General features: G+C 46.0%; 1 protein-coding gene across 1 annotated transcript; it reads left to right on the forward strand.

Annotated features, from left to right (window-relative positions):
• Nucleotides 1-15,069: 15,069 nt before the first annotated feature.
• Nucleotides 15,070-60,150, forward strand: LOC142243902 (uncharacterized). Its single transcript, XM_075316099.1, has 6 exons — nucleotides 15,070-16,311; nucleotides 57,544-58,348; nucleotides 59,621-59,665; nucleotides 59,758-59,831; nucleotides 59,915-59,989; nucleotides 60,073-60,150. The coding sequence occupies exons 1-6, from the start codon at nucleotides 15,070-15,072 to the stop codon at nucleotides 60,148-60,150; spliced, it is 2,319 nt and encodes a 772-aa protein (XP_075172214.1).
• The last annotated feature ends 84,029 nt before the right edge of the window (nucleotides 60,151-144,179 follow it).

The following is a 144,179-nucleotide window of genomic DNA, read 5'->3' on the forward strand; positions in this document are numbered from 1 at the left end:
GACTTCACACACAGCGATGTGTGCGGCCGCAGGAGCGAGGAACAACATCGGACCATTGCGTCAGCGTAATTATGAATTACGCCGACGCTGTACTGATGATACGATTACGACGCTTTTGCGCTCGTTAATCGTATCATCCAGCCTTTACACACTGCGATGTCGCATGCGATGCCGGAAGTGCGTCATTTTCAATTTGACCCCACCGACATCGCACCTGCGATGTCGCAGTGTGCAAAGTGCCCCTTGGTGTCTGGCTGCAGCAGTGAAGTTGGTTTGTACATCTTTTTGTCTATGTTCCCCTGGTTGTCTTCCTTCCCCTGTGTGTCGTTACCATAGTTGTGAGGTCTAGCATACTTACTGGCCTTTGACGTGACTCAAATTTGCCTGTCCTGGCAGAAAACCACACTGAAACTGTCAAACCTGTCTTTGTACGTTTTTTTTTCCCAAGAGATGCAGATTTTGTGCTGGTATTCATACACCAAATTCCTACATCAAATCTGTACCTTCTGGTAAAAAAAAAAAATCAAAATGTGATATGGCTTTTGGCCAGATGATACAGATTTGGTGAAGGAAAATGGTGTATAAATTCCAACACAAAATCTGCATCTCCTGGCAAAAAAAAATGCACAAAACCTGGTGTTTTGACACCGTTTCAGTGCAGTTTTCTGCCAGGAGATGAAAATTTTCTGCACCAAATCTGCATCTTCTGGCAGAAACCTGCACGTAAAGTATGTTTTTTTGCCAGAAGACGCAGATTTGGGGCTGCAAATTTATACACCAAATTCCTGCACCAAATATGCATCTTCTGGCAAATAAACACATCCAAAACTAATGCGGTTTTGATGCGTTTTTTTGCCAGGAGATGCAGATTTGGTGCAGAAATATCTGCAACCAAATACTCAATGTGCGCACATTGCTTAATTCGGCAATCTGGCAGTGGGTTCAACTGAGTTCACTGAGAGCAGTGGGAGAGCCCCGAGCATGAATTTCATTGACCTGACTGCTGGATTGCTGGACTGTTGGATTGCGAGATATGGTGTCAAAGTAGTCCGACAGTCCATTAGCTGTGAGGCTTGAAAACCATAAAGGAGCCTGTAATAGAGCCTTTAACAGAGTCTTTAAGTTTCTCGGAATTCTCAGCTATTGGGACACCTGGAGGCAGATGTCCCAGCAACTGGGAACTCAAGGAACTTTAAAGGTTCTCTTAAAGGCTCTCTTAAAGGTTCCCTTAAAGTTACCTGGTTTACAGCTGTCGCCCAGCATGGTGGCTGTAAGCGCCAGTAACTGAAAAGTTACCAGAGCTTACAGCCACCAGGTATCCCGACAGCTGAGAGGCCTAGAAACCTTAAAGGAGCCTTTGAGAAAGCATTTAAGTTTATTGGCATTACCTGTTGTTGGGACACCTGGAGGCTGTGATCTGTTACCAGAGTTCACAGCCTCCAGGTGTTACAACAGCTGGGAACTCTAAAAAACGTGAAATCTTTCTTAAAGGCTCCTTTAACATTTCCGGGTCTCACAGCTGCCAATTGCTAGACTGTCAGATTGCGGGTCATGGCGCTAAAGCAATCAGACAATCTGGCAGTAAGGTCAGCTGAGGTCACTCTGGGGCTCCTGCTGATCTTAGTGAAAGTGGAACCCACTGTCAGATTGTGGGACACCGCCGCATGGGAATCCGACAGCGGGTTTCTGTTATGGGACTGCCAGATGGTAGGGAATAGGAAGGCTATCTAGCAGTCAGGGCCCACCGTGCAGAATAATCTACTGCTAGTGAAGGTAAGGTAAGGGATACTGTACCACAAGAGTGGTACTGTCACTGTTACTTCACAGTGACACTAAGACTAAGTGCAGTGTTCACAGTTAAATGACAGAGACATGGCAAATGCCGAAATGATAAGAAGGGTGGACCTGTAGCTCCTGCCCAATTACAGGAACTACAAAGCATATTCGGATGGTTACCCCAACCGCAGTCCACTAACTAATTCCAGTGTTACTTCACACTGATGTGGGTGCAAACAGTACTATCCGTACTGCTTAATCTTAGTGATACTCCCTGCTTGAACTCCTTGTGCTATCCACACACAGGGAGTCAATGAGCTCTCTATGCTAACCGCAGAGACGTATTAGAGAGACACTTAGAGCAGTGAGTGATGGCCCTGCCTAACCCTGCTACTCTAAGGTAGATGGAAGCGGGCTGTAGTATACTACTAGTTGGTACTGAGACCCTGCCTAAAGGCCGCTTTACACGCTACGACATCGCTAAAGCGATCTTGTTGGGGTCACGGAATTTGTGACGCACATCCGGTCACTTTAGCGATGTCTTTGCGTGTGACACCTATGAGCGATTTTGAATCGTCGTAAAAATGGTCAAAATCGCTCATCGGTGACATGGGGGTCCATCCTCGAATATCGTTGCTGCTGCAGTAACAATGTAGTTCATCATTCCTGCGGCAGCACACATTGCTCCGTGTGACATCGCAGGATCGAGGAACCTCTCCTTACCTGCAGCGCCCGCAATGAGGAAGGAAGGAGGTGGGCAGGATGTTACATCCTGCTCATCTCCGCCCCTCCGCTTCTATTGGTGGGCCTCTTAGTGACGTCACTGTGATGCCGCATAGACCGCCCCCTTAGAAAGGATACGGTTCGCCGGTCACAGCGACATCGCAAGTAGTGTGACGGGTCTGGGACATGTTGTGCGCCACGGTATCGATATCGCAGCGTGTAAAGTGGCCTTAACTCGTTCCACTAAAATGCAAGAAAGCGGGTAGTATTGGACATCACACATGAGATGTCTACCCCATGCATGCACCAAGAACGACTGACCGCCAAACAGCGTGCTGCAGGGATCTTTATAGATAAAGCACCTCCCTCAAGATGGAGGAGCTCCGAGCTTAATCCACCAATCATCAACAAGTTCGTCAAGAATGACGTCACCCGCAGCCAATCAGCAGCCGACATGTCATGGTCATGTGAGCCCGTGTCAGCGATGACGTCACCTGCGGCCAATCACCAGACAGTATGTCATCGTCATGTAATCATGCATCAGCAATGACTTCACTCGCAGCCAATCAGAAGCCGACACTTCATAGTCATGTGATCCCAGTTCACGACCAATCGACGATCGCCACGTGGTGAGCATGCTCAGAAGGGGCAAAAGGTGACTTAGAACAAAAATCCTGCTTGCAAGCTCACACATGCTCAGAAGCCCCACTACAGGACTTAGCCTCAGCCGCAAGAGCCTCACCGACGACCCGTAACAGTACACCCCCCTCTACGGCTCCTCTCCTGGCGGCGCAGATAAGCAGAAATGAGGTTGGGAGCATCAATGGCCTCCTCCGGCTCCCAAGAGCGATGTTCCGGGCCATAACCCTCCCAATCGATCAGGAAATACCTGCGCCCACGAACTGATTTGGTACTCACAATAGCTCGTACAGGATAGCTGGTTTGAGAGGAGTCAGAAGAGGGAGACCTCGCCTCTTCCACATGAGGAAGGATTGTGGGCTTCAACAAAGAAACATGAAACTTGTCATGGATCCAAAGACGCGAGGGCAATTTCAACTGGTAGACTACAGGATTCACCTGTCTGAGCATCTGATAAGGACCCAAGAACCGTGGAGAAAATTTGGATGACTGCATCTTTAATTTCACATTTTTTTCAGAAAGCCACACAAAATCCCCTGGGGAGAACACTGGGGCAGGACGGCAGAACCGATCAGCAACAGCCTTCTTGCCATCCTTGGAAGCCTGAATTGCTCCTTGGGATCGATCCCAAACTTCTCTGGCATTAGTTGCCCAGTCTGTCACTAGAGACGAAGAAGAGGTAGAAGGAAAGGGTAGTGGTACCCGAGGATGTTGTCCATTATTGAGGACAAAAGGCGTTTGCCCAGTTGCCTCTGCTACAGAATTGTTAAGGGCAAATTCGGCCCAGGGAAGAAGTGAGGACCAGTCATTATGGTTCTCTGACACGAAGTTTCTAAGATATATAATCAGAGTCTGGTTAGTTCGTTCGACCAAACCATTAGTTTCCGGATGACAAGCCGAGGAGATGTTCAATTCTATTTGTAATAGTCTACAGAGCTCACGCCAGAGCTGGGAAGCAAACTGTGGTCCTCGATCACACACGATATGATCAGGCATTCCGTGCAGTCTAAAGACGTGTTTGATGAACAGTTTGGCTAAGATTTTTGAGGACGGTATCCTCCGTAAAGGAACCAAATGAATCATCTGGGAGAAATGGTCAGTAAGAACCCAAACAAACCGATGCCCTTGTGAACAGGGCAGATCCCCCACAAAATCCATGCCTACGACCTCCCAAGGTCTGTCAGGCACCGGCAATGGTTGTAAGAGACCAGCCGGTCTCTGTCGTGAGGGACGGTTGCGTGCGCAAGAGAAACAAGAACGGACGTATCTCCTGACATGGTTGGCCAACTGTGGCCACAATACCACCTCTCAAGCAACTCTTGCGTACGTCTTACACCAAAATGCCCACCTAATTTAGAAGTGTGGGTCCAGGACAGAATATCATTCTGCTGTGCCGGAGGAACAAACGTACTCCCTGGAGGTATCTGATTCAGAGTCACAGGGGAGTGCGTATGAAAAGCCTGAGATGGAAGGATGAGGCGAGGTGTTCGTCTTTCTCCTGAGTAGACTCCATGGACCGAGAGAGAGCATCTGCCTTGTTATTCTTACTCCCAGACAGGTAATGCACTGAGAAATTAAAACGTGAGGAAAACGAGGACCAACGTGCTTGTCAGGGATTCAGACGCTGTGCAGTCTGAAGGTACGTGAGAGTCTTATGGTCAGTATGACTTTGAAAGGGATACCTAGCCCCCTCAAGCAGATGATGCCACTCCTCTAGTGCCAACTTCATGGCCAGAAGCTCTCTATCTCTTATGGTGTAATTCTTCTCAGTGGGGGAGAATGTTTTGGCAAAGAAGAAACACGCTCTTTTTCTGCCGTTGCTATCCTTTTGGTACAAAGCCGCACCGGCTCCCACAGAGGATGCATCCACCTTCATAATAAAAGGCTTGTTCTCATTAGGTCTCTGGAGAACAGGCACGCTGGAAAAATGCGCCTTAACCGCTGCAAAAGCCTGAGTAGTCTCTGCAGACCAAGCCTTAGGATTTGCTCCCTTTTTCGTCAAAGCCACCAAGGGAGCTACCAGAGTGGAGAAATGGGGAATAAACTGCCGATAGTAATTAATGAAGCCTAGGAATCGTTGCACGGCTTTTAAAGAACATGGTTCAGACCACTCCAACATCGCTGAGAGTTTAGCAGGATCCATTGCCAAGCCCTCATGAGAAATGATATAGCCCAAGAAGGGTAGAGATGCCTGCTCAAAGACGCATTTCTCAAGCTTGGCAAATAGCGAGTGCTCCCTTAGGGGTGCTTCACACACAGCGAGCTCGCTGCCGAGATCGCTGCTGAGTCACGCTTTTTGTGACGCAGCAGTGACCTCATTAGCGATCTCGCTGTGTGTGACACTGAGCAGCGATCTGGCCCCTGCTGCGAGATCGCTGCTCGTTACACACAGCCCTGGTTCGTTTTCTTCAAAGGTGCTCTCCCACTGTGACACACAGATCGCTGTGTGTGACAGCGAGAGAGCGACAAATGAAGCGAGCAGGGAGCAGGAGCCGGCGTCTGGCAGCTGCGGTAAGCTGTAACCAAGATAAACATCGGGTAACCAAGGTGGTTACCCGCTATTTACCTTAGTTACCAGCCTCCGCAGCTCTCACGCTGCCTGTGCTGCCGGCTCCGGCTCTCTGCACATGTAGCTGCAGTACACATCGGGTTAATTAACCCGATGTGTACTGTAGCTAGGAGAGCAAGGAGCCAGCGCTAAGCAGTGTGCGCGGCTCCCTGCTCTCTGCACATGTAGCTGCATTACACATCGGGTTAATTAACCCGATGTGTACTGTAGCTAGGAGAGCAAGGAGCCAGCGCTCAGTGTGCGCGGCTCCCTGCTCCCTGCACACACACCTAAGCGGTGTGCGCTGGTAACTAATGTAAACATCGGGTAACCATACCCGATGTTTACCTTAGTTACCAGTGTCCGCAGCTTCCAGACGCCGGCTCCGTGCAAGCGCAGCGTCGCTTGCACGTCGCTGCTGGCTGGGGGCTGGTCACTGGTCGCTGGTGAGATCTGCCTGTTTGACAGCTCACCAGCAACCATGTAGCGATGCAGCAGCGATCCTGACCAGGTCAGATCGCTGGTCGGATCGCTGCTGCATCGCTAAAGTGTGAAGGTACCCTTAGACGAGAGAGAACTCAGATAACATCCTGATGGTGTGTTTTGAGATCTGGTGAAAAGATCAGTATGTCATCCAAATACACTACAACGGATGACAATAACAGATCTCTAAATACGTCGTTTACAAAGTCTTGAAACACTGCAGGAGCATTACATTACCCGAAAGGCATGACCAAGTATTCATAGTGACCATCTCTGGTGTTAAATGCGGTCCTCCATTCGTCACCCTTTCAGATACGCACCAGGTTATAAGCTCCCCGCAGGTCCAACTTTGTAAACACATGAGCCCCATGAAGCCTATCAAACAGCTCCGATATAAGGTGTAAAGGCTACTTATTCTTGATGGTAATAGCATTAAGACCCCTGTAATCAATGCAAGGACGCAAATCCCCCTCTTTTTTGCGCACAAAAAAGAAACCAGCCCCAGCAGGAGAGATGGACTTGCGAATGAAGCCTCTCTCCAAACTGTCTTTGATGTAGGCAGCCATCGTCTCAGTCTCGGGTATGGACAAAGGATAAACTCTGCCCTTAGGTGGTACAGAACCCGGGATGAGGTCAATGGTGCAATCATAGGGCCTATGTGGAGGAAGTTTCTCTGCGCCTTTTTTTGAAAAGACGTCAACATACTCTAGATATGGAGTCAGTAATGGAGACAAATCAGGGATCGCAGTTGAAGCAACTGTCTTAGGTGCAACAGACAGACAGTGGGAATGAGACTTAGAACCCCATTTGATGATACTGTCAGACTCCCAATCTATTAATGGAGCATGTGTACGAAGCCACGGTAGACCTAAGAGTATGCCATCAATACTCTCAGGTAAAACCAGAAAATAATTCTCTACATGATTGTGAGGCAAGGAAAGCTGTAAGGGAATAATCGTCAATGTAATCGACTCTGATAAAACAGTCCCATTGACAACCCGCACCGGGATAGGACTTGCTAAAATAACAGAAAGAATCTTGTGTTTCGTGACAAACGTACAAGAAACAAAATTCCCATCTGCCCCAGAGTCCACAAAAGCCTTAATAGCCAAGACAGTAGAGGAAAAGGATATCTTTCCTTGAAAGAAACATTTAGAGGGTGAGGAGGATGTATCTAGCAACTCCCCTCTTATAGTTACTAGACGAGGGAGTTTTCCTGACGAGTAGGGCATCTATTGGCATAATGTCCCACACAACGGCATACAAAACAGATAGGAGGTGTAGCCTTATGGGACAAAGGAGAAGTACGTCCTAACTCCATAGGAGTAGGTAAGTTCTCTGATGTATTGCCTGATGCCTGAGAGGCCGAAAGGTCAGGGATGGGTTTTTTCTTAGGAGGAGATGGTATAGACTCTACAGTATGTCCAATACAGATGAAGCGATGGACTGAGGGCCCTCCGCTCTGCAGAGCAAGACATGGTATCAGACAGACTTAACGGGTAAACCAAGAAGAAAGTGCATATATCAGGGTAACAAACAGAAGTTGCAGAGCAGCGGCGGAATAGGGATAAAAAGGGACAAATCGTAAAAGAGACAACTCCAAGACAACAGTGTATACTTTAGCTGAGGCGGATGGCCCAGGTCGCCACAACTAGTACAGTAAGAATTACAAGTTCAAATAGCAATACAGCAATATGCATATATACAACATTAAGCAATCCTACTCTATCCACTAAGCTGGCTGGTCTGCTCTAAAGGAACTATGTGGATACCGCACTCTCACTACGGAGGCCTACACTGGTTCCCTCATGGCCATATCGAGGCATTCACTCAAGGCTCTGTCCGCAGGACCGGTCTCCTCTGGGGCTTGTCGATACGGGGGTGCGCATTGCACTCCAGGATGGCAATGCAGGACTTCTTTTCTCAATTTGCTGGACAGCTGGGCTCCTCAGTCAAGGAACTCTGGCAGGCCGGATGCCGACTCTCCTATATCTCCATCCCTCTGCACGTCCTGGAATTCACACTGTCCCACTTCCTGCTTCACTCTCCACTTCTCTCCGGCCATTCCATTATGCTCTGCTAGTGAGCCAGACACTTACAGCCACAGTACAACACAATCTAAAAGTCACAGTGAAGCAACATCCTTAGTAGGGGCTGCACTCCCCTACACAGACATAATAAACACAGTGAAGTCACAATTAGAGTTGAGCGCGGTTCGTGGTTCTCCAGTTCGCGGTTCGAGTGATTTTGGGGGCTGTTCTAGATCGAACTAGAACTCGAGCTTTTTGCTAAAGCTCAATAGTTCTAGTTACGTTCGAGAACGGTTCTAGCAGCAAAAAGCCAAGCTAATTACTAGCTGGCTTTCCGCTGTAATAGTGTAAGTCACTCTGTGACTCACGCTATTATGAAATTTCAGCGTATAGTGGCCGGGAACAGCGCATTCAGATCACTGCTGCTGGGATAATGGTGATCGCCATTTTTTTTTTTTTCCTTGTCTTCCTTCCCTAAGCGCGCGTGTGTAGTGGGGCGGGCCAGCATGTCAGCCAATCCCAGACACACACAGCTAAGTGGACTTTTAGCCAGAGAAGCAACGGCATGTGTGATAGGATGTCCATGTCACATGTCCCTGCATTAAAAAATACGGGCATCTGCCCATCTGGACGCCATTATCTGCCTTCTGCGTCTGGGTGTCAGTCACCGCTGGCGTAGCTCCTGTCTCCGATACTGCTGTGTACGCTCTACACACAGCGCTATACAGAATAGGGATAGAAGTTTCTATTAGCCCTTGTAAGGGCTAATACCAGCAGGCTCAGAGCCATAGGTGACAGTCAGGTCTGTGAAAACAGATTTTAACAGCTACACAAGATAACAGCGTCTGTGTAGCTAAGGTCAGGGATTTCCTCGCTGCATTTCCCCATTAGGAGGGATAGAAAGTGAGGCTTCCTTTCCTCTACCCAGACCCACAACCCTGCCACTGTACCCTCCTGCCCTTTGCACACTCAAGCTCATTGTTACTAAGCCATTATACTAGCAAACACTGAGTAAACTTAGTGGCATCCTAAAAGTGGCTGTTGGACTTCCATTAGTGTTCCACTAGTGCAAATCTATTTGCAGCACCTCTGCATTGCACACTCAAACTCATTGTTACTAAGCCATTATACTAGCAAACACTGAGTAAACTTAGTGGCATCCTAAAAGTAGCTGTTGGACTTCCATTAGTGTCCCACTAGTGCAAAGCTATTTGCAGCACCTCTGCATTGCACACTCAAACTCATTGTTACTAAGCCATTATACTAGCAAACATTGAGTAAACTTAGTGGCATCCTGAAAGTAGCTGTTGGACTTCCATTAGTGTCCCACTGGTGCAAAGCTATTTGCAGCACCACTGCATTGCATACTCCTGCTCTGTTTTTAATAAGCTATAATAATAGCAAAAAATGCTGCTAGTTAATGGCATCCAAAAAGTGGCTGTTGTACTCCATTTGTGCCCCAATGGTGCCAAGTTATTTCTAACACCTCTGCATGACACCCTGCTGCTCTGTTTTTATTAAGCTATAATAATAGCAAAAAATGCTGCTAGTTAGTGGCATCCAAAAAGTGGCTGTTGTACTCCATTTGTGCCCCAATGGTGCCAAGTTATTTCTAACACCTCTGCATGACACCCTGCTGCTCTGTTTTTATTAAGCTATAATAATAGCAAAAAATGGTGCCAGTTATTGGCATCCAAAAAGTGGCTGTTGTACTCCATTTGTGCCCCAATGGTGCCAAGCTACAGTTAGGTCCAGAAATATTTGAACAGTGACACAATTTTCGCGAGTTGGGCTCTGCATGCCACCACATTGGATTTGAAATGAAACCTCTACAACAGAATTCAAGTGCAGATTGTAACGTTTAATTTGAAGGTTTGAACAAAAATATCTGATAGAAATTGTAGGAATTGTACACATTTCTTTACAAACACTCCACATTTTAGGAGGTCAAAAGTAATTGGACAAATAAACCAAACCCAAACAAAATATTTTTATTTTCAATATTTTGTTGCGAATCCTTTGGAGGCAATCACTGCCTTAAGTCTGGAACCCATGGACATCAATTCTATACTAGTTCCAATAATTAAAGAAGATATTGTATTCAACCAAATATTTTTCACTACTTATATATAAAACCATGTACTTTATTATAACAAATGAACATACATACTTAAATTTGATTAAGAACCGGGGGGAATCAAGGAAGGATAATTGACCCTATCCTTTTTCTACCTCAAGTACGGGGGTCGGCGTCCTAATTTTGAAAGAGACGCCCCCGTTCGACGTTGACTGACCCTGCGTATGCCCTCCCTAGTGATTTTAGAGTGCAATCCCTCTTAAGAATGAAATACCCCAACAGTAGTATCACCACAGTGAGGAAGAGGTGCTCAGTCAATAATGGCTAATTTGTCTGTATCACCAATTTGACCTGTGGGGATTAGGGGCCTTAGGATCAAAAACTGTCAATAGGTCTGTGTGCTCAGTAACAGAGATAGGAAGATAGATATTAATAATAATTAGCTATTCAAGAAATGCCCAGCTATAACTTTAGCTATTTCAAAGACTGCCCGACGCGTTTCGCCCTTTAGAAAGTTGAGGGCTCATCAGGGGCTTTGTGACTGTGTCTTGGAAAACATTCTTTTTGGCAATTCCGTACTAGTGGAGTCCTTTCTGCCACTTTGAAAGATATGTAAGGTAAAGAAATATTGCCTCAGTGGTAGTATGTCCTAAGCCATGTTTGGATGAGGACATTGCCTCCCCGAGAGATAGTTCTCTTGTCCGTAGTTTAACACCGGTATGCACGGGACATGACTGAACTTTGGTCTCAGGCTCCAGATTACTCTGATTTTCTTATGTGTATTTTTCTATTAGTATTCTATAACTTCATAATGATTTTGACTGTCAAATGTGGCTCATGCAGTTATCACAATAAGAGTTACACCAGTGAAAACAGCCTTGCATAAGTATAGGGAAACTGATACTTCCAGGCGGGCGATCCCCAGGTGATGATACTGTACTGATTTAATATTGTCTTCTGTATTAGTAGACAGTAGCTAACAGACCCACAGTCCTGATTAATATCCCACAATGGGGTGACGGTGAGGGAATCCACCGCAACAGGTATCTTCTGCGGTCTGTGTGGGGAGTCCCGGGTCAGATGTGCACACAGATGTGCGCACATAAGAAAATCAGAGTAATCTGGAGCCTGAGACCAAAGTTCAGTCACGTCCCGTGCATACCGGTGTTAAACTACGGACAAGAGAACTATCTCCGGGGGAGGCAATGTCCTCATCCTGACATGGCTTAGGATATACTACCACTGAGGCAATATTTCTTTACCTTACATATCTTTCAAAGTGGCAGAAAGGACTCCACTAGTACGGAATTGCCAAAAAGAATGTTTTCCAAGACACAGTCACAAAGCCCCTGATGAGCCCTCAACTTTCTAAAGGGCAAAACGCGTCGGGCAGTCTTTGAAATAGCTAAAGTTATACCTGGGCATTTCTTGAATAGCTAATTATTATTAATATCTATCTTCCTATCTCTGTTACTGAGCACACAGACCTATTGACAGTTTTTGATCCTAAGGCCCCTAATCCCCACAGGTCAAATTGGTGATACAGACAAATTAGCCATTATTGACTGAGCACCTCTTCCTTACTGTGGTGATACTACTGTTGGGGTATTTCATTCTTAAGAGGGATTGCACTCTAAAATCACTAGGGAAGGCATGCGCAGGGTCAGTTGTCGTCGAACGGGGGTGTCTCTTTCAAAATTAGGACGCCGACCCCCATACTTGAGGTAGGAAAAGGATAGGGTCAATTATCCTTCCTTGTTTCCCCCCTGTTCTTAATCAAATTTATGTATGTATGTTCATTTGTTATAATAAAGTACATGGTTTTATATATAAGTAGTGAAAAATATTTGGTTGAACCCATGGACATCACCAAACGCTGGGTTTCCTCCTTCTTAATGCTTTGCCAGGCCTTTACAGCCGCAGCCTTCAGGTCTTGCTTGTTTGTGGGTCTTTCCGTCTTAAGTCTGGATTTGAGCAAGTGAAATGCATGCTCAATTGGGTTAAGATCTGGTGATTGACTTGGCCATTGCAGAATGTTCCACTTTTTAGCACTCATGAACTCCTGGGTAGCTTTGGCTGTATGCTTGGGGTCATTGTCCATCTGTACTATGAAGCGCCGTCCGATCAACTTTGCGGCATTTGGCTGAATCTGGGCTGAAAGTATATCCCGGTACACTTCAGAATTCATCCGGCTACTCTTGTCTGCTGTTATTTCATCAATAAACACAAGTGACCCAGTGCCATTGAAAGCCATGCATGCCCATGCCATCACGTTGCCTCCACCATGTTTTACAGAGGATGTGGTGTGCCTTGGATCATGTGCCATTCCCTTTCTTCCCCAAACTTTTTTCTTCCCATCATTCTGGTACAGGTTGATCTTGGTCTCATCTGTCCATAGAATACTTTTCCAGAACTGAGCTGGCTTCATGAGGTGTTTTTCAGCAAATTTAACTCTGGCCTGCCTATTTTTGGAATTGATGAATGGTTTGCATCTAGATGTGAACCCTTTGTATTTACTTTCATGGAGTCTTCTCTTTACTGTTGACTTAGAGACAGATACACCTACTTCACTGAGAGTGTTCTGGACTTCAGTTGATGTTGGGAACGGGTTCTTCTTCACCAAAGAAAGTATGCGGCGATCATCCACCACTGTTGTCATCCGTGGACGCCCAGGCCTTTTTGAGTTCCCAAGCTCACCAGTCAATTCCTTTTTTCTCAGAATGTACCTGTCACGCTCCCCGGGTCCTCTGCTCCCCTCCCCGGGTCCTCTGCTCCCCTCCCCGGGTCCTCTGCTCCGCTCCCCGGGTCCTCGGCTCCGCTCCCCGGCTCACCTGCCACGCTTCCCGCTCTCCAGCCTCCGGTCTCCGCGCTCCCCAGGCCCCCTGGTCCCCGCTCCCGGCGCCCGTCGGCTTCCCAGTCCCTGGCCGGCTCTCCTGCGTCCTCCTCTCAGCTTCCTGTCATGGCTTCTGGCACCCGGGCCGCGCGCATGCGCATTAGGGCGCGCGCGCGGTCACTGACCCTTTCTTAAAGGGCCAGTATCCACTGACAGGAAATGAGGCACACAGGTACAGGGTATATAGGGGGTTAATGTCCAAGGGAGCGGGGCCTGTTCTTCGTGTTTTCCCAAGCTAGGAGTCAGGTCTCCTTGTGTTCTGTGAGATACTTACCTCTCTGTCTTCTAGAGCCGATCCTGCATCGCCATCCGGTCCTGCTGTGTCTCGAACCCCGAACGCTGCCCATCTGCCATCCTGACAGTCCGTACCATCTCGGTTCTTTGCGGTGACCCGTCATCTTGCTCCAACGGTTCCGGACCCCGCCTGACATCATCTCGGCTTCCGAACCTGAGCTCCGTCACCCGGACCACCATCAGTAACCTCGTGGTCCCAGGGACTTCTCCATTGTGTTCCAGTGCACGGACTGTCCTGCTACCTAAAGTGCTCCGGCTACCGAACTCCTTTCCCTCAACGGGGAGTTCGGCCCAGTGGATCCACCTCCCGGGTCTGCCCGTCCATCTGGCCCTAACAGTAAGAACAGGCCATGGATCCCGCTGCAGCACTAGCAGCCGTACAGGAGGAACTCCAACGCCAGCGTGAGACTCAGACCCGCATGTTGCAATTCATGTCTTCTGTGGACACCCGCCTGAACACGCTACAAGAGGCAGTTACGTCTTCAGCATCCCGGGCTTCCACTAGTCAATCCACGGCTCCAGCTCCCGTGGCGACATTTTCAGATACTTCCAGACTTCGTTTGGCCTCACCACCCCGGTACGCCGGAGACCCCAAGACCTGCAGGGGGTTTATAAACCAATGCTCCCTCCATTTCACGCAGCTGCCACATTTGTTTGCCTCCGACCAAGCCAAGGTCGCCTTCATCATGTCTCACCTAGAGGGCGAGGCACTGGCGTGGATGAACCCCTTGTGGGAGAAGGAGGACCCTATGACCAAAAACCTCCAGGAGTTTCTGCAGGCCTTTCGCAGCACCTTTGACGAACCCGGACGCGCCTCCGTGTCTGCTTCATCTCTTCTCCGGTTACGTCAGGGACCTCTGACGGTGGGTCAATACGCCATCCGTTTCCGCACCTTGGCTTCAGAACTCGGGTGGAATAACGAGGCCCTAACCGCCGCCTTCTGGGAAGGTCTCTCAGGTCGAATCAAAGATGAGCTGGCTGTACGTGACGTACCGTCCACCCTGGACGCCCTGATTACCCTAGCGACTCGAGTGGACATACGCTTTCAGGAACGGTCCAAAGAGGTGTCCCGTGAGAGACGTCCGGTAAGACATTCCTCTCCTCCACAGAAGCCCGCCGTACTCCAGTCAACGGCCTCTGGTGTCTCCGTCCATGAACCTATGCAGATCGACCGTGTACGTCAGTCTGAACAACGTCGAGCAGAGCGGCTCGCCAAGGGTCTCTGCTTCTATTGCGGAGAGGGCACACACCTGCTACGCGCCTGTCCAGAGAGACCGGGAAACTCCAAAGCCTAGGGTTGGTAGGAGAGGCCACCCTAGGTGCTGGGACTCTCTCAGACCCAGTTACATGGACTGTGCAAGTGACCACGGGAGAGACGCGGTTTACGGCTGAGGCGTACCTCGATTCTGGGGCAGCAGGCAATTTCATCCAGCAGGCCACTGAGGACAAGTACCAGGTGCCTGTTACTCCACTCGCCAAACCTCTGGTGATTGCCTCTGTGGATGGGAGACCCCTCTCTGACACCATCTCCTGGATCACCAAGCCGCTGGAACTGCGTATCGGCGCTCTGCACACCGAGACCATCGCTCTCTACGTTCTCCCACATATGTCACATCAAATCCTGCTGGGCCTTCCTTGGTTGCGGACACACGAGCCTTCCGTCAGCTGGGGCACTGGCGATATCACTCGATGGGGGTCTTCTTGCCATGAGACCTGTCTGAAGACCATACAACCTATCCGGCGACCTCCGGTTCCTGAGTCCCTACCGGGACTGCCCTCAGCCTATTGGTCCTTCGTGGACGTCTTTGATAAGAAGGAGTCCGAAGTACTTCCGCCACATCGTCCATACGATTGTGCCATTGACCTACTCCCGGGTACTACACCACCTCGAGGACGGATATATCCACTGTCTCCAGCCGAAACAAGGGCCATGTCTACGTACATCACAGAGAGCCTGGCTAAGGGATTCATTCGGAGATCCTCCTCTCCTGCTGGAGCAGGCTTCTTCTTCGTAAAGAAGAAAGAGGGTGACCTACGCCCATGTATAGACTACCGGGGATTGAACCTAATCACCGTAAAAAACAAGTACCCCCTGCCGCTCATCCCCGAATTGTTTGATCGGCTCAGAGGAGCTCGTGTGTTCACCAAGTTGGATCTTCGGGGTGTCTACAACCTGGTCCGTATCCGCTCAGGGGATGAATGGAAGACCGCGTTCAACACGCGCGATGGACACTATGAATACTGCGTGATGCCCTTCGGCCTGTGTAACGCACCAGCAGTCTTCCAAGAATTAGTGAACGATGTGTTCCGGGACCTTCTCTACGTCTGTGTGGTGGTATATCTGGATGACATCCTTGTCTTCTCTCCGGACCTCCAGACCCATCGAGAGAACGTGCAACAGGTTCTACAAAGACTAAGAGAGAATCGTCTGTACGCCAAGTACGAGAAGTGCGTCTTCGAACAGTCTTCTCTCCCCTTCCTGGGTTACCTCATCACCGATACCGGACTTCAGATGGATCCAAAGAAGGTCTCTTCTGTTCTCAACTGGCCTCCTCCTTCTGGACTGAAGGCAATCCAACGCTTTCTGGGATTCGCCAACTATTACCGCCAGTTTATTCCTCACTTCTCGGCTCTGACTGCTCCTCTTTCCGCCCTGACCAAGAAGGGGGCTAATCCCAAGGACTGGTCACCTGCGGCCGACGCCGCGTTTGGCTCTCTAAAGCGAGCCTTTGCCTCCTCTCCTGTACTCCACCGTCCAGAGTTAAACCGCCAGTTCACCTTAGAGGTGGATGCCTCCTCCTCGGGAGCTGGAGCAGTGCTCATGCAGAAGTCCTCCTCCGGGAAGATGGTGACTTGCGGTTTCTTCTCCAAGAGCTTCTCTGCGCCTGAACGCAACTACACCATCGGTGACCGAGAGCTATTAGCAGTCAAACTGGCTCTGGAGGAATGGCTCTATCTTCTGGAAGGAGCAGTGTACCCCGTCATTATTTACACGGACCACAAAAACCTGGAATACCTGCGGACTGCTCAGCGACTGAACCCACGGCAAGCCAGGTGGTCCTTGTTCTTTGCCCGGTTCGACTTCCAGCTTCATTTCCGACCCGCGAACAAGAATGTACGCGCTGATGCCTTGTCTAGGTCTTTCATGCCCATGGAGCAGGAGGAGGAGACATCCCAACCCATCATCTGTCCTAGTAAGATCATTCCGGTGGCTCCTGTTACCCTGGCCCAGATACCACCTGGGAAGACCTATGTCTCTGAGACCGACAGGAAAAAAGTGTTACACTGGGGCCATGCCTCGAAAACAGCCGGTCATGCAGGTCAGAAGAGGACATGGAGTGCCATTGTACGTCATTACTGGTGGCCATCCCTTCGCACGGACGTTGCTGCTTTTGTCTCTGCCTGCTCCTACTGTGCCAGGAACAAGACTCCCAAACACCTGCCATATGGCCGTCTTTTGCCTCTGCCCATACCATCAGTTCCCTGGCAACACATAGCGATGGACTTTATTACAGACTTGCCATTATCCTCCGGACACACAGTCATATGGGTCGTGGTGGATCAGTTCTCTAAAATGGCCCATTTCGTTCCTATGGCTGGACTGCCCTCTGCCCAGGAACTCGCGGACGCCTATATACATCACATCTTCCGCTTGCATGGCTTTCCATCACACATTGTGTCCGACAGAGGAACTCAGTTCACCTCCCGCTTCTGGAGGGCTCTCTGTAAACATCTGGGAGTGACTCTGGACTTTTCTTCGGCCTACCATCCTCAGTCGAACGGCCAAGTGGAACGGGTCAATCAGATATTGACCTCTTTCTTACGTCACTACGTCAACGCCCATCATGACGATTGGTCCACGCTTCTTCCTTGGGCTGAATTCTCCCATAATCACCACGTCAGTGAGTCCTCCTCCAGTTCTCCCTTCCATGTCGTCTACGGACTTCAGCCGTCTGTCCCATTGCCTGTATCCTCTTCCTCGGACATCCCTGCTGCTGATGCAGTACTCCGTGACTTTACATCCATTTGGGACTCAGTTAAGGCCTCCCTTGCACGTGCATCCCTGCGGATGAAGAGACACGCGGACAAGAGACGTCTGGATCCTCCGTGTTTCTCTCCGGGAGATCTCGTCTGGCTTGCTTCCAAATACATCCGATTGAAGATACCATCCTACAAGCTGGGACCTCGCTACATCGGACCGTTTAAAGTCCTCGGCAAGATCAATGAGGTCTCCTACAAACTACAGCTCCCGGCCACGATGAGGATACCCAACTCCTTCCACGTGTCTCTGCTCAAGCCGGTTGTCCTTGGTCCCTTCTCCGCTGCCGCCAGTCCGGCCCCTCCTCCTATTGCTGAGGACGACATCTATGCGGTAAGGGATATCGTGGCCATGAAGACCGTACGAGGTCGACAGTTCTTCCTGGTAGACTGGGAAGGGTATGGTCCTGAGGATAGGTCCTGGGAGCCCAGGGAGAACGTGGGCACTCCTCTGATCCGTGCCTTCCTGTCCCGGTTGCGGGGAGGGGGTCGTGGGGGGGGTACTGTCACGCTCCCCGGGTCCTCTGCTCCCCTCCCCGGGTCCTCTGCTCCCCTCCCCGGGTCCTCTGCTCCGCTCCTCGGGTCCTCGGTTCCGCTCCCCGGCTCACCTGCCACGCTTCCCGCTCTCCAGCCTCCGGTCTCCGCGCTCCCCAGGCCCCCTGGTCCCCGCTCCCGGCGCCCGTCGGCTTCCCAGTCCCTGGCCGGCTCTCCTGCATCCTCCTCTCAGCTTCCTGTCATGGCTTCTGGCACCCGGGCCGCGCGCATGCGCATTAGGGCGCGCGCGCGGTCACTGACCCTTTCTTAAAGGGCCAGTGTCCACTGACAGGAAATGAGGCACACAGGTACAGGGTATATAGGGGGTTAATGTCCAAGGGAGCGGGGCCTGTTCTTCGTGTTTTCCCAAGCTAGGAGTCAGGTCTCCTTGTGTTCTGTGAGATACTTACCTCTCTGTCTTCTAGAGCCGATCCTGCATCGCCATCCGGTCCTGCTGTGTCTCGAACCCCGAACGCTGCCCATCTGCCATCCTGACAGTCCGTACCATCTCGGTTCCCTGCGGTGACCCGTCATCTTGCTCCAACGGTTCCGGACCCCGCCTGACATCATCTCGGCTTCCGAACCTGAGCTCCGTCACCCGGACCACCATCAGTAACCTCGTGGTCCCAGGGACTTCTCCATTGTGTTCCAGTGCACGGACTGTCCTGCTACCTAAAGTGCTCCGGCTACCGAACTCCTTTCCCTCAACGGGGAGTTCGGCCCAGTGGATCCACCTCCCGGGTCTGCCCGTCCATCTGGCCCTAACAGTACCCGACTGTTGATTTTGCTACTCCAAGCATGTCTGCTATCTCTCTGATGGATTTTTTCTTTTTTTTCAGCCTCAGGATGTTTTGCTTCACCTCAATTGAGAGTTCCTTACACCACATGTTGTCTGGTCACAGCAACAGCTTCCAAATGCAAAACCACACACCTGTAATCAACCCCAAACCTTTTAACTACTTCATTGATTACAGGTTAACGAGGGAGACACCTTCAGAGTTAATTGCAGCCCTTAGAGTCCCTTGTCCAATTACTTTTGGTCCCTTGAAAAAGAGGAGGCTATGCATTACAGAGCTATGATTCCTAAACCCGTTCTCCGATTTGGATGTGAAAACTCTCATATTGCAGCTGGGAGTGTGCACTTTCAGCCCATATTATATATATATAATTGTATTTCTGAACATGTTTTTGTAAACAGCTAAAATAACAAAACTTGTGTCACTGTCCAAATATTTCTGGCCCTGACTGTATTTCTAACACCTCTGCATGACACCCTCCTGCACATTTTGCAACGCTATTTTTATAGCAAACTCATGGAATTCCCTGCTGCATTTCACCATTAGGAGGGATAGAAAGTGAGGCTTCCTTTACTGTCCTGGTACACACAGAACACGGCCACTGTACCCACCTGCCCACTTTTGCCACGCTATTTAATTTGCCCAAAGAGCTGACACTTTTTCTGCCATCCTAAAATTGTCTGGAATACTAAGTTAGTTTTCCTTTGCTGCCAAGCAAGGTACAATACATGTGCGTTCTACACTCCTTTCCATTTGTGGAACTCAATAATTAACTGCAGGTAGTCCAGCCAATCTTTCACGAAGGTGCAGGCATGGATATAATGTTGCGTTCATCCAATGGTGGTTCTCTCGATGTCTGACAGCTCAACAATACCTTCTGTTTCCACTTCCAAAACAAGTGACGACCTGGCAATCACACTCCTGCTTACTGGTAAAGGGGTGGAAGTTCATTGTGAAAAAGCATGTGTGACTGCTGTCCCCACAGTCACAGAAGATGAAGAGCACGCAGATGCACTTGATGGGGCAGGCGGTGGTTTCACAGCCCCGCTAGGCCGCATTGTAGCACAGTGAAATTCCCTTTGCGACTTATGCTTCATTTTAAGTCTTGTATTTGGTGGGATCGACAGTATGCAGCAAAACCACGCAACATGAAAAGCAGTGTTTGCAGTTGGGTTCATAAATGATTCTTTCACTTTCCCAAAACAAACAATAAGAACCATGCATTAAATTGAAATAATAGAACAATCTAATCAGTGGCCTACTGCTTGCTAAGCCCTCTGCGTAGCAGCAGTAATTGTGTGTTTGTGCGTGTGTGCGTGTGTGTGTGTGTGCGAAGACAACTAACTAGTGGTGCATCACAAGAGCTTCCCAGTTATCTACCTAAACATAGACAAAACACATCACCCACCCTGAATACCCTTGTTAGCTGAAGCCTCACAGATAAGGCAGATGATAACAGTGTGAATGCAAACAACACAGCTCTGCAACACAGTCATGTAAATATTAAAAAGCAACATTCAATGCAAACATGTGTCGCTGTCCCTCTATGATTTAAACTGTCCGTGACAATTTGACAGTGCAGAGGCAGCAAGTATGATTGTCTATATAGTCGTCCTACCCAGAACAGATATGTGTTTTCATAATAAAACAAAGTGTTGCGTGCACGCATTACTGTCTGGGCACAGCCTACCATATCCGGGTAATGTGATGTTCAGTTGCCATAAATACAGACTTTACGCTCCTATCATGGTTAACAGTATAGACAGCACTGGAAGAATGGTGGTCTGTGGCACAGGATGCTGCTCACTGGCGTTACGGTACTCCTCACCAAACTCCAAAATGACTCCCCTCACAATTGAACGAAGTGTTTCCGCGGTTGCTCCTTCCTGTGTGCCGATTTACCCCAGCCGCAGCCTAACTCCAGTGTTTCGCCAACTGAGTATGCTCTGTCTGACTGTGTCATTCCTGAGGCAAAGTCTTAATTTTAGGCTACAGCGAATGCTCATTTGGACTGTGCCTGAGTCATTCTGCGACCTGCGGCTCAACACACTTACACAGGTCCCTGGTGCTTGACTCACTCTCGGGAGGCCACTAAAACTAACTGCACCCAACATCAGCCCCAGGTGTCCCCTTACACTGCAGTGGCGGTCCCCACTGACCGCAATACCGAGAGTGGCGTCACGAAAATACATATAAAGAAGCAACCTAAGTGTGACCAGACTCTTCCTCCACGTGGAGTCCTTGAAGGTAATGCACCAACACAACACCTGTGGGACTTCACACTGACTGAGAAAAGCCTCTTTGCACAGGTACTTGCACTCCGTGCTGGGTCTAAGTCCTGTGTTGTGCCTAGACAGCATGCTGAAGCGGATAGTCTTTTTTTCAGAAACTGTATTTCATGCTACTGAAGATGCTCAGGCACTTACTGCATCAGAGGCTAGGTCGGGTAATGAACTCTTTGGCCCTGCCCCTGATGTGGGGGGCCCATATAGACCACAGGGCATCAGGTGTCCTGACAATTTGGCCAGGCCACTCCCAACATGCTTGCAGAGGGCCGCCCCTATGACTTGTCACCTCATTGTTGTTGGTCAGACGATGACTGTTGAGGTGTTTTGGTTGTGGAAGCCATGAGGTCATCATTCAAGTGGCGGTTCAAAATAGGACGCTAGTTATGCCACTCATGACGTGTCACTCTGCTTTTGTCTCCAGGAGGTGCATTGTGGTCCACCCTGGTTTCGGGCGGACCCAGGTTATAAAAGGGGCTGGAGCCAAGAAGAAGGTGCCCAGTCTTCTATTATGCTCCGAAAGAACACACCTCCATGTGTTGAACCCATTGCGGCTTTAGGTCAGAGGTAGGCAGAGATAGGTCATCGATGCAGGCCGCCACCACAGTTGGTAACGCAGAACGTTTAAGAACAGCTCCTGTCCTACCAGTCCTGCTAGTGCAGCCCAGTGGCATAAAGAGGCCTGCTGCTGCTGATACGCCTGCTGTCCACAGGTGTGTCACCTACGCACACGGACTGCGTAACCAATGACCCCTGTGTTGTTAACAGGGAGTTCTGGGGCTGGGTGGTCGTGTGGACCCTGTCACGCTAACAGGGCTCCAAGTCTCCAGATCCGTGTTGCATCTAACTCGGTTCAGGCTACTATTTGTTTGAGTGTCAACCTGCTCTGTATCCTGCACCTAACCTTCCAGTTGCCAACCTCTCCTTTTCCATCTGTGAGCACAGTGGACACCGAATGGCGATTGGGATATCTACCTTTCTTTTTCTTTTCTTCTTAATATTTTTGATATAGCGGTAACATAGTATATACCACCTTATCCAAATCTGCCAGTCCCACCATACCAGATGTTGTTTCTTCAGCAAATGTTAATGTTGCTTAACCACCAAACCCACGGACACAAACTTTTTTACCCTTTCCAACACACCTGTTCCCTTTTTTACCAGCATCTGTCCTTTTTCAACTCAGTTTGTATATGACCAAAAATGCAACTCTGCAGAGACACGGTACTCAACGCCGTCTCAGCACAGCAGCCAGCCCTCGGTCCCTCAGATGTGGACAAGTAAGACCATTTCCTCCCATCGATGAAAAAGCATTGAGATTCACTCTGTGCACCACTGGTGTTTAGTGGAAAAGCAGATGTAAGATTGCGTACCACCTTCTGCTGATACTCCTGCATACGTGCGTCCCTTTCTATGGCAGGAATTATTTCGCAAAATTTTGTCTTGTACCGGGGATCTAACAGTGTGGCAACCCAGTAGTCAGCATGACTTGGAATTCGTACAATCCGAGGGTCATGTTGTAGGTAGTGCAGCAAGAAGGTGCTCATGTGTCTTGAGCATCCAGGAGGACCAAGTCCTTGGTGTGTTGGTGGCGGAGAGGTGAGAATCGTGCCTCCTTCCTCTGCCCTCTCCCCCCAACCTCGCACAACCAAAATGTGAGCAAGCTCTCACTAATCTGCTGAGTCTTCCATGACCATCGCCAGTTCGTCCTCCATTTCTTCCTGGGCTCCTGCCCCTTCCTCAACTGTTTTGTTAATACTATGCTCCCTTGATAATCCCTCTCCCCCACCGTACCATGACTGCCGCCAAGGTGCCGCTGACCGTCTGGACCTTGTAGATCTTGTTATCAATTCCGCATATGACTCCTCCAGTACTTCTTCCCTTCCTCTTGGACCAACACCTGACTCCGAATAATACTTACAGTGTGTTCCATCATGTAGATGACCAAAATTGTCATGCTGAGAATGTCATCGCCAGTGTTAAACATCTGCATGTCCTTGATCTGACACCACTCCAGCAGCGTGATCTGCACCACCTCTGGATCAAGTTAGCCCAGGGTATACGTCATAACGTATTTCAGCTGGGCTCTGCGGTGCTGCCACAGACACTGCAACATGTGCAGATTCAAATTCCTGCGTGTCGGAACATCGCATTTCTGACGTTTAACCGCCAGACCTTAAGACTTCAGGAGCGATGAAAGTTGTTGACCTACTGGGTGCGAACGATGGAAGTGAGCACTAGAGTTGAGCGCGGTTCGAGGTTCTCCAGTTCGCGGTTCGAGTGATTTTGGGGGCTGTTCTAGATCGAACTAGAACTCGAGCTTTTTGCTAAAGTTCGATAGTTCTAGTTACGTTCGAAAATGGTTCTAGCAGCAAAAAGCAGGGCTTTTTACAGCTACAGTGTGCAGGAACCATCGCTGACAGCCTGCCAGAAGCTGGTAACCAAGATAAACATCGGGTATCCAAGCAAAGCGCTTTGGTTAGTAACCCGATATTTATCCTAGTTACGTGTGCAGGAAGCCGACACTTCCCCGCTCAGCTCGCTCCACCCCCTCCTGCACGCGGCATATACACATACATACACACACACACACTCACACTCACCTGTCCCCAGCCATGCAGTCCACGACACTGTAGTCCTCAGCGCCACATGACCCCGCTAGGCTCCACCCAACGTCACACTCCGCCGCCAGCACACATGGCTCCGCCCACCTGGCACTCTGCACACATGGCCCCGCTAGGCTCCACCCACCTGACACTCTGCACACATGGTCCCGCTAGGCCCTGCCCACCTGGCACTCTGCACACATGACACTGCTAGGCTCCGCCCACCTGGCATTCTGCACACATTACCCCGCTAGGCTGCGCCCACCTGGCACTCTGCACACATTACCCCGCTAGGCTCCGCCCACCTGGAACTCTGCACACAAGGTCCCACTAGGCTCCGCCCACCTGACACTCTGCACACATGGTCCCGCTAGGCTCCGCCCACCTGACACTCTGCATACATGGTCCTGCTAGGCTCCGCCCACCTGACACACTGCACACATGGTCCTGCTAGGCTCCGCCCACATGGCACTCTGCACACATTACCCCGCTAGGCTCCGCCCACCTGGTACTCTGCACACATGGTCCCGCTAGGCTCCGCCCACCTGACACTCTGCACACATGGTCCCGCTAGTCTCCGCCCACCTGACACTCTGCACACATGGTCCCGCTAGGCTCCGCCCACCTGACACTCTGCACACATTACCCCGCTAGGCTCCACCCACCTGGCACTCTGCACACATGACACTGCTAGGCTCCGCCCACCTGACACTCTGCACACATTACCCCGCTAGGCTCCGCCCACCTGGCACTCTGCACACATTACCCCGCTAGATTCCGCCCACCTGGCACTCTGCACACATGGTCCCGCTCGGCTTACCTGCGGTGATGAAGTCCCGACCTCAGCGTTGTCACTGTCCTCCATGGCCACCGCTTGTCACATCACCTTCTCTCGCTTCCGACCCGAGACTGACTAGCGGTGACGTCACGGGCCGCTCGCGATACTTGGCTGTGAAGATGATTGAAGTCAGTGTGCAGGAGATCAGAGCAGGTAATGTACCTCGCTGACAGCAGCACTTGTCATCCCCTGCAGTGACCTGGGCTGACCCATTGATGTTAGCTCAGGTCACTGCACTGCTCTCCCAGCCAATGGGGAACATCCTGCTCTTCATTGACTGGGACAGTGTGGATCGTCATGGCAACCCCCTTGGATTACACCAGACCTGGATTTGTTTTTCTTTCTAATAAATTGGTTAAAGAGGAAATGTATTGGGGAGTGTTTTTTCAAATAAAAAGGTGTTTGTCGTCTATTTTTTTTTTATTACTGACTGGGTTGGTGATGTCGGGTATCTGATAGACGCCTGACCTCACCAACCCCAGGGCTTAGTGCCAGGTGACATTACACATCTGGTATTAACCCCATATATTACCCCGTTTGCCACCGCACTAGGGCATGGGATGAGCTGGGGCGAAGCACCAGGATTGGCGCATCTAATGGATGCACCACTTCTGGGGCGGCTGCGGCCTGCTATTTTTAGGCTGGCGAGAGTCCAATAACCATGGACCTCCCTAGTCTGAGAATATCAGACCCCATCTGTCTGCTTTACCTTGGCTGGTGATCCAATTTTGGGGGGACCCCTACGTGTTTTTTTTTTTTTTTATTATTTATTTATTTTAAAATAACAGCGTGGGGTGCCTCAGTTTTGGATTACCAGCCAAGGAGAAGCTGCCAGCTGTGGTCTGCAGGCTGCAGCCGTCTGCTTTACCCTAGCTGGCTACAAAAATAGGGGGAACCCTACGTCATTTTTTTTTTTCATTTTTTTGGCTAAATACAAAGCTAAGCACCCCTTAGTGCCACATGAAAGGCACCAAAGGGTGCAAAATTACAAAATGCAGGAGAGTGGGACATTATTTGTCTTTCTGCCATTATAATGACAGAAAAGACTGATATGAAGTGCACAAGCACAAGAAAATCACCAGAGCGCTCTACGCTGTGAAAAGCAGTAGAAAATGGCACTGGAGTGAACATGTGACCGCTTCATGTAGGTTGAAGCTATGGATCCTGGGTAAATTTATGTATTTTCCCTCCTTCAGTTTTTTTGCAGTACGCAAAAAAAACGGAAGGCACACGGATGACAAACAGATGACATACGGACCGTCTACGGAACAGAAACGGATGCCACACGGATGCACCCGTGAAAAAAAAACGGACTGTTTTTTGCAGACTGCAAAAATGGATCGGTTGTGTTAATGTAGCCTTATTCTGATCTGCCGTTTATAAACAGCAGACAGAAATAAGTGAATAGCGCCCCCCAGCGTCAGAAAATCTCCGGGGTTTCAGGCGTAGCTGAGACCCTGGAGATCCTGATTCAGGACAGTTTTTCCGGTCCCCGCTCACGTGATCACAGGTCTACACCGTACACCGATGATCACGTTACAGTGAATGACAGTGTCGGTAAAAAATTATTTATCTCCCATCTGGCATGAACAAACATGATAAATCTCCTCCCCGATCCCCTCCGTTCCCCCGGTGTCGCCAAAGTGCCCTCCCTGATGCCCTCCCAGAAATCCAAGATGGCCGCGCGCACAGCAGCGCGCCGGCCACATTCACCGTACTCCTCTGATTTCTGTCGCATGTGCCATGACACATGCGACAGAAAACTCCTCCCCAGGCCCTGCCAGGTCAACCCCTATAATCCCACCGGTGTTCCCCGGTGTCCCACGGTACCTGTGCAGCGTTGATCCCCCGCGGCCCTCTCCTTCACAATAGACGCTGCCGCATGCACAGAGTGGCTGTCAGCTCAAGTTCCTGTGTTCAGACACAGTGAGTGGTGGTTATGCATCTGTAAGCTAAATGGGTGGCACGGTGGCTCAGTGGTTAGAACTGCAGTCTTGCAGCGCTGAAGTCCTGGGTTCAAGTCCCACCAAGGACACCACCATCTGCAAGGAGTTCATAAGTTCTCCCCGTGTTTGCGTGGGTTTCCTCTGGGTACTCTGGTTTCCTCCCACACTCCAAAGACATACAGATAGGGAATTTAGATTGTGAGCCCCAATGGGGACAGTGTTCGCAATGTATGCAAAGCGCTATGGAATTAATAGCGCCAAATAAATGAATAAATTATTATTATTACTGCAGTGCCCTGCTCATGAGGTAAGGAACATAGTTGATCAGGAGAGCTATATACTACATTGCCAAATGGAGGCATTTGATTTTATAGTTGCACTGCTGAACGACTACCAAACATGAGAATCCGTTATACGCCACAAGAAAACACATCTAAATAGCGAGCTCTGTTGTTTAGTATTCATTCAGCTGGATAACTGACCTTAAAGTGGTATTCCATCTCCAAGATCCTATCCCCAATATATAGTAGGTGGAATAGCAATAATATCAGCAAATACCAATATTTGGAAATGAAGAATAGTTCTCCTGATTAGGCATGCCCTTACCTCATGAGCAGGGCATTGCAGCTTTGGTAGCAACCGTTACGACATGGACTCTGCTGCTGTGGACCCGGGGAGAGTGGGTGCAGATTCATTGCACCCACACTCCTCACATGGAAAGTCTGCACTCCTAGAAAATGGGGGATACGTTCCCGTTTTTTCCTTACAATAAATTTGTGAAAGAGGGAATGTTTTGGGGAGTGTTCTTTCAAATACATTTTTTTTGTCGATTTTTTTTGTTAGTACTGACAGTTTATGATGTCGGGTATCTGATAGACGCCATGACATCACAAACTGCTGGGCTTGATGTCAGGTGACTTTACAACTAGTATCAACCCCATTTATTACCCCGTTTGCCACTGCACCAGGGCACGGGATGAGCTGGGGTGAAGCGCCAGGAGTGGCGCATCTAGTGCATGCGCCACTTCTGGGGCGCCTGCGGCCTGCTATTTTTAGGCTGTGAAGGCCCAATAACTATGGACCTTCCCACCCTGAGAATACCAGACCACAGCTGTCCGCTTTACCTTGGCTGGTGATCCAATTTGGGGGGGACCCTACATTTTTTTTTTTGTAATTATTATTATTTATAAAATAATTATAAAAAAAGAGCCTGGGGTGACCTCCACATTGGATCCCCAACCACGGTAAAGCTGCCAGCTGTGGTTTTCAGGCTACAGCCGTCTGCTTTACCCTAGCTGGCTATCAAAAATGGGGGGACTTAACATCATTTTTTTTTTAACTATTTTTTAAATAAAAAAAATTAATGGGCTTCCCTGTATTTTGCTTGCCAGCCAAGGTAACGCCAGGCAGATGGGGGTGGCAACCCGTAGCTGTCTGCTTTATCTGCACTGAGAATCAAAAATACCGCGGAGCGCTACGTCATTTTTTTTAAAGATTTTTTTTTACAGCAGTGTCATGTCTGGCAATCAAAATACAGGGAAGCCCTTTTTGTTTTTAGTTATTTAAATAAATAATTAAAAAAAATATATATGGGCTCCCGCTGCATTTTTTGTATTGCTATAGCTAAGGGTAATCCAAGCAGCTACTGGCTGCTAACCCCCACTGCTTGGTGTTACCTTCACTGGCAATGGAAAATCCAGGGAAGCATTTTTTATTTTTTTTGCCAAAAAACTCCAAAAAAATGACGTGAGGGTTAAAAAAAACACCACACAGAGAAAAAATACTTTAATATAAATAAATATACAGACACATTAGAGACTCCATCTTTATTACCCCCCTGTCACCCCTCCACGATCCTGCTCTTCTGTCTTCTTTCCCCTTCAACACATGCAGCTCTGCTACATCAGACAGCACAGCTGCATGGGGGAAGACGCTATGCTCCATGCAGAAATCACTCTGTGAGAGTGACCACAGGCTCCCGGCTGTAAGCGGTGGCACGGGTTGCCATAGCAACACTGCTCCGATCACGTGATTCCGGTGCCGCTGCGTGCTGGTAGTGGGACGTCCCCGTCACCGCTACCAAGCGCGTTGCTATGGCAACGGTGATCTCCGTGATTGACCGGCTGTGTCAGCCGGTCAGGAGCCGGCTTCTGCGGACACTGGTAACTACGGTAAACATCGGGTAACCAAGAAGCCCTTTCCTTTGTTTCCCAATGTTTACCGTAGTTACCAGCGTCCGCCACTCTCACGCTGCCAGTGCCAGCCCCCTGCACACATAGCCAGACTACACATCGGGTTAAATTAACCCGCTGTGTACTGTAACTAGGAGTGCAGGGAGCCAGCGCTAAGCGGTGTGCGCTGGTAACCAAGGTAAATATCGGGTTGGTTACTCGATATTTACCTTAGTTACCAAGCGCAGCATCGCCTCCACGTGTGCTGCTGGCTGGGAGCTGTGGTCACTAGTTGCTGGTGAGATCTGCCTGTGTGACAGCTCACCAGCAACCATGCAGCAAGGCTCCAGCGATCCCTGCCAGGTCAGGTTGCTGGTGGGATCGCTGGAGCGTCGCTTATTGTGACGGTACCTTAAGGGAACGGGGAAGCAGAGCGGGGAGTCAAGCTAGAGCATGTCTCCGGTACACGGCGATACACAAACGTGCACCGTGTAACAGAGAGATGCAATGACAGGTCCTACATGATGCGTCATAGTCATGTGACCAGTCTGTAGCCAATGAGATAACAGGCACGTGACTGGTCACATGGCTATTTTTCACGTCACGATAGGTCCTGCATCACTGCTGGCAGTGCTGGTTACCGGGAGGATTCAGCGATCATCGGATGGAATAGCGGCAGGAGACAGAGTGCAGGAGGGATCGTGGGGACCGGTAAGTGTTATGGCAATGTTTATTAACTGTATGTGTACATTTATAATGTGTTTTTATGTGTTTGTGATTGCCTCCTATTGTTTCCTATGCGGTTCGAGTTCGGTTCGTCGAACGTTCGCCGAACCGAACTCGAACGAGACGCCCGTCCGGCGAACCGAACTCGAGCCGAACCGCGACCGATTTGCTCATCTCTAGTGAGCACATAGTGAGCGTGCCCGCTGTACAAGGCCATGTAGGCCGGGATGTTGTTTTAAAAATTGCTGGAGAATCAGATTAAACACGTGAGCCATACAAGTCATGTGTGTCACATGGGCCTGATGAAGGTACGCTGCCATGTTTGCATCATTGCCGCACACGGCTGCTAAGTCACCACTGTAGTCCGCTACGTCAATTTGTACTCCTGTCGCAAGGTGACAACGTGTTCCTTTCGTGCATAGTGCTAATGATGGGAGAGGAGTCGACGCCAGTGGCACAGGTGGACACAGGTTATGCTCACCCACTGGGATGCGTTACCTTGACAGATGCAGAACCACAGGCTGAATGCAGGTGGTGGGTATCTCACAGATGAAGTACCATCATTCAGCTACAACCATTGGAAAGACACAACACCCTTTTTTAGGCCCCTCCTCTCTGAAGACCACTGCCAGACATAGCAATGAACCTCTGGTTACTGTTACCCCCAGTTTAGTTTTATGAGTTTGTGTGCTTGTTACCTGACTACTTTTCCTGCTTGCTGTTTAGGTACCTTGTTGGCCGATTTGCATTTCACCTCTGCTTGTTTTCTGATTAAGTCCTGTCCCTCCCATTCTGTTCCTCTTCCTCAATTAATGTTTTGACCCTGCATGACTACTATTCTCTGGAACTGCTGCCTTCCACAGGTATTGATCAACTTGGGCCCTGTGTCATTCAACATCACTGTATAGGGATTAAAGGGTTTCAGGGTTCTGGGGGTCCAGCTTGGTGAGTGAGTTCCCTCTAGCCTATCCTTTACAGCCCATCTGAGTGTGTCGATCCAGGCAGGCGTTACACCGTGCCCTCGACAGAAGGACATGTAGGCCGGGATAGTGTTTTAAAAATTGCTGGAGATTCGGATTCAACACGTGAGTCATACAAGGCACGTGTGTAACATAGCCCTGAAGAAGGGCCGCAGACTGTTTAGCATCATTGTCGCACCCGGCATTCCCTGGCTGCTGGTTGAGTGGAGACAACCATTGATGAAACTCGGTCTCTCTCTACAGAGCTAACCGTCCACAACTCCTCAGCGGTGTCTCACATTTCCCCTACATTTCAAAGTAAACATTTGACCGCCTGATGGCCTTGAGCTCTGCTGCCAGCATAGTAAGGAGGTGTGTGGGATTCCTTGGGCGCAGTTACAAGGAAGGGTGGCCTGACCACACAGGATTTGGGCTGAGGTGCAGGAACAACACGAGGTTGATGAGGCAGAAGCAGTGGAGGAACTTGTACATACAGAGGAAGGATTTAAACACACAACTCGTGGGGACGGAAAGACTTGTACAGCAGACACTTCTCCATCTATCACCATAGTTACCCAGTGCCCAGTCAGCGACATGTAACGCCCCTGTCCATGATTACTGTTCCAAGTATCTGTGGTGAAATGCACCCTGTCACACACAGAGTTTGTCAAGGAAGCGGTGATGTTGTGTGCGACCTGCTGAGTTAGTGCGGGCACCCCTATCTTGGAGAAGGAGTGGCAAATGGCCACTGGGGCACTGCAATGGGCATAAGGTCTCGAAAATCCTCGGTGACAAAAGGGTGTAAAGGCAGCCTTTCTGTAGCCAACAAGTTTGAAATTCCGAAACAAAACCTCTTAGGCATGTCATGCACTTTGAAAAATCATGTAAAAAACAGCGAGGGGACTCCAACCACATCTCCCTCGTTGCCACTAATTGGGCCACACACACCCCACTTGACTGTCATCAGTTGATTCCCCTTTTCAAAATGAAAAAGATGCTTTGCATGAAGCACTCTCAAAAATATGTGTGCCTTTCGCGTCCCCTGGCTGACCCAGAGGAAGAAAAGTCGTCTGAGAGCCATGACTTGTTCATCTTGGTTCTTTTAGAAACACAGCGAGGGGACTCCAACCACAGTCTCCCTCATTTCCACTAATTGGGCCACACACACCCCACTTGACTTGCATCACTTGATCCCCCTTTTCAAAATAAAAAAGATGCTTTGCATGAAGCACTCTCAAAAATACGCGTGTCTTTTGCATCCCTTGGCTGACCCAGGGGAAGAAAAGTCCTCTGAGAGCCATGACTTGTTCACCTTGGTTCTGTTAGAAACACAGCGAGGGGACTCCAACCACAGTCTCCCTCGTTTCCACTAATTGGGCCACACACACCCCACTTGACTGGCATCAGTTGATCCCCCTTTTCAAAATGAAAAAAATGCTTTGCATGAAGCACTCTCAAAAATACGCGTGCCTTTTGCCTCTCCTGGATGACCCAGGGGAAGAAAAGTCCTCTGAGAGCTATGTCCACATTGTCAGTGGACAGACGCGTGTGCTTATCTGCCAGCAGACCCCCAGCAGCACTGAAGACAGGTTCCGAGAGAACGCTGGCTGCAGGACACGACAAGATCCCCAAGGCGTACGTGGCAAGCTCAGGCAATTTATCCAGATTGGAAGCCTAAAATGAGCAGGGCTCAAGTTGCACAGTAATGGCATCGATGTTTCCTTGCATATACTCATATATCTGTGTCTCCTCCTCTTTTTCCTTGTCCAGCTCTTTTGTTTTCGCATGAGTATATGTCCTTGTCACTTTCCCATGTGTTTGTGTTGTGTTGTGAGTTGTTTGTCACCTTTTGGGCACCTTTGAGGGTGTTTTCTAGGTGTTTTTATGTGTTTGTGATTGCCTGGCATTGTTTCCTATGCGGTTCGAGTGGTTCGCCGAACCGGTTCGCCGAACTGAACTCGAACGAGACCTCCGTTCGTCGAACCGAACTCGAGCCGAACCACGACCGGTTGCTCATTTCTAGTCACAATATAGGGATTATACACATGCTGATGTCAGAATACAGGTAAAATAAATTATTTCACAGGGCAAGTACAATAAACATAGTGATGCAACAGTATAGGGATAGTTCAGAGTACAGGGGTTAAACACATAATAATTTACAATACATTGACAATAACCACAGTGATTTCACCGTACAGATATAATTAGGACAGTTATTTTACAGTACATGGATAATACATATGCTGGTGTCACAGTAGAGGTGTAATACACAGTAATATCATAGTATAGAGATAATAAAACACAGTAATGTCACAGTACAGGGATAATAAAACAGTGGTGTCCCAGTATAGGGAAAATTACCACAGTGATGTCACAGTACAGGGATAATAAACATACTAATGTCACAGAGGGATAACAAAAAACAATCATACAGAATGTAATGCATGTTTCACAGGTCTATTACATTTAATAAGAGAGAAAATTAAATTTGACTTTGCTATTTTTTATAAAATTGTTCATGTACACACTGGATGCCATTCATATCTGAGGTGGAGGAAAAAACAGACATAAAGATGGGATATGGATTGCATATGTCGCGGGCGGAGGGGACGTGCTCACCATGCTCGGGTCCAGGGCTTCTGCTGCTCGGTGGCTCGAGCGGTTGACCGGACCCGGGAACTCGAGCAGCGCTCCTCGCCCGTGAGTGAAAAGGGATGGTTTGGTTAAGGAGATTGTTCGTGACGCCACCCACGGGACGTGGTGATGATGGCACCACCGCTGCTGGTAACGGGGATCCCGGGAGAGATGGTAGGGTGCAGCTAGGATGTTGTCTCCTCCGTGGGTAGGGGGTTGGTGATCCCGGGGTCCGGTGGTGTGACAGGGAGGCCGGATGGCTGGGGTGCAGGGACTGCGCGGCGCGGTGCCAGACGGCACTGGTGTACTCAGACAATCACTGACAGAGTTGTTGGTAAACCAAAACAGCCGGATGGACGGGTCCCGCAGCCGGCTGCAGTATTGTTGTTGTGCTCTCCCCGGACGGCTGATGGTGGCTGTCTTTCCCTGCACCTTTTAGAAATGTTCTGACTCCTGTGGTTGCCCACCGGTAGTCAGCTCCCCGACATATAGGTGCCGTAAGAGCCCGTTTTGCCCGCAGGCACTGGCCCTTGAATCTCTAGCCTGTGGCGGTGGCTGTATATCCTCTCTGGGTGGACTGTTGCCTTCAATCGGGGCTTAGTTGTTAGGAAACCCCTGGGGTTCCTGTCACATTTGGATTTGACTATTGACGCCGGCTCCAAGCCTGGTCGGGGTCCGATGGCCCTGCCTGTGTGCTTAGCTTCACTCCGTTCCCTGGTCCAGTACCGGCGGGCCGACGCCCGACCCCGGTCCTTACGGCTCTGCGGATTTCCACCAACTCCTGCAGACGGCCACCACCGTCTGCCAACCTTGCTGTCAGTGCCTGGGCTCCTACCCAGACACCTCAAGTGTTTACTCCTCTCACTTTCACCTCCAAGACTGATCTGACACTTTTCCCGCCTCCAGGCCTGTGAACTCCTCGGTGGGTGGGGCCAACTTCCTGGCTCCGCCCCACCTGGTGTGGACATCAGACCCTGGAGGGAGGCAACAAGGGTTTTTGATTAACTGCTGTAACTGTCTAGGGGGGTGTATATGGTGTTATGTCTGTGACTACTTGGCTAGTCTACGGCGTCACACTCCCCCTTGGTGAAATGCAGACCGTCCGCGGGCTGCCCGTCCATCACCGGTTTTATTTTTCTATAAAAGATAAATTAACATGTAAACATTCAACATAAGCAAACTTGTAGTTCTTCCCTTATGGGAGGCATGGCACTTTAACGTTTCAAACATATAAAACATTTTTATTACTGACGGACGGGTTAATGGTCATCCGCTCCTCCACCCAAGCAACCTGACCCTTGATGCTGCCCCTAAGAAACGGGCAGCGCCCCTTTACCCCAGTCTTGGTCCAGGTTACCCGAGCGGGAACGGGTACGGTATCTCGCACCTGGCTGTCACTTCAGGGGACCCCACGTCCAGGGGACCCCTGACCCCCGGAGGATGGCCACCGGTCCTGGTGGTAGCCGGGCCCCAGCCTGCTCTGCTGTGGGCTCTTCCTCCAATCTGCCTCTCCGGAGGCGGCATAGAACGGAAAACGGCCCACAAACTATTTACAAGTCCACAAGTTCGTGGGTGGCCTGCCAGTTCTCGGCCATCTCCATGAGCAGTTGCTCATGCGGACGGTAAAACACATAGGGTCCCTCCGGGGACAACTTGCCGGCAACGGCCGGGGTAATCACGGCAGATGATCAGATGAAAACTCGGTTGATTTGTATTCATTCATTCATTCAAAGTGCTGAGGGTCCCAACGGGGACAACTTGATTGCAACGGAGGACCGCTGCCCCTATTTGAGGTCACACTCATCAAGGACCTCCTCCAGCTCGATATCCGGACGGCACGGTGGAGGAGGGGGCTGGGATCGCATTTGCACACCGTGGCTTTCCCTTTGTTTAACGTCCAAGGTGAACCAGCCCCTCTCCCCGCAGTGTCGGGTGTAGGTCACCAGGTTTCCCGGCAACAGATCGCAACCTAGGTGGCCCGTTGGGAGGTGCGAGTTAACGTCGCGGCGAGCCACAAACATTTTGGCCTCCAGGCCCGGTTCATAAATAAAGCCGAACCCCCTTTGCGGTTTAAACGTCCGGACTTGGCCTTCATACACCGGGCCCCGCACTCGAAAGGTGGCATTGTGGAGAGCGTCTTTCTTCTTGATGACTCGCGCCATCACTTCGGCCCTCTGCTGCTCCCTGGCGGCAATTTCTCGGCCCAACTGGCTTGGCTCCCTGTCCCAGTAAGGGGCGTTGGCACACCCCGGCGCTCGGGTCGGGTCCCGCTGGACAGCGCCCACACCAGCCACAACCGGTACTCTCTTGTGGGGGTCCTGCGGTGACGTGGCCTGGACTGCTGCTTTGCAGTGGCGGCCTGGCGCAGTCTCAGCCGAGGCGTGGGACTCAGGGACAGCTGGCCTCACCGGTTGGGCCTTTGGGTCCGCAGCGGCCAGTTTTTCCATGGCCGGGCGGGCTGCCGGGGCCGGGATGGTCTCGGGTGCGGCCACTTCCAGGGCCGACGGCTTCTTGTCACGGACGGGCACCTCCCGCAGGATCTTCCATGGCAACGGGAGGGATGCGGGCCGTTCACAGACAAAGACCCCAGGTCGGTCCTCTAGGGCGGAAGGGTTCGATTCCGCTACCAATGTTGGGTTGGTAGCGGACCAAGCGGAGGGGCAACAGCAACCAATACGGATGGCGGGGGAGGCAGGAGGGTGAGCGGACGCAGACGGGGCCCCTCAGTCGCAGTGTCCGGTCCTTCTCGGACACAGGGGTGTGGGTCGCTTACCCGCCCCTCCAACACTGCCTCCACCTCGCGTCTCCGCACGGCCGCCGCCACTTCCTCCATCTCGGCCACCCAGCGCTCCATCAAGAACCGGACCTGGGTTTTAAGGCGGGAGCACATTTGTGCGGTCCGGGCTTCCACCCACGCCGCCGTTCCGGGCGTGGGCTCGGGAATTTCAGCATCACCGGACGGGACAGACATGCTTGCTGGCAGACTTCCAGGAACCAGATATGTTGCAGAGTCCTGGCATCCCTGCTTTTTGTGCCCTCGGCTACATAAGGCAGGCCTTCACCAGCCCCCACTTGGTTCTTTCTAGCACTTCCTCTTTGGGGACGGGGCTTCGCTTTTCGCGCCTTCCCTGCTCGGGGAAGACGCCCGAGCAGGAAATCCTCGTGCCAAAGATGGCGGCGCCTCAAATTCTTTGGCCGGACGCTGCCGGCGGAGACTTCAAGGCGCACCTCTACCGGTAGGTAGATCGGTTCTATCCTGTTCGTGATGCCAAGTTGTCGCGGGCGGAGGGGACGCGCTCACCACGCTCAGGTCCGGGGCTTCTGCTGCTGCTGCTGCTCGGTGGCTCCAGCGGTGGACCGCACCCGGGGACTCGAGCAGCGGTCCTCGCCTGTGAGTGAAAAGGGATGGTTTGGTTAGGGAGATTGTTCGTGACTAGAGATGAGCGAACCGGTCGTGGTTCGGCTCGAGTTCGGTTCGCCGAATCGAGGTCTGGTTCGCGTTCGGTTCGGCGAACCACTCAAACCACATAGGAAACAATGGGAGGCAATCACAAACACAAAAAAACACCTAGAAAACACCCTCAAAGGTGTACAAAAGGTGACAAACAACTCACAAAACAAACACATGGGAAAGTGACAAGGACATATACTCATGCGAAAACAAAAGAGCTGGACAAGGAAAAAGAGGAGGAGACACAGATATAGGCATGGCATGCCCTTCTAAAATGATGTAAAACACCGCAAGGTGACTCAAAGCGGAGTCTCCCTTTTTTCCAAAAATTGGGCCACACAGACACCCACCCCTTCAGTGACAGCACTTGTGCCCCAGTTGAACACTTCACAGGTAGATTTGCATCAAGCACATTCAAAAATATGCCATCCTTAACTGTCCACAGGATGACACCGGGGTAGGTAGCAAAGTCATTGTTTATCTTGGATCATTTTTAGAAACACAGCAAGCAAGGGTTACTCCAAGCGGAGTCTCCCTTTTTTTCCAAAAATTGGGCCACACAGACACCCACCCCTTCAGTGGCAGCACTTGTGCCCCAGTTGTACATTTCACAGGTAGATTTGCATCAAGCACATTCAAAAATATGACATCCTTAACCGTCCCCAGGATGGCCCTGGGGTAGGTAGCAAAGTCTTTGCTGAAACATGACTTGTTCATCTTGGCTCCTTTTTAAAAACACATCAAGCAAGAGTTACTCCAAGCAGAGTTTCCCTTTTTTCCAAAAATTGGGCCACACAGACACCCACCCCTTCAGTGGCAGCACTTGTGCCCCAGTTGTACACTTCACAGCTAGATTTGCATCAAGCACATTCAAAATACACAAGCATTTACTCTCCCCAGGATGACACAGGGGTAGTAAATTCCTTGTGGATCTATGGACTTGTTCATTTTGATGAACGTTAGTCTGTCCACATTGTCACTGGACAGACGCGTGCGCTTATCTGTCAGCACACACCCAGCAGCACTGAAGACACGTTCAGAGACAACGCTGGCAGCTGGACACGACAAGATCTCCAAGGCGTAAGTGGAGAGCTCTGGCCATTTTTCAAGATTTGAAGCCCAAAATGAGCAAGGCTCCATTTGCAAAGTCATGGCATCGATGTTCATTTGGAGATACTCCTGTATCATCCTCTCCAGCCGTTGACTATGTGTCAGACTTGTTGTCTCTGGTGGTCTTGCAAAGGATGGTCTAAAAAAATTCTGAAAAGATTCAAGAAAATTGCTGTTACCAGCACCAGAAATGGTGCTGCTGGTACGGTTAGACTGTTGAAGATGACAAGACCATCCCATGTTTGTCGAGTTAGAACTGGGAGATTCACTCCGTGCACCACGGGTGTTTGGTGGAAAAGCCGAGTTAAGATCAAGTTACAGCTTTAACTGATATTCCTGCATACGTGCGTCCCTTTCTATGGCTGGAATTATGTCACAAAATTTGGACTTGTACCGGGGATCTAATAGTGTGGCAAGCCAGTAGTCATCATCACTTCTAATTTTGACAATACGAGGGTCATGTTGGAGGTAGTGCAGCAAGAAGGCGCTCATGTGTCTGGCACAGCCATGCAGACCAAGTCCACGCTGTGTTTGTGGCATAGAGGTGCTAACCATTCTTTCTTCCTCTGACATCTCCCCCCAACCTCTTTCAACTGAAATTTGACCAAGGTCTCCCTCATCCGCTGAGTCTTCCATGTCCATGGACAGTTCGTCCTCTATTTCTTCATGTTCTCCTGCACCTTCGTGTGGAACAGCTACTGGGTATCAATTCACTAGTAAATAAGCAAAGTAGCAAAGTGAATAGAAAAGGATAGACGCCTAAAAAATAACTTTTAATCTATTGAATTAAAAAGTCCAAAAAGGACCAAAAGACTGACAAACAGACCCCTAAAAGTTAGCCAATATACTCAGTATCCTTACCAGGACACATGGGCTAATCTAGATAATGAGACACTGTGGATGATAACATTCATGTAATCAATAAACATACCGCAAGCGTGCAGCAGTGATAATAATCATATGGTGAATGCTAGATAACATGAAACCACATAATCACCTACCACAGAGCAAATGGTGGTGAGCAATAGTTAGAAAAGGAACGGTCTTACCCCATCTGCCGTATAACCCTTTCCCTGCTTTGAAGCACTTAATACTGGATGGTCACGGTAACCAAAAGGGATGAGATAGCCTGGTCCTTAACTGAATGACTCAGGATCTCTATAGGTTCCAAGCACATATCCAGTGGTGTGCACAATCTCCCAACGCGTTTCCTTACATCATCAGGGGAGGAATCCAAAATCCCGGTCATACAAGACCTACAGGGATTGGCATAAATAATTTCATCAATACCAGGACAATCCTGGGCGCGCCCTGCCCAGGATTGTCCTGGTATTGATGAAATTATTTATGCCAATCCCTGTAGGTCTTGTATGACCGGGATTTTGGATTCCTCCCCTGATGATGTAAGGAAACGCGTTGGGAGATTGTGCACACCACTGGATATGTGCTTGGAACCTATAGAGATCCTGAGTCATTCAGTTAAGGACCAGGCTATCTCATCCCTTTTGGTTACCGTGACCATCCAGTATTAAGTGCTTCAAAGCAGGGAAAGGGTTATACGGCAGATGGGGTAAGACCGTTCCTTTTCTAACTATTGCTCACCACCATTTGCTCTGTGGTAGGTGATTATGTGGTTTCATGTTATCTAGCATTCACCATATGATTATTATCACTGCTGCACGCTTGCGGTATGTTTATTGATTACATGAATGTTATCATCCACAGTGTCTCATTATCTAGATTAGCCCATGTGTCCTGGTAAGGATACTGAGTATATTGGCTAACTTTTAGGGGTCTGTTTGTCAGTCTTTTGGTCCTTTTTGGACTTTTTAATTCAATAGATTAAAAGTTATTTTTTAGGCGTCTATCCTTTTCTATTCTCCTGCACCTTCCTCAACATTTTGCCTGCTACCATGCGCCCTTGTTGATCCCTGTCCCCCATGATCCCATGGCTGCCGCGTTGGTGATGATGAATGTCTGGACCTTGGTGATGTTGTTGTGTCTTGCGCATATGAATCCTCCTGTAGTTCCTCCCCTTCCTGTTGTCCCACCCCCTGACTCCGAATAGTGTTTAGCGTGTGCTCCAGCATGTAAATGACTGGAATTGTCATGCTGATAATGGCATTGTCAGCGCTAAACATATTCGTCGCCATGTCGAAACTGTGCAGAAGGATGCATAGGTCCTTGATCTGAGACCACTCCATCAGGGTGATCTGCCCCACCTCTGCATCTCGTTGGCCCAGGCTATACGTCATGACGTATTGCACCAGGGCTCGGCGGTGCTGCCACAGTCGCTGTAACATGTGGAGAGTCGAATTCCAGCGTGTCGGCACATCGCATTCCAGGCAATGAACCGGCAGGCCGAAAGACTTCTGGAGCGATGCAAGTCGCTCAGCTGTGGCGGTTGAACGGCGGAAGTGAGCAGACAGTTTTCGTGCCCTGTTCAGAAGGCCATCTAGGCCGGGATAGTGTGTTAAAAATTGCTGGACAACAAGGTTCAACACGTGAGCCATACAAGGCACGTGTGTCACCTTGCCCAGGTGAAGGGCCGCACCCAGGTTTGCAGCATTGTCGCACACGGCCTTACCAGGCTGCAGATTGAGTGGAGACAACCATTTACCAAACTCAGTCTCCAGAGCTGCCCACAACTCAGCCGCTGTGTGACTCTTAGTTCCAAGACATTTCAAGACAAAGACCGCCTGATGCCGTTGCGCTCTGCTGCCAGCATAGTAATGAGGGGTGCATGATTCCTTCTGCGCAGTGAGAACGCTGGTGGCCTGACCAGGCAGGCTTGGGGCGGAGGTGGAGGGACCAGACGAGGTTGAGGAGGCAGAAGCAGTGGAGGAACTTGGACAGACAGAGGATTGACGCCCAAGTCGTGGGGACGGCAAGACTTGTGCAGCGGACCCTTCACCATCTATCACCATAGTTACCCAGTGCCCAGTCAGTGACATGTAAAGTCCCTGTCCATGCTTACTGGTCCAAGTATCGGTGGTGAAATGCACTCGTTCACACACAGAGTTTCTCAAGGAAGCGGTGATGTTGTGTACGATATGATGGTGTAGCGCAGGCACACCTTTCTTAGAGAAGTAGTGGTGACTGGGCATCTGGTACTGGAGCACAGCGACAGACATAAGGTCTCTAAAATTCTGTGTGTCCACCAGGCGGAAAGGCAGCATTTTGGTAGCCAAGAGCTTACAGAGGGATAAAGTCAACCACTTAGCTTTGTCATGGGTCGCAGGAAATGGCCTTTTATTTGTCCACATCTGAGGGACAGAGATCTGGTTGCTGTGTGTAGACGGTGGTGTGTAGGGTGTCCCTGGATAAATGCAGCTTTGTGAGATAAGTGCAGGTGTAGACATGATGTTGCCTTCATCCAACGTTGGTGCTATCGATGTCTGAGAGAGCTGTACACACGCACTTGTTTCCCCTTCCAAACCAACTGACGACCTACCAAGCAAACTGCCTGTTGCGGTTACAGTGGTGGAAGTTGTGCATGGAAAACCAGGTGTGACAGCTGTCCCCACAGTCCTAGAAGATGAAGAGCGCGCGGATGCACTGGAAGGGGCAGGTGGTGGATGGTCCGCTCCGCTAGGCCGCATTGCAGCACGGTGAGCTTGCCACTGGGACATATGATATTTATTCATGTGACGATTCATGGAAGAAGTTGTCAAACTGCTGAGGTTTTGCCCTCTACTAACAGAATCATGACAAATTTTACATATCACATGATTTGGGCGATCTTTTGCTATGTCAAAAAAGGACCAGGCTAGGCAAGGCTTAGAGGGCATGCGACCCGCTGAGCCACCCCGACTAGTGCTCAGAGGCACAGTGGTGGCTGAGGATGCAGTTGTAGACGTGCTACCACTACTCCTCCTGTGTCAAGGAAGGCGCAAGGTAACTTCGTCGTCAGTAGCATCCTCCTCCACCGCCTCTGTTGACCTCCTCGAGTGCCTGACTGTGGGTTGACAGTAGGTGGGATCTAGAAGTTCCTCATCAAGCGTTGTGTTTGCACTCCCCTCCCCCTCAGACCGAGCCTCTTCCTGCCCTGAACGAATATTTAAGTTGTCTTCCCAATCTGGTATCTGCGTCTTATCGTCATCAGTATGTTACTCATTGTCTATTACAACAGGTGTTTCAGTTTGCTAAAAAGGGTCAACATTATGCTCAGAAACTTAGTCATCACAGCCTGAATCTGAGTCACAAAGGTTCTGGGCATCACTGCAGACCATTTCCTGGTCTGTACTCACTGTAGATTGGAAGCAGACCTCTGATTCCCAGGATATAGTGTGACTGAACAGCTCTGCAGACTTAGCCATCTCAGTTCCACCATACTGTGCAGGGCGGATGGAGACTTGAGAGCTGGGAGAAGACAAGTGTGATTGGGATGACAACTCAGAGGACTGGTGTTTTTTGGATGCGGTAGTTGAGGTGGAGGAGAGGGCACTTGTTGGACCACTTGAGATCCATTCAAGCATTTTCTTTTTTTGGGCAACATCTACCTTTGTTCCAGTTGTTCGTGTTCGTAAAAAAGGGAGCACATCGGATTGTCCACGGAAAGTAGTAGACATTTTACTTTTGCTGGAAGATTACCTATCTTCAGCAGATGTTAATGGAGCTTTGCCACCTTCCCCACGGACACAAACTTTTTTTCCTTTTCCAACACGCCTGTTCCCCTTTCCACCAGCATCTGTCATTTTGCCACTCATTTTGCTAGCGACAAGATTGTCCACTTAAAATGTGGTAGTAAAAATTGAGAGGTGGTGTAGATTGCAGCGGTGGTCTACCTTTATTGACAGCAGAATAAACAACAATAACTATCCCAGACAATGAAACTATGGCCCTTAAAATGGCAGCACAGTTTGCTAGTATAATGGCTTAGTAAAAATGAGTTTGAGTGTGCAATGCAGAGGTGCTGCAAATATCTTTGCACTAGTGGGACACTAATGAAGTCCAACAGCCACTTTTAGGATGCTACTAAGTTTCCTCAGTGTTTGGTATTATAAGGGCTTTGTAACAATGAGCTTGAGTGTGCAATGCAGAGGTGCTGCAAATATCTTTGCACTAGTGGGACACTAATGAAGTCCAACAGCCACTTTTAGGATGCCACTAAGTTTACTCAGTGTTTGGTATTATAATGGCTTTGTAACAATGAGCTTCAGTGTGCAATGCAGAGGTGCTGCAAATATCTTTGCCCTAGTGGGACACTAATGATGTCCAACAGCCACTTTTAGGATGCCACTAAGTTTACTCAGTGTTTGGTATTATAATGGCTTTGTAACAATGAGCTTGAGTGTGCAATGCAGAGGTGCTGCAAATATCTTTGCACTAGTGGGACAAAAATGAAGTCTAACAGCCACTTTTAGGATGCCACTAAGTTTCCTCAGTGTTTGGTATTATAATGGCTTTGTAAAAATGAGCTTCAGTGTGCAATGCAGAGGTGCTGCAAATAGATTTGCACCAGTGGGACACTAATGAAGTCCAACAGCCACTTTTAGGATGCCACTAAGTTTCCTCAGTGTTTGGTATTCTAATGGTTTTGTACCAATGAGCTTCAGTGTGCAATGCAGAGGTGCTGCAAATAGATTTGCACCAGTGGGATACTAATGAAGTCCAACAGCCCCTTTTAGGATGCCACTAAGTTTCCTCAGTGTTTGCTAGTATAATGGCTTAGTAACAATGAGCTTGAGTGTGCAAAGGGCAGGAGGGTACAGTGGCCGGGTTGTGGATCAGTGTAGAGGAAAGGAAGCCTCACTTTCTATCCCTCCTAATGGTGAAATGCAGCAAGGAACTCCCTGACCTTAGCTACACAGACGCTCTTTTCTGTAGCTGTTAAACAACGGTTTCCACGGACCTGACTGTCACCTATGGCTCTGAGCCTGCTGTAATTAGCCCTTACAAGGGCTGAAAGAAACTTCTATCCCTATTCTGTATAGCGCAATGTGTAGAGCATACACAGCAGTATCGGCGACAGGAACTGCGTGAGACGTGACTGACACCCAGACGCAGAAGGCAGATAATACCGTGCTGGAACAAAATGTCCGTTTTTATAATGCAGGGACATGTGACATGGACATCCTATCACACATGCCGTTGCTTCTCTGGCTAAAAGTCCACTTAGCTGTGTGTGTCTGGGATTGGCTGACATGCTGGCCTGCCCCACTACACGCGTGCTTAGGGAGGGAAGGAAGAACAAAAAAAAAACAAAATGGCCATTTTCCGAGCAGCAGTGATCTGAACGCGCTGTTCCCGCACACTATACGCTGAGATTTCATAATAGTAATTAGCTTGGAATTTTGCTGCTAGAACCGTTCTTGAACGTAACTATAACTATCGAGCTTTTAGTAAAAAGCTCGAGTTCTAGTTCGATCTAGAATATCCCCCAAAATCACTCGAAAAGCGAACCGGAGAACCACGAACCGCGCTCAACTCTATTCGTGACGCCACCCACGGGACGTGGTGATGATGGCACCACCGCTGCTGGTAATGGGGATCCCGGAAGAGATGGTAGGGTGCAGCTAGGATGTTGTCCCCTCCGTGGGTAGGGGTTGGTGATCCCGGGGCCCGGTGGTGTGACAGGGAGGCCGGATGGCTGGGTTGCAGGGACTGTGCGACGCGGTGCGGACGACACTGGTGTACTCACTCAGACAATCACTGACAGAGTCGTTGGTAAACCAAAATGGCCGGATGGACGGGTCCCACAGCCGGCTGCAGTGTTGTTGTTATGCTCTCCCCGGACGGCTGATGGTGGCTGTCTTTTCCTGCACCTTTTAGAAATGTTCTGACTCCTGTGGTTGCCCACCGGTAGTCCGCTCCCCGGCGTATAGGTGCCATAGGAGCCCGTTTTGCCCGCAAGCACTGGCCCTTGGATCTCTAGCCTGTGGCGGTGGCTGTATATCCTCTCTGGGTGGACTGTTGCCTTCAATCCGGGCTTAGTTGTTAGAAAACCCCTGGAATTCCTGTCACATTCGGATTTGACTATTGACGGTGGCTCCAAGCCTAGTCGGGGTCCGATGGCCCTGCCTGTGTGCTTAGCTTCACTCTGTTCCCCGGTCCAGTACCGGCGGGTCGACGCCCGACCCCGGTCCTTACGGCTCTGCGGAGTTCCACCAACTCCTGCAGACGACCACCACCATCTGCCAAATTTGCTGTCAGTGCCTGGGCTCCTACCCAGACACCTCAAGTGTTTACTCCTCTCACTTTCACCTCCAAGACTGATCTGACACTTTTCCCGCCTCCAGGCCTGTGAACTCCTCGGTGGGTGGGGCCAATGTGGCGCCATGGACAAGCCAGGTCGTCACAGGTACTGCAACAACACACCCCACACCCCGGCTAGGCACACCGATGTCAGACAAAAATCCTTGTTGCCTCCCTCCAGGGTCTGATGTCCACACCAGGGGGTGGAGCCAGGCGTTTGGCCCCACCCACCGAGGAGTTCACAGTCCTGGAGGCGGGAAAAGGCAGTTAGTTGAGTTTTGGAGTCAAAGAGTGAAGTGGTAGTAGAGGAGACTGACCGTGTCCGGGTGCGTGGCCCGGGCACATACAGCAAGGTTGGCAGATGGTGATGACCGTCTGCAGGCGAGGCAGATTGACGTGAACCGTAAGGACCGGGGATGGGCGGTGGCGCGCCGGTACTGGATTGGGGAGCGAAGAGAAGCCAGCACCATTCGGCAGGGCCTACGGACCCCGACCAGGCTTGGAGTCGCCGTAAAACCGGTCAAATCCGTTAGCGAAGGGAAACTCCGGGGTTTCCCAGCAGTCAAGACTCGATTGAAGGCAGCAGCTCAAACCGTAAAGGGAAATACAGTCACCGCCAAGGCTACAGTTCCCAGGGCCAGAGCCTGCGGGCAAAAGGGGCTCCTCAGCATCCATCCAAGCTGGGGAGCGGGTTACCGGTGGGAAGCCACCAGAACCGAGAACACAACACAGGTGCAGGGAAAGGCAGTCACTGCCAACCTACCGAGAGAAGAACCACCGCAGCCATCTGTGGGACCCGTCCATCCAGCCGTTTGTTTTACCGGAGACATTGTATTCATCATTGGCTGAGTGAGTACCACTGTGCCGTGCGGCACCGTGCTGCCCCCGCGACCCTGCACCTCACCAGGTCCCATAACCCACCTGCCATTCTCCCCTCACCGGACCCCGGGACAACCAACCGCCCTACCCACGGAGGGGAAAAACAACATCCCAGCTGCTCCCTGTCATTGCTCCCGGGATCCCCGTCCAGAGCAGCGGTGGTGTCACAACCTCACCACAACTGTGGGTGGCGTCACGGACAATAAATCCCCAAAATCATTCCCCTTTTCACTCACGGGCGAGGAGCGCCGCTCGAGTCCCCGGGATCCGGCCCACCACTTGAGCCACCACCGAGCAACAGCAGCAGCAGCCGGACCCGAGCAGTGGGTGAGCGCAGCTTCCCTTCCTCCGCCCGCGACACCAACCTCCTGGCTCCGCCCCACCTGGTGTGGACATCAGACCCTGGAGGGAGGCAACAAGGGTTTTTGATTGACTGCTGTAACTGTCTAGGGGAGAGTGTGTATGGTGTTATGTCTGTGACTACCTGGCTAGTCCAGGGCGTCACACATACCGATAACAATATGCTTGAAAAATCACTTTTTTTATAGATGAGATACGTACGATTTTGAATATGCTTTTCAGAACCCAGCATAAGCCTAAGGGCCCAGTTAACCGGCCATACACTCAGATGACGATCGCATCGCAATGCTCGGACTGGCCGGTGGCTTTCCTGACCCATCCGTAACAGTAATGGTATGTGGGCACGTTCTATTCCGCAGCGTTTAAGTCACTGCATGTGCATTTCAAAATGCAGCCGAAAAGCTGCGTTTTGAAAACAGTGTGCATGCAGAAATCATGCGGAATTCATGTGTTCTGGAAGCTTGCTTTGCTATAGACAGAGTGGAGAAAGCATCCAGAACGCACAAAAGAAGTGACATGTTGCTTTTTAGAACGCAGCGTTCTGGCAAAATATTTCAGCAGCCGAATCGCTGCGTTCTAAAACGCAACGTGTGGATGGATTATGCACAATCTTCATAGATTGTGCCGGGGACGCAGGACGCATGCTTTTACACTGCGGTGCAAAGCTGTGACACTTGTGACAGGAAAGTCGCCGGCCAGGCCAAGCATTGCAATGCGATCATCGTTCGGTTTATACAACCATCTAGCTGAGCCCAAACACAGCTTAACTGAAAAGCTTTTTGTTAATTTAATAAAAGAGATTTCAGTAACTCTGTGATCCCAAATACATTTTAGGGAAAGCACATACAACTTGAATGACAATAACTTATTTTGGACTGCTCTCCTCTCCCTTTAATCAACAAATATCCACATGTAGGTTTGCAGCTATTTTTTTTTCACAGCACATCTCCTGCATATTTGAAATAAATCTGCAGGAGTTAAGGCTATGTGCGCACTAGAAAAAGGATTTTTCTCAAGAAATTTCTTAAGAAATTTATTGAGAGTGAAGGATTAGTGCACCTGCGTTAAAAAAACGCACCAATAACGCACCAAAAAACGTATCTGTTTTTACCGCGTTTTGGTGTGTTTTTTTGCAGGTCAGTCCCTGTGTTTTTTAATGCTTTAACAGCAATAAATAATATAGATAATAGATAGATAATCGATAGATAGATAGATAGATAGATAGATAATGCATAGATAGATAGTGGATAGATAGATAGAAAGATGGCTAGATGAATAGATAGATTGATAGATACATAGAAAATGGATAGATAGATAGATAGATAGATAATGGATAGACAGATAGATAGATAGAAAGATGGATAGGTGAATAGATAGATAGAAAGATAGATAATGCATAGATAGATGGATAGACAGATAGATAGATAATGGATAGATAGATAGATGGAAAGATAATCAATAGATAGAGGACAGATCAATCAATCAATAGATAGCGTCCCTGTGAGGACACACTGCAGTTCTCGCAAGTGGCAATGCATTCACATTACTGACTGTGAGAAATGACCTGTAGTTACCCCTGCAGCATTGCTCACTGAATGAGGCTGCATTGAGTATGTGTCAGATGAGGCTGGATTTAAGCGTCATGGGACCTGTGTGGATTACGCCGGAGCTGTGTGTTTGGGGGTGTTAATAAAGTAGTGAAAGAGGGGGCTTTTTTGTTATTTTATTTAAAATAAAGGATTTTTTGGTGTGTATTTATTCACTTTACTTACAGGTTAATCATGGAAGCTGTCTCATAGACGCTGCCATGATTAAGCTAGGACTTAGTGGCAGCGATGTGCTGCCATTAACTCGTTATTTCTCTGATTGGCACTGCATCACGGCAATTGGGAAGAGCTGGTAACACACCGGGACTGTTGCATAATGGATGCAACATTCTCGGGACAGCGGCGGGCGGATAGTCTTGGCTGTGGGAGGGGGGGCATTAACCATGGCCCTCGCCCACCCCAGCCTGAGAATACCAGGCCGCCGCTATGTGCTTACCTTGGCTGAATGGTAAAAATATGGCGGAGCCCATGTTTTTTTTTCGTTTTTTTTTTTTAATATGTACGTCTGATTTCTGTGTGCATTCTATATGTACAGTTAGGTCCAGAAATATTTGGACAGTGACACAAGTTTTGTTATTTTAGCTGTTTACAAAAACATGTTCAGAAATACAATTATATATATAATATGGGCTGAAAGTGCACACTCCCAGCTGCAATATGAGAGTTTTCACATCCAAATCGGAGAAAGGGTTTAGGAATCATAGCTCTGTAATGCATAGCCTCCCCATTTTCAAGGGACCAAAAGTAATTGGACAAGGGACTCTAAGGGCTGCAATTAACTCTGAAGGCATCTCCCTCGTTAACCTGTAATCAATGAAGTAGTTAAAAGGTCTGGGGTTGATTACAGGTGTGTGGTTTTGCATTTGGAAGCTGTTGCTGTGACCAGACAACATGCGGTCTAAGGAACTCTCAATTGAGGTGAAGCAGAACATCCTGAGGCTGAAAAAAAGAAAAAATCCATCAGAGAGATAGCAGACATGCTTGGAGTAGCAAAATCAACAGTCGGGTACATTCTGAGAAAAAAGGAATTGACTGGTGAGCTTGGGAACTGAAAAAGGCCTGGGCGTCCACGGATGACAACAGTGGTGGATGATCGCCGCATACTTTCTTTGGTGAAGAAGAACCCGTTCACAACATCAACTGAAGTCCAGAACACTCTCAGTGAAGTAGGTGTATCTGTCTTTAAGTCAACAGTAAAGAGAAGACTCCATGAAAGTAAATACAAAGGGTTCACATCTAGATGCAAACCATTCATCAATTCCAAAAATAGACAGGCCAGAGTTAAATTTGCTGAAAAACACCTCATGAAGCCAGCTCAGTTCTGGAAAAGTATTCTATGGACAGATGAGACCAAGATCAACCTGTACCAGAATGATGGGAAGAAAAAAGTTTGGAGAAGAAAGGGAACGGCACATGATCCAAGGCACACCACATCCTCTGTAAAACATGGTGGAGGCAACGTGATGGCATGGGCATGCATGGCTTTCAATGGCACCGGGTCACTTGTGTTTATTGATGACATAACAGCAGACAAGAGTAGCCGGATGAATTCTGAAGTGTACCGGTATATACTTTTAGCCCAGATTCAGCCAAATGCCGCAAAGTTGATCGGACGGCGCTTCATAGTACAGATGGACAATGACCCCAAGCATACAGCCAAAGCTACCCAGGAGTTCATGAGTGCAAAAAAGTGGAACATTCTGCAATGGCCAAGTCAATCACCAGATCTTAACCCAATTGAGCATGCATTTCACTTGCTCAAATCCAGACTTAAGACGGAAAGACCCACAAACAAGCAAGACCTGAAGGCTGCGGCTGTAAAGGCCTGGCAAAGCATTAAGAAGGAGGAAACCCAGCATTTGGTGATGTCCATGGGTTCCAGACTTAAGGAAGTGATTGCCTCCAAAGGATTCGCAACAAAATATTGAAAATAAAAATATTTTGTTTGGGTTTGGTTTATTTGTCCAATTACTTTTGACCTCCTAAAATGTGGAGTGTTTGTAAAGAAATGTGTACAATTCCTACAATTTCTATCAGATATTTTTGTTCAAACCTTCAAATTAAACGTTACAATCTGCACTTGAATTCTGTTGTAGAGGTTTCATTTCAAATCCAATGTGGTGGCATGCAGAGCCCAACTCGCGAAAATTGTGTCACTGTCCAAATATTTCTGGACCTAACTGTATGTGTCTGTGTGTAAGTGTGATATGTGTGTGTTTACTCTCTGCTCAACTTCCTCTTCATGTCATAATGACATCACTTCCTTACAAAATGCAGGACAGTGATGAAAATTATGTCCCTAAAAACATGAAATAACGCGGGAATAACGCAGGAAAACGCAATGAAACGCACAGAATTTGATACCTGCATTATTCCCTGCGTGATTTCGTGATTACATTACAGTCAATGGAGTGAATAACGCAGCTACCTGCAGAAAAGAAGTGACATACACATTGTTTTTCTCAAGAAAATCTACCAAAAGAATTTTCTTGAGAAAAAAATGCAGTGTGCGCACAGCTAATATTTTTTTTTCATAGGTTTTGCTGGGGAATGTCTGTAGAAAGGTTACAACCATTTTCTCAAGAAATTTCTGCAGCAAAAACGCACAAAAAACGCGGGTAAAAAACGCAGTGTGCGCACAGGGCCTAAAGGTCTTTTTTTTCTGTCAATTTTCCACAGATCAAAAAAATCATCATAAAAGATGCTTTTATTGTGGTGAGTTTTTTATACATTTTTTTTGTGCAGAAAGTTTTTATTTTTACATTCATAAGTTTATGTTATAAACAGACACCGTGTGGATACAACACAAATTGTATCTCTGTGATGGCTGCTCATATAATGCACCCTTACTTTGAAATGTTAACGTGGTCTACTAATCAGACTTAATATAGGCATGTAGCTGCTAATGACCTCTTCAATTTTTGGCCACAATGTCTGGCGTTACTCTTATTCAGTAATTTAAATTAGTTTTTTATTGGTAATAAAAATAGTGCATTTTATCACATAAGAATATTTGCACATTTTACCACTCAATTGGTGGTCTTTAATTTTTATAAGGCTGTCTTAGAAAAGAGCATTTCAAAGTCAGTGTATGGATTGCAATGTCTGGACCGACCGTACGTGTTATCTCCCACGAATTAGGAATTATACAGTATTGTATTATTATTGTTTTGCTTCTGTTACATGGCTATGCCTTGTAAATGTTTTTCCTCCTTCTCTCCCTGTAGCTATGAAGTAAGCTTTCATGTCAGTATTAGAGATGAGCGAACCGGTCGCGGTTCGGCTCGAGTTCGGTTCGCCGAATGGAGGTCTAGTTCGAGTTCGGGTCGTTGAACGTTCGACGAACCGAACTCGAACCGCATAGGAAACAATGGGAGGCAATCACAAACACATAAAAACACCTTGAAAACACCCTCAAAGGTGTCCAAAAGGTGACAAACAACTCACAACACAACACAAACACATGGGAAAGTGACAAGGACATATACTCATGCGAAAACAAAAGAGCTGGACAAGGAAAAAGAGGAGGAGACACAGATATAGGCATGGCACGCCTTTATAAAATCTTGTAAAACACCGCAAGGTGACTCCAAGCGGAGTCTCCCTTTTTTCCAAAAATTGGGCCACACACACACCCACCCCTTCAGTGGCAGCACTTGTGCCCCAGTTGTAAACTTCACAGGTAGATTTGCATCAAGCACATTCAAAAATACGCCATACTTAACCGTCCCCAGGATGACACCGTGGTAGGTAGCAAAGTCTTTGCTGAACCATGACTTGTTCATCTTGGCTCCTTTTAAAAAACACAGCAAGCAAGGGTTACTCCAAGCGAAGTCTCCCTTTTTTCCAAAAATTGGGCCACACACACACCCACCCATTCAGTGGCAGCACTTGTGCCACAGTTGTACACTTCACAGCTAGATTTGCATCAAGCACATTCAAAAATACGCCATACTTAACCGTCCCCAGGATGACCCCGGGGTAGGTAGCAAAGTCTTTCCTGATCCCAGCTCTGTTCATCTTGGCTCCTTTTAAAAAACACAGCAAGCAAGGGTTACTCCAAGCGGGGTCTCCCTTTTTTCCAAAAATTGGGCCACACACACACCCACCCATTCAGTGGCAGCACTTGTGCCCCAGTTGTACACTTCACAGCTAGATTTGCATCAAGCAAATTCAAATATACGCCATACTTAACCGTCCCCAGGATGACCCCGGGGTAGGTAGCAAAGTCTTTCCTGATCCCAGCTCTGCGCATTTTGGATCATTTTTAAAAACAATGTAGGCAAGGGTTACTCCAAGCAGAGCCTCCCTTTTTTCCAAAAATTGGGCCACACACACACTCACCCCTTCAGTGGCAGCACTTGTGCCACAGTTGTACACTTTACAGCTAGATTTGCATCAAGCACATTCAAAAATACGCCATACTTAACCGTCCCCAGGATGACCCCGGGGTAGGTAGCAAAGTCTTTCCTGATCCCAGCTCTGTGCATCTTGGATCATTTTTAGAAACAATGTAAGCAAGGGTTACTCCAAGTGGAGTCTCCCTTTTTTTCCAAAAATTGGGCCACACAGACACTAACCCCTTCAGTAGCAGCACTTGTGCCCTAGTTGTACACTTCACAGCAGATTTGCATCAAGCACATTCAAAAATACGCCATACTTAACTGTCCCCAGGATGATCCTGGTGTAGGTAGCAAAGTCTTTCCTGATCCCAGCTCTGTGCATCTTGGATCATTTTTAAAAACAATGTAAGCAAGGGTTACTCCAAGCGGAGTCTCCCTTTTTTCCAAAAATTGGGCCACACAGACACTAACCCCTTCAGTGGCAGCACTTGTGCCCTAGTTGTACACTTCACAGGTAGATTTGCATCAAGCACAATCAAAAATACGCCATACTTAACCGTCCCCAAGATGACACCGGGGTAGGTAGCAAAGTCTTTGCTGAACCATGACTTGTTCAGCTTGGCTCCTTTTAAAAAACACAGCAAGCAAGGGTTACTCCAAGCGGAGTCTCCCTTTTTTCCAAAAATTGGACCACACGGACACCCCATCAGTGGCAGCACTTGTGCCCTAGTTGTACACTTCACAGCTAGATTTGCATCAAGCACATTCAAAATACACAAGCATTTACTCTCCCCAGGATGACACAGGGGTAGTAAATTCCTTGTGGATCCATGACTTGTTCATTTTGATGAACGTTAGTCTGTCCACATTGTCACTGGACAGACGCGTGCGCTTATCTGTCAGCTCACACCCAGCAGCACTGAAGACACGTTCAGAGACAACGCTGGCAGCTGGACACGACAAAATCTCCAAGGCGTAAGTGGAGAGCTCTGGCCATTTTTCAAGATTTGAGGCCCAAAATGAGCAAGGCTCCATTTGCAAAGTCATGGCATTGATGTTAATTTGGAGATACTCCTGTATCATCCTCTCCAGCCATTGACTATGTGTCAGACTTGTTGTCTCTGGTGGCCTTGCAAAGGAGGGTCTAAGAAAATTATGAAAAGATTCAATAAAATTGCTGTTACCAGCACCAGATACGGTGCTACTGGTACGGGTAGATTGTTGAAGATAACGAGATCGTCCCATGTTTGTCAAGTTACAACTGGGAGATTCACTCCCTGCACCTGCACGGTTGTTTGGTGGAAAAGCCGAGCTAAGATCGAGTAACAGCTTCTGCTGATACTCCTGCATACGTGCGTCCCTTTCTATGGCTGGAATTATGTCACAAAATTTGGACTTGTACCGGGGATCTAATAGTGTGGCAAGCCAGTAGTCATCATCACTTCTAATTTTGACAATACGAGGGTCATGTTGGAGGTAGTGCACAAGAAGGCACTCATGTGTCTTGCGCAGCCATGCGGACCAAGTCCACGCTGTGTTTGTGGCATAGAGGTGCTAACCGTTCTTTCTTCCTCTGACATCTCTCCCCAATCTCTTTCAACTGAAATTTGACCAAGGTCTCCCTCATCCGCTGAGTCTTCCATGTCCATGGACAGTTCGTCCTCTATTTCATCATGTACTCCTGCACCTTCCTCGACATTTCGCCTGCTACCATGCGCCCTTGTTGATCCCTGTCCCCCATGGTCCCATGCCTGCTGCGTTGGTGATGATGAACATCTGGACCTTGGTGATGTTGTTGTGTCTTGCGCATATGAATCCTCCTGTAGTTCCTCCCCTTCCTGTTGTCCCACCCCCTGACTCCGAACAGTGTTTAGTGTGTGCTTTAGCATGTAAATGACTGGAATTGTCCTGCTGATAATGGCATTGTCAGCGCTAAACATATTCGTCGCCATGTCGAAACTGTGCAGAAGGGTGCATAGGTCCTTGATCTGAGACCACTCCATCACGGTGATCTGCCCCACCTCTGCATCTCGTTGGCCCAGGCTATATGTCATGACGTATTGCACCAGGGCTCGGCGGTGCTGCCACAGTCGCTGTAACATGTGGAGAGTCAAATTCCAGCGTGTCGCCACATCGCATTTCAGGCGATGAACCGGCAGGCCGAAAGACTTCTGGAGCGATGCAAGTTGCTCAGCTGCGGCGGTTGAACTGCGGAAGTGAGCAGACAGTTTTCGTGCCCTGGTCAGAAGGCCAACAAGGCCGGGATAGTGTGTTAAAAATTGCTGGACAACAAGGTTCAACACGTGAGCCATACAAGGCACGTGTGTCACCTTGCCCAGGTGAAGGGCTGCACCCAGGTTTGCAGCATTGTCGCACACGGCCTTACCAGGCTGCAGGTTGAGTGGAGACAACCATTTATTAAACTCAGTCTCCAGAGCTGCCCACAACTCAGCCGCTGTGTGACTCCTATTTCCAAGACATGTCAAGCTAAAGACCGCCTGATGCCATTGCGCTCTGCTGCCAGTATAGTAATGAGGGGTGCGTGATTCATTCTGCGCAGTGAGAACGCTGGTGGCCTGACCAGGCAGGCTTGGGGCGGAGGTGGAGGACCCAGATGAGGTGGAGAAGGCAGAAGCAGTGGCGGAACTTAGACAGACAGAGGATTGACACACAAGTCGTGGGGACGGCAAGACTTGTGCAGCAGACCCTTCACCATCTATCACCATAGTTGCCCAGTGCTCAGTCAGCGACATGTAACGTCCCTGTCCATGCTTACTGGTCCAAGTATCGTGGTGAAATGCACCCGTTCACACACAGAGTTTCTCAAGGAAGCGGTGATGTAGTGTGCGACATGCTGGTGTAGCGCGGGCACACCTTTCTTAGAGAAGAAGTGGCGATTGGGCATCTGGTACTGGGGCACAGCGACAGACATAAGGTCTCTAAAATCCTGTGTGTCCTCCAGGCGGAAAGGCAGCATTTCGGTAGCCAAGAGCTTTCAGAGGGATAAAGTCAACCTCTTAGCTTTGTCATGGGTCGCAGGAAATGGCCTTTTATTTGTCCACATCTGAGGGACAGAGATCTGGCTGCTGTGTGTAGATGGTGATGAGTAGGGTGTCCCTGGAAAAATGCAGGTTTGTGAGGAAAGTGCAGGCAGAGACATGATGTTGCCTTCATCCAACGTTGGTGCTATCGATGTCTGAGAGAGCTGTCCACACACACTTGTTTCCCCTTCCAAACCAACTGACGACCTACCAAGCAAACTGCCTGTTGCGGTTACAGTGGTGGAAGTTGTGCGTGGAAAACCAGGTGTGACAGCTGTCCACACAGTCCTAGAAGATGAAGAGCGCGCGGATGCACTGGAATGGGCAGGCGGTGGATGGTTCGCTCCGCTAGGCCGCATTGCAGCACGGTGAGCTTCCCACTGGGACATATGATATTTATTCATGTGACGATTCATGGAAGAAGTTGTCAAACTGCTGAGGATTTGCCCTCTAGTAACAGAATCACGACAAATTTTACAGATCACATAATTTGGGCGATCTTTTGCTATGTCAAAAATGGACCAGGCTAGGCAAGGCTTAGAGGGCATGCGACCTGCTGATCCACCCCGACTAGTGCTCAGAGGCACAGTGGTGGCTGAGGATGCAGTTGTAGACGTGCTACCACTACTCCTCCTGTGTCAAGGAAGGCGCAAGGTAACTTCGTCGTCAGTAGCATCCTCCTCCACCGCCTCTGTTGACCTCCTTGAGTGCCTGACTGTGGGTTGACAGTAGGTGGGATCTAGAAGTTCCTCATCAAGCGTTGTGTTTGCACTCCCCTCCCCCTCAGACCGAGCCTCTTCCTGCCCTGAACGAATATTTAAGTTGTCATTCCAATCTGGTATCTGCGTCTCATCGTCATCAGTATGTTCCTCATTGTCTATAACAGCAGGTGTTACAGTTTGTGACAAAGGGTCAACATTATGCTCAGAAACTTGGTCCTGACGGCCTGAATCAGAGTCACAAAGGTTCTGGGCATCACTGCATACCATTTCCTGGTCTGTACTCACTGTAGCTTGGGAGCAGACCTCTGATTCCCAGGCTATAGTGTGACTGAACAGCTCTGCAGACTCAGCCATCTCAGTTCCACCATACTGTGCAGGGCGGATGGAGACTTCAGAGCTGGGAGAAAGGAAGTTTGATTGGGACGACAACTCAGAGGACTGGTGTTTTTTGGATGCGGTAGTTGAGGTGGCGGAGAGGGCACTTGTTGGACCACTTGAGATCCATTCAAGCATTTTCCTTTTTTGGCCATCATCTACCTTTGTTCCAGTTGTTCGTGTCCGTAAAAAAGGGAGCACATCGGATTGTCCACGGTAAGTAGTAGACATCTTACTTTTGCTGGAAGATGGTCTATCTTCAGCAGATGTTAATGGAGCTTTGCCACCTTCCCCACGGACCAACCCTTTTTTTCCTTTTCCAACACGCCTCTTCCCCTTTCCACCAGCATCTGTCATTTTGCCACTTATTTTGATTGCGACAAGATTGTGCACTTAAAATGTGGTAGTAAAAATTGAGAGGTGGTGTAGATTGCAGAGGTGGTCTAGCTTTATTAACAGCAGAATAAACAACAATAACTATCCCTGACAATGCAACTATGGCCCTTAAACTGGCAGCATAGTTTGCTAGTATAATGGCTTAGAAACAATGAGTTTGAGTGTGCAATGCAGAGGTGCTGCACATAGATTTGCACCAGTGGGACACTAATGGAAGTCCAACAGCCACTTTTAGGATGCCACTAAGTTTACTCAGTGTTTGCTAGTATAATGGCTTAGTAACAATGAGTTTGAGTGTGCAATGCAGAGGTGATGCACAAAGATTTGTACCAGTGGGACACTAATGGAAGTCCAACAGCCACTTTTAGGATGCCACTAAGTTTACTCAGTGTTTGCTAGCATAATGGCTTAGTAACAATGAGTTTGAGTGTGCAATGCAGAGGTGATGCACATAGATTTTCACCAGTGGGACACTAATGGAAGTCCAACAGCCACTTTTAGGATGCCACTATGTTTACTCAGTGTTTGCTAGTATAATGGCTTAGTAACAATGAGTTTGAGTGTGCAATGCAGAGGTGATGCACATAGATTTGCACCAGTGGGACACTAATTGAAGTCCAACAGCCACTTTTAGGATGCCACTATGTTTACTCAGTGTTTGCTAGTATAATGGCTTAGAAACAATGAGCTTGAGTGTGCAAAGGGCAGGAGGGTACAGTGGCAGGGTTGTGGGTCTGGGTAGAGGAAAGGAAGCCTCCCTTTCTATCCCTCCTAATGGGGAAATCCCTGACCTTAGCTACACAGGTGCTGTCATCTTGTGTAGCTGTTAAAATCTGTTTTCACGGACCTGACTGTCACCTATGGCTCTGACCCTGTCGGTATTAGCCCTTAAAAGGACTAATAGAAACTTCTATCCCTATTCTGTATAGCGCTGTGTATAGAGCGTACACAGCAGTATCGGAGACAGGAGCTACGCCAGCGGTGACTAACACTAAGACGCAGATTGACTTCACTATAGGCCTCCTCGAAATAGTCCTTAATGAAAACTATTTCCTTTTCAAGGACGATTTTTACATCCAGAAACACGGGACCGCGATCGGCTCGAATGTAGCCCCAGCTTATGCAAATCTTTTTATGGACTACTTTGAGGGGCGCTTTGTGTATTCATATCCAGCCTTTGATGAACTGGCGTTTCTATGTGCTCGCTACATAGACGATATATTTTGCATCTGGCAGGGAGACTTGGAAAGCCTGCTATTATTCGATGACCATCTTAACAATGTGTGGCCTGAGCTCAAATTTACGCTAAGTCATCATCAGAGAGAAATTAATTTTTTGGACACGTACATTAAAAAAGACATAGTGGGCAATCTATCTTCAGACCTATACCGTAAACCGACCGATCGGAATTGTATGCTCCTGTACAGTAGCTGTCATCCTAAATCGACTAAGAATAGTCTACCTAGATCTCAATTTGCAAGAGTCACGAGGATAGTATCAGACGACAACACAAGAGAACAGAGACTAGAAGAAATGTCCAATCGGTTCGTAGAACGTAATTACCCAATAACACTGCTCAAGACAGAAAGAGAAAAATTATCTTCTACCACCCCCTCAGAGATAGACACAGCAACAGTAGAAAGGATACCATTTGTACACACGTACCACCCGTCTATGCCTAAAATTTATAATATTATCAACCGCCACTGGCCGTTACTAAAAAAAGCATATCCAGAGATAGGGCCATTTATACTCCCCCCTATCATGTGCAAGAAAAGACCCCAAAACATAAAGGATTCCCTGGTCAAAGCGGATATTGGCAGCGACAAGAAAAATGTACAAACCTTGCTAGCACCAAAACGTACTGGTACTTTCCCTTGTTTAAATTGTCCATCTTGTTCGAACGTGATTAAAGGAGACCACTTTACACACCCCAGGTCTGGCAAAAGCTTTCGAATAAAAGAATACTTTACTTGCGAGAGCAATTTTGTTGTATACATCATCAAATGTCCCTGTGGACTATTGTATGTCGGGGAAACAATCCAACATGTCGGTGACCACATTGCAAGCCATAAATCTACCATTAGGTATGGAAAATTATGGCTACCTATTCCACACCATTTTCACGAAGCTAAGCATAATGTAGCCCAATTGCGGTTTCAGGTCATTGATAAAGTATATAGACCCAGACGCGGAGGAAATCACATTGAGCTCCTCAAAAAAAGAGAGAGCTTTTGGATCCATAAGCTACAAACTCTAGCACCTAAAGGTCTTAATAGAGAGATAGATTGGCTAACATAATGATAGTACCAAGCCTATTAATTTGCCCTAAACCGTACTAACTATGTTATGATACATTTTTTGCAGAAAACTTGAGAAACATCATCCTCACCTTTCCTTCTTCCATCGTACACTCACTATTAGATGGTAACGTATAAAATCAGCACTTTCTATTTTAGTCAAGTATAGATGGTAATGTTAGTTCACTCTAATAGTATATTGGGACCCTTCCTTTTTTTGTGTGCATTAATCCTTAAAAATTCTTATTCTAGGTCATGTTCTCCTCCTATACCTCAAAATGATTGTATGTACACTAATCATTACTGTTCTTTGACAAAATGATGAAATTATTATGTATATGCCTGTGCTTTACATTGCATTTGCCTTTTATGTCCCTATACCTCCATATGTTCCATGCATTACTGCCATATACATTGACTATATAGATAATTCCACCTCCCCTCTGGTACCAACAGTCGTTCACTACCAACAGACTGACATGTCCAGTGTCCGCTTCTCAAACTTCCTACCCCTATATTGATTTACAACGACGCGCTGAGGATAAGCATCTTCCCACATCTAAGTATGAGTTTAACTGTACAGCGCATGCGCGGGCGCCTCTATTCAAGGCTTAACGGTACCACCAATACACTAATATTAACGCCGATCGCCAATGCGCATGCGCCGGCGTGTCCGTGCACTTCCGGGTTTGGGAGTTAAATAGCTCCCAAACCTGTTAACTCACTGCTCTAAGCCACAGTCTGGGAAGACGGCCGCAAAGGTATGCGATAATCCTATCCGTTCCTAATCCTCTTTACCTCCAATCTGATAACTCTATACTCCTCCTTCTGCTTTTCAGAGGATTCCATTACCCACTGCTACACTCTTATCCTAAAGCCCACAGGTAATATGTGTCACTTCATGAACTTCTAAATATCGCTGTACTCTCCTCTTGTATGTAATGCTGTTACTAAAACTTGTCCCTCATAATTACAGATGTAAATAAGCCCCCTAGGCTCCTAGACAAATGTTCACTGTACGTGACCTTATTCACTTACTGCAAACCTAAGGTAAGGATGTACAGGGGATCCACTATGTGGGAGTGTAATATATCATGTGTTACCTTCTGACCGTATACCTCCTCATCCTTCAGGGACCACGAGTCATTAAACTCTCCCAATTTAATAGGACAAACTGCAATAATAATTCATTTGCTAGTACGAGCAAGGTAATCCTTTGTCCCCCCTCCCCCATAGTTTTACTCCCCGTATAGAGACACTACCCCTTCATAATCATGCCTTTTATCTGCAGGGCTTGCATTCTGCAACTACCATAATCATTTTATCCTGGGTGGATTTCCTCACTATTTCTGTATCAAAAAACCCCTAAAAAGGAGAGAAAAAAATTCCCTCTGTGATACTAGTTCATCTATGATTGGAGGTATGCAAATCTTTCATGTATTGTCAGATCTTGCCTTTCAGTTTATTACCACTACTTGCATTTGCTGTGACGACTTGAGAGTTACTTCAACTACTGATATGCTATTACTGTTCTTATCTTCAAATCAACTAGGACATAATTTTTCATGTAACTATGTATCTATATATATAATTGCCTTATTCTGTCTGTCTGTCTGTCTGTCTGTCATGCTCCGAAATTGTGTCCTTACGGTGACACAAAGCTGATTGGCCGCTGGGCTCGCCATGGCCCCGCCCCCCCACACGGATTGGCCTCTCGCCCCGGCTCTCTGCAGGCCCCGCCCCCCTCACGCAATTCACGCTCGCTCTGGCCCAACTGACACGTAGCTCCGATTCCCAGGTGAGTACACACATACACATCAGATCACACTCACTCTCACACTCACTCTCACACACACCTCACACACACCTCACACATCACAACATCCTGGGATATCGCTTGCTTCTACACCGGCTCCGTCAGGATCCCAGCAGCGCCAGACATAACCTTGCGATGCTGGGATCTTGACGGAGGCCGTGAAAGCTGGTAACCATTATACACATCGGGTAACTAAGGTCCCTTAGTTACCCGATGTGTATCATAGTTTCCAGTGTACACCGGCTCACACTCACTCTCACACACACTTCACACACACATCACATCGCATCCACACATCAAGGTCCTGCAGCGGCGGAACATACACACATAACAGCACACACACACATACACACATCAGATCACACTCACCCTCACACACACATCACATCGCATCCACATACTCACAACATCCTGGGATATCGCTTGCTTCTCGGCGGCGATACTGTGCTGTGAGCTTCCAGGACCTGACGGAGGATCACATGGCCAGAAGCATGTGATATCTCCGGATGTTGTGAGTATCAGCGCGTATGTGCGATTTCGTCAGTGTCTGTGTGTGTGAGTGTATGCGATCGGGTGTGTGTGAGTGTATGCGATCGGGTGTGGGTGAGTGTATGCGATCGGGTGTGGGTGAGTGTATGCGATCGGGTGTGGGTGAGTGTATGCGATCGGGTGTGGGTGAGTGTATGCGATCGGTTGTGTGGGTGAGTGTATGCGATCGGTTGTGTGGGTGAGTGTATGCGATTGGTTGTGTGTGTGAGTGTATGCGATCAGGTGTGTGTGAGTGTCGGCAGAGGAGCAAGGCGTGCTGGAGGAGGCTGGGAGCAGAGAGGCTGATCTTGGGGAAGGCTGGGAGGGGGAGGCTGATGCTAGGGGAGACTGGGAGGGGAAGGCTGATGCTGAAGGAGGCTGGGAGGAGAGAGGCTGATCCTGGGAAGGCTGGGAAGGGGAGGCTGATGCTGAGGGAGGCTGGAAGGAGAGAGGCTGAGGCTGGGAGGAGAGAGGCTGATGCTGGGGAAGGCTGGAAGGAGAGAGGCTGAGGCTGGGAGGAGAGAGGCTGATGCTGGGGAAGGCTGATGCTGAGGGAGGCTGGGAGGGGAAAGCTGATGCTGGGGAAGGCTGGGAGGACGGAGGCTGGGAGGAGAGAGGCTGATCCTGGGGAAGGCTGGGAGAGGGAGGCTGATGCTGGGGGAGGCTGGAAGGAGAGAGGGTGATGCTGGGGGAGGCTGGAAGGAGAGAGGCTGATGCTGGGGGAGGCTGATGCTGGGGGAGGCTGGGAAGACGGAGGCTGGGAGGAGAGAGGCTAATCCTGCGGAAGGCTGGGAGAGGGAGGCTGATGCTGGAGGAGGCTGGAAGGAGAGAGGCTGATGCTGGGGGAGGCTAGAAGGAGAGAGGCTGATGCTGGGGGAGGCTGATGCTGGGGAAGGCTGGGAGGAGAGAGGCTGATGCTGGGGAAGGCTGGGAGGAGAGAGGCTGATGCTGGGGAAGGCTGGGAGGAGAGAGGCTGATGCTGGGGACAGAGAGGAGAGGCTGATGCTGGGAGGAGAGAGGCTGATGTTGGGATGAGAGAGGCTGATCCTGGGGAAGGCTGGGAGGGGAAGGCTGAGAGAAGAGAGGCTGATGCTGGGGTAGGCTGGGAGGAGAGAGGCTGATGCTAGGGACAGAAAAGGCTGATGCTGTGAGGAGAGAGGCTGATGCTGAGAGGAGAGAGGCTGATGCTGTGTGCAGAGAGGCTGATGCTGCGGGCAGAGAGGCTGATGCTGCGGGCAGAGAGGCTGATGCTGGTGCAGCATGGGGAATGGAGCACGATGGGGGGTGCGCAGCATGGGGGATGGAGCACGATGAGGAGTGCGCAGCATGGGGGATGGAGCACGTTTGGGAGTGCGCAGCATGGCGGATGGACCACGTTTGGGAGTGCGCAGCATGGAGGATGGAGCACGTTTGGCAGTGCGCAGCATGGCGGATGGACCACGTTTGGGAGTGAGCAGCATGGCGGATGGAGCACGTTTGGGAGTGTGCAGCATGGCGGATGGACCACGTTTGGGAGTGCGCAGCATAGCGGATGGACCACGTTTGGGAGTGCGCAGCATGGCGGATGGACCACGTTTGGGAGTGCGCAGCATGGCGGATGGACCACGTTTGGGAGTGCGCAGCATGGCGGATGGAGCACGTTTGGGAGTGCGCAGCATGACGGATGGAGCACGTTTGGGAGTGCGCAGCATGGCGGATGGAGCACGTTTGGGAGTGCGCAGCATGCCGGATGGTGCACGATGGGGAGTGCGCAGGATGGCGGATGGAGCACGTTTAGGAGTGCGCAGTATGGCGGATGGAGCACGTTTGGGAGTGCGCAGCATGGCGGATGGAGCACGTTTGGGAGTGTGCAGCATGACGGATGGACCACGTTTGGGAGTGCGCAGCATGGCGGATGGAGCACGTTTGGGAGTGCGCAGCATGGCGGATGGAGCACGTTTGGGAGTGCGCAGCATGGCGGGTGGAGCACGTTTGGGAGTGCGCAGCATGGCGGATGGAGCATGATGGGGGGTGCGCAGCATGGCGGATGGAGCACGTTTGGGAGTGCGCAGCATGGCGGATGGAGCACGTTTGGGAGTGTGCAGCATGGCGGATAGAGCACGATGGGGAGTGCGCAGCATGGCGGATGGAGCACGTTTGGGAGTGCGCAGCATGGGGGATGGACCACGTTTGGGAATGCGCAGCATGGCGGATGGAGCACGTTTGGGAATGCGCAGCATAGGAACCACAAACAACGCCCTACACAGACACCCACACACACACACAACGCTGCACACACACAACACCCAACACACAAACACCGCAGCACACACAAATATACGCACATACCGCACAACACACACATTGCTCAAAACATACCTCCCCCCAAAACACACCACACACACACAAACCGCACAACACACACACACACACACAACGCTACAGACACACAGCGCTCCACAAACAACGCAACACACACAACACACATACAACACCGCTCTCACCCCCCGCCACACCCAGAACATGTACAGCGCCCTACACAAACACTTGGTAACTACACACAACAACATCTATATATATATATATAACAAAAATCATACATGAACTACACAATACGTAATTATAGAATACCCGATGCGTAGAATCGGGCTACCTTCTAGTATATGTATATGATCTGTAGATATGCCTTTTTTCTTGTGATATATGTAAATAGTGATTTCTTTTTCTTTACCCCCTTCCAGTGTGACTTGGTATGAAGAAGGCCCAGCTTGGGCCGAAATGTCCCTTAGTCCCTCCCACCTACTTTGTTCATAAATAAAGACACTTATTTTGCACGATAAAAAAGAATCTGTTGATTTTCTTTTACTATTACCTCATGCTGATGAGAGTGCAGTGTTTTGAATTTGCATTCTATAGTCCGGACCTTGGTCCTCTCACTAGCACCTCAATACCACCCTTAATAGTGACAGTGTTCACACCATACATACCTTTACTAAGACGCAGAAGGCAGATAATGGCGTGCTGGAGAAAAATGTCCGTTTTTATAATGCATGGACATGTGACATGGACATCCTATCACACATGCCGTTGCTTCTCTGGCTAAAAGTCCACTTAGCTGTGTGTGTGTCTGGGATTGGCCGACATGCTGGCCCGCCCCACTACACGCGCGCGCTTAGGGAAGGAAGACAAGGAAAAAAAAAAAAAAGGCAATCACCATTATCCAAACAGCAGTGATCTGAATGCGCTGTTCCTGCACACTATACGCTGAAATTTCATAATAGTGTGAGTCACAGAGTGACTTACACTATTACAGTGGAAAGCCAGCTAGTAATTAGCTTGTCTTTTTGCTGCTAGAACCGTTCTCGAACGTATCTAGAACTATCGAGCTTTAGCAAAAAGCTCGAGTTCTACTTCGATCTAGAACAGCCCCCAAAATCACTCGAGCCGCGAACTGGAGAACCTCGAACCGTGCTCAACTCTAGTCAGTATACCCTCCCTTTTTCTTGCCAGATAGTGTATGTCAGCCATATTATGAGACTCATGTCTTTGCATCTTTGGTTTAGAATTGTCTTTTTCCCTACTGTATTTGTGTATGTCTAATTGAATTTTGATGGAAAATAATCTGAGGAAGTCTACCTACCGGGTCAGAGCGCCACGGTACCGGGGCCTAGTCGAGCGTTTTGACCTCATCAAGGGGTGGGGGTTTATTGCTGAGCCGGGCCTTGCTGCTGGGGTGTTTGTTTCCAGGAGAGATGTTGTGGAACACCTCCCAAAGGGGCACCCCAATTGAAACCTGAAACCAGGTGATATGGTTTCTTATTCCCGGCATTGTGGGGAGTGTGGCTGGTACGCCTTAGAGGTCAACAGGTATGCCATGGCAGAAGGGAAGATTATACCAGCCTTTGCAGTAGTCCCAGCTTACCCAAGAGAGTAGTGGTGGCTGAACCAGGCTACCCCAGCAGTTGTTACAGTTGTTAATGTTGAAATGTTATAATAGATGGGGGGCGGAGCGATGTAGTGTGGAGAGCGGCCGCATAGAGACTGAGCTCCTGGAATCCTGAAAAGATCCTGTGGAAATTAGCTAGTTACAAAGCCTCACCCACTCCAGACGACTCAACCTTGGTAAGAGGCAACCCACCAGGCTCCCGTGGAGCAGTGTGAAGTGCTCCTGTCCAACCGGGTCCGCACACAGACCGACATGGAAGCAAATCTGCTGGAAGCCGGTGGCCATCTTAGCTGCGTGCTGTGTGACTGAAGATCCAAGCTGTCAGCTCCCTCTCCAATTTTGAGTCCTGGGAGCCCTGCGACACTAGAAAACCCCCTGCAGACGGAAGGAATGTAGCGGTATTTGCTCTTAAAGACGAGCCCCTTCCCCCACATCCTCCAGGTTGGTGCCGCCGGCCATTCTACTCTCCCTCCACCTCCTCACTCCTCGTTCACCTCTTCCTGGTCACCGTGAGGAGACACCTGGAGCTGCAGACTGAGGCTGGAGCTGTAAACTAAATGTACTGTGTATGAATCTTATCAGCTTGAGGAGGTACCTGTGAGCATATCTGTCCTCCGACCCGGGGTACAGAGTTAACTCATTAGTGCCTTGGCAGTTAGACTTTCCAGTATGCATGCCAGGCCTCTAACCCTGGAGACAGGGTTAACCAAGCAACGGCTGTAGAGAGCAGGCCTTTTCAGTATAAACACTTGTTCCTGAAAGAACAAGCCCTCTGTGGACATTTCTGGCCTCTGCCCTGGGGCTAGGACTAACTCACCAGTGACCCTATAAAATAGACCCTTTACGTCACCCTCCTTCTCTTCTCCTTCTTACCAATATCTATTACTCTGCTAGTACGCAGGCTATTTGTATCATATTCGAATCCTGAATCTGCTGCAGACCACCGCTGCTGAGAGGTCTCTACCTGATACCCCCATTCTTTGCTACTTATATTCAACATGTGCCCTGCTAAGAACTCATGTGCCGCAAACAAATTGAAGGAATTTGCTAAAGGCAAACCCCCAGATTCGCCACGGGCCATGAGGGGTGGTGGGCCCGCTACTGCTAAAAATAGGCCCCACTCCTTGGCTGTGGAGGACAAGGAGAAGGGAGGGTTGACCCTTCAGCAAGTCTCTGAACAACTCCTGGAGGCTATATCCCTATGTAAATCCTCCCTGTCTGGGAAAAATAGAGAGGTGCATTCTGAGGTGGGTCTCCTCAGGCAGGATCTACAGCCCCTGAAAGGGCAAATTGTGGAGGCTGAAACTAGGATATCCCACCTGGAGGACACAGTGACTCCCATGACTGCAAAACTCACTAAAGTGGCAGGGTCCATGAGTGCATGTTGGCAAAAAGCAGACGACCTTGAAAACAGAATGCGACGCAACAACATTCACATCAGGTCTCCCAGAGCGCTCGGAAGGCCGGCAGCCCGAGCAATTTCTGGAAGAATGGCTAAAAACTACCCTGGTAAACGACTTTTCTCCAACATTTGCAGTGGAGAGGGCTCATCGGGTCCCTACCCGGCCTCTCCCCCCAGGAGCACCTCTTAGACCTTTCCTGGCACGGCTTCTTAATCGCAAAGATAGGGACATGGCACTACACCTCGCCAGGGGTCAGGGCCCGCTAAAGTTTGACAACACTACAGTATCCATCTTTCCTGACTTTTCTGTTGACCTTCAGAAGCAGAGGGCCTGGTTCATGCATGTCAAAAAGTCGCTTAGGGAACGTAGCATCTTGTACTCAATGATCTACCCTGCCCGTCTCCGGATTGTCTACGAGGGCAAGTCGTTTTTTTTCTCCACACCGGAGGACACCTTGGAGTTGCTTCAGGTGCATCCAGGATACAGAGGGAAGTGACTTTGTCTTCTTTTATTATCTTCTTTGTCTGGGTCGTTTATGTTTACTCGTCGGAGTGGGAGAGGTGGAAGTGCCTTACTCCCTTAGTGCCCCCATCCTGCTTTTAGGCTATTTACACCTATTCCTCTTTTTTAATTTTTTATACAGGAGCTCCCTCTTATTGTGGAAGCCATAACAACTATACTTTACACTAGTATCTGTGTCGGTATCCCCTTTGAGAGACTTTAAAATGAAGAGCACTGGACATTGCTCTTAGTTTCTTGTTTTGATGTGCGGAAATATTGCTATGTATAATGCACGTTTGATATGTTGTTCTTTAATGTTTGGTCTGCCGGTTTTTGAGGTGCTAACCCCTTTCTTTTGCAGGTTGTGGTTTGGAGGTGTGAACGCTGATGTGGGAAAAGATCCCATTGGCACTGCTCATAGGATTGATCAATATGATGGGTTCTGATTTTAAGTGTTTAGTGTGGAACGTGCGGGGCCTTAGGACCCCAGGTAAGCGGGCTAAAGTATTTTCACAGGTTAGGTGGTACAATCCGTATATAGTAGCACTAGTAGAAACACATTTAACTAAAGATACAGCTAGGTTTACGAAACAACCCTGAGTGCAATGGTCCATTCATGCCTTCCATACTAGTTATTCCAGAGGGGTATCCCTGTTGATACATAAATCACTATGCTGGGATCTCAAAACCGCCCAGAGGGATCCTGATGGGAGGTTTGTCTTTGTGAATGCTATTATTAATTCTCAGGAATATGTCATTCTATGCATTTACAACCCCCCTCCCGCAAACCTGGCGATTGAAAAAAGTGCAGTTAATTTTGCACTAAGCCACCCAGATGCTCATGTGCTCTGTATTGGGGACTTTAATCTAGTTATGGACAACAGCATAGACAGACTCCAACTATATAATATTTCCCTAGAAGTGGCTTCAACCCCTACTGCTTTCTCCATCTATATGCGGGCAATGGTTGGCTGGATATATGGAGATTGCGACATCCAGAGTAGAGATGAGCGAACCGGTCCCGGTTCGGCTCGAGGTCGGCTCGCCGAACGGAGGTCCCGTTCGAGTTCGGCTCGTCGAACGTTCGACGAACCGAACTCGAACTGCATAGGAAACAATGGCAGGCAATCACAAACACATAAAAACACCTAGAAAACACCCTCAAAGGTGTCCAAAAGGTGACAAACAACTCACAACACAACACAAACACATGGGAAAGTGACAAGGACATATACTCATGCGAAAACAAAACAGCTGGACAAGGAAAAAGAGGAGGACACACAGATATATGAGTATATGCAAGGAAACATCGATTCCATTATTGTGCAACTTGAGCCCTGCTCATTTTAGGCTTCCAATATGGATAAATTGCCTGAGCTCGCCACGTACGCCTTGGGGATCTTGTCGTGTCCTGCAGCCAGCGTTCTCTCGGAACCTGTCTTCAGTGCTGCTGGGGGTCTGCTGGCAGATAAGCACACGTGTCTGTCCACTGACAATGTGGACATGGCTCTCAGAGGACTTTTCTTCCCCTGGGTCAGCCAGGGGACGGCAAAGGCACGCGTATTTTTGAGAGTGCTTCATGCAAAGCATCTGTTTCTTATTCAAAAGGGGGGTCAACCCATGCCAGTCAAGTGGGGTGTGTGTGGCCCAGTTAGTGGCAACGAGGGAGACTGTGGTTGGAGTCCCCTCGCTGTGTTTCTAAAAGTACCAAGATGAACAAGTCATGGCTCTCAGAGGACTTTTCTTCCCCTGGGTCAGCCAGGGGACGGCAAAGGCACGCGTATTTTTGAGAGTGCTTCATGCAAAGCATCTGTTTCTTATTCAAAAGGGGGGTCAACCCATGCCAGTCAAGTGGGGTGTGTGTGGCCCAGTTAGTGGCAACGAGGGAGACTGTGGTTGGAGTCCCCTCGCTGTGTTTCTAAAAGAACCAAGATGAACAAGTCATGGCTCTCAGAGGACTTTTCTTCCCCTGGGTCAGCCAGGGGACGGCAAAGGCACGCGTATTTTTGAGAGTGCTTCATGCAAAGCATCTGTTTCTTATTCAAAAGGGGGGTCAACCCATGCCAGTCAAGTGGGGTGTGTGTGGCCCAGTTAGTGGCAACGAAGGAAGACTGTGGTTGGAGTCCCCTCACTGTGTTTCTAAAAGAACCAAGATGAACAAGTCATGGCTCTCAGAGGACTTTTCTTCCCCTGGGTCAGCCAGGGGACGGCAAAGGCACGCGTATTTTTGAGAGTGCTTCATGCAAAGCATCTGTTTCTTATTCAAAAGGGGGGTCAACCCATGCCAGTCAAGTGGGGTGTGTGTGGCCCAGTTAGTGGCAACGAGGGAGACTGTGGTTGGAGTCCCCTCGCTGTGTTTCTAAAAGAATCAAGATGAACAAGTCATGGCTCTCAGAGGACTTTTCTTCCCCTGGGTCAGCCAGGGGACGGCAAAGGCACGCGTATTTTTGAGAGTGCTTCATGCAAAGCATCTGTTTCTTATTCAAAAGGGGGGTCAACCCATGCCAGTCAAGTGGGGTGTGTGTGGCCCAGTTAGTGGCAACGAGGGAGACTGTGGTTGGAGTCCCCTCGCTGTGTTTCTAAAAGAACCAAGATGAACAAGTCATGGCTCTCAGAGGACTTTTCTTCCCCTGGGTCGGCCAGGGGACGGCAAAGGCACGCGTATTTTTGAGAGTGCTTCATGCAAAGCATCTGTTTCTTATTCAAAAGGGGGGTCAACCCATGCCAGTCAAGTGGGGTGTGTGTGGCCCAGTTAGTGGCAACGAGGGAGACTGTGGTTGGAGTCCCCTTGCTGTATTTTACATGCTTTTAGAAGGGCATGACATGGCTTAGAGGTTGACTTTCAGCATCTGGAAACTGTTGGCTACCAAAATGCTGCCTTTCCAACCTTTTTAACCGAGGATTTACGAGACCTTATGCCCATCGCAGTGCCCCAAGAGCCGATGCCCAGGCGCCACTCCTTCTCCAACAAAGGCGTGCACGCGCTACACCAGCATGTCGCACTAAACATCACTGATTCCTTGAGAAACTCTGTGTGACAGGGTGCATTTCACCACAGATAATTGGCCCAGTAAGCATGGACAGGGGCGTTACATGTCGCTGACTGGGCAATGGGTTACTGTGGGGAGAGATGTAGAAGGGTCTGCTGTACAAGTCTTGCTGTCCCCACGAGTTGTTTCAATCCTTCTTCTGTATGTAGAAGTTAATACACTGCTTCTGCCTCTTCAACCTCGTGTGGGTCCTCCACCTTGGCGCAAACCCTGTGTGGTCAGGCCACCCTTCCTTGTAACTGCGCACAAGGAATACCACACACCTCCTTACTATGCTGGCAGCAGAGCTCAATGCCATCAGGCGGTCAAAGGTTTACTTTGAAATGTATGTGAAATGTGAGTCACACCGCTGAGAAGTTGTGGACGGTTAGCTCTGGAGACCGAGTTTCATCAATGGTTGTCTCCACTCAACCAGCAGCCAGGGAAGGCCGGGTGCGACAATGATGCAAACATGGGTGCGGCCCTTCGCTGTGACAATGTGACACACGTGCCTTGTGTGGCTCACGTGTTGAACCTGGTTGTCCAGCAATTTTTAAAGCACTATCCTGGCTCACATGGCCTTCTGCAGAGAGCACGGTGTAATGCCTTCCTTGATCCACACACTCAGATGGGCTGTAAATGATAGGCTAGAGGGAAGCCACTCACCAAGCAGGACCCCTAGAACCCTGAAACCCTTTAACCCCTATACAGGGATTAGGAATTACACAGGGCCCAAGGTGATTAATACCTGTGGAAGGCTGCAGTTCCAGAGAATAGTAGTCAGGCAGGGTCAAAACATTAATTGAGGAACAGGAACAGAATGGGACGGCCAGGACTTAATCAGAAAACAAGCAGAGGTGAAATGTGGATCGGCCAACAAGGTACATAAACAGCAAGCAGGAAAAGTAGTCAGGTAACAAGCACACAAAATCATAAAACTGAACTGGGGGTAAAAGCAGAGCTATGTCTGGCAGTGGTCTGCAGACAGGATGGGCATAAAAAAGGGTGTGGTGTCTTCCCATTGGTTGTAGCTGAATGATGGTATTTCATCTGTGAGATACCCACCAGCTACATTCAGCCAGAGATTCTGCATCTGTCAAGGTAATGCAGCCCAGTGGGTGAGCATAACCTGCGTCCACCTGCGCCGCTGGCATCGACTCCTCTCCCATCATCAGCACTATGCATGAAAGGAACACGTTGTCACCTGGCGACCGGAGTACAAATTGACGGAGCGTACTCCGTTGATGACTTAATAGCCGTGTGCGGCAATGATGCAAACCTGGCTGCGGGCCATCGACAGGGCAATGTGACACACGTGCCTTGTATGGCTCACGTGTTGAACCTAATTCTCCAGCAATTTTTAAAACACCATCACGGCCTACATGGCCTTGTGCAGCGGGCACGCTCGCTATGTGCTCACTTCCATCGTGCGCACACAGCAGCTCAACAACTTTCGTCGCTCCAGAAGTCTTTAGGTCTGGTGGTTAAACGCCTGAAATGCGATGTGCCCACACGCAGGAATTTGAATCTGCACATGTTGCAGCGTTTGTGGCAGCACCGCCGAACCCTGCTGCAATACGTTATGACATATAGCCTGGGATAACTTGATCCAGAGGTGGTGCAGATCACGCTGCTGGAGTGGTGTCAGATCAAGGACCTATGCACCCTTCTACACAGTTTACAAATGTCGACGAAGATGTTTAGCACTGGCGATGCCATTCTCAGCATGACAATTCTGGTCATCTACATGATGGAGCACACTGTAATTATTATTCGGAGTCAGGTGTTGGGACAAGAGTAAGGGGAGGAAGTACAGGAGGAGTCATATGCGGAAGGGATAACAAGATCTACGAGGTCTAGATGGTCAGTGGCACCTAGGTGGCAGTCATGGTGAGGGAGAGGGATTAACAAGGGCGCATAGTATCAGCAAAAAGTGTTGATGAAAGTGCAGGAGCCCATGAAGAAATGGAGGACGAACTGGCGATGGGCATGGAAGACTCAGCAGATGAGTGAGAGCTTGCTCACATTTCGGTTGTGCGAGGTTGTGGGGAGAGGGCAGAGGAAGGAGGCACGATTCTCACCTCTCTGCCACCAACACACCAAGGACTTGGTCCTCCTGGATGCACAAGACACATGAGCGCCTTCTTGCTGCACTACCTACAACATGACCCTCGGATTGTACGAATTCAAAGTAATCCTGACTACTGGGTTGCCACACTGTTAGATCCCCGGTACAAGACAAAATTTGGCGAAATAATTCCTGCCATAGAAATGGACACACGTATACAGGAGTATCTGCAGAATGTGGTACGCAATCTTAGATCTGCTTTTCCACTAAACACCAGTGCTGCACAGAGTGAATCTCAACGGTTTGTCATGGATAGGAGGAAATGGTCTTTTACTTGTCCACATCTGAGGGACCGAGGGGTGGCTGCTGTGCTGAGATGCCATTGAGTACGGTGTCCCTGCAGAGTTGCACTTTTGGTCATATACAAAATGAGTTGAAAAAGGACAGATGCGGGTGAAAAGGGGAACAGGTGTGTTGGAAAGGGGAAAAAAGTTTTGGTCCGTGGGTTTGGTGGTTAAGCAAAAGTAACATTTGATGAAGAAACACCATCTGTTACGGTGGGACTGGCAGATTTGGATAAGGTAGTATATACAATGTTACCGCTATATAACGAAAATTAATAAGAAAAGAAAGAGAAAGGTATATATCCCCATCAGCAGTCAGTGTCCACCGTGCTCCCAGATGGAAAAGGAGAGGTTGGCAACTGGAAGGTTCGGTGGAGGATACAGAGCTGTGTGGCTATGAAAGTAATAGTAGCCTGAACGAAGTTAGACACCACTCGGATCTTGAGACTGGGAGCCCTGTTAGCGTCACAGGGTCCACACGCCCACCCAGCCCAGGAACTCCCTGTTAACATTACAGGGGCCATTCAGTACGCTGACCGTGTGCATTGGGGCCACACCTGTGAACAGCAGGCGCATCAGCAGCAGCAGGCCTGTTAATGCCACTGGACTGCACAAGCAGGACTTGTAGGACAGGAGCTGGTCTTAACCGTTCTGCGTTACCAACTGTGGTGGCGGCCTGCATCAACGCCCTATCCCTGCCTACCTCTGGCCTAAAGCCACAATGGGTTCAACACATGGAGGTGTGCTCTTTCGGAGCATAATAGAAGACTGCGCACCTCCTTGTTGTCTCCAGCACCTTCTATAACCTGGGTCCGCCCCAAACCAGGGTGGACCACAATGCACCTCCTGGAGACAAAAGCAGAGTGACACGTCATGAGTGGCATAACTAGCGTCCTATTTGGAACCGCAACTTCAATGATGACCTCATGGCTGTCATGACCCAAACACCTCACCAGTCATCGTCTGACCATCAATAATGAGGTGACAAGTCATAGGGGCGGGCCTCTGCAAGCCATTTGGGAGTGGCCTGGCCACATCGTCAGGACACCTGATGCCCTGTGGTCTATATGGGCCCCCCCACATCAGGGGCAGGGCCAAAGAGTTCATTACCGGACCTAGTCTCTGATGCAGTAAGTGCCTGAGCATGGTCAGTTGCATGAAATAGAGTCTCTGAAAAAAGACTATCAGCTTTAGCATGGTGTCTAGGCACAAAACAGGACTTAGACCCGGCACGGAATGCAAGTACCTGTGCAAAGAGGGTTTTCACACTAAGTGTGGGAGCATGCGCTGTATCCCGAAATGAAGACTTAGCGTCAGGAATGGCACAGTCAGGCTGAGCATACTCACTAGTCGAAACACTGTAGTTAGGCTGTATCTGGGGTAAATCGGCACACGCATGCGCACTAGCTGCCTCTCCACACTTACACGTGGAGGAGAAATTGCTCTTCGGGTGTGGACTTGGAGATGCTGTCTATGAACAGAAGGAAAAGCTAAAGAAAGCCTCACTTTATATCCCTCCGAATTATCAAATGCAGCAATGAATTCCCTGAGTTTGCTATAACATTAGCTTAGCAAAATCTGCATGAGGGTGTCCTGCACAGGTGCTAGAAATAGCTTGGCACCAGTGGGACAATAATGGAATACAACATCCAGTTCTATGATGCCACTAAATGGCAGTATTTTTTGCTATCATAATAGCTTATTAAAAACAGAGCAGGAGGGTGTCCTGCAGAGGTGCTGCACATAGATTTGCACCAGTGGGGCATTAATGGAGTACAACAGCCACTTCTTGTATGACACTAAGTTTACTCAATTTTTGGTATTATAATGTATTAGTAACAATGAGTTTGAGTGTGCAATGCAGGCAGACGTGCTGCAAATATCTTTGCACTAGTGTGACTAGACAAAAGTCCAATAGCCACGTTTAGGATGCCAATAGGTACACTGACTGTTTGCTAGTATAATGGCTTAGTTAAAAAGAGTTTGAGTGTGCAATGCAGGTAGAGGTGCTGCAAATGTCTTTGCACTAGTGGGACTATAGCAAAGTCCAATAGCCACGTTTAGGATGCCAATAGGTACACTGACTGTTTGCTAGTATAATGGCTTAGTTAAAAAGAGTTTGAGTGTGCAATGCAGGTAGAGGTGCTGCAAATGTCTTTGCACTAGTGGGACTATAGCAAAGTCCAATAGCCACGTTTAGGATGCCACTAGGTACACTGACTGTTTGCTAGTATAATGGCTTAGTTAAAAAGAGTTTGAGTGTGCAATGCAGGCAGACGTGCTGCAAATATCTTTGCACTAGTGTGACTAGACAAAAGTCCAATAGCCACGTTTAGGATGCCACTAGGTACACTGACTGTTTGCTAGTATAATGGCTTAGTTAAAAAGAGTTTGAGTGTGCAATGCAGGTAGAGGTGCTGCAAATGTCTTTGCACTAGTGGGACTATAGCAAAGTCCAATAGCCACGTTTAGGATGCCAATAGGTACACTGACTGTTTGCTAGTATAATGGCTTAGTTAAAAAGAGTTTGAGTGTGCAATGCAGGTAGAGGTGCTGCAAATGTCTTTGCACTAGTGGGACTATAGCAAAGTCCAATAGCCACGTTTAGGATGCCACTAGGTACACTGACTGTTTGCTAGTATAATGGCTTAGTTAAAAAGAGTTTGAGTGTGCAATGCAGGCAGACGTGCTGCAAATATCTTTGCACTAGTGTGACTACACAAACGTCCAATAGCCACGTTTAGGATGCCACTAGGTACACTGACTGTTTGCTAGTATAATGGCTTAGTTAAAAAGAGTTTGAGTGTGCAATGCAGGTAGAGGTGCTGCAAATGTCTTTGCACTAGTGGGACTATAGCAAAGTCCAATAGCCACGTTTAGGATGTCACTAGGTACACTGACTGTTTGCTAGTATAATGGCTTAGTTAAAAAGAGTTTGATTGTGCAATGCAGGTAGAGGTGCTGCAAATGTCTTTGCACTAGTGGGACTATAGCAAAGTCCAATAGCCACGTTTAGGATGCCACTAGGTACACTGAGTGTTTGCTAGTATAATGGCTTAGTTATAATGAGTTGGAGTGTGCAATGCAGGCAGAGGTGCTGCAAATGTCTTTGCACTAGTGTGACTATAGCAAAGTCCAATAGCCACGTTTAGGATGCCACTAGGTACACTGAGTGTTTGCTAGTATAATGGCTTACTTATAATGAGTTGGAGTGTGCAGAGGACAGGAGGGTACAGTGCCAGGATTGTGGGTATGGGTAGAGGAATGGAAGCCTGCCTTTCTATTCCCTCCTAATGGGGAAATGCAGCGACGAAATCCCTGACCTTTGCTACACAGACGCTGTCGCTTTTTTCAGGACCTGTCAACTTAACTCTGACCCTACCCGTACGAGCCCTTAAAAGGACTGATGGAAAGTGCTATCCCTATGCTGTCCAGCGCTGTGTATGGAGCGCATACAGCTGTATCAGCGATAGGACTCAGGAGGACGGAGCTGCCCAAGTGATGTCTGACACCAAAGACGCAGAAGAGATAATGGCGTCCTGGAGGAAAATGTCCGGTTTTATAATGCAGGGACATGTGACATGGACATCCTATCCCACATGCCGTTGCTTCTCTGGCTAAAAGTCCACTTAGCTGTGTGTGTGTCTGGGATTGGCTGACATGCTGGCCCGCCCCACAAGACGCGCGCGCTTAGGGAAGGAAGACAAGGAATTAAAAAAAAAAATGGCGATCGCCATTATACAAACAGGAGTGATCTGAAGGCGCTGTTCACGCACACTATACACTGAAATGTCATAATAGTGTGAGTCACAGAGTGACTTACACTATTACAGCGGAAAGCCAGCTAGGAATTTGCTGTTTTTTTGCTGCTAGAACCGTTCTCGAACGTTTCTAGAACTATCGAGCTTTTGCAAAAAGCTCGAGTTCTAGTTCGATCTAGAACAGGCCCCAAAATCACTCGAGCCTAGAACTGGAGAACCACGAACCACGAACCGCGCTCAACTCTAATCCGGAGACACGAGAGTACACTTGCCACTCCTCCACTAGACTCATACTTTCCCATCTAGATTATAGATTTGGGTCTAGTAGTCTGGCCATGTGGGTGGAGGACATTGAGCATGGTAATAGGGGTGTCTCCGATTACAGCCCAGTGGTACTGTCACTTAAATTTAGCCAGATGCGGCAGCATCGAGCTTGGAAGCTGAACATATTTTGGTTAAAATTAATTGGGTCAAATGACAGGATCCCTGACCAGTTAGATTGTTTCCTAGGCGCACATGAAGGGCACCCTGGCACGCCAACCTTTTCTGGGATACTATTAAAGCATATATGAGGGGCTGTCTTATTTCAACAATTTCATATATAAAGAGGATTACCTCGTAGGAAGACGATATTGCAGAATGTCAAGTGAGGGAAGCTGAAAGGACCTATATAGCCAATCCCTCTAACGATAATAGATTGAACTGGCTACATTCACACAGATGTTACACCCAATATTTAGACACTAAATCCAAACGCAAGCTATTTTTCACATGGCAATTATATTTTGAGATGGGTAATCAGTCCATTAAACATTTGGCCTATATGGTCAGACAACACAACTCCTCTAATACCATTCTTAAAATCCGCAGACCTGATGGGTGCATAGTTACCTCCCCGACTGATATCCTCCAGTGCTTTTATAATTTTTATAGCTCAAAGTATAGTTCCAGGAGTGAGGCAACTATCGCAGAATGTTTATCCTATTTGGCAGATGTGGATTTTCCGAGGTTAACTGCTGCTCAGCAATCCCTTTTGGAGGCTGACATCACACTAGATTAATTGAAATCTGTGATAGCAGATTTTGCTGTGGGCAGGGCCCCTGGGCCTGATGGTTTCCCGGTGGAGCTATATGGAAATTACCAGGAATATTTGTTGCCACCCTTATTGGAGGTGTTTATTCAGGCTACACAGGAAACTTCTCTCCCAGACTCTTTTTATGATGCTAACATTATAGTACTTTATAAGGAGGGGAAGGACCCCTTGGAGTGTGGATCATACCGTCCCATCTCCTTGGTAAACGTGGATTATAAAATCCTTGCCAAAATTCTGGCTACTAGGCTGAACTTGGTCATTTTGGATATTGCCAACCCTGATCAGACAGGATTTATGCCCGGGAATAGTACTTCCATTAACATTAGAAGACTTCAGTCCGTAGTCCAATTGGGTAGCCTGGTAAGAGATAACAAATGGGCCTTGGCCTCGCTTGGCGAGGCCAAGGCGTTTGACTCTCTGGAGTGGAACTTCATGATGGCCTGCCTCAAAAACTTTGGATTCGGTCCCAGATTCTGTAACTGGATTCAAATGTTATACAGTGCCCCTAAGGCCAAAATGGTGGTAAATGGTATCTCATCGGACTCCTTCTCCTTGGGAAGGGGAACTCTACAGGGATGCCCTCTGTCACTGGCCCTTTTTGCCCTGGCCATTGAAGCTCTTGCGATTAAGATTTGTTCTAATAAATTGATAAGGGGTATGTATTCAAATTGCAGACTGGGTGGACACCATAGGTCTTTATGCAGATGACAGGATCATATTTATGGATGATGTGGAGCAGTCCCTGCCTCAAGTGGTTACCACTATAGAAATATTTGGTAGGTACTCTGGATTGGGCATAAATTGGGACAAATCACACCTGATGTCTCTTTCCCACCATGCCACACCCAGTCTAGGGTCTTTATCCCCATTACCATTGGTCATCAGCTTTAAATATCTGAGAATCATAATCCACAAAGATCTGCGCTCTAATATCTACCCTCTATTAGAACTGGCTAGGTCCAAGTTCCTGCTATGGAGCAAGCTACTGTTATCAGTTTCAGGCCGTATCAACTTAATAAAGATGATCCTGCTCCCTAAATTTAGTTACTCCCTTCAACATAGTGCTGTTCCAGTTCCCAAGTCCTTCTTTTCGGCCCTGAACTCATTGATCTCTGGGTTTATTTGGGGTAATGCAAGGCCTAAACTCTAATTGGCCACGCTGCACAGGTTGGAGCAGCTGGGAGGGGCAGCCCTGCCTGATTTTTTCCTTTATTACTTAGCTGGCCAATTAAAAGCGTTATCTTCCTGGATGCCTGACTCCTGTTTGCCTAATTCGGAGAGCCACTTGGCCTGTGCGGCGGAGACGGGATGCCTACTTGGTTTTTTGGAGGCAGGCAAATTGGGCTCCCTAAAGCTACTACCACTCCTCAGACTGGCACGACAAGTCTGGAGGCAAGCAAAAAAGATTGTACGTTTTTCAGATACAATTGCTGAAATGCCCTTATGGCAAAATAAGTGTTTCCCCACACTGTCTGATTGCCCATCTTCAAAATTCTGGAGCTTGCATGGCGTTCTTTTCCTAAAGGATGTATTTGAGAAAAATGTTTTGTTGTCCTTTGACCAGATCCAGTCTCAATTTCAGATTGCTAGATGCCACTTCTTCAGATACCTACAACTTAGAACAGCGATCCAGCACTACATGCAGAACACATCGGGGGCTACTCTAATATCCTCTTTCCCCTTGATCGGAATTCGTCGATCTCAGGGACCTAAGGGGATGATCTCGTCACTATACACCTATTTACTCTGTATGGGGAATGAATCTCACGCATTGGTAGTCAGAAGGAAATGGGAGCTGTTAATTCTGAATCTATAGGAGAAGGACTGGGAGGGGATCTTGGAATCCCCAACCAAGGTCTCTGCTTCCATTAATAATAAAATGATCCAACTATATATTATACACCAGGCATATTTAACCCCTCTGAAACTGTTTAAAATGCATCGCCGGGAGACGCCGGAGTGCTTGAGATGTCATGGGGAAGATGCAGACTTTATACATATGATGTGGAGCTGCCCGGTGATAGCCTCCTTTTGGCGTGAAGTGATCTCGGTTTTATGTTCCCTAGCATTATTCCCCATACCCCTCAATCCACTTCTGTGTTTGTTTGGAGTACTGGACGAGAGGACCTGGTCTCATCACCACAAAAAACTTTCTGTGGGAGTCTCTCTTTCTGGCCAGGAAACTTATAGCTTTAAGGTGTATGGGTACTTCTCCCCCAATGGTGCGGGCATGGATGGAGCTGGTGAATGCAATGCTCCCTTTCGAACGCACTGTGTATCAGCATAGAGGGTGCCCTGAGAAATTCACTAAGGTCTGGGAGATGTGGAATACTTCCCCTTTGACACTGTCTACTTAATTGGGGTGGCCCCTGCGTTCCTGTATTTGTGACTAGAGATTAAGATCTGGCATTAGGTATATTCTACTTTTGGGTGGCACCCAATGGCAGAAACGGTTAAGTTGATTTCTTTCTGTTTGATGTGATGTTTGTGCATCTCAGGTACCTCATTTGGACAATTCATTAAAACACAGGATGTAGTGCCATCATTGTCTTACATTACTCTGATCATTTCTCTTTTTATCTGTCCATATACAGCTTTGAGCACGTATGTTTTATATACTTTTACCATGTACCTGTCTTGCTCTGTTTGCTATTTAATAAACGAATTTAAAAAAAAAATGTTATAATAGATGTTATATTGCTGCTAATCATTTAAAAATGTTTGAAACATGTTGAGTCATTCCAGGAAAGTAACCTGATTTTCAACCAGCTAATAATGTTATTAAAAATGGACCATGACTGTAAGACTGGCAGCAGCCAGCACGAACTTGTGCTCTTTGTAAATAGTTGCACCTAGTGTGCCACTGCCTACCAGAGTAGTCCCCTGCAACATCAGGACATTAGTCCCGCCACCACGGAGAGGAAGATTGGAGGGAAGGGCTGGGATAGAGAAAGCCCAGATCTGGTCACCAATGGGACTGGTGACCTGCCTCCTCAAGGGGTTTTGGGGAACCAGGAACTTTTTGGGTGGTGGGTTGATGGCAGGAACTGCAGCAACATTCCATTGTATTGCCTCCCCTGCGTGGGAAGAATATTTAACATGTTATCTTTTATTTTCGGTTAAATAAAACGCTGTGTGCGCTGTAGCTCATGGACAAGCTACGTTTAACCAAGGGGAAATGTAGCACCCCTGAATACATCAACGTGCCATAGGGAACTGCATCCTTACCCAGGGTGTAACTTCCTTCTGCACCACAAAACCCAATCACCTCACATCAGTCACTGCCAGACACACCAGGGGGGTTGAACTAACTTGAAAATGGTGCAACCACTTGGGAACTGGGCAGACTGTAAGAGAGAGACAGAGAGTGGAGAAGTGAGCTCCAGAAAGTGAGGAGCTGGGAGAGTTAGTTCCTGGGAGCTAAGAAAAACTGATTGGGTCGCAAGCAGTGATCCGGGTCCGGAGGAGTCAGGGCCCGGTTGCAGGGATATTGGACAGGGGTGTGACGGATGTAGTCTTGGAGGGACTGTCAGCACCAGAAGGGCCCAACAGAACTGGCCGGTACCGAGCACGATGGGGTACAGGATTTTAGGTCAGGAGCCAATTCAATGTTCTGACAATTCACCTGAAAGGAGAGGATCTTCAAGGACTTTTATAAACACTCAGCGATTGAGGGCATCAGCACAATGAGGGGGATAGGATTTTTCCAGACACAGCAACTCAAGGAGGTCCCAAGTGCCAGTTCTTAAGAGCATGGCTACACTACATATAGTGAGAAGGGTCCCCAACAGCTTCAAGCCACAGTGACCATCAACGGACAACAAATTGTGCATGGAGGCAGGCTCTGAATCACTAAGTTACACCGTTGGGACCGGGTACTTGGACAGGCTCCTTGCTGCGGGAGCTGTACTCAGAGACTTTGGTTTACCTACAGTGTGTGTGTGTCTCCTTTCTCCACCTCATCCAACACTACGACTACCTACAGTGAGTACCCTGGTCCCTGCACCCTGTCCTCCCAAAGCTACCAACCCCCTAAGCTCGGGGCCTTCCCTACCTGCGGAGGGACTGACACCTTGCTGCTTCACACCATCTGCCCCGGTCCTCTCTCCAGAAACGGCAGTACTCCCATTACCGCAACCCGCAGGTGGTGTCACAAATGTTTCCCCTGTAAATATCCCCCTTTTACGGATCAGAGTGTCCGCCAAGCCGGGTCCAGACCCCTCGAGCCACAACGATCCCGGATCCAAGCAGCCCGACTAACAGCGGGGCGGCACGCTTGCTCTTTCGGTGACTTCACTGCCTCTTCCCCTGTGCTACATGCTAGTCAATCCCTTGTCCAGGATGCAGACGTCTATGCCTCCCACCTTGATTCTGTCTTTGCACATTTACAAACACAATCAGGGACTATGTACACTTCCTTGTTCCAGCTCAGCATCCAGCTGTCTCTACCTCAGGCCTTTGAGCACAAGTGTTAATGCAAAGCCAAACACCCACAGGCCAAAACTATAAACAAACACATTTACAGACTGTTTTCCCTGCAAATGTTAGTGTTTAGGCTTGTGGACTCTTAAGATTTCCGCAACCTTATGGCTGCGGCAGTCCTTTGATACTCGATCTCCAGGAATAATTATTTCTACCAGTGTGGCACTCACATCTTACACAACCTTGTGTCCCATAACATCATCTTTGCCTCATAGGGATTTTGAATAGGACAGGAACTGACTGCATATCTTTTGCCAATTTGAGAGTCAATAGCTAAGAGTATGTTCAAAATTGAACAAAATATGGCATTAGAGTCTTTCTTCTATGTCTGTCTCTGACTGTATTGCCATGCCTCCTGGTCATTTTGACTAGGTCTTACACTGACTGCATATCCTGTGCTGGTTTGAGAGTCAGAAATGAAGAATGTTTTCAAACTTAAAGAAACAACTATTCAGAGGCCCTACTCTCTGTGTATACTCAATGTTAATCAGAGTGCCTCCTAATATTTGCTAGCCCTTGCTCTTACTGCTTTGGCTTTATTACTGTGGGGCTAGCTGCTGATAAAAAGATAGTTTACCATTATCGGCATATAGGGAAGGTTTGTTTTTTTTACAGTCCTTGCTACTACAACTTAAAACTGAAAGACGTTTTCCGGCCTACACGTATGAGATCCTATTACTTATTTATACCGCTGTTAGCTGACTCAGAAATGTAATATGCACCAGCCATGCGACAAATATGGGGAGTGGATGCGCTGCTGATGTTGCACACAGAGGTAGGCCTGCAACACACATCTGTGCCTCCGGTACGTGTTTGGTACGTTTTTGCACGTACCGGAGACACGGAGACACAGAGACCAATGTTACTCTATGGTAGATGGCACACGCACGTAAAATCACACGGAACGTGTGTCCGTGTCGTAAGTACGTGTGTGCGGTTTTCTACATGGACGACATGTCCGTTTTTGGCCGGCAGCACGCAGGCACGGACCCGCTATAGTCTATGGGTCCGTGCCTGCACGGACCGCACACGGAGTATGTCTGTGTTCAGCACGTATCGTCCGTGTCCGTTTTTAATCAAAAAATCTGAAACACTTATTACCAATCTATTAGGTCAATTGTAGGTCACTAATTCTGGCGCCAAACATACATTTACTGTCTCATTTGCACGCCAGACAGCAGCTGGGCACCTGTCCTCTCACTGCAGGGGAACTTTGAGCTCAGAAAACACCACAGGTACTGATCATGGCGCCCAGGATTGATACAAAGAGGCTGATTGAGGAAGTAGAGAGGCATCCTGAGCTGTTGGTCACACGTGATGATGGCTACCATGACAGGTTGATGGTAGAACGAGCATGGATGTCTGTGGCTGAACTAGTCTACCCAGGAATGGATGGTCTCAATGCACACCTGGAAGGAAAAATAGATATGGTGAGTACACACATTGTCATTACTTCTGTCTTTACCTACATGTGCACATTCTGTAGGCAGAATCTAGCCATATTTGTATACTTTGTTTGGCATGTATTAATGGCCCTGACTCATTTTGAGCTACACTGGAGACTCACAAACAGGATAGTGTTGTTTTTCGGGCTTTAAAACTAATCCTTGTTATTTTGTAGTAATGTCATCATGTGTATATGGGTTGCAAAGCACTTCATGCATGTACAAAAGGCATTTCAGGCTGCTAAAGCATCATTCAAACATGTTTTTTTTATTATTGCCAAGTTTAAAGTGATAAATGATTATACATTGGTTTAATCTGTGTAAAGGTGAACTGGTTTACATCTTCGGGTTAATTGTGTTATTATGTCACTATATGATTGTCAGGGATTGTATTTTTAATCCACATGAATATGTTAACCTAATTATTGAAATGTTTGCAAGACAAGATCAATGTGCCTTTTTTAATGGAAAATAATTTGTTCATGATTTTGATATATTATGTTCTTTTTGGAAACAGTGGATCTTTTAAACACCGTTGGCGGTCTGCACGTGACCAGTTCAGAAGAGAATATAACCCAGTGCTAACCACAGCTGCCGCATCCAAAAAAAAAAATATGTCCATTATGGAAGACTCAGCTTCCTCATGCCCATTATGGAAGTACAAAAGTAAGTTTTAACCTTCATATCACATGGCAGTCTTTATTACAATGCATACAGTAATTTTTTTTTTTTTTCACAAAAGTACAGAGAATAATCTAGAAGACAGTGAGGAGGCACCGTCAGCAGTCTTAACAGCTACAGCTACCTCTGCTTCCGAGATGGAGCCAACTTCCTACCAACCACCCCCAATCACCAACGCCAGCCAGACGCAGAAGAAATGTCCTCTGATTTGGGTTTGGGCACAAGTCAATCCACAACGGTAATTCCAGGCCAGTCTACAGGTCAACAAAGTGGTCCTTCACCAGTTCTTGCATAGAGTAGTCCACAGCAACATGCAGGCACACAGCCAAGAATAACAACTAATACCATGCGCACAATAGCCCAATCTATCCGTGGTCGCAGACATAGGCGTTATGAAGATTCATGGTCCCTGCTTGAGATCATTGATACCAGAATAATACACATGATGAATTCACTGATACCAGAGAATGATGGAGAAAGATTTTGCCGCTCCCTTTCTCCCTCTCTTGCATTGGTCCAAGCTGATAGGCAGGACAGGTTAAGGGCGTCCTTAATAACACTGATATCTGCTACCCAGCGTGAGCCCGAACCCATATATTGTTTTGAAGTGATTGAGCAATGGAGAGCTAATTCACGTGGCCCACACACAAACACAATCCTACAAACTGTGAAAACCCAAACAGATGAACATTACTCAAATTCACAACTAAATACTGTAGGGCAACAAACACATATACAGTGGCCTTCTTCTTCTATGGGAAGTGATGTACAAATGAGGCCAACAATTGTCCCACATCAAACTGGTACATTAATGATACAAAGGCCATCTCAACAGCCATCATTTAACCCACAAGGCCCCCAACAGACACCAATACATTCCTCTTTTAGCTATCCACGTAATGTTAGTAATGTTCATAGACTACCTCAAATGATTCAACAACTAACATCCTACCATGTGCCTAATAATCCACAACAACAGTACTTTCAACATCAGCCTTACCCAACTAACTACACATACACACATACTCAGCCTCTTCAAACACATCAATATGTACCACCTATACTTGGTCTTCCATCTGCTCAAACAACTGCATTAATATTTGTTCCAAGTACAATAACTGTTACATATGGTCTGGTCCCATACTTGTATTCAAATAGTGTCAAACAAATTATGTTTGCGTGACATTATTGCATAATATAGTATGGTGTTTTGTATGGGATTAGATCCCTGACAAAATTCGTTAAAAAAAATAATAGAATACAGTGTGTTTTGCAAAAGAAAAAAGACATACATAGGTACAATAAACAATCTGGACTACTATTTTTGAAACAATTGTGTAATTTTTTTATTAGTCAGGTACATTCAGTAGTAATGTCACTGACAAAGCAATATTTACTAAGTTTTTTACCAAAAAAACAACTCACAATAGCTTATTGGTAGCACAAACACAACAAAACAACAAAAGACACAAAAAAATATTCCTATGTATGGTGATTTTCTCTTTTATATTACATATGTGTTTGTAATTATGTAACCGAGAGATAAAAATATATAACAATGTCAAATTTTTACATGACTATGGCGATTTAGACTAAAATAATCTTTAAACAGATTCCTCACTTGTAGACCAGAAGAGGACAAATTGGTTCTAATCGTACCATTACTTACAAATCAAAAGAAGGAAATTCCAGCGCAGTCCAATATGTGCGATTAAAATTTATTTTTATTTAGTAAATCCATAAAAATTAGGAAAATGCAAAGCGGTCAGCAGGATATTGCATGGATGTTATACAGACCCCACAAAGCTACGCGTTTCGACGTTGAGTCTTAATCATGCATGAGCATGATTAAGACTCAACGTCGAAACGCGTAGCTTTGTGGGGTTTGTATAACATCCATGCAATATCCTGCTGACCGCTTTGCATTTTCCTAATTTTTATGGATTTACTAAATAAAAATGAATTTTAATCGGACATATTGGACTGCGCTGGAATTTCCTTCTTTTGATCGTTAAATGGCAGCCTAGCCCTTCGTGCGCAGCCCCTGACAGACAGCGGATTACAGCAACTCGGTGAGCTCAAACATTTCACCGCTGATCCTTGGCTAAACAGCTTCATAGCGGCCCAGCACTATAATCACCTCCCCTTTGGGAATTACAGTATACCTGCATATTACTTTCCAAATGAAGATATAATTGGTCAAATACGTCTGACGTTCTTCTCAGGCATCACTTGTTAAACCATCTAGTTGTGAAGAAGGCATCAGACGAAACGTTATATCTGATATAATTATTTTTGGATAATAAAACTACTATCTTGATTCATCATAGAGTGCCGTAGATTTTTTCTATATTGGATTATTTTTCTCCTGAGCACCTTATTAGTGAGCCAGACCATTACTTGGATTATTACTGTAGCTTTCATGACAGCCTTGACGGTGGTTGGTTGCAGTTGGATGGTGGTTTGATAAATGCGCCATCTTGAGGCCAAAATGCCAAAGGCACGATCAACATAGCAACGTGCTCTTGCCAAATTGCTATTAAATTGGGCTTTAGATCTGTCCAGCCCCCTTCTGGGATATGGACGCATCAAATGCCTAGACAAGGCAAACCCCTGATCTGCAACCATGACAAAAGGTAAATAGGCCCATTAGTACCAGGCAATGGTCTTGGTGCAGGCAAACTTAAACTATCAGACATTAATCGTCTTGATAAACGTGAGCTTCTGAAAATGCGCGCATCTCAGGCACTGCCATAGGCCCCAATATCAGCAAAAACAAAGCAGTAGTTTGTGTCTACCATTGCCAACATAACTACAGAAAAAAACTTGTGAAAATTATAATATCTTGATGCAGAGTTAGGTGGTTTCTTCACTCTAATGTGCTTTCCGTCAATGGCGTCAATACAATTTGGGAAAGATGTTTTCTCCAAAAATTCATCCGAAATGTCCTGTGTTGTTGGCTGCTGCATGACATGATGCCTAAGGGTCTGCCACAGCACAGTGCAGGTATGCAGGATTATCTTGCCTATTGTAGACCTTCCCAATAAGAATTCGAAATGTAGACTGCGGATGGATTGCCCAGTTGCAAGGTAACTGAAATTCAAATATAACAAGACATTACTTTGTGTAATCATTACAGTTGGTTTTCAACACAAACATTTGTGTCATGCAATGGCTGGCAACATACTCTGTATGACTATTATTTTATTGTTTTTGTGGTTACAACATATTTGTTGATATTTACTTTCCATATTGGAAACAAAAATACTGATCTGTTTAATAAACAAGATTGTTTGATGTTTGTCTCTTGTGTCTTAAATATTTTTATCCATAGAATGGTATGTGTAAGCACTCAGACCACATAACATCATTGTAAACAATGATAATGGTCTATCTTAATTTTCTGCACACATAGAACTTACAATAAAAAATGCATAGTTTAGCTAAATGCAAGTCTTTAAGTTTTTACACATTTTCTAACTTTTTTTAAAAAAAACCATGAATATACATAACAAAACCTACCGTAAAGTAACCAACAGTCGTTCCTCAGGGGAGATGCTGAGGCACATAGAGGTGTCCTGATGCTTCAAACGATTATACACAAGGCCAAGGATGTTGTCAAATGAATTAATGGTGGGATGGCAGTAGGCTTGGAATTTAGCAGGAAATTTCTGCATTTCGGCATACAGAATATTAAAATGCCTATGTGTTTTCCTGAGCTTCACAAGGGGGTGAATCCACATCCTTTTCTCCAGTGGTGGCTCTTCTTCAATCATATGTCGCCTAACCCCAAATCTCCTAGATATCAACCACAACAAATACATGGTTGCTTCATTGGAGAGAGACATGTTGGAGTGTGTATGATGTGATTAAGAGCACAAAAGCCTTGTTTTCACAGGGTTTTTAACTGAAAAAACTAAATTGGGAAGTTAATTGTCCAATTAAACACAACTGGAGCACATCATGATGGGTTAACAAGGTTATTTGTGGTAAAATACGGTTCTTAAAAAACGGACAGCACACGGACAGCACATGTACGTATTTTATGCCAATACGGACATCCCACACGTACACACAGCTCGCATACACCATCACACGGATGCCATACGTACCGGAGAAACTCCCTCAAAAAATGGAACACGGCCCCAAAAACGGACCGTGTCACACATATGTTTTTTGTGCGGAAGTGTGTTTTCGACCATAGAGCTAGTCAGGCAAGTGAAACTGTGGCTGCGGCATGAGGACAACTAAAAGCTCATACCTTAGAAATACCTTACTATACCACTTAGCAGGCGGCGCAAGTAAACACTGCTAAAGGCAAATAGTGCCAAGAATTTGTTGGTTGCATGGCAAATCCAGTTTTAAAATGATCAGAGAATTTAATTAGAGTCTCTACTCTGTGTCACTTGCTGAATGTTCAATTTATTTTTGGATTTCTAGATAATCCTTGTGTAGCGCCCCTGAGGTACCAGGTGCCACAAATGTAACCCGTGGAAATCCAAACCCCGGAATATCCGTGCCAGAGTAAACATACCAGCACCTTTAGGCCACACACAAAACCCCAACACCAACCTGGGAGACTGCCTAGTAACAGGTAAAAAGGGAGGGCACTGGGTGGGATAGTACCACCCAGCCTGCAGGGAGAGACCCAGTGAGGGGGGAGGGGCCAGTGGTCAGTTGGAAAAGGCAAGAGGAAGTGGTGTACAGTCAGTCAGAATGAGGTGAAGAAGGAAGCAGTCTGTCAGAAAGTCTGTCAGGAAAGTCTGAGGAGAGGAGGAGAGGAGAAGTAGTAGAAAGTGAAAAGTACTGAAAAGACCTACAGTGAGAACGGAGTGCTGTAAAAGGAGTTGTGACACCCCTGGACTAGTCAGGTCGTCACAGGGTACTGCACGCTCTTTATCTTCCAGTGCAGGACTCAACCCCCATGCTTCTAGGTTCCCATCTTGCAGTACTGCCTCAACCAGCATCTACAAATTCTAGTCACACCTCGCACCACACCCTGTCAGGCACACCAGTGGGCTGCTAAGGTGGAATAGGGCCGCCCACCTTGGGGTCAGGCAGAAAGGTGGAAGGTGACAAGTCAGTCGGCTCGAGGGGAGAAAAGAGGGGAGTGGTGGCACTCGAGCTGTGAGGAGCTTGGAGGAAGCTGGGAGTTGGAGCTCCCAGGAGAGAAGCAGATTAGCTTGCAGACGGTGGTCTGGACCCGAAGGAGTCGGAGACTCGGTCGCTGGAGATTGGGACTGGGTGCCTGGCTAATCTTGGAGGATAGTCAGCAGCTGCAGTTCAATAGCCAGGCTGGGACCAAAGGCACGTCGGGGTACACGGACCATAGGTCAGGGAGAAGCTTCAAGTAACCCGGCAATTAACCTGCGGAGGACAGGGCCTATATGGACTGTTCCCACGAAGCTCAGAGATCGGGTGCACTAGCGCAATGAGGGGGACAGGGCTTTCCAAGGAAAGCAGCCCACTGAAATCCCAAACGTGAGCTCCTGAGAGCAAGATCCTCTGCTACTCATAGTAGGGCGTGGGGCCCGGAAAGCTCCAAGCTTACGGGCCATCTGGACACTTTAAAATACTGTGCATGGAGGCAGGCCACAGACCACCAGGCAGTGCTGCGGTGGACGGAACCCGGACGAGCTCCCCAAGAGGGCAGCGGCACCCAGAGACTTGGTTTACCACGTTGTCAGCATCTGCTTTCTTTCTGAGTACCTGATTAACCCTTCCAACCAGCGAGCCTGTGCTCCCCCTGCACTCCATTCAACCAGGGTCCCGGGGCCTTTCCTTACCCATGGAGGGTAACGTCATATAGCTGCCCCAATCCATCACCCTAGGTGCTCCCAACGGCAGCGGTGGTACTCCCTATTACCGCACACCACGGGTGGCATCACAAACTATCTAACATCCCCTGTAAGTAATGCCCCATCACGTTTCAGCGTGACCCCGAGCCCCTGGGTCCAGAGACCCTCGAGCCACGAGTAGCGATGTTCAGATCCACTGCTGCTGGGGTGGTACACGTTCCAAGACAGAGTGAGAACTGTGGAGTACAGAACAGGACTCCAGGCACCATGGGATACCTGTGGCAGCAGCAGGCTCCAGGTACCACGGAGGGCCTGTGGAAGTTCGGAACCAAGGCTGACGGGACTCAGCACAAGGTAGGGTGCAGACCCTAGGACAGTGGGACACTTTATGCTCAGCTGTTAACTCTGCCGGGCGAGAAGATCTCCAGGGTCCATTGCCAACCCAAAAAAGCCTGAAGCACAAGCAGCAAAGAGGGGACTAAGGACTGAACCCCTTAAATAGTCCAGGCTGCCTGCAATAGGACCAAGACAGAAACAGAGGGGTTCCCAAGTAGCTCTAGGCCATGGGAGCCCATCAATAACAAGTGTACATGGAGGACAGCCAACCCAGGTCACAGCTGGCACGGAGAACAAGGGGAGCGGATACACCTGGAACCGGCACCCGCGGGTTCAGGTACCACCACAGCTAAGTAAAGAAAGGCAAGTTAAACTACAATATTGGTGTGGACTGCTTCCTTGAAGGCGTGCACTCACATAGACTGTTTTCCCACTACAACCTCCATCATCACCTGCCGGGGTCTGGCCCTACTTGCGGAATGCCCAAGTCATCAGAGCCGCATATTACATCAGCCCCAGCAGAAACCTGCAGCGGCGGCCCCAAATAACCTGCCCGCAAACCGTAAGTGGCGTAGTCGACAAAAACTCTTTATTTTATTTAAAACCGCTTTTATTTACTCCAAAAAACACCGCCAGGGTTACGGAACCAGACCCGCCAGGGCAGTCGTCCCCGGACTAGTCCGGCCAGGTTCTGAGTCCCCCGACCTTGGGGCGGGCGTGTCACTTGCAATGACTGCATAGGCTGTAAGAGGGTAGGAGTCTGAATCTTTTTACAATAGACACAAAATGTAGTCACAGGCTTTCCTCTTCTCTATCTCTTGCTGCATGTACAATCCCTCCTTTGAACCCTAGTTTGTCCTTGCAATGAATACATAAACTGTACCAGGGCAGGAGTTAAAATAGTTTTAGAATTGACTCAAAATGTAGTCAAATGCCCTCCACTTCTCCATCTCTTGCTATCTGTACAATCCTTCTTCTAAAATCTTGCAGTCCTTGCAGTTAGTGCATATCCTTTCTAAGTGTAGCAGTCCTACTACCTAACAATTTTAAGAATGTGTATGAGGCCCTCCTTTATGTCCATACAGGGTATATTTTACAATGTCATCTACTGTAATCATTGGTGGCGGGGAAATACAGTGAGCGATGGCCTGATTATTAAGTCTATGTTCACATGTTGCATTTTTGAAGCATTTTTTTACAGCATTTTAATTACTTTGAACACAAAATCTTTTAAATGCATAATGGCACATTGAAGATTATTTACCATATGAATTTGAAAAAAAGCTCGCTACATATGGCAATGCATGTACTCCATGTATTCATAGAAATACCGGAGAAGCAAGGCGTAAATAGCATGTCTCATAAAATGAAATGAATGTATTAAACATATAATTCAAAATAGACTGGATCTTTAAACAAAACATAGGAAAGGTGCACAGTTTATTTATTTTATTTTTTAAATTACTTTGATGCAAATTAAATGCTTTACAGTCTAAGCAAAGTCTATGAGATTTCATAAAGCTAATACATATGATTGTTTATTGTTCCTGTCTGAAATGGGAAACTGTTAAAATTTTTTAAAGAGTCTGACTATAGCCAAAAGGTATAGAGGAGGCAGTTTTTCTCTCTAGTTAAGTTTGCCTTAGGGTGGCTTTACATGCTGCGATATCCGGCCCGATATCGCTAGCATGCGACCCACCCCCATTGTTGTGCGAAACAGGCATATCGCTGCCCGTCGCGCACAAAATCTGGCACCCCCGTCACACATACTTACCTGCATAGCGACGTCGCTGTGACCGGCGTACCGCCTCCTTTCTAAGGGGGCGGTCCGTTTGGTATCACAGCGTCGTCACTAAGCGGCCGCCCAATGAAAGCGGAGGGGCGGAGATGAGCTAGACGTAACATCCCGCCCATCTCCTTCCTTCCGCATTGTGGCCGGAGGCAGGTAAGGAGATGTTCCTCGTTCCTCCGGCATCACATGTAGCGATGTGCACTGCCGCAGGAACGATGAACAACTTCGCCCCTGCGACAGCAGCGATAACTGGCAGCGGACCCCCATGTCAACGAGGAGCGATTTTGGATGGTTTTGCAACGATCCAAAACCGCTCCTAGGAGTCACACGCTACGACATCGCTACAGCGGCCGGATGTGCATCACAAAATCCGTGACCCCAACGAGATCGCTGTAGCGAAATCGTAGCGTGTAAAGCCTGCTTAAGAAACATGTCATTATACAGGAAAGAATGTTTTCTAACATTTTCTCCATTAAAATCAATTTTATCTTCGGTTTTGAATGTTTCATTGTCAGTCCATTAAGGGGGCATAATACTCTGATAACATTGTTTTCAGCAGCAATCTGGGAGTCAGAAATGTGTCTAGGCATCTTCCCCATGCTGTTCCCATTCAATTTTTTTATCCATTTCAGTGATTTCCTGGACCCCCTCAGACCAGGTCTGCCGGAAAAATGCTCAAGTTTCCTATTCTCTTTCATTGTGCTCGTTATTCGAGATGAGCACCCGAGAATTAGAAATTGCTCAGCTTGAGTAACGAGCACACGAGGCTTACCTGGAGAAATAAATGCTCAAAACCTTTGCCCCAAAAATCAGTTTGTATTCAGGATGGAGTGATTGTGTTAGTGCAGTAAAGTGATCCAGTTGGAATAATGTAGGCTGATGTGACTGACTGGCAACTGATGTAGGAGAATGATAACATGGCAACTAGTGTAGGCAACATAGTTCAAGTCAGTGCAACTGGAGATGCAGAACCAAAAAGGAAACTAGCAGAGTCAAGTCAGCAGCAAGAAACCTCTGAAGGAGAGCTCAGTGACACAGGGAACTCAATAGTAAAACTGGTTCAGCACTATAGCACAGTTAACTCAGTGGTATCAAAGAGCTTAGTTTAAAAAGTAATCCAAAATAAAGAAATAAGGCTGGGTTTCCCAGTGAAAAGTGGATCTGTGTATGTTACAGAGTCTAAAGGTGGTGTCACACACAGCGACGGTGACAATGACGTCGCTGCTAAGTCGCCATTTTTTGTGACGTAGCAGCGATGTCCCATTGCTGTCGCTGTGTGTGACATCCAGCAACGACGCCGGTTGTTGCTGAATGTCCTGCTTAATTTTTTTAACGTTGCTCTCCCGCTGTGAAGCACACATCGCTGTGTGTGACAGCTACGAACTGAAGCGAGCAGGGAGACAGCTTCTGGCAGCCTGCGGTAAGCTGTAACCAAGGTAAACATCGGGTAACCAAGCGAAGTGCTTCACTGGTTACCCGATATTTACCTTAGTTACTAGCATCCGCCACTCTCAGGCTGTCAATACCGGCTCCCTGCTCCCTGCACACGTAGCTAGAGTACACATCGGGTAAAGAAGCAAAGGTTTGCTTATTAACCCAATGTGTACTCTGGCTAGGAGTACAGGAAGCCACCGCTAAGCAGTGTGCACTGGTAACCAAGGTAAATATTGGATAACCAGTGAAGGGCTTTGCTTGGTTACCCGATATTTACCTTAGTTACCAAGCGCAGCATCGCTTCCACGCGTCGCTGCTGGCTTGGGGCTGCTTACTGGTCGCTGGTGATATCTGCCTGTTTGACAGCTCACCAGTGACCATGTAACGACGCAGCAGCGATCCTGATAAGGTCAGGTCATGGTCATGATTGCTGCTGCGTCGCTACGTGTGACCCTAGCTTAGGGAAGAATTGGTAGAGTGATAAGATAGGGATACCCAGTTATGGAGCTCTTTCTCTCCCCAAGGCAGAGCTGACTAATGGTGCAGCAGAGCCAAATAGTGTAAGTGGGTCAATAGCTACAAAGAAGACAGGGGTAATAGTGTTAACTCCAACCACATGAATACTCAAGCAGCATATCACAGCCTGAGCTGGCCTATAAGGCACAAATAAGTTACATCCCAGGATTGTGCTGGGTTAATCAATGCAACCCATCATGCAAGAATAAGAACAGGTAATGCAGAGGATGCAGCACCCATCACTGAATGAAGGAGACACAAGTAATATTAAATCCCTCCATACACCAGCTATCCTATCTGGTTCTCCTAAAAACCTTGGCTGGTTATCAAAAATAGAGGGGACTCCAAATTGTTTTTTGAATTTATTTATTAACAAGTACAGTAAGCTACAAACGCAAGACACATAGATATCCATCAGATATATAATTATTGCCTTGCTTGTGTAGTTTACTGTACTTGTTAATAAAATAATGAAAATATGAAATGGCGTCCCCCCTATTTTTGATAACCAGCTAAGGTAAAGCAGACAGCTGTGGGCTGACATTATCAGGCTCGGAAGGCTCATGATTATTTGGCCTTTCAAAGCTTAAAAATATTAGCCCACAGGACCCCAAGAGTGGCACATCACAACATTACATTAGATTCGCCAATTCTGGCATTTCACCTCTGCTCTTCATGATTATCTTGGTGTCGTGGCAATTGGGGATATAGTATTTGGGGTTGATGTCAACGGTGTAGTGACAGCTGACATCAAACCCTGGTGTTGATAATGGAGAGGTGTCTATCAGACACCCCCATTATTAACTTAATAAGTTAGAAGAAAAAAACATACAAAAAAATATTATATTTAAAAAAGACACCCTGACTCTAATCCTGGTTCATCAATTTACTGAAAAAAAAAATCCATGCAGATCCAAAATAGTTAACAAAGTCCTATGTAGCCCATAAATGGAGACCTAAAAGACATAAAAATAGAGAAAGAAAGACAAGATACTGTCTATCATTCATCAATTTATTATTAACAAAATAATCCTTGCAGCTCCGACGTAGTTCATGGCATTCCCACAATGCCCACCAATACTGTAGTCCATAGATCCAGTTTGCCAGAGTTAGGGCCACAACAAGAAACTGTGGAAGGAGCAGCAGCAGATGCAGTATATTTCACATGATGAACCAGATGTCTTATCTGTCATTGTGCATATCTACTGTGGTACACCACAGAGTGGCTATCTCTGGGGGATACCAGCTGTGTATTGTAAATGGGTTTTATATATATATATACAGTTAGGTCCAGAAATATTTGGACAGTGACACAATTTTCGCGAGTTGGGCTCTGCATGCCACCACATTGGATTTGAAATGAAACCTCTACAACAGAATTCAAGTGCAGATTGTAACGTTTAATTTGAAGGTTTGAACAAAAATATCTGATAGAAATTGTAGGAATTGTACACATTTCTTTACAAACACTCCACATTTTAGGAGGTCAAAAGTAATTGGACAAATAAACCAAACCCAAAAAAAAAAATTTTATTTTCAATATTTTGTTGCGAATCCTTTGGAGGCAATTACTGCCTTAAGTCTGGAACCCATGGACATCACCAAACGCTGGGTTTCCTCCTTCTTAATGCTTTGCCAGGCCTTTACAGCCGCAGCCTTCAGGTCTTGCTTGTTTGTGGGTCTTTCCGTCTTAAGTCTGGATTTGAGCAAGTGAAATGCATGCTCAATTGGGTTAAGATCTGGTGATTGACTTGGCCATTGCAGAATGTTCCACTTTTTTGCACTCATGAACTCCTGGGTAGCTTTGGCTGTATGCTTGGGGTCATTGTCCATCTGTACTATGAAGCGCCGTCCGATCAACTTTGTGGCATTTGGCCGAATCTGGGCTGAAAGTATATCCCGGTACACTTCAGAATTCATCCGGCTACTCTTGTCTGCGGTTATGTCATCAATAAACACAAGTGACCCAGTGCCATTGAAAGCCATGCATGCCCATGCCATCACGTTGCCTCCACCATGTTTTACAGAGGATGTGGTGTGCCTTGGATCATGTGCCATTCCCTTTCTTCTCCAAACTTTTTTCTTCCATCATTCTGGTACAGGTTGATCTTGGTCTCATCTGTCCATAGAATACTTTTCCAGAACTGAGCTGGCTTCATGAGGTGTTTTTCAGCAAATTTAACTCTGGCCTGTCTATTTTTGGAATTGATGAATGGTTTGCATCTAGATGTGAACCCTTTGTATTTACTTTCATTGAGTTTTCTCTTTACTGTTGACTTAGAGACAGATACACCTACTTCACTGAGAGTGTTCTGGACTTCAGTTGATGTTGTGAACGGGTTCTTCTTCACCAAAGAAAGTAAGCGGCGATCATCCACCACTGTTGTCATCCGTGGATGCCCAGGCCTTTTTGAGTTCCCAAGCTCACCAGTCAATTCCTTTTTCCTCAGAATGTACCCGACTGTTGATTTTGCTACTCCAAGCATGTCTGCTATCTCTCTGATGGATTTTTTCTTTTTTTTCAGCCTCAGGATGTTCTGCTTCACCTCAATTGAAAGTTCCATAGACCGCATGTTGTCTGGTGACAGCAACAGCTTCCAAATGCAAAACCACACACCTGTAATCAACCCCAGACCTTTTAACTACTTCATTGATTACAGGTTAACGAGGGAGACGCCTTCAGAGTTAATTGCAGCCCTTAGAGTCCCTTGTCCAATTACTTTTGGTCCCTTGAAAAAGAGGAGGCTATGCATTACAGAGCTATGATTCCTAAACCCTTTCTCCGATTTAGATGTGAAAACTCTCATATTGCAGCTGGGAGTGTGCACTTTCAGCCCATATTAAATATATAATTGTATTTCTGAACATGTTTTTGTAAACAGCTAAAATAACAAAACTTGTGTCACTGTCCAAATATTTCTGGACCTAACTGTATATATATATATATATATATATATATATATATATATATATATATATATAAAATATATACAATGCAAAAATAGGAGAAGCACTTAGCCTATTGTGGTGCAAAATCCTTCCAATCAGTCTCACCCGATTCCTATAGACAGAAAATAATGTGAAGGCAGCACACAACTTGAAAAAAGTCACTTGTGACTGAAACGTTGCTGTATGATATGGGCCAATAAATAGGCTGTTTCATTCAAGTTGAAGCTGTGTGCTGCCTTCACTTTTTTGATATATATATATATATATATATATATATACTGTCCCTGACAGAAGTTCTGTCGCTTATCCATGTCGTGGAAATAAAAACTTATAACCTAACTTTAAATTCATCCATTGGTTTTATAAATTACTCTTTTGAAAGCTGAAACCCTCCCAAATTTGGTTTAGGTTATGAAAATAAAGTTGCTGCAAAGCTGAAATATTGATCATTTAATGAACACAGAAAGGTCAGATTTTTGCAAGACAAAAGTTTTGTCGCCCACAGAAAGTAATGTAATATTCAAACAAACAATTAACTTTTAATACAAAGATATGTTGCATAACATTGGTGAATGAAATTGGGGTGCTGTTAGAGCCATATTTACTATTTGTGTTACTTCCATGAGCTTGAAGGACTGCATGTCTGACTGGTGACTGGGCCAGACATGAACATCATTGAGCATGTTTGGGGTATGATGAAAGAGGAAGCATGGAAGACAAAACCAAAGAATCTAGATGAACTCTGGGAGGCATGTAAGACTGCATTCTTTGCTATTCCTGATGACTTCATCAATAAATTGTATGAATCATTGTTGAACCGCATGGATGCAGTCATTGAGCACCATGATATTCTTTGCCAGGAGGAACTTTGTTGTAGAGATGGATGTATGAGATGGAGCACCATCCTGCTGCAGAATTTGACCCATTTTATGATTGGGAATATAAAAAGGAGCTAATACTTCTTGATATTTTAGGCTATTGATATTGCCTTCCACCTTGCAAATGTTTTGCACACCCCATACTGAATGTAACCCCAGACCATGATCTTTCCACCACCAAACTTAATATGGGCTCCAGTAAGTCTCCTGCAGTATTAGCGGCGGCTGTGGTGTAATTCAACTGAAGATTCATCAGAAAAATCTTCCTTCTGCCACTTTTCCAGCATCCATCTGTTTAGCAGGCTGTGGGTCTTGGCAAATGCCACACGGTTTTTTAATTGCCTTTTGTTTAGTGCTGGTATCAGGGCACTGATTCGACCATAGAGGCCATTTCGAGACAGAATCCTACAAACTGTTCTAGTAGACACAGGAACTTGAGGTGACCAGGCTTTTTGCAGCTCTGCTGCAGTGGAAGAGGGGCTGGTTTTGTATTTTCTAACCAACAAACGTGCCTCCTGAGCAGTTGTCTTGCGGGGTCTGCCAGACCTGGGCTTGTCAAAAACATCTCCAGTCTCTTCAAATCTTTTTTTAATTATTTGTACTTGACGCTGAAACACATTAAAGGTGCCAGCCACCTCTGGAGTAGATCTGGTCTTCAGCCTCTTGATAATCAAGACTTTGGTCGCAGGGTGGATTTTTGGCATGTTGTCAGAGGTCAAGTTGCAGTTCAACTGAAGGTCTGGGGTGCTGGGTTTCTTTTTATACACACCCACTAATTAACCAATCATTTAGTGAGCACAGGTGAGGATGTAAACTAGGATTGGGTGCATTATATGACAAGGTGACAAAACTTTTGTCTTGCCAAAATCTGACGTTTCTGTGTTCATTAAATGATCAATATTTCAGCTTTGCAGCAACTTTATTTTCATAACCTAAACCAAATTTGGGAGGGTTTCAGCTTTCAAAAGAGTACTTTATGAAAACAATGGATGAATTTGAAGTCAGGTTATAAGCTTTTATTTACATAACATGTCTAAGCAACAGAACTTCTGTCAGGGACTGTATATATATATATATATATATATATATGTATATATATATATATATATATATATACTGTGAATATTTTATATGAGCGATACAGCACGCACCCAAAGGGTTAATTTCTTCCCTGAGCCTTTTGCTAGGATAGGAGCTTGGGTGGGTGGAGTCTTGGTATGCATAGTGGTTGCTACTTCAGAGTCAGAGTACAGTTGGATATCAGCCATAGAGCACACTATAAGGCTATGTGCGCATGTTGCGTATTTTTATGCAGTTACGCTGCGATCTGCACCGCACCGTACCTGCATGCGTCCTGCGTCCCCAGCATAATCTATAAAGATTATACAGGAGACGTGAGCACGTGGCGTATTAGAGCGCAGCACTTCGGCTGCTGCCCGAAGCGCGCGTTCTAAGAAGTGACATGTTGACATGTCCCTTCTTTCCTGCGCTTTGCATGCAGCTCCTGCTCTGTCTATGGGATTGCAGTCAGATTGCATGGAATCAGGTTTTTTTTCATTACGGACTCTTTCTGCAGCAATTTGAAGTGCACGTGTGCTGTTCAAATCGCTGCAGAAATTTCTGCAGGGCAGAACGCTACGTGCGCAGATAGCCTAAATATGTAGAGGAATGTTACTCGTGCTCCAGTGGGTTGTATTGAAACTGACTGACCAGAACCAAACCTATAGGATAATCTGAGGACTACACCCTGTAGGTAAATGAAATGCACAGCACCCTTAGTCTAAAAGAAAATGCTACTCTGTGGGCACAGAAGCAGTATGAGCCTAGCAGTCATAGGGAATTGGAGCTTCTGGAGTTTACTATTAAACATTACTCTTCTGGAATAGAGAAAAAACCTATTGTGTCATAAAAGCATAGGCTCTGATTCTGACTCGCCCACCCCAGAGCTATGGGACACCCGGTGCCGGGCCGGACTAGTCCGGGGGTCGTCAGTGGTGGCGGGGCCTGGCTCCGTGGCCCTGGTGGGTGTCAATTAATATGGCTGGTGACTTGGGAGTAATTAAAGTTTTTATTTCGTGACGCCACCTGTGGTTTGCGGCTATTAAGCCGCCGCTGCTGTGTGAGGCCTCCGGGGTGATGATATGGCAGCAATGGTGGTACTGCTCCCCACAGGTGGAGCGGTGCCCCGGGGACACTGTTGGTGCTCGTGAGAGTCTATGGTGTTGTGTGGATAACACGGTGCAGGACCGACAGGCAATGAAAGAAACAGGCACAAACAACAGTCTCTTTACCTTCTCTTCTTTTACTTCACAAACGGTTAGTCCTGGGAGACCGTTACAGGTGGTAGAGGGCTCTGGCTGGCCTGGAAGTAACTGAGATGTCGTTTTGGCCAGATGAGTATGAGGCCTACTCCTGTTCTTTTCCTTACTGTGATAGGACCCTGCCCTCTGAATTTAGCAATGGCCCTCTTGCTGCTGGGACTGGTGGTACGTCCCTTTCCCTCTGTGGTAGGCCATGCAGGCCCTCTCTGGTGCTTCTCTGCTGGAGTCCACACCGGGCCCTGATGATGCAGCTGTACCTTCGGGCTGTTTATGGGTCAGGTTCTTGCAGCTCTCCTGCGATGTCCGAGTCTCTTCTGTGCCTCTCTGCTCCTCCTGCTTCACTGGGCCAAGCTGCTCCAGCTCTAGGCCCCAGTTCCACAGGACAGCGCACTCTGCGTCTGCACTCTCTGCTTTCTCCTCCAGACTGAACACTAACTCCTCCCTCAGGTCAGACTTAAGGAATGCTCCCTGGAACTCCAGGTTCAGAGCTCCCCCTGCTGGCCTGAGGGAGAACTGCGTTGGATGTTAAACTTACTGGCCAATAGACCCCCCAATTACCTCCAGGCTCAGCATTAACCCTTTGGAGGGGCAGTGCTGTTGTGGCGACCAGGTCCTGGGGCGCCACAATTCCACTCACTGAATATCACCCCTCATATGTGACTGTATTCCCTGCATCCATCCCTATCTGTCTGTATTTGGAACTGTGTCATCTGAACATGTTATAACAACTATGGCTTTGTACCTCACTGCTGGCCAAAAAAGGTTCACCTCTTTTACTGTTGAATCATCTCCTAATTCTCCTATGTTCCTACACCAACATCAAGGGGCACACTGCTAACATCTAGCTACAGGGAAATAGTAATATCTGCATAAACCCCCCCATAGACCTGTAACCGTGTGCCATTTACTGTGCCGGGCACTGCCACCATCACCTGTGACACTCTGTAAGGATCCGTACCATGCTGGGTATGCCCACTGGATGTCACACTACAGCTGATGCTAATGATTAGATTCTTGTCCAAAGTTTGTCCCCTACACAGTTCTGCTGCTGCCAGTACCAATGTTCGATGCTCAGACGGGCATCTGAGGCTTGTCCATCATGTCAACTATACTGTAGTGTTGCTGGTGCCAGAACTGCCATTGCTGGGCCTACAGTTTTCAGACATTTCCTTGGTTCTTCCATCATATCTTTCCTATTGATTTGAGTAAAAGTTGGATGTGGAGTACCGGTCTATGGCTGCTATCAGAAGATGGAGCCACTCTGGAACTAAGCATTTTGGCCACTTGCTGTGCCGCCAGCATCGAGTAGCTGATTGACAGGGGTGTCAGGTGTCAGACCCTGGATAATCAGACATTGATGACATAAGGATAGGCTATCAATGTTAAAATAGTGGACAACCTCTTTATAAGTCTATTCTGCGGGGTTTTGCTAAATAGTCTGTTGTAGCAGTTCAGTTCTGACCCAGAATCAGACAACAAGATCACCAGTGAGGCACAATCAGGGGAGTAAGTTTTATTAGTGTTGAGCTCAGAGAACAAATAGATAGTGCAAGGCTGTTCCATTTATTGAGACAGCAAGCAAAACTTATTATAGTATTTACAGATAAAGAGACACTTCTTTTCTTGTTTCAGAGAAAAATGTCACAATACTCTCTGGCATCAGCAGTCTCATCACAGCTTGATTTGGTTTCTGTGGAGTACATCTCTCTCCCATAAACATATCCTGTGACTTCACAAGCATCTGCTATCATAAGAAATATCAACCCTACTAAATTAGTTCCAATTCATCTTACCCTATCCAGATTCACTCAGGTCACTTGGACATTACTGATGTTGTGTTTATGTTAAATAGTTCAAAAGGGGTTCAATACAGTCCTACGAGACCAAAATGTGGTATACATGTCTTTCCAGAGCCATTACCGGCTTTGTAGTATTGAGATTCCAATGCAAAACTAATGATAGGTAACCTGATTCTGATTGATTACCATGTTCCACTCAAACATTTTCTGGAGATAGATACGCTCACCATTGTATACAGCTATTATAGTGTGTGCTGCAGAAACCTACGGTAAAAGGATGAAATTCATAAGTTTCCACAAACAGTTTTTAACTTCTTCCTGCACTAGCTCAGGAGCTGAGCTTTCTCCAGGCGTGGCTGATGTCGGATATATTACATGGTAGCGATCAGTTTCTAACAGCTGCTGTTGGAGTCAAGTTTTTAAATGTTGCTTGTGTGGTGCCCCTGCAGCTTCAGGCGCCACAGGGGACTTCACCTCACCCGAGGTGCAGTATTCATCTCAGATACAGAGGAGGTCGTCGCCGGAAAACCACCAACAACACACTCAACCATCACATAACACGGGAGCTCTTCCAGTGGGACTGGGCTAGCGTAGGTGCTGGGGTGGCCATCATGAGGTATGGGACCTCTTGCCCACCAGTTCAGGAACCCGGGAGGCGGGGCATCAACAGGGGTAGTTAGGAGCCATCTCACACAATAGTCAGTCTGTTCCAAGTGCAGCAAGCGTCAGGTAGCACTCAGGAGGAGATTAGCAGAGACATGGACAGTTTGGGGCCCATGGTGTGGAGCTGGAATCTCGAACCAGGTTCTTAGGAAAGAAAGGGGATCCCAGGATTCGCGGGGAGTGCAGAAGGCACCCATGACCCTTTCCACAGCCCAGGAGCTGGGGGTGGAGGGAAACCGTCAAAAAGGGACGCACAGAAAGAAACACTGGCCTCGACCTCCAAAATATCCGGGATCGGCTAAAGCCCATCACAGCATAGCTCAGTGCTCCAACGGCAGTGTACTTCAAGTGAGTAAAGAGCTTGAACTGCACCCTCTGTGTCGTCCCGTTACTGCCGGTGCTTCCAACATCACGCCCCTTAGTGATAGGCAACCCCAACCCCTATCATCCTCCCTGGGGCCAAGCTCTATCTGTGGAGAGCTGCAACATCCGAGCTGCGTCACCATCTTCCCCAGCAGAGAGAGAAGTCCCACAGCGGTGGCTAATAATTGGCCGCACACCACAGGTGGCATTAAGAAAAACTACTCCCATCATCCCCATTCCCATCTTTAATGACACTGCCGGGGTTACGGAAGCGGGCAAGGCCACCGTGGCGACCCAGGAGAAGAACCGCAGCCTGGTGATGGGTAACTTCAGAACCCGTGGGCATGTCACATGCATACATGGGCTTATATCACCCCCAGCAACACGGGGGAAAGATAGGATACTATGACAGTTGGGGGCTTACTGAAGAACCCAAAACTGTCATCTCTGTCCTCCTATGAAGTTCAGCCATAGGCTGAGCTTCATAGGAGTTTATGACTTTAACAATATGGGGCAATATTATAGTATTGCAGTATACAATATAAGAAATTAAACAATCGCAGATTGAAGTCACGTAAGGGGACTAAAAACTATTGTAAAAATAAAACAACAACTTTTAAAATAATAAGTAATTGAAAAAATGTACAGTATATCTAAAAATCTAAATGATCCCTTTCCTAAAAATAAAAGAAAAAAAAATTATAAAGTAAACATATTTGGTATTGCTGCATTTATAATCGGCAGATCTATTAAGATACAGAATTAATTAACCAGATCAGTAAATTTTGTGGAGAGAAAAATATCAAAACACCAGTATTGCATTTTTTTGGGCCATCTCACCTACTCCAAAAATGTAATAATATGCAATCAAAGCATCATACAGTCATATGAAAAGGTTGGGCACCCCTATTAATGTTAACTTTTTTTCTTTATAACAATTTGGGTTTTTGCAACAGCTATTTCAGTTTCATATATCTAATAACTGATAGACTGAATAATATTTCTGGATTGAAATGAGGTTTATTGTACTAACAGAAAATGTGCAATCCGCATTTAAACTAAATTTGACCGGTGCAAAAGTATGGGCACCCTTATCAATTTCTTGATTTGAACACTCCTAACTACTTTTTACTGACTTACTAAAGCACTAAATTGGTTTTGTAACCTCATTGAGCTTTGAACTTCATAGGCAGGTATATCCAATCATGAGAAAAGGTATTTAAGGTGGCCACTTGCAAGTTGTTCTTCTATTTGAATCTCCTATGAAGAGTGGCATCATGGGCTCCTCAAAACAACTCTCAAATGATCTGAAAACAAAGATTATTCAACATAGTTGTTCAGGGGAAGGATACAAAAATTGTCTCAGAGATTTAAACTGTCAGTTTCCACTGTGAGGAATATATTAAGGAAATGGAAGAACACAGGTACAGTTCTTGTTAAGCCCAGAAGTGGCAGGCAAAGAAATATCAGAAAGGCAAAGGCGAAGAATGGTGAGAACAGTCAAGGACAATCCACAGACCACCTCCAAAGACCTGCAGCATAATCTTGCTGCAGATGGCGTCACTGTACATCGGTCAACAATACAGCGCATGTTGCACAAGTTGAAGCTGTATGGGAGAGTGATGCGAAAGAAGCCGTATCTGCAAGCACGCCACAAACACAGTCGCCTGAGGTATGCAAAACTACATTTGGACAAGCCAGTTACATTTTGGAAGAAGGTCCTGTGGACTGATGAAACAAAGATTGAGTTGTTTGGTCATACAGAAAGGCGTTTTGCATGGAGGCAAAAAAACATGGCATTCCAAGAAAAGCACTTGCTACCCACAATAAAATTTGGTGGAGGTTCCATCATGCTTTGGGGCTGTGTGGCCATGCCGGCTCCGGGAATCTTGTTAAAGTTGAGGGTCACATGGATTCAACTCAGTATCAGCAGATTCTTGACAATAATGTGCAAGAATCAGTGACGAAGACGTTACACAGGAGATGGATATTTCAGAAAGACAATGATCCAAAACACCGCTCCAAATCTACTCAGGCATTCATTCAGAGGAACAATTACCATATTCTGGGATGGTCATCCCAGTCCCCAGACCTGAATATCATTGAACATCTGTGGGATGATTTCAAGCGGGCTGTTCATGCTCGGCGACCATCAAACTTAACTGAACTGGAATTGTTTTGTAAACAGGAATGGTCAAATATACCTTCATCCAGGATCCAGGAACTCATTAAAAGCTACAGGAAGCGACGAGAGGCTGTTATTTTTGCAAAAGGAGGATCTACAAAATATTATTGTCACTTTTATGTTGAGGTGCCCATACTTTTGCACTGGTCAAATTTTGTTTAAATGCGGATTGCACATTTTCTGTTAGTACAATAAACCTCATTTCAATCCAGAAATATTACTCAGTCCATCAGTTATTAGATATATGAAACTGAAATAGCTGTTGCAAAAACCCAAATTGTTATAAAGAAAAAAGGTTAACATTAATAGGGGTACCCAAACCTTTTCATATGACTGTAAGTACACCAAATTAGTATCCCTGAAGCTGTCAGCTCAACATGAAAAAATCAGTTTCACACTTAGCCCCATCAAAAGAGAAATAAAAATATTATGCAAAATTGCACCACAAGGCTAAAATATATTTTTTTACAATATTCCGTTCATTTTTTTACCATTTAAAAAGGAAAAAAAAAACTTGATGCATGTTCAGTACTCTTTAATTGAAGTATCCTGGAAAATAATTTTTTAAAGTTATTTCAAAACCACCAAAAACAATGGTGGAATAGCATTTTTTTTTCACCATTTAATCTGAAATTTGAAGATTTTCACCCCTATTTTAGTACAATGTATGTAAAAATAAATGACACCTTTTAAAACTGCAACTCAATCTGCAAAAAACAACAAGCCATCAAACTTTTATGTCGATAAAATAATTAAAAAGTTATGACTCCTGGAAAATGGTAAGGAAAAAAAAAATTAAAGCTAAGAACTCAAAATTCCCTAATTCTTAAAAAGTTAATGTTGCCCTGAAAAATATTTCCTCTTAACTTTCTTATCAACATACAGTACTGTAAGTGACCTCTACTGTTGAATATAAATAAATATTTTCGTCTTAATATAAAATTATATAAATATAACACTGAAAATTGTTAATTTGGCACTCGGAACAGTGCACAAATGACATCGCTGTACATATGCCTTACACATGCCTTCCATATGATACACAAGTGGCATCCATACCAGGGCCAATTCTCACCTCCCTGCTGCCAAAGGTGAAAATTTAAATTGCAGAATGAGTGGTAAAAGGGTATTTACCTTTTACAGTGAAGATATGCTGTAGCTAAAAAAGAGACTTAGGGGCCCTTTGCACACTACGACATCGCAGGTGCGATGTCGGTGGGGTCAAATTGAAAGTGACGCACATCCGGCGTCGCAGGCGATATCGTAGTGTGTAAAGCCTTTTTGATACGATTAACGAGCGCAAAATCATCGTAATCGTATCATCAGTGTAGCATCGGTCATTTCCAGAATTTGGAAATGACCGGTGTTACGATGTTGTTCCTCGTTCCTGCGGCAACACAAATCGCTGTGTGTGAAGCCACAGGAGCAAGGAACATCTCCTACCTGCGTCCTGCGGCTCACGCCAGCTATGCGGAAGGAAGGAGGTGGGCGGGATGTTTACGTCTCGCTCATCTCCGCGCCTCCGCTTCTATTGGCCGCCTGCCGTGTGACGTCGCTATGATGCCGCATGACCCGCCCCGTTAATAAGGAGGCGGGTATCCGGCCAGAGCGACGTCGCAGGGCAAGTGAGTGCATGTGAAGCTGGCGTAGCGATAATGTTCGCTACGCCAGCTATCACCATGATATCGCAGCTGCGTTGGGGGCGGGGACTATCGCGCTTGGCATCGCAAGCATCGGCTTGCGATGTCATAGTGTGCAAAGTGCCCCTAAGGGTACCGTCACATTTTAGCGACGCACCAGCGATCCCACCAAGCGATCTGACCTGGTCAGGATCGCTGGTGCATCGCTACATGGTCGCTGGTGAGCTGTCAAATAGGCAGATGTCACCAGCGACCAGTGACCAGCCCCCAGCCAGCAGTGACGTGGAAGCGATGCTGCATTTGCAGGGAGCCGGTGTCTGGAAGCTACGGACACTGGTAACCACGGTAAACATCTACCTACATTTACCTTGGTTACCAGCTCACACCGCTTAGTGCTGGCTCCCTGCACTCGTAGCCACAGTACACATCGGGTTAATAAGCAAACGTTTGCTTATTTACCTGATGTGTAATCCGGCTACGTGTGCAGGGAGCAGGGAGCCGGCACTGGCAGCGTGAGAACGACGGACGCTAGTAACTAACGTAAATATCGGATAACCACCTTGGTTACCCGATGTTTACCTTGGTTACAGCTTACCGCAGGCTGCCAGACGCTGGCTCACTGCTCCCTGCACATTCAGATTGTTGCTCTCTCGCTGTCACACACAGCGATGTCTGCTTAACAGCGGGAGAGCAACAATCAAAAAATGAACCAGCAGTGTGTGCATCGAGCTGCGATCTCACAGCAGTGTCACACACAGCGAGATCGCTAATGAGGTCACTGCTGCGTCACAAAAATCGTGACTCAGCAGAGATCTCGCTAGCAATCTCGCTATGTGAGAAGTACCCCTAAAAGCCGCTTTATGCGCCCCCATCGGTTGTGCGACATGGGCAAATCGCTGCCCGTGGCGCACAACATCGCCCAGACCCGTCACACTACTTAACTGCCCTGCGAAATCGCTGTGACCGGCGAAATGCCTCCTTTCTAAGGGGGCGGTTCGTGCAGCATCACAGTGACATCACAGCTGCGTCACTGAACCGCCGCCCAATAGAAGCGGAGGGGCAGAGATGAGCGGGACGAACATCCCGCCCACCTCTCTCCTTCCTCATTGCTGGCGTGTGGCAAGTAAGGAGAGGTTCCTCGTTCCTGCGGCGTCACACGTAGCGATGTGTGCTGCTGCAAAGACAAGGATCAACTTCACCCACGCAAAAGCAGCGATCTTTGAGAATGGACCCCCGTGTCAACGAGGAGCGATTTTGGACGTTTTTGCAACAATCCAAAATCGCTCCTAGGAGTCACACACAACGAGATCGCTACAGCGTCCGGATGTGCGTCACAAAATCTGTGACCCCAACGAGATCGCTGTAGTGATCTCATAGCATGTAAAGCCCGCTTTATATCCATAAAAGGTGCCTCACAAAAGATTGGGATTTCAAACAAAAGGTCAAAAGAATAATAATAATAACAAATTATATACAAAAAAGATGTATATAAGAAGACAAAGTGATGCCAGCCTGACAATAGATGACTCATTTTTGTCTGTAGATATTAAATCCCTTTAATAATTTATGAGCCGTAATAATTAAATTGTTGAAGAGCAAAATAAGGAAGGTGAAATGTACGTCCTGGGGGTGGGACTACAGGCCGTGTACTTGTCGCTCAGTTTTAAAAAATTGTTTAATTAAAATGGCGCCGGTTCTTCATCGTACCTGGGTTAGCACACATTGCTCCGTGTGACATCCCGAGAATGATGAACACAGCTTACCTGCGTCCCACGGCTCCCGGCGGCTATTCGGAAGGAAGGAGATGGGCGGGATGTTTACATCCCGCTCATCGCCGCCCCTCCGCTTCTATTGGCCGGCGGCTGTTTGACGTAGCTGTGATGCTGAACGTCCCTCCCCCTTCAGGAAGAGAATGTTCGCCGCCCACAGCGAGGTCGCTCAGCAGGTAAGTACGTGTGACGAGGGTTTCACGACTTTGTGCGACACGGGCAGCGATTTGCCCGTGACGTACAAACAACGGGGGCGGGTACAATCGATCGTGAAATTGCACGATCGGTCAACTCGTGTAAAGCCCGCATAAGATAGAAAACATCTGCTGATAGATTTCCTTTTAAACCCCATATTCAATAAATCAATGTTAGATATTTTACTTATACACAGTATATGAACAAATACATAAAGTACATACACACAGTATACACACATAATCTATAAACACATACTAGACAGTATATATATATATGTATATATATATATATATATATATACATATACAGTAAATACACACAGACTAGAGTTGAGCGAGCACCTAACTATTCGTACTCAATATACTCATAATGAGTACTGTCTAATACTCGCATATTCATTCAGAATAGCTTGTGCAATGCAAGTCAATGGGGAATACTCGCAAAGTAAGGAGTAACCCAAATGCTGCACTATTTGCTACTCACATGAATAGTACGGCATTCGGGTTACTTGTTACTTTGCGAGTTTTTCCCCATTGACTTGCATTGCACACGCTATTCGGAAAGAATACACGAATATTAGACAATACTTGTTATGATTGAGCGAATACGAATAATTAGGTACCCGCTCAACTTTACCACGCATAAATACACAGATACAATATACAACAGACATAAACATTCTACACACCATTGATAAAATTCCAGGTTTTAGTCATGTAAAAAAATCATATCATCATGTCAAGAAAAATAATTTTAGATCTTTTTCTTTAATGTCACCTTCAATTTGTACAGTTCAATTGATAAACAAGCTGAAATTTTTTCAGGTGGAAGAAGAAAATTAAATAAAAAAAATAAATCTATGCACTCCTTAACTAATACTTTTTTGATGTAGCCCTTGAATTTATGACAGCATTCAGTCTTTTTGGGTGGGAGTATTTCAGCATGACACATTTAAAAATGGCAATCTTTGTTCACTGTTCCTTACAGTAGTACTCCAAATCTGACAGATTGAATCTTTTATGTACAGCCATCTATATACAGTGCCAACAAGTAGTATTCAACCCCCTGCAGATTTAGCAGGTTTACACATTCGGAATTAGCTTGGCATTGTGACATTTGGACTGTAGATCAGCCTGGAAGTGTGAAATGCACTGCAGCAAAAAAGAATGTTATTTCTTTTTTTATTTTTTTTTTTTAAATTGTGAAAAGTTTATTCAGAGGGTCATTTGTTATTCAACCCCTCAAACCACAAGAATTCTGTTTGGTTCCCCTAAAGTATTAAGAAGTATTTCAGGCACAAAGAACAATGAGCTTCACATGTTTGGATTAATTATCTCTTTTTCCAGCCTTTTCTGACTAATTAAGACCCTCCCTAAACTTGTGAACAGCACTCATACTTGGTCAACATGGGAAAGACAAAGGAGCATTCCAAGGCCATCAGAGACAAGATCGTGGAGGGTCACAAGGCTAGCAAGGGGTACAAAACCCTTTCCAAGGAGTTGGGCCTACCTGTCTCCACTGTTGGGAGCATCATCCGGAAGTGGAAGGTTTATGGAACTACTGTTAGCCGTCCACGGCCTGGACAGCCTTTGAAAGTTTCCACCCGTGCCGAGGCCAGGCTTGTCCGAAGAGTCAAGGCTAACCCAAGGACAACAAGGAAGGAGCTACGGGAAGATCTCATGGCAGTGGGGACATTGGTTTCAGTCAATACCATAAGTAACGTACTCCACCGCAATGGTCTCCGTTCCAGACGAGTCCATAAGGTACCTTTAATTTAAAAGCGTCATGTCAAGGCTCGTCTACAGTTTGCTCATGATCACTTGGAGGACTCTGAGACAGACTGGTTCAAGGTTCTCTGGTCTGATGAGACCAAGATCGAGATCTTTGGTGCCAACCACACACGTGACGTTTGGAGACTGGATGGCACTGCATACGACCCCAAGAATACCATCCCTACAGTCAAGCATGGTGGTGGCAGCATCATGCTGTGGGGCTGTTTCTCAGCCAAGGGGCCTGGCCATCTGGTCCGCATCCATGGGAAGATGGATAGCACGGCCTACCTGGAGATTTTGGCCAAGAACCTCCGCTCCTCCATCAAGGATCTTAAGATGGGTCGTCATTTCATCTTCCAACAAGACAACGACCCAAAGCACACAGCCAAGAAAACCAAGGCGTGGTTCAAGAGGGAAAAAATCAAGGTGTTGCAGTGGCCTAGTCAGTCTCCTGACCTTAACCCAATTGAAAACTTGTGGAAGGAGCTCAAGATTAAAGTCCACATGAGACACCCAAAGAACCTAGATAACTTGGAGAAGATCTGCATGGAGGAGTGGGCCAAGATAACTCCAGAGACCTGTGCCGGCCTGATCAGGTCTTATAAAAGACGATTATTAGCTGTAATTGCAAACAAGGGTTATTCCACAAAATATTAAACCTAGGGGTTGAATAATAACTGACCCACACTTTTATGTTGAAAATGTATTAAAATTTAACTGAGCAACATAACTTGTTGGTTTGTAAGATTTATGCATCTGTTAATAAATCCTGCTCTTGTTTGAAGTTTGCAGGCTCTAACTTATTTGCATCTTATCAAACCTGCTAAATCTGCAGGGGGTTGAATACTACTTGTAGGCACTGTAGTTAACAGACAGATTTTTAACTGGATTCAGATCTGACCTTTATCTTGGCCATTCCAAAACTCTTCTCTTCTATCTTAAATATTATTTTGTTCATTTGGATATTTGCTTAACGTTTTTGATGTTCTTAAACGTGTAGTTCCTTAAGATCTTCAGCGTTGTAGCAGATACCTAAAAGTTTTGATGCAAAAAGGTCAGATATATGAAACTATTCACAATTCCTTCCACCTTGAATAAAGCCCCAGTTCCAGCTGCCAAAAAATATCCCAAAAACATAATGTTGGCTCCATCATGCTTCATGGTGGGCATAGCTTTTGTTTGTGCACAGTGTTGGCTTTGTGGCACACATATCTTTTGAAATATGGCCAAAGAGTTAAACCTTAATCATATCAGACCATAAAATGCTTTCCCTCATGCATTTGGTAGACTTTATGGAGGTTTTGGCAAAACATAGCTGGGAATGAATGTTTTTCTTTCTAACAAAAGGCCTTCATCTTGCCACCCTACCTCACAGGTCAGACATATATAAGATACACTAAAATAAAACAAACATAGTATTGGGGCTAAAAGTTTCAATTTTATTAAGTACAATTAAAAGAGATACACCAAATGTATGCAATTAGACTACTAAAATATAGCAGCTATTGTTTGAATGAGGACAGACATATTGTAGATATCACTACAGTATTAAAATGTAAGTGAGGTAACTATGTAGTATTGAAAATGCAAAAATACTAGCCAGAATATACAGGATTTTAATGAAGTGACTATCTATATATATATAATTACCTTATTCTGTCTGTCTATCAGTTTGTCTGTCTGTCTTGCTCCAAAATTGTGTCACCGTGACAGTGTCGTTACAGTGACAACTGTCGGATTGGCCGCTGGGCTCGGCCTGGCCCCACCCCCCCACGGATTGGCAGCTCACCTCGGCCTGGCCCCGCCCCCCGTATGGATTGGCTGCTTGCCCCGGCCTTCCGCATGCATCGCCCGCTCCAGCGTACACCGGCTCCCTGTACACATGTGCTGGGAGCCGGCATACGCTGACGCCTCGCCCGCTCGCCCCCGCCACACATTGGCACACTCGGCCCCGCCCCCAGCGGACATAACCTTGCGATGCTGGGATCATGACGGAGCCGGTGTACGCTGGTAACCATAATACACATCGCGTAACTATAGGAAGCACTTCCCTTAGTTACCCGATGTGTATCATGGTTATCAGCGTACACCGGCTCCTGGTAAACATGTGCAGGGAGCCGGCATATGCTGATGCCTCGCCCGCTCAGCCCCGCCCCCGGCACACATTGCCATGCTCGGACATGCCCCCGGCGGCCCCAACATGGGGGATGAGGCACGATGGGGGGTGTGCAGCATGGAGGATGGAGCACGATGGGGGGTGTGCAGCATGGAGGATGGAGCACAATGGGGGGTGCGCAGCATAGGAGATGTAGCACGATGGGGGGTGCGCAGCATGGGGGATGGAGCACGATGAGGGGTGCACAGCATGGGGGATGGAGCACGAAGAGGGGTGCGCAGCATGGGGGATGGAGCACGATGGGGGTGCGCAGCATGGAGGATGGAGCACGATGGGGGGTGTGCATTATGGAGGATGGAGCATGATGGGGGGTGTGCAGCATGAGGGACGGAGCACGATGGGGGGTGCGCAGCATGTTGGATGGAACACGATGGGGAATGCGCAGCATGGGGGATGGAGCACAATGGGGGTTGCGCAGCATGGGGGATCGAGTACAATAGGGGGTGCGCAGCATGGGGGATGGAGCACGATTGGGGGTGCGCAGCATAAGGGATGAAGCACGATGGGGGTGTACAGCATGGGGGATGGAGCACGATGAGGGGTGCGCAGCATGGGGGATGGAGCACGATGAGGGGTGCGCAGCATGGGGGATGGAGCACGATGAGGGGTGCGCAGCATGGGGGATGGAGCACGATGGGGGTGCGCAGCATGGAGGATGGAGCACGATGGAGGGTGTGCAGCATGAGGGACGGAGCACGATGGGGGGTGCGCAGCATGTTGGATGGAACACGATGGGGAATGCGCAGCATGGGGGATGGAGCACAATGGGGGTTGCGCAGCATGGGGGATCGAGTACAATAGGGGGTGCGCAGCATGGGGGATGGAGCACGATTGGGGGTGCGCAGCATAAGGGATGAAGCACGATGGGGGTGCACAGCATGGGGGATGGAGCATGATGGGGGGTGCGCAGCAAGGGGAAGGAGCACGATGGGAGGTGCGTAGCATGGGGGATGGAGCACGATGAGGGGTGCACAGCATGGGGGATGGAGCACGATGCGGGGTGCACACCTCCCCCCAAAACACACACACACATCGCCACACGCGCACCGCACAACACACCACACACACACTGGGAACCACAAACACCGCCCTACACAGACACCCACACACACACAGACAATGCTGCACACACACAACACAAAAACCCCACGACACACACAAATATATGCACATACCGCGCAACACACACATTGCACAAAACATACCTCCCCCAAAACACACACACGCACCCCACACACACCCACCCACAGAAACCGCGCAACACACACAGCACCACACACACACAATGCTACAGACACACAGCGCTCCACAAACACTGCAACACACAACGCAACACACAAACAACACCGCTCTCACCACCCCCCACCCAGACAACACCCAGAACATTTACAGCGCCCTACACAAACAATTGGCAACTACACACAACAACATCCATATATATAACAAAAATCGTACATTAACTACACAATACGTAAATTCTAGAATACCTGATGCATTAGAATCGGGCCACCTTCTAGTAGTTTATAGTTACATAGTTACTTAGGTTGAAAAAAGACCTAGGTCCATCTAGTTCAACCTTCCTCCACCAGTTCTACATTTGGTCACTAAGTCATTTATATCCAACAATGTTTTGTGTACTGAGGAAACCATCCAACCCTTTTATAAAAGCTGTTATAGGCCATTACTACCTCTTGTGGTAGGGCATTCAACAGTCTGACTGCTCTAACTGTAAAGAACCCTTTCCTATTTAGCTGTCGGAATAGCTTTTCTTCCACTCACAGTGTATGCCCCCTTGTCCTTAGTACTGTTTTTGGAAGAAATAAGTCATGCGCCAGTCCTTTATATTCACCACACATGTATTTATACATATAAATGAGATCTCCTCTGAGACGTCTTTTTTATAAGCTAAACATATCTACCTTTTTCAACCTGTCATCATATGGGAGGCCTTCCATTCCTAGTAGTAGTCTAGTCGCCCGCCTTTGAACTGACTCTAACTTCTGAATGTCCTTTTTAAAATGTGGAGCCCAAAACTGGATCCCATATTCCAGATGTGGCTTTACAAGTGATTTATAGAGGGGCAACAATACGTTGGGATCACGGGATCTAAATCTCTCTTTTTATACACCCTAAAATCTTGTTTGCTTTAGCAGCTGTTGCTTGACATTGAGTGCTGCTGCTCAGCTTATTTGTAATGAGAATGCCCAAGTCCTTCTCCTGTTCTGTAGTCCCGAGTTTACTTCCATTTAATGTATACGCAGCTATAGGATTACTCCGTTCTAAGTGCATTACTTTACATTTATCAACATTAAATCTCATTTGCCAAGTATCTGCCCATTCTGACATCTTATCCAGATCTTTTTGTAATATTGTACTATCAAGGTCAGTTTTTAATATCCTACATAGTTTGGTGTCATCAGCAAAGACTGACACTTTACTATCAATCCCATCCACAAGGTCATTAATAAAGAGATTAAAAAGAATCGGTCCTAGCACAGATCCCTGCAGCACCCCACTGCTGACTATAGCCCGTTTAGAGTATGTACCATTTATGACTACTCTTTGTTTCCTATCTTTTAGGTAATTCCTTACCCAGTTGCAAATAGTTTCCCCTAGTCCTTGCTTCTGAAGCTTTAGTATAAGACTATTATGTGGTACAATATCAAATGCCTTTGCAAAGTCCAAATAAATCAGATCAGCTGCATTACCAATATCCAGGTTTGCACTTACCCCCTCATAGAACCCCAACAGATTCTTTAGACATGACTTGTCAGTTATCATATTATTTTTTGCAATATATTTTTGCATGTCATCCCTTAAAATGCCCTCAAAAACTTTGCATACTACTGATGTCATGCTTACTGGACGGTAGTTGCCTGGATCTACCCTCTTACCTTTCTTAAATATTGGTACCACATCAGCAATCCTCCAATCCTGAGGCATCAACCCTGTTACAAGTGAGTCTAAAAAGATGAGATACAGTGGTCTGTCGATTATGGAGCTCAATTTCCTCAATATTCGTGGATGAATGCCATCTGGCACTGGGGATTTGTCAAATGTTTAATTTACTCAGACATAGGCGTACTTCATCTTGTGTTAAATTAATTATATCGGGTGGTGAACTTTGATTTTTCACTTGTTGAATGATCCCTGGTACAGTCAGTTCCTTGTTGAACACAGATGAGAAATGCCTATTTAATATCTCAGTCTTTTGTTTGTCCTCAATTACTAACTTGTTATTATATCTTAAGGAGCCGATACTATCCTTTGTTTTCCTTTTGGCATTAATGTATTTATAAAAGATTTTGGGATTTATATTAATGTCATTGGTGATTTTTGTTTCATTGCTTGTTTGATTTCTTTTTTACATTTCCTATTGATATGTTTATACTTCTGAAATGCTATTTCTGTATTCTCAGCCTTTAAGATTTTAAACGCCCTTTGTTCTTGTTTTATTATACTTTGTACAGTCTTATTTATCCATAGTGCTTTCGTTTTATTCCTGGATATTTTATTACCAGAGGTAAGATAAGTTTTTTTACAGGACTCAAGTAGTATATCCTTAAACTTACCCCATTTATGTTCGGTATCCCCAGTTATCATGACTTTATCCCAATCTACACCTTTAAGCTCTTCCCTTAATTTGTTGAAATCAGCTTTCCTAAAATTCCAGGTTTTAGCATTTCCCCTTTGAAATGTTCTATTGAATATTACGTTGAAGCTTACCATATTATGATCGCTGGTGCCCAAGTGCTCCCGGACCTGTAGATCTGAAATTGTATCCGGTCTATTTGACAGGACAAGATCTAGCAGATTATCTCCCCTTGTCAGTTCATCTACCATCTGAAAGAGGAAATTGTCTTGAATAGTAGATAAGAACTTACAGCTTTTAGCAGAACCAGAAGATTCTATGTCCCACTGTATGTCTGGATAGTTGAAATCCCCCATAATAAGAATCCGATTATTATTATTAGCTGCCTTTTCAATTTGTTGCAGCATTTCATCTTCTATTTGTTCAGGTATGTTAGGAGGCTTATAGCAAACACCAATCAGCATTTTTCCATTATTCCCCTCCCCATGTACATTTACCCATACTGACTCTATATTGTTGCATGGATACCATTTTCCCTGTTTAATCCATTGATGTAAGAAAATCTTTTGGTGTGGTGACGATCAGCTGTAAAATCATGTATATTTAGGAGGATCTAACAAACAAAAACAAAAAATAAAATGTATATATAAATGTCTCAAAGAGATATACATTATGTGGCTTGTGATTACAGGCCAAAAGTGTGAATAGCACATGGAACATATCTATGGTTGCCCTATGTTGTACACATTGAAATGTTTGAATAGAAGAGTAATGATGGCCAGACTCACAGATACCCAGACTGTCTGCTCTAACCAGGTTAAAAAAAAACAGTTCCAATCTGGGGTTAATCCCGAATACCTAACCGGAGAGGTTAATCCCGAATATCTAGCCGGACGCTGGTCCCCATATTAGTCTATGGGGACCAGAATCCAGCAATTAAAAATGGTAGTAGAAGGGATAGGGAGATAGGAACAAGGAGGCTGTACTTACCAAGTGTCCGGTGCAGATGTAACTGTTCCCACGGCAGCTCATTAACGTCATTGCATATGTACTGCTTTCCTCAACAACCAGCATCTGTGATTGGTTGCAGTCAGATGCGCCACCACCCTGAGTAGCAATGTGTCAGCTGACTGCTTCAAATCACAGAAGCTGTGTGCATCTACCATTGTATAAAAATAAATAAATAATAAAAATAAATTAAAAAATTGGCATGAGATCCCCGCCTATTTTGATAGCCAGCACAGATGTAGAATACTGGCTGCAGCCCCCAGCCGTGTGCTTATCTTGACTGTTTAGTAAAATAAGAGGAACTGCATGCGGCGCTTTTTTTTAATTATTGAAATAAAAAATGTAAAAAAACAAAATGTGATCCCCCCCCAATTTTGATACCTAACCAAGATAAAGCCCAACAGCTGTCGGCTGGTATTCTCAGGCCAGTGTATACCCATTCTTATCTGGCCCTCCAGCCTAAAAATAGCAGCCGACAGCCACCCAAAATTGATGGATTCATTAGATGCGACAATCCCAGAATCTTCCCGATTGCCCTTGTGCGGTTTTTTAAAAAAAAAAGCCACATGCGGTTCCTCTTATTTTGATGCACAGCTAAGATAAATGCATGGCTGGGGGCTGCAGCCTGTAGCTGCAAGCTTTATCTTTCTTGTATATCATAATATGAGGGACCCTTTAATATGGGGGACTCTATGCCAATTTTATATTATTATTATTATTATTTTATACTATTTATTTTTACTGTACGATATAGGTACACAGACAGGTTCTGTGATTGGACTCGTCAGACACGCTATCACTCAGTGTGGGGGTGCTGTCTGACTGCAACCAATCACAGATGCCAATGGGCGGGGGAAGCAATATACATGCATGAAGAATAATGCACGGCTGCGGAAATAGAATGAGTGGCCACGGGAACAGTTACAGCCGCGCCTAAGACTTGGTAAATATAGTGCACCTGCTTTATTTTTTTTTCTTTACTCTTCCTTTATTTTTTTTTATTACCCGAGTGCTGGATCGGATCAATACCCGAAATTCTCTGAGAATTCCGGGCCCAGCACTCCGGTATCTTTGAACTCGTGCAGGTCCAGACTTTTACAGTCCGGGTCCACCCATCACTATAGAAGAGAATCTCTTGGTAAGATGGGGTAAAAACAGCAATGGAATTGGAAATTCCTTATGTTAAATCCGCTATTGCAAAATTATAAACAAATATAAGACAGCGCCATTGCTGTACATACTTACAAGTTTAGGTTGTTTTGCCTGAATGTCTGTCCCCACCGCCCCAGCCCAATATTGTTTGCTCTGTTTTTTATGTATATTACTTAATATTATGGCCTCCTTAATTTACATGAGTGGGTATAAGGTTGTATACGAAGAATACAGAATATTGTTGTCACATGAAGTACACAACAACTAGTACTTGTCAGAAGTTCAGGCAATTCCTTTAATGTAGCTGTATGATTTTTGGCAGCCTCATGGACCAGCTTTCATTTTATATTTTCAGCAATTTGTAAGGGAAGTCCAGTTGTAGGTAATGCCACTGTTATACTAAATTATAGCTATATCTTATTGACCATCTTCACATTGTTTTCCTTGGAACATCTAAAAACTAGGAATTTTTTTGTACCTTTCTCCTTTTATGACTTTTGATAATGAGGTTCCTTTGCCATGTTTCAGCTTTTTACTGAAAACATAACCAAAAAATATCAGGAAAAACCTACTAGAAGAGCTAAACTTTATCTAGAGTTAATCGAAATCACTTTAAATTATGTCAACTGTGTACTGACTACTATTTGTCATGGGATTAAATGTGATTGGCTAATTCTGAACTCAACCACATTCCCAATTATAGGAGGGCATTTAAGCCTGCTTTACACCTTACAATTAAGCATATGATATCGTATGCGATGTGACACACCCCCATCGTATGTGCGGCACGTTCGATTTGTTGACCGTGTTGCACAAATGATTAATTGCCATCACACGTACCTACCTACCATAGGACCTCGATGTGGGCAGCGAACATCCACTTCCTGGAGTGGGAGGGACGTTCGGCGTCACAGCGACGTCACACGGCAGCCGGCCAATAGAAGCGGAGGGACGGAGATGAGCGAGACGTAAACATCCCGCCCACCTCCTTCCCTCTGCATAGCCGGCGGGAGCCGTGGGACGCAGGTAAGCTGCAGTTCATCGTTTCCGGGGTGTCACACAGTGCAATGTGTGCTGCATCGGGAACATTGAACAACCCGACGTTCAATTTTTAGGTTTTGAACGACGTGTATGCGATCAACGTATATTCGTTCAATCGCAATCGCACGGAGGTTTCACACACTACAATATCACTAACGATGCCGGATGTGCGTCACTTACGACGTGACCCCGCCGACACATCATTAGATATATTGTAGCGTGTAAAGCCCGCTTTACACTTATGCAACAACATTACTTAAATGTTGGTATTTTTTATTTTATTACATTCACTGTATGTTGTATGAATCTGTATAATGTATGTGTATATATACTGTATGCGTGTATACTGTGTTTATGCTGTGTGAATATATGATGTATGTGTGTAAATTTTCTTTATAAGCAGCTGTTGCTAAAAGAAAATTTCAGGGTGCACAAGCAGAAAAACATAAAAAAAAGATTATAAATCTGGTATTACTGTAATCGAACTGACATAAAGAAAAAAGCTATTTTATCACCTACATTGCACAGTGCATGGTGTAAAATAAAAAACAAAAAAAAGACATTCTTGAAGTGCTGTTTATTTGTTTATTCTGCCTCCCAAAAATTAATATAAGGTTAGGTTCACATTTATCCTGTGATCTATGCTGAGCATTTACTTCAAGGTTTCCGTCTAAATGCCCAAAAAACATCCACATAAATCCCTCAATGGAACCATTTACTATAAAGCAACAGATGGGGTCACTTTATACTCTGTCCGGCCTTTGTTCTGGTTATGCTGTCTTTTTAGCACACATAATTGTAGACAACCAAAGTCGTGTGCATGCCTTTACACATAGGACAAATAGAGGTCCAATACAGTCCAAAGTGAATTCATCCACATCATTATAGTGAAAATTCAAACGTTTAGTCTCTAAATTTCATTCCATTCAATTTTAAACAATTCAACTTGTCCCCAAAAACCAATCCCCTACTTATGTCCGTTATGTCTCAATGGAAAAATAATGAGTTCCAAGTCACTTGTGGAACAAAGCCTCCGGAAAAATGACATGAGCCCCCTTTAAATTGAATTAAAAGAAATCCACATGGCCTCATCCCCTCTGAGGCCATCAAAATCCACATATATGGCATCACGGTAGCAGAAAAAAGCCAATTTATAAGGTGTGTCTCCAGAAGCCCAATTTGGCATATGTTTGGCAATATGCTCGTTTATTAATTTTCACTAGGTAATATCCACTGAGTGACTTTTTTTTCTGGAAACCTGCTGTGGGGTTCACAGCACCCCTTGATGAATTAACTGAGGAATCTAGTTTCCAAAATGTTTTTTTTCCCTGATGTTTTGCTATCTTAGGGAGCCTGCAAAGTAGCATCAACCAGCTATTTAATCAAAGTCTGTATTCCAAAAGTCAGATTTGCACTTTTCTCCTGAGCCATGTCGTATAGCATATAGTAATTTCGAATTTTCCATTTTTACTTATTACCCATTGTAAAAATGAAAAATGTGCAGCTATCATACATTTTTGTGGTAATTTTTTATTTTTTTATTTTCACGTCTTTCTGTTCTAAAATTCTGTGAGGCACCTATGAGTTCACAATACTAAATACATCACTACATTCATTTCTTTATCAGTGTAGTTTACAAAATGCGGTCATTTGTATAAGCTTTTTGCTGATCTGCTACTTGAGGAATTTGCAAATTGCTCATTTTCAAGCAAAATCTTTGACCCACAAGCCAAATGTTTTTTCTTTCCTTTCCAATCTGGCTGTGTGCACAAACCATAGTGTGCAACCACATTTGGGATGTTACTCCTTTTGATAGAAATTATATAACAAATTTTGTGGTCCATTTTCTGCTCTTATCTGAATGAAAAATGTGAGGCTAAAATAAAGTTTTTGAGGAACATCTCCTAGCTGAATTCCTGCCTCCAATTTCTAAAAAATGGTCACTTGTGGGGAGTTCTGCTGTTTTGACACCTCAGGGATTGTAGAAATGCAACATGGTGTCCACATTCAATTCTAACCAAATTTGAAATACAGAAAATAAATATAACTTCTTCCATTCGGAGCCCTGCCAGGTATATATTTAAAAAGGATTGTGTCAGCCCCATAAATGATTATAACAAGATATTTATAAATGACAAAGAAAAGGCTGATATAATAAACAGGCACTTTTCATTCGTGTTCATCGAGGAACTGTCTGTTCCAGGGATCATTCAACAAGGTTAAAATAACTAATTTAACATCTTTTGGGTAAATTTTTAGGTTTTTACAAATAGTACGCCTGTGTCTGAGTAAATTAAATATTAACAAATCTCCCAGGCCAGATGACATTCATCCATGCATATTGAGGGAATTGAGCTCAGTAATTGACAGACCACTGTATCTCATGTTCCTAGACTTCTTTGTAACAGGATTGGAACCTTAGGATTGGAGAATGCATGTGAGAGTGGTACCGATATTTAAGAAAGGTAAGAGGGTGGTACCAAGCATGTACTATACGGCAAATCTGACATCAGTGGTGTGCAAGATTTTTGAGGGCATTTCAAGAGATGACATTATATATTAGAGAGAATAATGTAATAACTGATAACCAACATGGATTCATGAAAGGTAATCATGTCGAACCAACATGTTGGGTTTCTATGAGGAGGTAAGTGCAAATCTGGATATTGGTAATGCAGCTGATGTGATTTATTTGGACTTTTCAGAGGCATTTGATACTGTACCACATAACAGTCTTGTAATGAAGCTCCAGAGGTAAGGACTAGTGGGAACTATAAGCAGATGGGTGAGGAATTGACTAAAAGATAAGAAACAAATGGTACATTCTCTAATTGGGCTATAGTCAGCAGTGGGGTAGCACACGGATCTATGTTACTACCAATTCTTTTTAATCTCTATATTAGCCCCTTAAGGACGAAGCCAGTTTTGTACTTAATACCCAGGCCATTTTTTGCAATTCTGACCAGTGTCCCTTTATGAGGTTATAACTCTCTAACACTTCAACGGATCCGGGGGATTCTGACATTGTTTTTTCATGACATATTATACTTCATGATAGTTATAAATTTAGAACAATATTTTTTGCTTTTATTTTTGAAAAAAATCGGAAATTTGATGAAAATTTTGAAAATTTTGCAATTTTCAAACTTTTAATTTTTATGCCCTTAACCCAGAGAGTTATGTCACACAAAATAGTTAATAAATAACATTTCCCACATGTCTACTTTACATTAGTGCAATTTCTGAAACAAAATTTTTGGGAGTTAGGAAGTTAGAAGGGTTCAAAGTTCATCAGCAATTTCCTATTTTTTCAACAAAATTCACAAAACCATTTTTTTTAGGGACCACATCCCATTTGAAGTTACTTTGAGAGGCCTAGGTGACAAAAAATACCCTAAAGTGACACCATTCTAAAGACTGCACCCCTCAAAGTACTCAAAACCACATCCAATAAGTTTATTAACCCTTCAGGTGCTTCACAGGAACTAAAGCAATGTGGAATGAAAAAAAGCAAAAAAAAACATTTTACCTAAATCGTTGTTTTACCCCAAATATATTCACTTTTAGAAGAAATAACACAACAAAATGGACCCCAAAACTTGTTACCCACTTTCTTATAAACACGCCAATACCCCACATGTGGTCAGAAACCTTTGTTTGGATAAATGGGAGGGCTCTGAACAGAAGGAGCAATATTTCAATTTTGGAAAGCAAATTTGGCTGAAATAGATTGCGGGCACCATGTTGCATTTACTTGTCCACTAAGGTACCTAAACAGCAGAAACCCCTCACAAGTGATACCATTTTGGAAACTAGACCTCTAAAGGCTTCTACCTAAAGGTATAGTGAGCATTTGGGACCCACAGGTACTTCACAGATTTTGATAACGTTACGTTGTCATATTGAAAATTTTCATTTCTTTCTCAAAAATGTTGCTTCAGCATCAATTTTCTCACTTTTTCAAGAGGTAATTCCAAAAATTCAACCCCAATGTTTGTTATCCACTTTATTATGAGCGCGGTGATACCTCACATGTGGTCTTAAACCTTTGTTTGGAGAACTGGGAGGGCTTGGAACGGAAGGAGCAATATTTGATTTTTTTAATGGAAATTTGGCTGAAAAAGATTGCGGGCACCATGTCGCATTTGGATGACCCCTAAGGTATGTAAACAGCAAAAAAAAAACACAAGTGACCCCGTATTGGAAAGTAGGCCCCTCAAAAAATGTATCTAGATGTTTGGTGAGTACAGCTTCACAGAAGTTTATAACGTTGAGCCATGAAAATAAAAAAATAAAATTTTACCACAAAATTGTTACTTCAACCAGGTAGCTTTTTCTTTTTCACAAGGGTAACAGGAAAAAAATCACCATGAAATTTATTGTACAATTTCTCCTGAGTTTGGTGATCTCTTGTATGTGGTGGAAATCAACTGTTTGGGTATACGGCAGGGCTCGGAAGAGAAGGAGAGCCATTTGACTGCAAAATTGGCTAGAATCAATAGAGGACGCCATGTTGCATTAGGAGAGCCCCTGAGATGCCTAAACAGTAGAGATCCCTACAAGTGACCCCATTCTGGAAAATAGACCCCTCAAGGAATTTATCCAGATGTTTGGTGAGTACCCTGAACCCCCCGGTGCTTCACAGAAGTTTATAATGTTGAGCCGTGAAAATAAAAGAAATACATTTTTACCACAAAATTGTTACTTCAACCAGACAGCTTTTTTTTAACAAGAGTAAAAGGAAAAAAAATCAGCATAAAATGTATTGTGCAATTTCTCCTAAGTATGCTGATACCTTATGTGTGGTAGAAATTAACTGTTTGGGTGCACAGCAGGGCTCGGAAGGGAAAAAGTGCCATTTGACTGAACAATTGGTTGGAATAATTAGCAGATGCTATGTCGCATTTGGAAAGCCCCTAAGGTGCCTAAACAGTGGAGGTCCCCTACACTGACCCCATTCTGGAAACAAGACACCTCATGGCTTTTATCTAGGTGTATAGTGAGCATTTTTATAAGCTTAGTTTGCCATATTAAAAATTTTCATTTTTTTTCACAAAAATGTTGATTTAGCATCAAATTTCTCACTTTTTAAAGAGGCGACAACAAAACGTGGACCCCACAGGTTGTTATCCAATTTCTTGTGAGCGCAGGATACACCACATGTGGCCAAAAACCTGTTTGGAAAAATGGGAGGGCTTGGAATGGAAGGAGCACCATTTGAATTTTGGAAAAGTTGAAATAAATTGCGCGCACCATGTCACATTAGCAGGGCCCCTTGGGTACCTATACATCAGAAACCCCCAAAAAAGTTGTCCCATTTTGGAAACTGGACCCCTGAAGGATTTTATTTAGGAGTATAGTAAGCATTTTGATTCCACAGGTACTTCACAAAAATGTTGCTGTAGCAACAAATTTCTCACTGTTCGGCTATGTGGCTATGATCCAGCGACACGGCATCTAGTACACAGTGTCAGCCTTCCTGCAGAGATGTGAGTGTTGTTCATGGGAGAATGTAGCTGCCCATGCCCACGATTTGGGTTCAGGCTGCTGTGGACTTTAGCTCTATTCTACCTGCAGAGAACACTCTTGTCTCCACAGCATAAATTGACATGCTGAGGCTCGGGAAGCCGCACCACAGGTTGGTTTATGCTGTGGAGAAAAGAAGCACAACAGGCACGGGATTTCTAAAAATCCTTCCACTGTGCTTCTACTGCACAACGCAGTGTTATGGACGCAGGGAAAACACTCTGCGCCCAAAACGCTGCAAACCCTGATTGTGGGCACACAGCCTAAAATGCTACTATGGATGAATGGATAGATGTCAAACATGTATACAACGTCCCCCTTCATATTCTAAGCTGGCGCCCTTTAGTGCCTTTCATGTGGCACTAAAGGGTGCCTAGCCTTGTATTTAGCACAAAAAAAAAATGTAAATAAATAACGTGGGGTCCCCCCTATTTTTGATAGCCAGCTAGGGTAAAGCAGACAGCTGTAGCCTGCAAACCACAGCTGACAGCTTTCTCTTGGCTGGTGATCAATTTGAAGGGCTCCGCAAGCGTTTCTTTTTTAATTTTTAATAAATAAATAATTAAAAAACAAACAAACCTGGGGTTCCCCCAAATTAGATCCCCAGCCAAGGTGAAGCTGACAGCTGGGGTCCGGTATTCTCAGGGTGGGAAGAGCCATGGTTATTGGATTCTTCCCAGCCTAAAAATAGCAGGCCGCAGCCACCCCAGAAGTGGCGCATCCATTAGATGCGCCAATCCTGGCACTTTGCCCTAACTCATCCCCTGGTGCCGTGGCAAATGGGGTAATAAATGGGGTTGATACCAGTTGTGTAATGTCACCTGGCATCAAGCCCAGCAGTTAGTGATGTCATGGCATCTATCTAATACCAGACATAACTAATTGACAGTAATAAAAAAAAAATTGACAACAAAAATTTATTTGAAAAAAACACTTTCCAAAACATTCCCTCTTTCACCAATTTATTGAAAAGAAAAAAAAATCAGGTGCCCTGTAATCCATTTCGGGCGGCACGGTGGCTCAGTGGTTAGCACTGCAGTCTTGCAGCGCTGGGGTCCTGGGTTCAAATCCCACCAAGGACACTATCTGCAAGGAGTTTGTATGTTCTCCCCGTGTTTGCGTGGGTTTCCTCCGGGATCTCCAGTTTCCTCCCACACTCCAAAGACATACAGATAGGGACTCTAGATTGTGAGCCCCAATGGGGACAGTATTGCCAATGTATTTAAAGCACTATGGAATTAATAGCGCTATATAAATTAATACAATTATTATTATTAATTAATAATTAATTTTGGAGGTCCCATGATGATTCTGGACCTTCTAGAATATGGGGGCCCTCTCAGGGAACGTGTTCCCCCATTTTCTAGGAGTGCACTCCCTCCATTTGAGGAGAGTGGGTGCAAAGAATCGGCACCTACCCTTCCCGGGTCACAGCAGCAGAGTGCGAGCAGCCAGTGCAGCTCTTTGAACACAGGAAGCTGAGCTTTCAGCTGCTCTGCATATGTGACCAGCGTGCATTGTGAAGGAGGAGGGGGCCGCGGGGGATAAGCGCTGCGACAGGTACGGGGGTCACCGGAACACCGGGGGGGAATAGGTAATGACCTGGCAGGGCCTGGGGAACATTTTTCTGTTGTGTCATGGCACATGCGACAGAAATCAGAGGAAAAGGGTAAATGCGGGCGGTGCGCTGCTGTGCGTGCGGCCATCTTGGATTATGGAGGGGGGTTGAGGGTCGGGGTGGGGCACTTTGGCGACACCGGAGGACCAGAAGGGATCGGGGAGGAGATTTATCTCCCAACTGACATGTTTGTTCATGCCAGATAGGAGATAATCAAAAACCGAAAATTCCTATTACCTTAAAAACATAGTCTTTATTTTTTATTGGACATATATGCCACAAACAGAGTACATACATACATAAAGTGATAAAAATGTATTAAACTGATTTTTGAAAAGAAAGGTGAGAAAAATAATTAATCCTTCTCTCACCCTTCCTTACATACGGGGGTCAGCGTCCTAATTGACCATGACGCCCCCGTTCCTCATTGACTGTCGTCCTAAACTGACCCTCCACTCACTCTGAAGAAGATATCCAGTGTGTCTAAATAACAGTGGGTAAGGTGCAATACCAAAGATAAAGCCCACAAGATTATATGCACACATAGATTGTGCAAAGGAGGGAGTTATGTCCGTCACTAATCATCAGTCGCAGACTAGTAGGGATAGGCCAGACTACGTCCTCAAGTCGTCACACAATGATTATCAAATATTGACTTAAGCTGTTTTACGTCCAGGATTCACCCGTCATATATGTCCAATAAAAAATAAAGACTATGTTTTTAAGGTAATAGGAATTTTCGTTTTTTGATGATCATACTTTACCTTGGTATCTATATTCGGTTTTTTGGCAGATGGGAGATAAATCATTTTTTACTGGCGCTATCATTTACTGTAATGTGATCATCGGTATACGGTGTATTCCGGTGATCTTGTGAGCGGGGACCGGAAAAATTGGCTTGAATCATGATCTTAAGGGTCTCAGCTACCCCGGGTAGCTGAAACCCCAGAGATTTTCTGACACTGTTGGGCACTATTCACTTATTTTTGCCTGCCATTTATAAACGGCAGATCGGAATATGTACCTAATTCTGCCACCATTTATCTCCGTAAGGCTGTCGTAATGGGGTTAACGACCTTGTAGATGTGATTGATATTAAAGTGTCAATCTTTGCTGACAAAACCAAACCACATAGGATATTAAAAATGGACTTTGAGCAGCAGCACTCAATGTCAAGTGGCAGCTGCAAAAGCAAACAAGATTTTATGGTGTATAAAATGAGAGATTAAATCCCGTGATCCCAACGTATTGTTACCCCTCTATAAGTCACTTGTAAGGCCATATCTGGAATATGGGATCCAATTCTGGGCTCCACATTTTAAAAAGGATATTAAGAAGTTAGAATTAGTTCAAAGCCCGGCAACTAAATTATTGCAAGGAATGGGAGGCCTCCCATATGATGAGAGGTTGAAAAAGTTGGATTTGTTTAGCTTAGAAAAAAGAAAACTAAATACATGTGTGCACAATATAAAGGACTGGCACATGACTTCTTGCTTCCAAAGACAATACAAAGGACCAGGGTTCATTTCCTGCGAGTGGAAGAAAAGCGATTCCGGCAGCTAAATAGGAAAGGGTTCTTTACAGTTAGAGCAGTCAGATTGTGGAATGCCCTACCACAAGAAGTAGTAATGGCTGACACTGTAACATCTTTTAAAAAAAGGATTGGATGATTTCCTCAGTAGATACACCATTGTTGGTTAAAAATGATTTAGTGACAAAATATATAGTTGGTGGAAAAAGATTGAACTAGATGGACCTAGGTTTTTTTTCAACCTATGTAACTATGTAACTATTTAAGAAGAGGGTCCCTGTGTAAGAACAATATATTAGTCCATTGCAGTGTAAAATCTTATCATAATGCACAACTCCCCCATTTTGGAGGTGAATTCGGTCCCCTTTACCCCTTGGCCCCTGTGATGCTGCACAGGTTGCATTAATGGTATTTCCTCCCCTGGGGTACTGCTGCTTCGAGAGAAATTGCATAAGAAATTGTGGGGTCTATTTTCTCTGCCTCTCCACCCACACAGCCTGTTCAGAGATGTGACAGTAATCACACTTATCCAAGTAAAAGAAGGTGTTTTCAGCATCTAATGAAGCTTTGACAGCTTGACAAATACCCAGACTTTTTCTAGGGATAGAAACATTGCTGTAGTTTCTGTATTTGTGATGCCACAATAAAGCCACCTTATTTTATTTGGATTCTGCTTGAGAAAAAAGGGATAATTCCACATTTAAAAGGTATTGAAGCTTAATGCTATCTTAACACCACTATTGTTAGTAATCACATGTATATCTAATGTGCTCACAACAACTTGTACTCACTCTGCAGTGAGCAGAGAAGGTTGTCATTCTATTTCACACATGAGTTGACCATAACCACGGCCTCCACTAGGAATTATATATATACTCACACACACACACACAGTGTTGGCCAAAAATGTTAGCAAAAAGGAGCCAAGACAAATGATATGTGTACACACAGAATGTGTGAGCCTTCCTCATAAAGATGGCTGCACTAATAAGGCTGTTGTTGGTGTTTTTTTTATATAGTTCTTTGTGGTTTTTCTAACTAATTCAGTGTAGGGACTCGCAAGTGTGAGAATCCTTGACGAACGGATTGCGAGCTTACATATTTTGGGCCAAAATATAAACTAATATCTCACTATTTGAGGTATGGCACATTTTATCCATTTTTGCAGGATGTGTGTGGACCTTTTGAATTCAGGTGGTTAAATGGTGAGCCCGTCATGTGTTATGTACTCATAGTGCTAACTGACCCGCCTGGACATGGTGTTGTGCGTCATTTATAGGCCATTATTCAGACACTGTGCGTCTGGTGTATCCGTGCGAGATGCACCTATATAGTGCTGTTTAACCCGCCTGACCTGGGTTTCTGGCGTCATTTATAGGTCACAGTTCAGACACTGTGCATTTCATTCATTATATGATGGGCTCCCAGTGCAAGCCTTATTAGTGTGCATGTCTTATGCTTCTGTATAATATTCCCTTCCACACACTGCTCCTCTGTATAATATCCCTCACATATGCTCCCTCTCTGTGTACTATCCCCCCACACAAGCTGACCCTCTTTATATATCCTCCAACAGACACACCACCCCTCTGTATAACGCCCCACACACACTACCCATCTGTATAATATATCCCCACACACACACTGCCCCTCTGTATAATATTCTCCTGACATAGATGTCCTCCTCCTGGTACATATGTCCCCTTCCAGGTATGTATGTCCACATCCTGGGCCCTTTCTGGTATGAATGTCCCCCTCCTTGCATATATGTCCCCTCCTGGGCCCATCCTAGCATATATTTCCCCATCCAGGTTTATTGTCCCCTTCCTAGCATATATATCTTTCTCTTGGTATATATGTCCCCATCCTGGTATATAGTTCGCCATTCTGGTTTGTTTGTCTCCAACCTGGTATGTATGTCCCATCAGGGGCCCCCTTGGTATGTATATCCCCTTCTGGGCACTTTCTGCCACATGTCCCCATCCTGGTTTCTGTCACCTTCCTGATATATATGCCCTCCTCCTGGTATATATGTCTCAATCCTGGTTTATTGTCCCCTTCCTAGCATATATGTTCTCATCCTGGTAAATATGGCCACATCCTGGTATATATGTCCCCACCCTGGTATATATTTCCCATCCTGGAACCCCTCTTGGTATGTATATCCCCTCCTTTGCACATTCTGGTATATATGTCTGCATCATGTTATCTATGTCCAAATTATTGTTTATTTTTCCCCATCCCGGTATATATGCTCCATACTGGACCCCTATTGGTATGTATATTTTACTCCTGGCCACATTCTGATATATTTGTCCCCATCCTGGTTTCTGACTCAGTCCTGGTATATATATATATATATATATATATATATATATATGAAGAAAAAAAAAAAGCCAGCACTAAATGTGCACTTCAGCACTAAAAATTCCAAACTGTACTTATTATAAAAATTTTTTGAGATTTTTGGCAAAACATTGCAATTTCTTGAGCTGCCTCGCCACATCACGGCAAATCTCATTTGAGGCAGTCCTACACTAAAATATTTTTATAAAATGTGCCATACGGCCTCACATATGAATAGTAGAAATGCTCTTAGCAGCACTCACCTGGTCTATTTCAATCCCGTACCCATGACTGAGTCATGGCTGTGGGCGGGACAGGGCCAAGCAAATGCTGCATGAAGTAAATAGCCTGTGGACAAGGCCTGATGACTTAATGTGAACAGTCACCAACCGCCAAAATCTAGACAGATGGAATACATCCCAAATTGGGGTGCATAGCAAGGTGGGGGTCAGCCACCGACCAATTCAATGAAGAAAAACCATAAGCCAGCACTAAATGTGCACTTCAGCACTAAAAATTCCAAACTGTACTTATTATAAAAAAATTTTGAGATTTTTGGCAAAACATTGCAATCTCTTGAGCTGCCTCGCCACGTCACGGCAAATCTCATTTAAGGCAGTCCTACAATAAAATAGTTTTATAAAATGTGCCATACGGTCTCACATATGAATAGTAGAACTGCTCTTAGCAGCACTCACCTGGTCTATTTCAATCCCGTACCCATGACTGAGTCATGGCTGTGGGCGGGACAGGGCCAAGCAAATGCTGCATGAAGTAAATAGCCTGTGGACAAGGCCTGATGACTTAATGTGAACAGTCACCAACCGCCAAAATCTAGACAGATGGAATACATCCCAAATTGGGGTGCATAGCAAGGTGGGGGTCAGCCACCGACCAATTCAATGAAGAAAAAACAAAAAGCCAGCACTAAATGTGCACTTCAGCACTAAAAATTCCAAACTGTACTTATAAAAATTTTTTGAGATTTTTGGCAAAACATTTCAATTTCTTGAGCTGCCTCGCCACGTCACGGCAAATCTCATTTAAGGCAGTCCTACACTAAAATATTTTTATAAAATGTGCCATACGGTCTCACATATGAATAGTAGAACTGCTCTTAGCAGCACTCACCTGGTCTATTTCAATCCTGTACCCATGACTGAGTCATGGCTGTGGGCGGGACAGGGCCAAGCAAATGCTGCATAAAGTAAATAGCCTGTGGACAAGGCCTGATGACTTAATGTAAACAGTCACCAACCGCCAAAATCTAGACAGATGGAATACATCCCAAATTGGGGTGCATAGCAAGGTGGGGGTCAGCCACCGACCAATTCAATGAAGAAAAAACAAAAAGCCAGCACTAAATGTGCACTTCAGCACTAAAAATTCCAAACTGTACTTATTATAAAATTTTTTTGAGATTTTTGGCAAAACATTGCAATTTCTTGAGCTGCCTCGCCACGTCACGGCAAATCTCATTTAAGGCAGTCCTACACTAAAATATTTTTATAAAATGTGCCATACGGCCTCACATATGAATAGTAGAACTGCTCTCAGCAGCACTCACCTGGTCTATTTCAATCCCGTACCCATGACTGAGTCATGGCTGTGGGCGGGACAGGGCCAAGCAAATGCTGCATAAAGTAAATAGCCTGTGGACAAGGCCTGATGACTTAATGTGAACAGTCACCAACCGCCAAAATCTAGACAGATGGAATACATCCCAAATTGGGGTGCATAGCAAGGTGGGGGTCAGCCACCGACCAATTCAATGAAGAAAAAACAAAAAGCCAGCACTAAATGTGCACTTCAGCACTAAAAATTCCAAACTGTACTTATTATAAAAAAAATTACAGTTTCGAATGTTTAGTGCTGAAGTGCACATTTAGTGCTGGCTTTTTGTTTTTTCTTCATATATATATATACATCTTTCACCGGGAAGGAACAATCACGGGAAGGGCAGTCTCCAGTCAAGGAGACCACCTATACCAAACATGGTATCCATCCACAGACAGATATATATAGATATATATCTATATATATATATATATATATATATATCTATATATATATATATATATATAGATATATATATATATATATATATATATATATATATGTATATATATATATATATATATATATATATATATATATATATATATATACAGTACAGACCAAATGTTTGGACATACCTTCTCTCTCAAAGATTTTTCTTTATTTTCATGACTCTGAAAATTAGAGATTCCTATTAAGGGCATCACAACTATGAATTAACACATGTGGAATGAAATACTTAACAAAAATTGTGAAACAAGTGAAAATATGTCTTATAGTCTAGTTTCTTCAAAGTAGCCACCTTTTGCTTTGATTACTGTTTGCACACTCTTGGCATTCTCTTGATGAGCTTCAAGAGTTAGTCACCGGAAATGGTTTTCATTTCACATGTCTGCCCTGTCAGGTTTAATAAGTGGGATTTCTTGCCTTATAAATGGGGTTGGGACCATCATTTGTGTTGTGCAGAAGTCTGGTGGATACACAGCTAATAGTCCTACTGAATAGACTGTTAGAATTTGTATTATGGCAAGAACAAGTAGCTAAGTAAAGAAAAACCAGTGGCCATCATTACTTTAAGAAATGAAGGTCAGTCAGTCCGAAAAATCGGGAAAACTTTGAAAGTGTCCTCAAGTGCAGTGGCAAAAACCACCAAACGCTACAAAGAAACTAGCTCACATGAAGACCGCCCCAGGAAAGGAGGACCAAGAGTTACCTCTGCTGCGGAGGACAAGTTTATCCAAGTCACCAGCCTCAGAAATTGCAGGTTAACAGCAGCTCAGATTAGAGACCAGGTCAGAGCCACACAGAGTTCTAGCAGCAGACACATCTCTAGAACAACTATTAAGAGGAGACCATGTGCAGCAGGCCTTCATGGTAAAATAGCTGCTATGAAACCACTGGTAAGGACAGGCAACATGCAGAAGAGACTTGTTTGGGCTAAAGAACACAAGGAATGGACATTAGACCAGTGCAAATCTATGCTTTGGTCTGATGAGTCCAAATTTTAGATCTTTGGATCCAACCACCGTGTCTTTGTGCGACGCAGAAAAGGTGAACGGATGGACTCTACATGCCTGGTTCCCACCGTGAAGCATGGAGGAGGAGGTATGATGGTGTGGGGGTGCTTTGCTGGTGACACTGTTGGGGATTTATTCAAAATTGAAGGCATACTGAACCAGCATGGCTACTGCAGCATCTTGCAGCGGCATGCTATTCCATCCAGTTTGCGTTTAGTTGGACCATCATTTATTTTTCAACAGGACAATGACCCCAAACACCCCTCCAGGCTGTGTAAGGGCTATTTGTTTAAGGAGAGTGATGGGGTGCTACGCCAGATAACCTGGCTTCCACAGTCACCAGACCTGAACCCAATCGAGATGGTTTGGGGTGAGCTGGACCGCAGAGTGAAGGCAAAAGGGTCAACAAGTGCTAAGTATCTCTGGGAACTCCTTCAAGACTGTTGGAAGACTATTTCCGGTGACTACCTCTTGAAGCTCATCAAGAGAATGCCAAGAGTGTGCAAAGCAGTAATCAAAGCAAAAGGTGGCTAGTTTGAAGAACCAAGAATGTAAGACATATTTTCAGTTGTTTCACCCTTTTTTGTTAAGTATTTCATTCCACATGTGTTAATTCATAGTTGTGAAGCCTTCAATGTGAATCTACAATTTTCAGAGTCATGAAAATAAAGAAAACTCTTTGAATGAGGAGTGTCCAAACTTTTGGCCTGTACTGTATATATATATATATATATATATATATATATATATATATATATATATATATTTATTTATACATCCTACTTCTTGTATATATGTTCTAGGCCCCTCCTGATATATTTTTTTTATATATATATATATATATATATATATATATATATATATATATATATTATCCACCTGGACACATTCTGGTAGATATGTCCCAATTTTGGTTTTGTCCTCTTCCTGGTATATATTTGCTCCTTCCTGTATATATATCCCTTTCCTGGGCTCCTCGTGATATATTTATGTGTCACAAAAAGAAATAAACAAAAAATGTTTTACTCACCCTCCCTGGCTCCCACGTCGTGCGGCGTAAGCTATGAGCTGCAATGCAAGGACTGGGGTCAGCGAGTCCTCCCACCACCCCCGATGATCTTCAGCTCATGGGGCACTTACCTTCTTTCTCTAGCAGCTGACACATCCTTGCCAGCTCTGCATTGCCTGCAGCAGTGTGATGAGGTCACAGAATGATGACCTCATCACTCTGCTGCACGCTGTGCCTCAGGATGATGCGACGACTCCCTGCTTTTTTCCACTCACCTTGCTTCCGCTACATGGCTAATTTGCATGCAGTTCCCTAGAAAGGCTTCGTAGGCAATTTAGTCCTGTGTGCAGTGGCTAAAGCGACACTGCCGGGCCCCTCTGCTGCAGCAGTGACAGGGGCCTGGCCCGGGGCTTAATAAAGCTAAGTAGTTACCCTGGGCTGGCCGGACTCCCCTTTTCATTGAGCCCCATGCACTAGTCATGGTTGTCATGCCCTGTCAGCAGCCCTGACCATAACAGGCAGGTTAGTCCAGTGATAGGTATAATGACCCCACATTCTGATCTTTCGATAGAGTGATTATAAGTTTCTGTGAGCAAAACATACATAAGTGTGATTACAGACACCTCAGAATTCTCTTCTGGACAGGCAATGTGGGAAGAGGTGTTCTTGCTATGAGAATAGGAGAGCTTATAGAAGAAGGATTTGCAATGTTGCAAAGTAAGAAAGCTAAACTCAGCTGTACTGCCCCTCCTCCTGCAGGGAGCTTATCTTAAATGTGGTTGCACTTTCTGATCATGCAGAAAGTTAAAACAGGAAAACAGAGCTGTATCATTTCATCTCACACACTGAGAAATTTGCATTAGGTTATGGTAGGAGTGTGTGTTATGAGGGCTGACAGTTTTACAAATAATATTAATAACTGGATTTGCAAACGTAACCCGGGGTCCATGGTGCAGCAAGAGAGCTACTGCTAAATAACCTAAAGGACAAGGCAGATCTAGTGACAAAAGTTATAACTAATATGCCCTAGCACTCCCTGTGTTACACCACACAGGGAAGAGAAACACCTGACAATAACCCCTGTTAGCGGCACAGAGGATATGCAAATTAACACAGTCGCTGTAACCTCTGTTGGTACTCACAGGGACTACGCAGTGGGGGAAGGAAGAAATGTAGGTGAAAGCACACTGTGGTATATGTGTTCCCAAACAGGTGAACCACCGGAAAGTAGAGTAACCCTCTCACGATCTGGGTAGCAGTGCGTGTGGTACATGCAGTCTGCTCTAGTTGTGGAGCAACCCTCTTACTGTAGCCAGACTGCAGTCCTGCAGAGCACCTGCCTAACCTGCCTGAACTAGTTGTAGAGTAACCCTCTCACAGGAATCAGGCAGCGGTGACCACAGCCCCAACCTAAGCGACCTGTACTAGTTGCGGAGTAACCCTCTTGCAGGACTACAGGTCCCGTTATAGCGGGAGCTAATAGCAGGAGTGTACGTAGAGTCAAGATGGCGGGCGTCCACACACATTCATCAGCAAACAAAGGATGATCTGAGCATGCTGCCATGCTTTCAGCCGCCCTATTTAAAGGCTAAGCCTCGCCCCTGGCGCTGTATCATTGGTGATGTCACCCACGAGCCAATCAGGTGGCGCCACATCATTAGGTCTGCTGATGTCAGACCACCAATCACAGCCCGCCATGTCACAGGCATGCTCAGTATCGTGAATTTCAGACTTAGGCTCTGAAAGCTTTGTTTCCTTCAACTGCACATGCACTGCAGCATTCACTATGCTGCTAGGAACAAAGCTTTCAGCAAGAACCTGGATATTGCGAGTCAAGGCTGGGTGCCATATTCAACAGTGAAGCTAAGCAGCAGTCCTAGTGGCTGAGACTGAAGGGAAGACTGCTGGAATGAAAGCTTCCCTGGGCTCAGCTTCAGAACCAGCGTGTTCTTCTTTCTCCTGTATGTTGCCACCTGCTTATGACTGTGCAATGTCATATAGAGGAAGGCAGGAGACATGTTCTGTCTGTGCTGCCATAAGAGACTTCACTTGAAAGGTCCAGGACACATAAGATGATGTAATGCGCTTTTAGTCAACGCATTTTGAAGCTGACTCACTTTTTTATAAGTAAAATAACCTCATGAAGAAGCAATGCAGCTTCAAATCACATTGAATAAAACTGCATTACATCACATCATCTTATGTGTGCTGGATATACGTAGGAAAAAAATTATTTATTTGAATAAACAATCGACCACACTCCTTCATTCGACCGGCAGTGACTTATTGAGCCTCATTCTGAGAATGTTCTCAGAACAAAACTCCATAAAAATTGATGGGTGTCATGGGACATTACACCATTGGATTACATTGGAGCTTCTAGAATTTTCTTTAAAATAATAAACTGGTGAACGAGGGAGTGTGGGGGGGGGTCTTTATTCACCAATCGGATTATGTCGGAACTTTGAGAGGTTTTTTTTATTTTCTAAATTGATGAATGAGGGTGTGTGGGGGAGTGTTTATTCAAATGAACTATTTTTTTCCTGTGTGTATTTTTTTACTCTACAATTACCGGATTAACATTAGGGGTGTCTAATAGACATCTCTTCATTAATACCCTCTGGGCCTGATGCCAGCTGTCAATTTACAGCTTACATCAACTCCAAAAGTGTTACCCTGATTGCCACTGTATCATGGCAATTGGAAAAAGCTGGTCAAAGCACCAGAAATGGTGCATCTCATTGATGTGCCACTTCTGAGGTGGCTGCAGGCTGCGACTTTTAGGCTGGAAGGACCAAATAACCATTGGCCTTCTCATCATGATAATACCAGTCCCCAACTGTCTGCTTTATCTCAGCTTGTTATCAAAAAAAGGAGGACCCCATGATGTTTAATGAAATTATTTATTTAATTAATTTAAAAAAATTATCTTCTTTATTTTTGATAACTAATCAAGGTAAAACAGCTGAGGGTTGCAGCCTGCAGTTCTATGATTTACTTGCACTGGTTATCAAAAATAGGGGTCATTTTTTCTTTTACCTTATTTTTCACAGCAGCATAAAGTCATCTTCTGCATGCAATAAAGCTTGTTGATTGGCTGCAGTACAGCCTTTCAAAAAACTTTATTAGCATTCGAACAGCACTCATACTCCAAATTTGGACATAGACTTTTTTAAAAGTTTGAATTCGAGTCCCAGACATCTGATGCATGGTATGAACCCCAAAGTTTACTGTTTGAGTTTGCTCATCACTAGTTATTGCACATAAAGTGATACATGTCAGATTTGAAAAACTGAGCTTTGTCATTGACGTCAACATTGTCTTCATCACTAAATGGTTAATACCATCACATAGATTCTATGTCATAATGAATATTCAGCATACAATTAGTTCTTTATTAGTCTAGTACAATACACTACACTTACTTATATAGCAATATTCTTAGTGTGAGATAGATTTTATAGAACAGGTTAGCATCAAGATTATGTCAGTAAACTGCCAAGGTTACAATGACGAAATTATAATGATAACTCGAGAGGAACCACTTGAATACATGACTAGTAGGTTAAAGGACAATACAGTGCTATCATGATGACAGTACATTGATTTAATTCCCGCTTCAGAAGCCATATTCTGAGACAACAGGTCTAAAGTGGTCAAAGTTCATAGTCATAAATGTCAAACTTCAGCAAGCCTTGTACAACTTGTTCAGAAGTGTCAGGTATTCTTGTGAATGTCAAATGTCTCCCTGGGCACCCAATCACAATGATCTTTAATACATTCAGGGGTCTTCTCTAGATTTTCCCTTCAATAGTCATTGGTTTTGCTCTACATGATTCTGTGATCTACAATGCATTTTATTAGGGTTTCTAAATCACTAAATATTTATTGCACCATGCTACTACAAAAATATCCATTCACACTAAAAAAAAGCTTCCACAACATATTTTTATTAAATATTATGTAGAAAATAGCAAATGATTGGTAGGAAACTATATAAAACTATGAGAAAGGAGACAGTAAGTATTACACAGGAGTCGCGATCTGTCAATTTTCTTTTTATGTATACTTCTGATTTTACTACCTACAATATTAAAGATCTTATAGTTTCTAAATGTACCAGTGTCACTTTATGACATTTTTTATACAAAATAAATAACTGGTTTAAAAAAGGAGGCAAATTAAATTTGGAGTATATGAATAAAAGCTAGCACTGTTTTGAATGGGCATTTTGTGATTGGAATTTTTGTGGGGCACAATGTATATTAATAACATGTACCATAAATATTCAAACGGTTAGAGCTTCCCTATTAGGACCTCAGAGTACAGGGCTAGTGATTTCCTGGCCCCTTGCTTGGCACTTTGTAGAGATGATGTGCTATGCCAAGCTAGATGTATTTGGTGAGAAATTATGCATGACACAGCACTCTTGACTCCATCAACATCATTATAGTCATTGGTTCTGTCAGTGCATACGCGTGAATCCTACGTTGCAGGAGTTCGAATATAACCCACGATGGAGCCACTAAATCTAGGGCCAAATGCTATGTAAACATAACCTAAAATAATTGGCACCTTTACCCTTGAATGCACATCCATGCTACGGTAAGAGTGAATCTGTATGTTGGAGTCAGGAGAGGTAGGTGTCAGCCAGGGTTGGACGGGGTGCCTGGGGTTCACAGGAGGAATTGACTCTAGGGGTCCACACTACAATTACCTTTTAGCCGTTAGCCTTATTATAGTGGAGCAGCAACAGTAAAATACAAGTGGCGGTCTGACACATTTTTGTTGATTTTATTTTGCCAGGAGATGCAGTGAACTCAGTAAACTCACCTCAGGTGAACTCATTAAACTCAATGCCGTATTACTGGATTAGTAGATGTGCCTACATTGACTATTTGGTTGAAAACATTTCTGCTCCAAATCTGCATCTACTGGCAGAAAAATGCACCAAAACAGCATGCATTTTTGATACTTTTTTGGTTCGGTTTTCTGCCAGGAGATGCAGGTTTGATGCAGAAATGTCTGCAACCAAATACTCATTGTGCACATATCTCCTAATTCGGCATTCAGTTCAAAATGTTCACCTGAGGTCACAGCTTGGGTTCCCACTGTACCCCAGCTGTGACCTCAAGCAAACTCACCTTAGGTGAACTCAATGAACTCTTCTGAGGTGAATTCAAAGAGTTTACTGCATCTCCTGGCAGAAAAAAAGGAACCAAAAACGCGATGTGGTCTGAAATCTCTGCACCAAATCTCCTGGCAGAAAAAACACCTCAGCTAAGTTCATGGAGTTCACCTGAAGTGAGGTCACTGATTTGAGTTCACCTGAGGTCAATTCACCTGAGATCACAGCTGGGTTACCGTGGGAACCATAACTGTGACCTCAGATGAACTCATTGAACTCAATGCTTGATTAGCGGACTAGGAGATGTGTGAACATTGAGTATTTGGTTGCAGTAATTTCTGCACCAAATCTGCATCTCATGGCAGAAAAACTCACCAAACCATATGTGTTTTTGATGTGCCTTTAGTGCAGTTTTATACCAGGAGATGCAGATTCGGTGCAGAAATGTCTACAACAAATTATTTAATGTGTACACATCCTCTAATTTGGTAATCCGGTATTGACTTTAATGAGTTCACCTGAGGTGAGGTCACTGAGCTCAATTGAGGTGGATTCAACTGAGGTCACAGCTGGGGTATTGTGGGAACTCAAACTATCTTAGTGAAGTCACCGCTCACTGCTGTGGCTCCATCCAGAGTTCATGTTTTCTAATTTGATTGCACACTGCAACCTCAGGTTGTAGCAGAGCCGGGATCATTGTTTGATGTTGTGGTGTGGATTACATCGGACCTGCAGGGGTATTTTAGGGAATAATAAATTGGAGAATGAGGATGGGTTTTTTTTGTTTGTTTTGTAGAAAAGGATTTTTTTCTGTGGTTTATGTTTATTTATTTTTACTTACACGATTCGTAATGGGGGTGTCTCTACCCATTACCAATCTAGGGGTTCGTGACGGCGGTGATTTTTTGATAACTCATACCTGTGATTAACCCTTTATATTACTCAGATTGCCACTGCAATCAGGATGAGCCATATAAAGTGGCGGAATTGGCTTATCTAATAGATGCGCCAATTCTGGGATGGCTGCAGGCTGCTATATTGTGGCTGTGAAGGGCCCAATAACCATGGCTGTGTGTTAAAATTGAGGGGGACCTCACAACTTTTTTTAAATTTATTTTAATAATTTTTAAAAAATGCATGGGGTCCCTTGTATTTTGATTTACAGCCAAGACAACACACACACAGCTGGGGGCTGCAGCCTGTAGCTGTCTGCTTTATCTGCACAAAGTATCAAAATACGGGGGACCATACAATATTTTTTCTAATTATTTATTTATTTTTACACTCTACTCTGGGGACCCAGACAGCTATTTTAAGGGCAAATAATTACAGATGCTGACACAGAAGGTGGGCGGGGAAATCAGGACTGCAACCAATTGCACACTCTGTCACCGAGGGTGGGCGGGAAAAGTAGTGTATATTCATGAACTTTAATGATCGGACCAGGAAGAAGTGTTACAGCCATGGGGAAACTCAATAAGTATAATTCTCCCACTGTTCCCATTCAGCACTTTTCCATCCTATGCAGAATTTTTACAGCCCTCCCAGTCATACTTCCAAGGTCCTCAAGAAAATTATTTGACTTTCCCATTGACTTGCATTAGGTTCATTATTTGGTACAATACGTGATCTGTGATAACTTATTTATCTGTGGAATCCAACCATTGGAAACTGCACTAATCAGAAGAACACGGAACTTTTATCCCTGACAGGGCATTTTTATCCCTATTTTAAAATGCCGTGGCAGGTTGTATCTGTGATCACAGCTCCCTTCATCCTCTTTGGAGCTGCCAGAAAAAAAACAAGTACAGCACTTGCAGCCACTGAGGAAATGAATGGATCAGTGGTTGATTTTAATACAAGCTCCATTCTAATGTAAATAAAAAGTTCCCAATGCAGCCAAATAGTGCAGGTCCTAGCAGTCATACCCTAATCATCAATAAGCTATCTATTATCCTGTGTAGAGGTGATTGCTTGTTCTCAGGGGAGAAACCTTTAAGTGAATTTCTGACACTGTGTAATAATCACAGGAAAGGGCAGGGTTAAACTTCCAAAAATGTATTCTCTACTGGAAAGAAATAATCTGCTCTTAATTAATATCAGAATCTGCTACTAATTATTATCAGAGAGAGTAAATGATGTCAATACACAACACATTCCATTATACCAAGACCAATAACACCATATAAAAAGGCGACATACCCACACAGCGTGAGGAGACCACCACATAGTGACTGAATAGTACCTTAAACAAGGGACACATACCATGACACCATGACCAGACCTCATATCACCACCACATAGAGACTGAATAACACCAAATACAAGGGATAAATACCACAGCACCATGACCAGACTATATCACCACCACATAATGACTTAATAGTACCACATACAAGGAAGAAATACCACCACACTATGACGAGACCATATATTACTACCACTCATGAAAAAATAATACCACATACAAGGGACAAATACCATCACACTACTACCAGACCACATATTACCACCACATAGTGACCAAATAATTCCACTTACAAGGGAGAAATACCACCCCATCATGACCAGACCACATAATAATACAACAATGATCATGAATAAAAACCCAATGCTAATAACACTCATAATACTACCATTATATAGAGGATCTCTCTATATAGTGAAAAGTATGCCAGTAATACAGAGATCACTGGTGACATAATACACAGGAAATCTGTATATAGGGTACAGTGTATAGCAGAGGTGGACAATTAATTTTCCCAAGGGGCCATATGAGAGACCGTGACTGTTGTGGAGGCCGAACCAAAAATGTTAATTCATTTTGCTCAATATTAATATTAACATATTAATCATATTATTATTTTATATTAACATTATTTGCATCATTTAATATTGAGCAGATTTAAAGTGGTTATCCACTACTTTTACATTGATGGCATATCCTAGCATAGGTCACCAATGTCTGATAAGTTAGGGTTTGACACCCTGCATCCCCCAAAATCATTTGTTCTCTGTGCCGCCACTGGCAGCAGTCAGCCGGAGATGATCTCTTCTGGAGCTGCCCTGTCTTCTGATAGTGGCTGAGGCTGGGTACTGCACATCTGCCTCACATTCAAATCAATAGGAGGCAGATGTGTAGTACCTGGCCGTGGCCGCTATCAGAAGGTGAGGCAGCTCTGGAAGTGAGCATTTCCGGCTGCTTGATGCCTCTGCTGGGACCAAGAACAACTGATTGATGGGAGTGCGGGGTGTCAGACCCTAGCAGATCAGACATTGATGACCTATCTTAACGATAGGTCATCATTTTAATCGTAGTGGTCAACTTTTATAAGTATGCTGTCACACTTAAGTACCATATCAGCCAACAAACAGCCCCTAAAAACAGTATGGCCTCCACACTGCCTTTTATGTCTGGTATAAGCCCTAACACAGTCTCCCTTTCCACAGTATGGCCTACACACAACACCCTATATAAAGTATGACCCACAAACAGGCCAACTATATACCATATGATCAACATACAGCCCCCTTATATACAGTATGACCTACATACTACCCCTCTATATACAGTATGACTCCTACACAGCCCCTATATGCAGTATGATCCACACATCCTCACTATGCACAGTATGATCCCCACAGCCCCACTATATAAATCATAATCCCACACACAGCCCATATATAGAGCATGATCCCACACACATCCCCATTATATACAGTATGAGTCCACACTCAGCCCCTATATACAGCATGAACCCCACCACAGCGATATATCCAACATGAGTCCCCACACAGATTCTATATAAAACATTAGCCACATACAGCTCCTTTTAAATAGTAGGCACCCAAAATACAGTCCCCTATATTCAGCATGAGCACACACACAGCCCCACTATATACAGCATAAGCCCCACACAGCCCCACTATATACAGTATGAGCCCACATACATCCACCCTATATACAGTATGAACCCCCACATAGCCCCACTACATACAACAAAAGCCAACACACAACCTCCAATATACAGCATGAGCCTTCACACAGTTCCACTATATACAGCATGAGCACACACACACAGACCCACTATGTACAGTATGAGCCCATACACAATCCCATTAATACAGTATGAACCCCCACACAGCTCCACAATATACAGAATGATCCCACACACAGCCCCAGTAAATACTGTATGAGCCCACATACTATTATTATCATTTATTATTATAGCGCCATTTATTCCATGGCGCTTTACATGTGAAAGGGGTATACATAATAGGGACAAGTACAATAATCATAAACAATACAAAACACAGACTGGTACAGTAGGATAGAGGTCACTGCCCACGAGGGCTCACAATCTACAAGGGATGAGTGAAGATACAGTAGGAGAAGGTAGGGTTGTATCAGAGAAAGGGTTACGGCAGGTTGTAGGCTTGTCAGAAGAGGTGGGTATTCAGGTTCCTTTTGAAGCTTGTCTAGGTAGGCGAGAGTCTGATATGTTGTGGCAAGGCATTCCAGAGTATGGGGGAAGCACGCGAGAAATCTTGAATGCGATAGTGGGAAGAGCAGATGAGAGGGGAGTACAGAAGGAGATCTTGTGAGGATCGAAGGTTACGTGCAGGTAAGTGTAACGCCCAGAGAAGGGGGTACTCTGTCCCGGGCGGTAACAAATGGGAATGTCACTCTGGTGGCCGTTGCCCGGTC

Source organism: Anomaloglossus baeobatrachus, chromosome 6 (assembly GCF_048569485.1).
Source record: "Anomaloglossus baeobatrachus isolate aAnoBae1 chromosome 6, aAnoBae1.hap1, whole genome shotgun sequence".
NCBI lineage: Eukaryota > Metazoa > Chordata > Amphibia > Anura > Aromobatidae > Anomaloglossus > Anomaloglossus baeobatrachus.

Excerpts from the sequence above, each read along its gene's own strand:
- LOC142243902 (XM_075316099.1), top strand. The coding sequence starts at position 15,070 with ATGTCACATCAAATCCTGCTGGGCCTTCCTTGGTTGCGGACACACGAG. Across the intron at positions 59,666-59,757 it reads TCTTATCCTAAAGCCCACAG|ATGTAAATAAGCCCCCTAGG; the intron begins GTAATATGTGTC and ends TCATAATTACAG. Across the intron at positions 59,990-60,072 it reads CATTTGCTAGTACGAGCAAG|GGCTTGCATTCTGCAACTAC; the intron begins GTAATCCTTTGT and ends TTTTATCTGCAG.